The sequence below is a fragment of the Seriola aureovittata genome, chromosome 13 (genome assembly GCF_021018895.1).
Source record: "Seriola aureovittata isolate HTS-2021-v1 ecotype China chromosome 13, ASM2101889v1, whole genome shotgun sequence".
Lineage (NCBI taxonomy): Eukaryota > Metazoa > Chordata > Actinopteri > Carangiformes > Carangidae > Seriola > Seriola aureovittata.
In genome coordinates this window covers 22,517,218-22,642,880 of record NC_079376.1, presented here as the reverse complement: position 1 = coordinate 22,642,880, position 125,663 = coordinate 22,517,218, and the positions used below count along the sequence as shown (strand labels likewise).

At 41.4% G+C, this 125,663-nt stretch overlaps 4 protein-coding genes across 10 annotated transcripts in view; 1 reads left to right on the top strand and 3 right to left on the bottom strand.

The window, feature by feature from the left end:
* Window positions 1–15,917: 15,917 nt before the first annotated feature.
* kcnk17 (potassium channel, subfamily K, member 17) lies at window positions 15,918–21,903 on the bottom strand. Its single transcript, XM_056393773.1, has 5 exons — window positions 20,170–21,903; window positions 18,918–19,032; window positions 17,886–18,049; window positions 17,624–17,792; window positions 15,918–17,540 (listed from the first exon to the last, which is right to left on the bottom strand). Exons 1-5 carry the CDS (start codon window positions 20,383–20,385, stop codon window positions 17,290–17,292), a joined length of 915 nt encoding a protein of 304 aa, XP_056249748.1. The 5' UTR covers window positions 20,386–21,903; the 3' UTR covers window positions 15,918–17,289.
* A 105-nt stretch (window positions 21,904–22,008) lies between these two features.
* Window positions 22,009–24,920, bottom strand: LOC130180442 (potassium channel subfamily K member 16-like). Its single transcript, XM_056393975.1, has 5 exons — window positions 24,517–24,920; window positions 23,997–24,111; window positions 23,719–23,885; window positions 22,970–23,138; window positions 22,009–22,721 (listed from the first exon to the last, which is right to left on the bottom strand). The coding sequence occupies exons 1-5, from the start codon at window positions 24,727–24,729 to the stop codon at window positions 22,513–22,515; spliced, it is 873 nt and encodes a 290-aa protein (XP_056249950.1). The 5' UTR covers window positions 24,730–24,920; the 3' UTR covers window positions 22,009–22,512.
* A 3,621-nt stretch (window positions 24,921–28,541) lies between these two features.
* kif6 (kinesin family member 6) lies at window positions 28,542–84,716 on the bottom strand. The gene is made up of 23 exons (XM_056392688.1): window positions 84,577–84,716; window positions 82,607–82,716; window positions 81,489–81,563; window positions 77,198–77,345; window positions 76,887–76,996; window positions 74,966–75,095; window positions 71,633–71,839; window positions 70,683–70,826; window positions 70,256–70,342; window positions 65,489–65,592; window positions 63,753–63,858; window positions 61,305–61,458; window positions 54,390–54,587; window positions 41,223–41,325; window positions 40,443–40,498; window positions 35,127–35,177; window positions 34,249–34,336; window positions 33,686–33,821; window positions 32,440–32,528; window positions 31,092–31,181; window positions 30,865–30,960; window positions 29,940–30,055; window positions 28,542–29,207 (listed from the first exon to the last, which is right to left on the bottom strand). The coding sequence occupies exons 1-23, from the start codon at window positions 84,634–84,636 to the stop codon at window positions 29,191–29,193; spliced, it is 2,475 nt and encodes an 824-aa protein (XP_056248663.1). The 5' UTR covers window positions 84,637–84,716; the 3' UTR covers window positions 28,542–29,190.
* Window positions 84,717–100,574: 15,858 nt separating this feature from the next.
* The window catches only part of daam2 (dishevelled associated activator of morphogenesis 2), a 98,749-nt gene continuing 73,660 nt past the window's right edge, over window positions 100,575–125,663 (top strand). For 4 of the 7 annotated variants that reach the window (XM_056392806.1, XM_056392804.1, XM_056392805.1 and 1 more), the window contains exon 1: window positions 111,640–111,792. In XM_056392806.1, coding sequence (XP_056248781.1) covers window positions 111,782–111,792 — 11 coding nt within the window. In that variant the 5' untranslated portion in view covers window positions 111,640–111,781. Of the gene's footprint in view, window positions 100,790–102,877; window positions 103,009–111,639; window positions 111,793–112,662; window positions 112,777–125,663 lie in introns of those variants that run through there. The other 3 variants (XM_056392808.1, XM_056392809.1, XM_056392810.1) reach the window with 3 other exon arrangements.

Genomic DNA, 125,663 nt, shown 5'->3' with positions numbered 1-125,663 from the left:
ATTGTTTAAAATGTATGTGGAAGTGCACAAAAGCCAGGATCTCATTCACAGGATTACATGATGCATGACACAGAGTACACTTACAGCTCTGTGCAGGTTTTGTTAGTGCAAGTATTAACCTGTTCTATGAACAGGCCAGTGGAGTTAAAGATGTAAAAGCATTATCATGAAAGAGTATCTCACATTTTATTGGATATCTCAAAGCAAAGGAAACACAATCATTTTGTCAAAGAGCAGCGTTGACATGTTATTTTTTTTTAGGAGTCTGGGGTAGCCTACTTTAACATGCCAGCACAGCTGACTAGAACCTCCTTGCGTTGGCTCTCCTGACTGTTCTGTCAACTCCTGGACATCTCCCTAAGCACAGATCAATGACTTCATCTGTCATAATCTAGTTTGACACACAGGTTCATCAGAAAAGACTTGGATAGAAACTAAGCATTTTGTAACACACTTTATAAGCACAAAGAAGATGCCTTACCCTACCTCAGTGAGATCCCTTTTGCTTTGTGGATTTTTATTTTTTGACTCCAGGTCCTTGATGTGTATTTCTGACTATTTACTCTAAAGTTTTATAAAGTTCATTTCAACCTTAGCGCTCCAATGATCTGCATGATAAACATGTCTACAAAAGTGTGAAGATGACAATTTGCCATTGTACATGGGGTTATGTGGCGGAGTATTTCCTGGCTGGGACCAGTTTACAGGCAAGAGATTAATTAAATTTGAATAAATTTAATTAGATGAATTAGTAAACTTTAAAGGGCCCATATTTTACACTTGTCCCGTGTTTTATTTGAATTTTTGATATCCATTAGAAGATATATTTGTGGTTTTAAGAATCAAAAACCATCTCAGTGTAGTTTTACATCTCCTCTCTCAGGCTTCTCTCTGGAGCTCTAGTAACAACAGGTCGGTGAGCCAATCAGAAGAGAGGAGGCTCTGAGCCTCTCTTCTGAGTGGCTGACTGTTTTCTGAGTGATCCAATAAAAATAGTTGATTTCAGGTAAACCACTCAGAGAAACCAAACAAAACAGCATTGATCTGATCATCTCACTATTGGCAAGAAAGCAAATGAGGGTATTTCCCAAAATGACCAACTAGTCCTTTAAAATGTAACAAATGGCCGTGGCTTTTTCAACACCAATATGCATTAACAGATAAAATGAATCTCTTCCAGAGAAATGCAAAATCATGCACTTTTTAAATCAGCTAGCTCAGCTGTGTGCTGGTCTCAGGAACGCTGGCAGCCTGGTCTGCTGGTATGTTTGTGGTAGAGACAGAGATCAGAGATGAACTGAGACAGCGCAACATTTTAATGTCCTGACATACAAAAGTTCTTACATAACATTCATTCTTCCTTTGTTGCATCAACACCCAATGGAAAACTTGACCTTCTTACCTTCCGTATGGGATAAATTCACACCAGAATGCATACCAGAAATCACTGGAAATAATGAAAAAAATCCCATTGTCCAAGTTCGGGTCAATTTAAAATCATTTCATCATGTTTTTTAAAACATCAAACTTCTGTTCCGAAGTTTTTGCCCTATGAATCAGATGTAGTAAGTTTTGTGTTTTCATATGTTGCAATAAAAGTGAAGTGAAAGAGCAGCCCACAGATTTTGACATCAGTATTTTTCCATAAAAACTGAGGAGATGAATGTTTTGTTGTCCCATTTGTCCTTTGGGTGGTCAGTATATGCAATCTAAGGCAAAACATCAGAAAATGATACTATATATTGTACTGTAGAGCTGGTGAAGGCCATCATGGTGGTCTGGTGAAAGGCCCTTAGGGATACAAGGGGACTTCCGGAGTTTCAGGCAGGCCAGATAAGACAACTGGAAGAGCCACATCAGATAACTCACTATTCTCTTTGGATGCATTAACACATGTTTTAATTGGTGACCAAAAGTCTCAAATGAGGACAGAAACTGTTTAAAAAACCTCAGTTTCTGCCATTTTAACCTTAAAATACTGCATTTACAGACAGAAGTGAATCGAACAGGAAAATGTTGCAGTTGTACAATTTTTTATAAATATCCAGAAAAATACTTTGGTCATTTTAAGTGTCTTTCAGGGTTATCACAGTCTTCTGTCACATGTAGTTTTTCAGTAGGAAGGTGTGACTCATTCATTTGAGTTAGTATCATATTTCTCAGTTATCACACACACAACAGTCATAGTAGACAAGATTATAAGCATCGATACACTGCTGCTTCTGCTGCAGAAGCAAAACGTGTAAAAGTCAGGTTGCAGAAGAGCAAGTTATAAGATACTTTTAAAGACTGACCTCAAACAACAAATGGTAAAACCTACTTTGGATATACAGTGACAAGAAAAGGTTAGTGAACCCTTTAGAATTATTTGATTTATGCATTAATTAAATACAGTCATATCTTCATTTAAGTTACAATAATGAGCAAACACAATCTAATTTAACTAGTAACACAGAAATCACTGTGTTGTTATTGTCCATATTGGAAACATCAATCAAACATTCACAGTGTAAATTGGAAAAGGTATACGAACCCTAATGGTATGAACACAAACTAATTGGAGTCAGGAGTTATCAAAGTTATCAGGTTATCAGGAGTCAGTCAATGACACAAGATGTTTCATTGACTGACATTGACTTATAAAAAACACTTAAACATTTAGAGTTTGCTATTCACAAGAAACATCTGCTGATGTGAACCGTTTCAGAAGATTTACAACTAAGAATTAATGAGTTGTATAAAGCTGAAAGGGTTACAAAGCTGTCTCAAAGAGTTTAGATCTTGATCAGTCCACAGTCAGACATTAGCTCTGTGGCTACGCTCACTAGAAGTTGGCGCCCAGCTGACTCCAAAGGCACAACACAGATGATCAGTAATGTCACAAAGAACCTCAGAGTCACAGCGGTAGGCTTAAAGGAATAATTGGATCTCTGTTGAGTCTACCATATGTAAATCATGGAGCATGGTGTACTTGGCAAGACATTACAGAGGAAGCTGCTGCTCTCCAAAAAAACATCACAAACAGGCCTGAAGTTTGCCAAAGAGCACATTGACACTCTACAACGAGGAAAATGTTTCGTGGACTGATCAAACTAAGGTTGAATTGTTTGGGAAGAACATGCAGCTCTTATGTGTGGTGTAAAAGTGAACTGCATCCCAACATGAAAACATCCTAAAGGTGAAGTATGGTGGTGGGAGCGTCATGATTTGGGGCTTTGCTGCCTCCGGACAGCTCAACATCACCAAGGGGGAAACATGGAGGAGGCTGTCCACCTGCTGAAGCTCAGTAGAAGCTGGGCGATGCAGCAGGATAATGACCATAAACATCAAAGTACATCTACTACAGAAGGACTTCAATCAAAGAAAATCCACCTGTTGGAGTGGCCCAGTCAGAGCCCAGACATTAATCCAGTAGAGATACTGTGGCTGGACCTCAAGATCCTGACAATATGACTGAGCTGAAGCAGCTCTGTAGGAAGAATCATCCGAAATTCCTCCTGAACGCTGTGCAGGTCGGCTCAGCAGCAACTAGAAGAGCTTGTTTGAGGGTATTGGTGCCAAAAGAGGTTCGACAGGTTATTAAACCCAAGGATTCACTCACTTTTTCCACCAGCACTGTGAATGTTTAATGACTGTGTTCAATAAAGGCAGGAAAGATTATAATTGCCTATATGATATCAGCTTAAGCACATTGTGTTTGTCTATAAATCTAAGATCAGATCACATTTTATGACCAATTAATGCAGAACACCAGGTCATTCCAAAGGGGTTCACGTACCTTTTTCTTGGTACTGCATGATATTTGTTTGTACGGAACATTCTCTGAATAGAGAAAGTGAAAGTAGCTACGAAATAGCAGGAAAAAGCTATAGACATGCTGTACGAGCTGGCCGTTCTTCAGTCTACAAACTTTATTTCCACATAAACGACAATAAATAAACAATAATCTCTAGTTCACAATGCAGAAAAATTGAACAGTCCATATTATTTGGTTATTACACAATGATGTTGATATAGAGGTGGTTTGGTGAGTGGAGAAACTAAATCAGACTCTTGCAGTTGTTGTTTGCATCAGTTTATCTACAACATTTCTGTTTGTCTAACAGATTATTACTCAATCAGGTGACTGACCCTCATCACGTTGGCAAGCCTACTGAAGCGTCCTCATGCGAGACAGCTGAGGTAGTGCTGAGGCACTGACCTCTGACCTGACCGCAGGTAGCAGTGCAGTTTCACATTCGCATCATCATTATTGTCAATAATTGATGGTGTAGTAAGTTGGAATAAAAAAGAAGCCTCTGATTTCAATGATAATGCAGTTTAAATAGCCATTGATTTTTCTGCCAATCACTGAAACATCTGAGTGTTTATACACTGCTCTTCCTGTTTGTTAAGTAATACTGTATGCCATCCCTTTGTAAAGGTTATTTTTAGCACATTTTAATGTGTACAGTGATTTGACCATGTGGAACGACTGAAAAACTGCTTCCTAGTCCCATTGTTTTATGTTTGTGTTGTGTTTTTTTTCCGAGCCTTTCGGGGGGAAGGAAACCTGCACAATCAGCCCAACTAATGTGCTTCTGGTCGGTGTGTGTTTCTTTGAATCTGTATGTGTTCCCAAACATTAAAATCAGAGGACATGACGAGAGAATCAGGTTGATAATAAATGCTTTTATTGTTTTTGTACTCTTTGTCAAAAATTTATTTTCTAAAAACTGATGGCCTGGGTTTATTTAAGCACACACGTATCTGATTTTTATGGTTCAACAGGAAATATATATATCTTTTATGTACATTGTGTTTCTCATTCAAGCATGTTATCCATTGACATTGACATTTGAAGATGATTGTTTTTCCCTCCTTCTTACTCACCCCTGCGCATACTCCAGTGCAGAACTAACAATTGCTTTTAAAAACCTGTGTTACCAGCTAAATAGGCATATTTGAGCTTTTAGCAAGTATTAGGTAAAACCTGATTAATAGACAGCCTCAGGGGAAGGTGCCGTAATGATTGTATTGTGTTGATGCTCGGTTTCTGTCAGTTATTGCATTGTTGAGGATAAAACCACAGAACCTGGGTCAGGTTGCAAATCCTGAATCCTGTAAAAGATCCCACACTTAATATGAGACTTTATAAGCGCACTGTGTTAATGCTAATAATAGTATGAGACCAATTCATTCTGACTGAGAAGTGCAGAGTGTCAGAGTGCAGCTCATTTACTTTAAGATGGGGCTGTGTTTTTTTTTTTTTGTAGATCTGTGTTCTGGCATCACACTGGATAATCAGCATGAGAGTACTAGGTGGTGCACAAGAGAGGAGACGGAGGCTGGAGCCCTGTAGATATTCATGGTCTCCCAGTCTAGCAAAAATAATAGGTGTTTAGCAGATCTTAAAGGAGCACTCCACCAACACATCAATATTCATTTACTTGTCAAAAGGAGTACTGACAAACCTGTAACAAATGTCTTTTGTGGCTCTGGAGGAGCTTCTGTCTGAGAGAGTAATCCCATTGTTCCCATCAGGTTTATCTCAGTTTTGCTTCATAGACTCGCCTGCCTTACAAACTGGGGGAGTGGAGATTGAAAGACATGGCCATTTACCAGCCACTGAAGATCTAAGCAAGACCCACTTTAGAGTTGAATTATGGGAAGTGTGGGATTTTGAGTGCTTTTGTTGCTTGACCTATGCTATGGTTTCAAACTCTTGGCTACAGCTACAGCCATTCTGATCATTCTTTATTTTTTAATCTGTCTCTTTAGAGACCCCAAACTTTACGTAATGGCAACGCTAAATCAATGCAAGACCCATTAACCTGAATGACAATAATAGCAAGCATGTAGATAACTGATTAAGAAATGAAGAAATACACAAGTATTCATTGCAGTTTTTATATCACTTGATGAGACCATTGCTTTGTCTAAAATCAATCCAATGTTCACTAATTCACTTACTCTCAATTTACTCGATAGTGAGCAGTGAATTGGCTGAAGTGTTGCACAACTAATTTTCACATCTATTAAATGTAGTGCACTGTGTAGCAATTAAGATCTGACTTCAGACACATGATTTGTGATTTTTAATCACAAGTTTTTCCATAAAAAAAATATATATATGCAAATTGGCCCTGTCTCAATCACCTCTCAGCCGGTCGCCTACAGCTCCAACTCTGCTCATCAAACAGACAAGCCTCGGCTTGTTTTCTCTTTTGTTAGCTACTCTATGAAGAGCAAGTGGTAATAGCTAAAAAAGGTTGGGTGTGTGTGGAGCCAAGACCTTGGTGTATGCTTCTTTAATAACTGTTGCAATCATATGCTCGTGTTAGCACAACGGGGCGTCTTGCTTGAAGGCTAATCGGAGGCTAATTCATTTGCTAATTAGCTAGTTACTGACCTAATCTAACAGACAGTTTTGGTGAGCACAGACACAACAATTAGTGCTAACATCTAAATAAAATAAAACTAGAATTTTACACACATCGAAATACAGGAGCACAGACTTTCTCACATTCTGTCAATTAACTATAAGAAATATTATTGGTCCGATATTTGCATGAAAAATCCTCCAAAAGGCATCAATACCACAAACACAGCCAATAGGTTATGTACAGTGATTTAGCTGAGGCGACACCGAGCAGTAAACTAGACAACTGTGACTACACCCACCCTCTCAAAGCAGGGAGTCTCTGGGTTTTGACTTACTTTGAGGAGTTAGCCTCAAGTGGCCAGTCGAGGAACTGCAGGTTTTTAGGAGTTCTGTATCGGCTTCATTTTTCGGCCCCTGCAGTTGCCGCTTGGCGAAACCATGTAAACCCCACCCTGCAAGATGACAGAATGGTTCCTTAGGTTTGAGACATATGAAACCTAGGCTCTCTGAATCTGTTTTTTTGCGAGTGCCATTGGTTCACTGCAGTTCCAAGTCTTGTATCAAATTAAAAAACACCACATGAACATGTGAACAACTTTACAAACTTGATTTTCATTAGAGGGGGGCCTTTAACTTTATAAAAGAGGCATGAGACTCCTGAATATGAGACCACAAGAAGCTAATCAACAACATCAACAACCTCTGACACCAACTAGTTGCTTTTTATACCAATTTATATTAATAAATTAATTATTAACATTTATGTGGAACGGAGCCCCTGGTTTGCCTTATTAATGACAAGGAAGAGGTCCATCTAAAAAGTCATTTAAATTTAGAAGTAAATAACTGAGTTGTTCTGTGGCTCTAAATTTATACTGCTATAGTCAGTTCTGGTCAGTTGAAGGACAAATGTTGAGATTACATAACAGAACACAAAAGGTCAGTGTTTGAAGTACCTTCAACAATGGAAATGCAGTAGAATGGAAAAATCCTGTCATTTCCCAAATGTGCTCTCTAGGAAAATTGGATAAGGATAAGGTGCTGCTCTTGAGTACGCTTCTCAAACATCAATATTGACCCATCTAAAATTTTCTTTTATTACCACAAGGTCTCCTTCAAGTTCTTTTTTGTTCATTTTTTTTTTCTCTAAATTGGGTTAATGGATTCATTGCCTCAAGTTTTAAACATTCCTTCCCAAGGGGACCGGCTGGGGAAGGCTGAAACAGGCAGGCAGAAGCTGCTGAGTAAATGCCACAGGTTGTTTATGTTACTGCTCTCTTCTCATGCACAGGCTTGTCTGAGCTGCAGAGAGGGTATAAGCCAGAGAGGAAATGCTGTGGAATGAGCAAGGGCATGCCATTGGCTGCCGGTGCAATCTCTGAGTTCATGGTATATCAGTGACTTTACCAGATCAAATGTTCCCGAAACAAAGATTAGTGTTTCCAGCCATCGAGAGGCACCGATGTCCCGGAACAAGCTCGTAGAATCAAAACACACTTCATGTCATATCAGAGTTCAGAGTTTACCTTCGTTATCTCAAACCTTTATCACTGTGTTCCAACATCTATATCATTTAATAGCAAGATTATGTCACTAATTACTCTGAAGTAAACATAATCTTGCCAACTAAACTCTGTGTCCAATTTTAATTTAAGTTTCCTTCTCCACAGATCAAGTCAAATCTCTGACCTCTTAAGCTAATGAGATGCTCTCGAACCCTCATTGTATGAAGCTAAAAATACATTTTCCATGCATTAACAACTGCTTTTCATAGGCTGAGAAAAACTGACACAAAGCTTTCATTCAACAGTGAACACAACCATAAGTTATAAACACAAGCGAGCGTTTTATTACAGCCTCGTCAAGAGTCACAAGTTTACAAGCCTGAGAACAGTAACTGTAATTCAGTATGGAGACATCTTTTCAAATCTTTGCTCTTTACTCTGTTATAGGCATGAACATGTGAGCCCGCAGCCTCAGGAACCTATGTGATCCCCGCTTTCCAGGAACTTTTCATTATTTCTTTTGCTTTTCGTGTGTCTTTTAACACAATTCTACTTTGGCGTAGGCTCAGGGGTTAGTAGAGAAATGACGTGGCGTTCAATGACACACAAAAAAAAGCAAAATGTTATTCATATGACATGCTGCCTGAGGAACACACCCTTTAAACATGCATACCGAATCTTCATCTATTGATGGACAGATTGATGTTGGAAGAAGATGCTGTAATGTGAGAACATGAAAGCGTTATGTGACACCCGGTCAGTCAGGGTGAGTCGAAAACAATGGTCTGTAGTTGCAGTGTTTCTTACGTTTACAGTAACAGTATTGTAACTGATGAGGACACAGAAACACTGCGTCTTCTGTAAACTATTAGCTGCTCTCTAGTCGATTCAGTCCCTTTAACATTTACCAGCAGGCCCAATAAAACCGTTTGCAAGTGTTATAACAATAAACCCCCACTAGTAAAACCTTTTATTCAATCATATGGCTTCTTGATTGTTTCTGGTAATCAGGGTGGGGATGGGAGCTCAGTTCTCCTTTTCTGCTTACAAGTCTGTTTGACAGTTGCGTAAAGATGTGTCAGCTGGTGTGAAGTGACTTTATGGTTCAAGAAGCCCGTGCATGAGTTCATACTATCATAAGTCTAGGTTTTCCTCGTCTTCTTTTAACCTTTCAGTCGTATTTACAGTAAGAATCCTACTGGAAAAGTCAGCCTTTACTGCACCATGTGTTTTGCAGTTCTAGTGGTTTTAGGTTTGACTCAGTGTGACACAGGGCTGATGAGCATGAGATTTTTTACGTTGCACATAACCCTCCTCTTAAGATACCGAAACTTTTGGCCGCTAGTGGTCTTTCAATCAACAAACAAAAGACGGTGTTGGGTGATGTCATGCAGTAGCGTGGGATCATGGGAGTCTTCGCCATCATTGCGGTCAGCTTCTCCCGGTTTGGATTCCTCTTCTCCAAAACAAATAGGCCAGGAGATTAAAACTGATACAAACACAGAATAAAGAAATTCCACGTTAAAACTCAGTGATTCAGCGGAGCCAGGACGTCTCCAGCAGCTGGGAGCTGAGCTGTCTAACATTTCCTCAGCTTGTTTCTCTGGTAACTTCAGATCCAGACGTCCAACGACTAAAAATCCTTCATCTGGTTCAAATATAGAGCTGAAAACCACCAAGGTGTAAAAGGTGTATTTTAAAATGTGCATAAAAACTGAACAAAAGTTAATTATTAACTTCTTGCAACCACAACGCTAACACATGTGCACAGACGATATGATGTCATCGACAGGCGACCAAATTAAACGCAGCGTTACTGTGATTAAAATCACAGATTTTTCTTGGTTTGAGAATTGATGGAAACATTTGAGATAATGTAAGTAAACAACTCAAACAAATATACAACATAGGTCTAGTTGATTTTAGGCACTTTAATGTGGAAATGTTACATATTATAACTTAAACCGGAAACAGGACCCTGAGGTCAATGACCACTTCTCAGGTAGCCAGAAAAACATGTTAATGATACCTGTGGACAGTCAGTATAAATACACCCACTTGTGTGCGATCAGGATGTGTGAGTTCACAACAGTTCAGTTTATTGTGTTTTATTTGAACCTTTCAACATCTACAATTCAGTTCTTAGTCTGAAAAATTGGTTTTTAACTCTTCATTGAATCTGTACAAGTTGAAAAAAAAGTGCTGCATATAAAAACAGATAATATTAAAGTGCCTCTGTGTTGTGGTTATACCATAGCCTGCGCTTCACATTATCACTAAGCTGTGATCTATTGTGCACTCTATAGTGAGTCAAACACAGACATGCAAACATGCTCACAGGTTCCCATAGACAAAAGCAAACTCAGACAGACGCACTGAGCACACAGGGTTAGACAAAAGTCATTTTTTGTGTGTCCACAGACCAAGGCCCTGAAGTGACATTGAAACTTTTTTGGTTGTCTGTGTTATCAGGGAGTGTGTAAACAGACCACTGTTTCTGCTCAATTAACCCAGAAAATAGCTGAAATTTATTGTTGTTGCCCAACAGGTCAGGTCAAGGTCAACTTTTATGTTCAGTAATCAAGTTATAGTCTCCAGTACAAGTCTAAAAACATGTCACTGTCATGTTCTGTTCTGTTAAGGAGCACATGTAACGACGGCTACAGAGCGCTGATGTTACTTAAAATTGATTTCAATGTAGAGCAATAATCCACAGGATAATATGAATATGAACATTTGATCTATGTGCATATTAAATGCATATTAAATGCTCTGAAAAGTGATCTCTTCTCTGCTGGTAGATGGAAAATTTCGTGCAGAGAAAAATGGTTACGGAGAATAAACATGGTTTGCTAAAATTATAGAGTGTGATATAAAATATGACTGGAAAAAAAAAGAAGAAGCTGTTCTTCTCTGTGTACCTGTGGTCCAAGTCTGACACATAATGGTGTCAGAAAGTTCCCGTACAGTATGATACATATTTTCTGTTGGAGGAAACAGCTGGGAGGGGACAGGTATACGCTGCATGACTGGCCTTTGACATCATCATGTATACATACACATGTTTTGGCATGCGTGTGCTGTTAATGAGTACTTAGAGGAAGGTGAACCTTTGCAGTGTTTTGGGCAGGTCACCAAGGCCTGGGATCATTATCTGTCTGCTCTGCTCTGTTATTAGTCAGACAGTGTGAGTGTGACCTTGCCGCTTGGTCCTCAGTGTTTGCTTGGTGGGTGATTGGCCTTTTTTTTTTTTTTTTTTTTTTTTTTTTTAGTTGGCAAACATCCTGTTCTTGTGTTTTAGTGATCGCACGTTTCGCATATCTATATCCTTGTGTAGGAAGACAAGAACACAGATGAGCAGAGGAGTGGTGATGCTCACATGTCAGCCGCCGCCCTCCACACGAACACGTGCAGGTAGACGCGCATCCAGCTTTCCTTAGCACACATCCTCATGTGTTTGCTCAGTGTTTAGTCTGCCTTCTATATATATATATATATATATACATATGTTGAGCCTGTTTGGCTCATAAAAAGCCATCTGTTTTGTTTGGCCATCAGCTCACCTGCCCTCATGCTACCCTCCCCGATTGTATCTTTGTGTTCTACTTCGTGGCAGCACTTGCTTACTGTTGTCAGCTCGGCACAGGCCTATCTGTCAACTCGCCTGATTACAGTAATTGTCGGGATTAGTGTGAAGCCCAGCTGATGCCTCGTAAGAGAGGGTAAACAAGCCAGACAGCCAGTCGGTCGGTTAGTTTCGGAAATGCACACAAACACAGAGGTTAAGTTGTGAGTCAGAGAATGGGGAGGTCAGGGAGGGTTAACTCGCAGAGTTAACTGTGTCACAGAGAGACAGGGCTGGGTGAGGAGGAGAAGGTAATGCATGCAAGACTTTAGAGGCAGGATGTGCATGTTGTCCTCCCATTGGCTCAGAAGAGGGAGTTCAGGTCCAATGAGTGGGATGGAAAGGGACACGCATAAGGCAAACATATCAGTTGACACACTAGAGCCAAATGTGAAAGACAAAAATGGATGGAAACCTTGAATAAAAAGAGGGCAAAGATAAGTGCAATAAAGGACATCTTCTTATTTGTTACATGTATTATATGGCTGTTGGGGTACTTGCACGTTTGTGCATGTTTGTGCAAGTACATTTGTACTTGCACAAACGTGATATTTCAGTAGACCTTGAGGAAATTTATTCAAATTTGGCACAAACTTTCACTTGGACACTCTGTAGTGAACAGTGGAAGTTCAAGGTCGCGGTGACCTCACATTTTGGCCATAACTGAAGAATTAATTTGCTAATTATGACAAAATTCATGTAATATATGAGTCTGGACAGACATGGATGTAAAGAGCAAACTGCAACTGCTTGCAAACTCCTCTTACAACTCGAGATGGTAATTCTAGTGATCATTTGCAACTTTAGATTTATCACTAAAGCATAAGTCCTTTATGGCAGTAATTGCATTCCCAGTTCATCTTTATCTTCCACAGTTATGTCAATCCAGCAGTTTCTCTTTTACCAGTATGATCAGAGCAGATGTTTTGCTGGTCAATGATTAATAACCACATAAACGAAACTGTCATGATGAAACTGACCACAATTTACCTCAGTGCGATGAGAATTATGTCACTTATGTGTCTGCCGCTCCCTCACAACCTCAAAGTCAATAGTTCAAATACAGAATATTTGAAATATGGCCTGCTAAAATGTATTGACCTTAATTGTGTTTGATTGAAAATTGATAAACTCATGATGTACACCGATTACTTAAAGGAACTATTTCTATGTTTTGCTAGCCAAAGTCAATTCTTGTTTCTATCAGTTCTTTTCTTCTACCTCAGTTAGAATGCTAACCAGCTAGCCCCAGCTCGTTCCAGCCCATCTCGTCACTTTCTGATAGCAACTCACTGTAGCCTCCAATCTGCCCTGTAGCAGCGCTGCTCAGCGAGTGTATTACAACCTCTTGTATTATAAGGAATACAATGGCTGAAACTCTTGTCAAGTGACTATCACCACCACCTGCCCGCAGCAAGAAGCCCTGTTTGGCGACAGAGAAATAAAAATAGCTCCTTTAAACCTAATGAACTGAAAAGTCAAGGCAATGTTATTTTTTCCGTAAGCGCCAGAGCTACTGTAGCTTTAGCTTCCCTTCAGTGTAAAACACGTCACTTCACTTCCAATAAAGTTCTGTACATTGTGCATGTTGAATAAAGCATGAATATGCTTCAGTGCAGCTTACAGAAACAAACTCTATCATTAGCTGCGATCAGAAACAGCAGTTTTTATACCAGGGACAAAAATGGTCCTATACAGATTTAATGTTAATCCCATGTGGTTTTAGTGTATAACAACACGGGGCCTTCGTGTCACCAGTGGGGATTATGGTCTCTCCTTTGCATGGAGAGCGACTGAGGTGACATATGAGTAAAATCACAGGCTTAAATCACTAACACTAAACCATATAGTATAATATTTGCTTACCATTAAATCCTCAATCATATGTGAAGTCTGCACAAAGCTTTAGCTGTCGGACATGTTTGCTCTTTAAACAAACAAGTTATGCTGAATGTCTCCTTTCTTTTTTCTTTTTCATTTTTTTGTTATTTGGACTGTGCTCTTTGAAAACACCACACAAGGTCAGACAGTACAGTAAATATGTCAGAATTTTAAAGCACATCCATATAATGAATACTGATGCATTTCATGTGACATGACTGCTGCTCCTGTGTGTGTAGATTAGACTGAGATAGATCTTTGTGTATCAACAGTATGCACATATAGAGACTCATGTTGTTTGTGCCTGTGCAACACGGGTTTCTTATGTATATTAAATGATCTGAATTGTTAGCATGATGCATTAGGTTGACTGACCCTTTGAATCCATCCAAAACCTGACCACGAGTTTTGTGCAGGTTTTATGTGTGTGTAGATCAGCATTACACACATTTAGCACTTGAAAGAGGTGGTTAATCCATATGTCAGAGACAGAGACATTCCTACATAGTATACATAGATTTTACAGTTTGTGTAAAATGTGGTTTGTTATGCAATGTTATGTTTGTAATCTGAAAACCACATCGACAACCGTCCTTATACTGGAAACTGATATTTTGCAATACTTTTCAGAACTTACTCATATTGGGATTAAATATTTTCACATTCACTTCCATTGCTTTTGCTCCCTCACATTTAGGGGAGCAGCTATAGCTTCTAGCACTGAGGATGTAGATCAACCATGTAGCAATGCTTTCACCCTCTGTACCATGAAAGAGCACCTGTTAGACAGAAAGTGATGGTACACGGACTGGTGCTTTTGTAGTCTTGTCGACCAGTCAAAGCAGTTTACAATGGAAGCCACATTCACACACACAGAAGTACAGTGCTTTTTTTCCTACACATAAAGTGCTTTTCTACCATACACACACCAATGATAAATTGGGGGCGATTTTGGGTTGGTCTTCAACCCAAAGACAGAGAGCTGGAGTCAAACCAACGACTTTCCGATTAGTGGACGACTCTCTTTATGACTCCTGAACCACAGCTGCCCACTATCAACACTAGAGCTGCAATGATTAGCTGATTAATCGATAAGTCGACTAATCATTTCCATCCTTTTTCAAGCTAAATCTCATTGATTAATTGAAAAAATAATCAGCAGATTAATCAATAAAAAAGACAGACATGTACTCCATATCATACCAAACTAAAACACTAGAAACTGGCAGGCTGAAATTAGAAATATGGCATATGGCACAACATAACACCGATCTGAAGGTGTTTAAAAGCTACTGTATCTGTGCACTGGGTAATATACCAGCAAAGGTTGGCAAAGATTACTCAAGCAGAAGGAGAGTTGTGGGGACTAGTTTCTTCTGCGGATTAATACGCTTTGCAGCACAAGATGGTGTATGTAGGATTGACTCGAACTAAACACACCACCCAGATTCATTATAATGAAAAAAACCCAAACATGTCATATAGTGTGACAGTGTGGCTCATCGATGTGTTTTTAGGATTAATTCACTGATAGTTTTGAGCTTTTCATGTTTTTGACCATAACAAAAATATGGTTATGGTTCAGGTCAGGCAGCTAAATCCATGTGGTCATGGTGAGGAAACACTGTGATTGTGGTTAAAATGTCAGTATTTCTGGTAAATGAAACTGAATCTAAACCTGGGTGACTGCTAACCCATTTGTGAGCCACTACAAACTTACCTTTACCCACTATAGATCCAGAGAGTAAACACATCACACACACGCTCTCAGACTTCCACTGGTTTCCAGTACTGGTCTTTAAGACAGCACAACGTATGTGGTAATGGAAAATACCTGCAGTTTGACTTTAAGTACATCTGAACTGCAGCTTCGAGACAATATTCCTTGTGTAAATCAAATAACAATAGATGATGATGATGATGATGATGATGATGATGATGATGATGGGCCTGAAACCCAAAGCACACACACAGTCAGCACCTCAATTTCAGAGTGTTGTCCCGCCGTGGACAGTATGCAAGCTAAACCCCCGGCTGATTAGACAGGAGCAAGTGAGAGGCACCGGTCCTCTCACACATACTGAGTCCTCATTGAACCGTGGCCAAACAGGCATGTGGCATTTTGTTGTACAATGGTCACACTCCTGTCACTCTCACTCTATTTCCCTTCATCCTTCCTTATTATCCATAGAGAGAAAAAAAAAAAAAAAGTTTTACTGCCTTACTCTGCTGTCTGGAATTTTGCACTTTCCCTCAAACATCCCCCTCCTAATTCTTTTCACTGACTTCATCTCTCTTGTCTTGCAATCCATCGCTCCAGCACTTTCTCATTTTCCACTCTCTTTTCCCTGCTGCCTGCCGTCTGTCTTTGTCATTCACTCCTCCTCAGCGTTGCCTGACTTCCTCTGATTTACGATCCTCTATAGACGTTTGTACCTTTGACTGCTCCTCTGTCCGGCGTTGTGCTAGTCTGGTTTGGGCCTTTGTCAAAAGAAGTAGACGGCTAAAACAAACACATAATGAAATTATCACCGAACACATTTATTTAATGATGCAACAATTACAACATGATATCAAACAGGAATTTCTTTATTGCAGAAGAATTCTTATATTCTTAACTGAAGTGTATATTTGCTGTGACGATGAGATCAAAATAGTTTCTATGATTTCAACATGGTACACTATATTTGCTGCTTTGCTTTTGGTTAGTTTCTCCAGTGTGGGTGCAGTGGCACCACCTAGTGGCTATAAAACTAATGTCAGCACAGGTGAGTGGCACAGATGAGCTACAGTCTACTGAAACACTCTACGACTAGCGCATGAATAAATAATAATAATTTAAAAAAAGTTGTTGTAACAGTGTTTTAACATTTGTTACATAAAATAAAAGCAAACAGGTAAATATTTAACAGGTAATCTAATAACATGGATTGCTCTGGTTTCGGTTTAGTTTGAATGATCTTTTTTAAAACGAAATGTTTCCAGTATTTGATTTATTTACACAGTACCTGTAGCATGTTAATATTGTGTTGAAAGTGTGGTTGACAATTAGTGACCTTAAAACTTGAGATAATTAACATTATCTTACAATGGAATTAAATAAAATAAAATGCATAACATTTTTTCTTAGCCCATTTAACTTGCATCACAGGTATTCAAAAATAAAACAGTAATAAAAGTAACAAACAAATGTTTCTTGTCCTTTTAAATGCAATTTCTAAACAAGTCGTTGTTAACCAGATCATTTAAAACCTTGATACCTTCCATGATGGCAAAGGAATGTGTCATTTACATCATCATCATGCAAAACAAATGACATTATTTACATGTATTTTTAATTGCCTGTGATTTTGATTGCAGACATCAGGTACCTGGTGCATAAAGCTCCTTCTGTAGCTTTGATGTCAACTGTAAAATACCACTAAGTTGCCAAACGACTTGGTTTCTGGTCGGTGGGGGAAGCAACAGACAGACCAAAGTAAGTGTTGCCCCAGTATCCTTCCTCAGACTAATCTCAAACAGTTTCTTTTTTTTTTCTTTAACCAGGTAGATTAAGAAGCGTCACTTGTTTACAGTTCACGAAACAAAGTGATAAGAGACTAAACAGTGTGGAAGTTGTTTGCTGTCAAACAAACAAACCTGACTCAACAAAAATGAGTCGATATTTTAGCTGCACTTAAGGAGAGTGGGATCAGAACTGACCAACCATAGCACAGACACATTAAATCATCACAGACGCTCAACATTTACTGTCTTATAACACACACACACACACACACACACACACACACACACACACACACACACACACACCCATATTGCATCATTTCTGCCAGTTTCCCAGGTCCTGATGTACAGACAGACAGATTATTCTATAACTACGTCAACTCACTGAAATCTTCTGATTTAGCAGGTTACTGAGTTATTGGAGGCTTCTTGATCTCATCTTCCTCCTCCATTTGTGTGTTGGGGTTGTTGCCCTCTGCGTTGCCAGACTCGTCCTCCGGCTTTTGTCCACCCCACTGCAGTTTGAAGTGGGCGTTGAGCCGCTCCAGGATGTCGATGGAGTGGTTGATAAGCAGGGCCAGCCAGGCCAGGCCGAAGAAGATCCACGAGGCCATAAGGACGCTGTACCACTCTGGGTATTCTTTGTCTGGATTATTGTCTGTAAAATTCATTTCATGCACAATTCAAAATGCAGTAAAGGTGCATGCAAGAACATATAAGGATATGGTAATAATCCTGTACCTGCCACATAATCTCCAAAGCCGATAGTGCTGAGGGTGATGAAGCAGTAGTAGATGGCCTGGGAGTAGGTCCAACCCTCATGTTGTTGGAACACAATCATGGGCACAATGAAGAAGAGAGCTGCTCCGGACAGGTAAGACACCAGGTGGACAAAAAAGCGGGTACACTTCTGCAGTGAGATGCGGACAGAAGCAGCGATGTTAGTCACAAATGCTTTTAAACATATTTAGATATAAGACCAGATGATTAAAGATCTCCTCACCCGTCTGGTCTTCCCCTCGAGGAAGTCGGAAACGTTCCTCTCTATTACAAGCATGTACTTGCCCACCCTGTTGAGGACCACCATGTTGAGCGGGATCCCAAACACGGCGAAGAACACACAGAAGATCTGTCCGGTTGTTGAACTAGGACTAATGTTCCCATAACCTGCAAAACTGTAAGTTGTTAGCATCTCATCTCACTGTGGTGGAAGCAGAGGAAGAGCTGCTCTCTGGACAGGAGGAACTTTTCTTACATAGAGGAAGTCATGTCAAGAGTAGCTGCCTTGATTGGTGATCTGTGTGGTGACACATATAAATTATAGCAGCTCTTGTATGAAATGATACTGCAAATACTGAATTAAATTTGATATTATTTTGAAATAATTTTTCGGGAATTTATGACTTTCTTTACTAAGATAGCAGCAGTGGAGAGATGACAGGAAATGAGGATGAGAGAGATGCAATAAAAGTCCCAGCCAATCTCAAGCCTGGGATGCTGCTGTTCACAGTCGGCATCTTAAACCCTAAGCCACGGGAGCACCACTTCAAAATTATAAATATTATTTATCTATTATAATACTGTGAAAGTATCAAAGTGCTCAGTCTACAGAGAAATGCACACAGCCTGTATTCAGAAACTGAGCCTTAAAACCAGCCGTCAGGACTCCTGGAACTTTGTGATGTCACAACAAAGCAGTCACCGCTCTCAGCTATGCCCTATGCCCCGCCCACCCGGACCCGCCATCCAACCTTGCAGGATTTGGTTTCCTGAAATTTGCTATATTTTTATTCAATCACTCATAAAACAGTCAGCCAATCAGAGGAGAAGCTCAGCGCCTCCTCTCTTCTGATTGGCTCACTGACCTGTTGTTACTAGAGCTCCAGAGAGAGGCCTGAGAGAGGAGATGTAAAACTACACTGAGATGGTTTTTGGTTCTTAAAACCACAAATATATCTTCTTATGAGTCAACACTTCAAATAAAACACAGGAGAAGAAGAAAATATGGAGCTTTAAGAATCTGTTAATATCTAACCTATAGTTGTCACCACAGTTGCAGCAAACACAGCTGAGCTGGTGAATTTCCAGAAGCCGTCTGTGGTGTAGTTGCCTCTCAAACTAAGGCCCACCTTTGATGCATCATGAACAACCTGAAAAAACAAATGAAAATTACAAACTAGGTAACACTAGCGCTCGAACTAGAGCAAGCTCAAATAAAACAGTGTCATCTCTCATGGATTTGGGTCAGACTCACAGTTATGTAACTTCTTTACATCCTAAAGAGAGACCATTCAGGTCAATACATTACAGTTGACAGCATGACATAAAGAAACACCTTCTCAGCACTGTGTCAGACAGTCACATCACCGATGTGGGAAATTCCACCTCAGATATACGTAACAATCTGAGACTCCTTGTTATCTAAGGTTTTAAATGTATCAGTTATGATGCAACACCTCTGAATCCCACACTGGTGTTTTAAATGTTGTCTTATTTTGAATAAATTTAGATTTCATGTCTTCATACCACCTTAATGTGTACTGAACAGGCACGCACACCATCTCTATGGCTTTGCTTGGATTTCACTTCTACCACAATGCAAATCTGAAGGGTTTCTCTCAGTCTCTTGCTCACATCACTTGGCAACAATATCAACAACCTGCTGTTTCTCTTACTCTGTAAACTGTGCAACGTAACATGGCGTCTGTGGGATTTATTTCAAGGTTTAAAAATAAATCAATAAATAGATAAATCAATAAATAAATAAATAAACTCAGCAGTTTCCAAGGAGAAGATTACACAACTTTGCTGTTGTGTAAATGAAGCGAGGGAAGATACATAGGCAAAGTAGAGTGTCCTCTGCTGAAAGGCAGGAGAAGCTGGTATTTGCATGGAAGAAGATGCTTCTCTGCCACATGAAAACCAGTCAGGATTTCCACCAAGTGGCAGTGCTGTTAATCCCTTCTGTTTGCTTTGAGTATTTAATGATAAAGACATTTCCTCATTCGGAAATATAAAAATGCAAAAGGAGTAGGACTGTGGTTAAGATGTAAATACAATGGTCTCTCTGTAAAACCCAAAGCAACTCTACAGACATAGATGAGAGGGCTTTAGCAGCTGTTACCGTGAAATGCCCCCCCCACATTTGCATGTTAATATGTCCTTGACAAAAAATGTAACTGCGTTGCCTCTGTTACTGTTTATGGAAAAAAAAAAAGCTGAGAAATTCTATTCTATTCTATTCTATTAATCTGTTTCTTTTGGCGTCCCATGTTTCTGCGCCTCACCTGAGCCACTGCCTCCAGGCCGTCTTGGTTCAGACAGGTGTACGTCGTGAGCAGCCTTTTTTTGTTCAACAGTAAAACACTGATGTCCTTTTGTCCGAGATCTCCTTCCACCTTCCAGAAAACCACCCCGCCGATCAGCACATAGGCCACGTAAACCACCCCGAGCACGAGGATGGAGGGCACCCGGGCCAAACTGAACATTTCCTTTATTCCCATCTTGGCTCCGCTGTAGAACTTTGGATTCCAGACAAGCTCAGCGTCTCAATCTCTGCAGCCAGGAACAGTGAGGAGTGAGCGTTTACCTGCTTGGCTTGTCGTCTTTCCTTGCATGGTAGGCAAATAAAACTCCACCTGCGCTACTGTTTGAATCATTCCTATGACCTGTCATGCAAATCTGGTGGAACAAAATCAGAAAGAAGGAGAGACACCAGCAAACGCTGGACTGTAGGTGTGGACTGTGGGTAAGTTCTGCCCAAAATGAACCATTGTGTATGAGGTCAAGGACTTTGTCCAGTCATGGCAGCAGCCAACTCAAGATCAGCTGCAGTAGTTTGTATTTCTAGAAGCACTGCACAATCTCAATCCACAGAACAAAGAGCTTCTGCATCAAGAAAATATGTTTTTTTCAGTTTCAGTCATACTTGCATCTCAATCTTCACGACATTTTAAGCCAGTTTCAGTGAATGTACTTAAAAAATGGCCGACAGGCAGAGACCAGAGTCGTTAGTTCCAGCTGCTCTTCAGGGATCAGTCCTGTGCGCTCTCAGGTCACCTCACATCACCATCTTGATTAATGAGTTTGTTTAAGACCCTCTGTGCTCCATTCACTGGTTTACCATCATTACACAGCCGCAGATGTGGACTCACACAAACACACAAGCAAAATATACACATATGTGCACACTTGCACAGTGAAATTAGAATATTCTAACAATGCAGTTAGATAAGATACGATAAATACATAAACAAGAGTACAAAAAACAACAAAGCATAGTTCAGCAGTTATTCGCTATTCTACCTGAGGGTGGAAAAACATTACAGGGTTCCTACCTGAGGTAATACCTGATCATACACACGATGTCTTACTGGGACTTTTACCATAGGTTTGTCAAACTGCTAACAGTAAAATTTCAGAAAGATGAAAGTGATAAAGTCACCTCTATTCTTTCTTGTAGATTTAAGAATGAATACTATTTGTCAAGTCTCTTAAATTTAGGAGCAGAGGTCTGTGGAGGAGGGTCAGACTAGATCCTTAACAGCTGCAGAGCAAAAATAGAGGTGAGCACAAACAACTGTACAAAGTGTTAGTGGACATGATGAATACATATGAATAATTTGGATATTGAGTACAGAGTTACACCACTTGTTTTTTCAACAAGAATAAATCTGGTATTAAATTTCCTTGTGCTCACTATCCATGCATCCTCATTGTCTGCACTGGTCACTAAGGTGCTTAATTCTCTTTATTTTATGTTTTCTCCGTCTTACTCGTCCAACAGTAGAAAAACTTCATTCCTGCTCCAGCTTGGTTTTCTTTTTCTTTTTTCTTCAGTCAATTTCCTATTATTCACTCCCTATTTATGTCTTGGAAATATATTTGAATAAATATAGATAGAATAAATTCTTGTGTGTAACTGGATCTTCCTTTTCAGAGCACACTACAGGTGATAAATCACACATTGGTGATTGTGAGTTGCTTTAAAAGGTTTTTCCATACACTTCACTGTGAGCACAAGCAAGTTGCTTGATTAGTACATCTCACTGCTCATGCAGCGGCTCCCAACCTTCTCCGACTCATGGCTCACTTATAAAGCTCAAAAATGTTGGTGGCCCACATCAGACCCCATTACAATACAAGTATACAATGTGGTCCGGCTGGTGACGATGTAAAAAATTCCCATCACTGACTTGTCACTGTGATAGGCATTAAATACAAGAAGAAGAAAACACTGAAAGTAGTTCTTAAACAGCACACAGGTTGGGAACCACTGCTATAGATAATTCTTATAATTTCAACAAGTCCAGGCCCTGATCCTCTGAACTGACCCTTCGGCTTCACTGAGGTAGAGTTGTCAAATAAAAATCTGTAATGTTTTTCTAGCCTGTGTAATAAATTAAAACAATTCTTGACAAGCGAAAGATAAATTTAAAGCATTTAAAGCATCGAAAGAAGGAAAAAAAAACTGGCAAATATACCAAAAAATGTTTTGCTATTAAATAAAATGATGCTACATCTGTTTTCTTGTTGTACTGCGAATCATAATATGTACAGAGCAACAATCACACAAAATATCTTCTACCTAGTAAATATTACATGTAGATTGTCCCATCTACAGTCCACTGTCAGATCTTTGATGTGTCCTCCAGTTTACTGGGTGACACGTCCTCTTCCTCTTCCTGTTTCTTAAAGCCTGGGTGAGTAAGCACAACCACAGTCTCCATTATTCTGGCTCCCATGTTGAGGATAAGAGCGAGCCAAGCCAGGGCGAAAATGATCCATATGCCTGCAAGGCTCCGGTACAGAGAGATGTACTCCTTGCCCGGGTCAGTCCCTACAAGAAGTCACATTACCTTGTTAGAACATGTGACGTTGATCCCAGCAGAGAGAAGACATTTATTTTTAATGTTGAGAGGTGTGCAAATGCCCCCCCCCCCCCCCCCCCTTACATAGTGCATTTGATTTGTAAATTTACAACATGTTTATTGTATCAAAGCTAACAAAAAAAAGGTGTTTAATTAGACAGAGGTGACCGCTGGGATTCTTCCACCACATTAGTGCTTGTTTGCTCTTCCTACTCACCCACCACATAATCTCCAAAACCAATGGTGCTGAGTGTAATGAAGGCGAAATAGAAGCCCTCGCCAAACGTCCAGCCTTCCACATAACTGAACAGCAGAGGAGGGATGACCAAGAACAGCAGGCTGCCGCTGACGAAGAATAAACTCACTGCCAGAGCCTCAACCGTTTGCTAGGAAAACAAACACACCGTAGACTACATTCACATTACATTCATAGGCATTACTTCAGTTTTTATTGTGTATTCAACAGGCAGAACACCACTCTTACAAGTGAGACAAAACAAAATATGAAATAATGATAGCACATGTGTGACTTTTTTCAATTTTTCTTTATGCAATTATTCAGAACACCATAGAAGGTTTAGACCATACCAACACGGCAGAAATACTAAAAACAAATACAACAAAAATGATATATAAGCATAGGATGAAAGAGTTATATTTAGTTTAAAGAGATAAGGGGGAAAAAATAAAGCAAAATAAATAAATGAAGTAAATAAAAGTGAATCGGTTATAACGTTAATAATATTTAATAATATAACTTCGGTTTTCTGTTCAGTTGGTTCACCAGTTTGTTTGTGTACGTTCTTCTTTTTATTAAATACTTTTCACGTTTCCCTAGTGCTGGCTGCCTTCTGGGTCCTGCCTTACCATAAACTGTAACACAGATCTCAAATCATTCTCTGGCAAGTACATTTTTTTTTTTTTTTTTTTTTAGCAATGTTTGATGCTGTGATTCTGTTGCAGTACCTTGTGAGGAACAACTGAGACCATCCCCCTCTTGAGTCGACCCAGGTGGATGATGAGACACTTCCCGAGCTGTTTGAGGAAGGCTAGGTTCAGTGGGATCCCACAGAGTGCGTAAAACACGCAAAACACCTGACCAGACACAGTGCTAGGGGAGAGGTTGCCATAGCCTGTGAAGCAGATTATGATATGTCGTCAGCAGTGCAGGCCAACTCAAAAATTGACAGTTCAAGTTATGAAATATAATTATGAATTATAGTTATGAATATAAACATGCTCACCTATAGTTGTGACTACTGTGCCTGCAAAAAAGAAGGAGCTACTAAAATCCCAGTTACTGGGGTTTGTTGAGTTGCCTGAAGGGTTCACTCCCTTTTCCCAGGCATCCAAAATCACCTACACACACACACACACACGCACACGCACACACGCACGCACACACGCACACACACGCACACACACACACACAGTTATTGATTCATTAGGTCAGGTTACTGTCAAACCATTTATTGCTATGTACCTAACCTAATCATATAAAACCTAATCATAAAATAGATCTTTCAATTTCTCAGTATTTGATTTGACTCCTTTTCACTGGTCTTTTGTCCACCATCGCCACATTAATAAAGACTGACATGTATATTTTAGCATATTTTACCTTGAATATGAAAAGAAGCTGACAATTTTTTTTGCTGTTATACATTATAAATGTGCATATTCTGCTGTTACACTTTGAGAATTTTCCATTGCATTTATCAAACATAAATTCCTTAAAGAACTGTGAAGAAACGGATTGAAAACCTGAACAAACTTCTCCAAGGCTGGTCCATCTAGGCAGGTGTAATTAGCCAAGAAATGCAGCTTCTCCAGTTGGAAGTGGTTGCGGTTGTTGCTCTCAGCCTCTCGCTCCATTATCTGGAAGATCGTGGCCCCGACCAGCAGGTATGTGAAGTGGGCCACAGTCAAAATAGCTGTCCAGCTCACTTTGACCCGGTCCAACTGGAACCTCGCCATCAACCTCCCCCAGCACCAGAAAAGGCAAAAATGCCGATGTTCAAACCCAGGAAAGAGGTGAATCTCTTCAGAAAGGATTAAAAAATCTAATACACCGTTCTCATGTGCAGTTCCTCAAAGAAAATGCAGATTGTGACACATTCCAATTGAAGGAATAGGAAAAGTGAGACAAAAATGTATCTAAAGGCAGCTATTAGAGTGTCCTTAGAGCCATGAGGAATGGATGATGTTTGGTGAAGCTGTATCTTGGGGTGACAGTAACCGGGTAGGTAAACATCTCCCCTCAATGCTCTCACTCTGATTGGACAGATTGCCATGGATGTTGGGCACCGATTTATGGGTTGCTTGGGTAACGATCAAACTCCTCTGCACCATTAGCATGACATCTGGACACACACACGTTCAGCTGTTTACACTAATAAGGAAGTGGTGGCAGTATCTTGTCAGCAGAACAAAAGTTAATGTTTTACCTGACTGCTGTTGGTTTTTCGAACACCCTCAATTATGTGGAGTGCTAATGCTGAATCTTTCAGGAGGATTCTACATCGTGGGGACTAATTTTATTCTCTGAATTGGAAACCTGAGGAAAATGTAGTTCAACCACAAATGATCGGATTCCTGACGTCCTCACATACTTTACAGAAGTTGCCGTTAAAATAGTAATGATTGGTGCTGCAATTTGAGACATGTCAAGGGAGATACATTTAATTTAATTAAGTATGGACACTTTAAAATCTCATCAGTTTAAAAGCTCAATTTCTCTAACCCAAGGAAGTCTGCTAGAACAATCATCAGAGGTTTTCCACCACATTCAGGAGCCAGGCAAGTTTATGGTCAGATGCAGAGGAAGGAGATGACATTTTGGAGAGGTGTGGAGAGCACTACTTGATCATGGGCCATAAACCAAAGAGTTGAAAGAAGCCTCGAGATAGAACCTAATGGCGTTCTACGGTTTCAGTGTTTATAAAGCTAGCATGTTAAAAACTGTCTGAAAAAATTTAAAAACAAAACAAAAAGCATAGACTTCAGAGTGAATGTCAAAAACTACAATTATAATTATCATCATCATGGTCTTTGTAGAAATTTTCAGTCCTACTCTGGTAGATTGGTGTCCCAAACTCATTGCTTTCCGTCTGAAGACAACTTTCCAAATTCTCTCTTGGTGTGGAGTAACAGTGTAGCAAGAAGATAGTAAACAGTGGGACTATAAAGACTGTATGTAACTTGAATTTAAACCTGCAATAACTGATTTTTTTGCCCACTTAAGGGCAACGTACACAAGTTTGTGAACACAGAACTGACTCACATCCTGTCCCACTGTCACGGTCATGTTTGTATAATGCAAGGCTGTGACTGGAAATCACTCACTACCCTCTATATAGGCAGTAGTGAGAATTATTATACCCTATATAATGGACTCATAGTATCCCATAATGCATCATGAAAAGTAAACAGAAATACCGTGCAGAGAAAATGACCCGAGCAGTGTCCGGAAGTGTTTTTCCATTTTACAGATGAGCTCACAATATGGTCCTCTACATAGAACTCCCTGGATAGTGAGTAGGGACGACAGAATGAGTGAGTGATTTCAAACACAACTCTACTGTTTCAGTCACTATTTGGTGTTTTATTTTGAAATACTCACCTCTTGTATCATTTTGGATACGTCACTTCCTGCCCTCATGTTTTTCCGGCCACTGTGATTACCTGCTCCTCACTAATCAGTTTCACCTGTGCTTAATTGTCATTCAACCTTCATCTTCTCCTGCTGGTGATGTTTTCTTCTTAGTGGATAAAAAGGACAAGATCTTAGGGATGCTTATCCCCTGGTGAGAATAAGGGAATGAATGGAAGACTGCCTTTAATACATCCAACATGCTCGGCAAGTTCTCCAGCGTCTCCTTAGCCACCAGCTTTTTGTAAAGGCGGAGAAGTGTGAGTTTCACGTAGACTCTGTGTCATTCCTGGGGTTCATTGTTGCCAAAGGGTCCAGATGGATCGGGCTATGGTCTGTGCTGTGGGATTGGAGTGGTTCTCTCCCAAAGGTCATTGATAGACAACAGGCTTCTCCCTTCTGCTTTTCTCTCCCTGAAACTCCAGTCACTGGCTGCAGGGCGCTGAACACCCATTCCTGGTCTGGCCTGACAGTTAAGCAACTCAACTCTTGTCTGGTGAGGTGGGCACTGTTCTTTAACCATTTCAATTATACTGTTATGTATGTTATGTATGAGTCTTGTTCCTGACCACCTGCCAAATGTGAGTCCAATCTTCACTTTCTTTTAGCTCTGTTTTGCTCTCTACCAGCTACTGAGGGAAACATCTGACTCCTTAGTGGTGTAATGCTCCGGTGTGTTCACCAGCTAGTTGCCAACCATGTCTGTCTGCTGATTGGTGCTGAGCAGGTAGCGTATAGTGGGCTTTTGAAGCTCTACTGCTGAGAACAGCTGCCAGCTGCAGACAAAAACAAAACCATGAGAGCGGAGGGAGTGGACCAAAACAATAAAACAGCAGGTCAGAAAACAGAAATAATGAGCTAAAACTTGCCCTGAAGCGCCGTACAGCTGGGGGGAGCTGCAGAGGAGCAGTGGTAATTCTCAGTGTATAATAACTTTGTATTAAATGAGAAATTTAGCTGTATTTGTAGAATGGTGGATATGGTGAGAAACCAACCATGTGTCTTCCCTGTATTGAAGGAAACATTTAGCTATTTAATATACAGTGTGGAGTTAGGCATCACTGCTATTTCGGGTGATGATCGAAGCCACTTATGTGACTGAGAGAAATAACAGATATCGTGACTTGTCTAAGGAAGGCTCCTTCTCCAAGGCAACTCTGCCGGGATGCAAATAATGCAGCTGCTTGTCATCTGTCAAACAAATCAACGCAAAGACATGCAAACAGGTTGCTCCAATGTTCACAGGTTGACTCTGTTTGGGTTGTGATGGTTCCAAGGTGATGGATGGACAGCTGACGTTAACAGATACAATGTGAGGAGCACTGGGACAGAGGCATGAAATTCATCTACTGTCTGATGGAATGGAATGATTATCCATGTTGTGAAATGGTTGTAGATGTAGTACAAACTGTGTGTTATTCATACCTGTCAGTCTCCCAGAGATAACACCAGAGGTGTGCATAGTCATGGAGATAACATAAAAGACTACACTAAAGTAAACTGTCACTGTCGTTTGACTGAGCATCCACAGATTCATTCATTTCAGTGCTCATTAATCAATGCTACATGCAAAAAAATGTTCGCAACCAAATTTGAATTTCAAATATTGTATCTTAAGGAAGCCCACATACAGACGTGTCTGGGGTGTTTCCCTGCCACCTGCCCGATGCATGCTGGGATAGGCTCCACCTTCCTCTGTACCTGAATACTAATTTCCATGGATGGACATTCTATAAACTTGATGATCCATAAGTAAAACTGTTGCAGAGTAATAGTTTTGCTAATATAATCTCATATACAATACCTGCAAATGTCAGGGAGAGACAATTCTTCATTACACCCTCTAGAATGTAACTGGGGGATGCAGTACAACATTACTGGTGTACTGTGGAGTAAATCTGAATGCTGATGGACTGTATTGTAACTAATGACATAACCAATAGTTTCAGTCATCCTAATACCCTTCATGGCACTTGGCATGCTTTCTATAGATCACAGATTACCAGACAGGAGGGACTGGGGGGAGTTTGTCTGGGCCGAGTACGATGGCAAAGTAACTCATTACAAAGGCTCATAACTACAAATGTACAAAAGTACTACAGTAAAACATGTTATGGCATCTCACAATTCCTTTGGTTCTTGACATTTTGTCATTATGCAGCTTTATTTTTTTAATCAATATTTTGTGCAAATGTAAGAAAGATACATTACATTCACAGAAAATCAGAAATAAACAAGCAAACAGCTGTATACATATTAAATTCATCTATTTACATTTTACAAAAAAAACTGTTTGCCTTGGAATAAAATTAAACCCAACATAAATATGAATTGTATTTGTCATTCTGCATGTTGAAACTTCCTGTGACCATGAAGTCATGATTCATTACACCCTTAAACACACACTGGAGCCAACTGGTTTCCTATTGTCTGCTCCTTCCTCTCATATCTTGAGACAACATTTGTTCAGATCAAATGGCTGGCGCAGGCTGTGATTTATACTGCTGCCCATTATATCAATGGCATCATCTTCAGGAGGAGCGTGTGCATGCGTGTGAGAATGGAACAGGATGTGTGGTGGGTGTTTGGCAGAGGAGTTTTTTTTTTATGAGCACTTTGATGTTTTGGACCAAAGTTGAGACAATTTTTCACATTTTCATTGTCCATCAACAATCAAATATAACACACATTTTCAGTGTCATTTTGTCACCTGGCAGATGTGGTGTTTGCACAAGCAGGCAGATAATGATAACTTTGGGCCGTGTATGCTTCCTTCGAACTTCACATCACTGCTGAGGTGGGTCTGAAATAAATGAAAGCACGAGGCTGATTGATCAACAAAACAAAACTTGTCTCCATACTTTTAATAGTAACAACCCTTGAAATTAAACAGCAGTGAGGCTCAGTAAACTATTACTTTAACTGCAATAACAGCCTCCACTCTGAACTTGTGCTGTCTGTTTGTTTATGCCAGGAAAAGATATCTAGTGGTAAACCACAAGATTGCCAAGTCCACTTTACTTGTCTCCCACACTAAGAAGCAGCTACACATGGGTCAGAGGAGAGGAGCGAGAGCAAGAGAAATCACCATTTCAAAGCAAAAGATGAGCAGTTGGGAGATAAAGTGATGCTGCTCAGGTGGTGAGGGAGTTTTATTCAACCTCTGTGAAAAACAATGAGCTCTTGCCCACAAAAGACATTCTCTATTTGGCATACACTAGAAAAAGCTTAACTCAATATGTATTAATTTCACCTTGTAATTGGTAGCTTATCAAGTGTTATAGCTTGCAGTTAATTTCAAGTATAGAACATATAGAATGCAATGTATACAATTTAAATACAACTCTCAGAGGCTTAAAACAAGACATCTATGCTAATGTAAACTTTGTTGTAAGGTGGTGTGGTGTAAGGCATCACATCACCAGAGGGCAGTGTTGAATGCAAAATGCACATTGTGTGAGGAGTCAGTGTGTGTGTTCTTTCTTGCTGTGTGTGTGTGTGTGTGTGTGTGTGTGTGTGTGTGTGTGTGAGTTACCTGTTCTGTTGAGGAGATTTTGCCTGGCTCTGACAAAGGCCAGGATGTCAGCGTCGGTCTGCTGGTCTCCAGTCAGCGGAATAGAGGATGATGAGAGCTTGGTGGTAGAAAGGTCCCTGAAATGTAAATATGTTTAATGTAAAATAATATCAGCATTTATAGTTCACAGTTTCTGTAGCACAAATATGGACTTTATATTCCTCTAACTTACAGCTGTTTGGATGCATGTACAGTATGAATATATGTGTGTGTGTGTGTGTGTGTGTGTGTGTGTGTGTGTGTGTGTGTGTGTGTGTGTGTGTGTGTGTGTGTGTGTGTGTGTGTGCACCACTGCTGTAAAATGTGTTAACTGTTCTTGTTCCAGGAGCTTAAAGGGAATAAGTTAACAATCTCTCTATGCCACTCATGGTTGGTGGAGACGAACAAAAGCATTAATGTAATGCACCGAACGTTTTACTGTGCTTGTAAAAAGATGATTCCAGCAGCAGCGCTCGATAGAGTTTGGAGACGTTACTTCACAAAGAAATAACAAGTTATGGCCACATTCATAAGTGGAGAGAAAACACAGCACAGCTGTATCTATAGATTTAAGGACTACTGCAAACATAAAGGACATGCTTCTGTATTGTTTGTATTTGGGTGTACACTTAAAGAAATGTAAACATGCACGGTACTCAAATAAACTTTGTCTTGGTAAATCATAATGTGAGCATAAGATAATGGATGTCACATAAGTCATTTTCACAGTGGCTTCATCTTATTTTAACAGATCCCAGTGAAGTTATTCGTTTCTAAATTGCAAATCTCAGTCGGAGGGTTTTCCTCAGCAAGTTAAATGTTCTAAAATGAATAATATCATACAAAAACTAAATCTATTGTTTTCAAAGCCATTAATTAATATCCAATAAGCCTGCCCCTCATGTACCTCCACTCAGATGAGGGAGTGTAGTCAGTCAGTCTGCCATCTGGGGACGTATCTGGGACAGGTGTTAACTGAGGTACGCTTGTGGGATTGAAGCTTCTGAAATTCACATGTGCAATAATTACAATGTTATGATGATTAGGACAAAGTGTGACATACAGTATAATCCAGCAAAACCCTTTAACAAACAAAAAGGAGATTAGGAAGTGAAGAAGTGAAGATAGGCAGACCTGAGATTGTGAACAGAAGAGGTGGAACAGTCTGGATTTGGGTCTCGGTCTGCTGGGTAGTCTCTCACAGTGCTGCTCAGACCAGGTGCACTATATGAGTAAAGAAAGCATTTCACGTAGGCCGTGACAGCATAATGATTTGTAGGTGCAGCACAGACTAATGTCCAGATGAAACTCACATGGTGGCTCCACAGTAGCTGCACACTGTATCTCACTGATGTCTCATATTGTTCTAGTATCATCACATGTTCTTATCTTAACCACAAGAAGAGCAACAATGCATAGTAGTTGCACAGCGTTCAAACACAGGCTAAATTCACTTTTAACTTAACAGACTTTTTAATGCCACATAGAATAAAATGTAATATGTGTTTAAAGTCAAACCATGTAAAGCATGAAAGCATGATGTAAAACCAGTAAGAAAAATATGGCCCAGAATTATTTATTACTATATCACATTGTTCAGTACTTACAGGAGAACATTACAATCTATCCTGGATAGATGAATTAAAAATGATTAATCCACTGAAGTTCATGTAGGTTTTTGTCAGAATCAACATTAGCCAATTATCAGATCTTCCTAGCTACTGTAGCTAGCTGTAGAGACAGCTGTGTTTGCTACAAGTCTGATGTCGCTGGCTGACCACGCAAAGCGACTGAACAGCCTCCTACATGAACAATACCCTGTCACAGTGTATAACATGTCCTGACAGCCGGCAACCAACTACAAAAACATTTTATAACTCACATTAATGCCTACAGCAGGAAAGGTTTTTAGGAAACTGAATACGATGCTTTTTAAAGCTCCTAAAGACCTGTACACACCCTGATGCAGTCTGAGTATTGAAGATGTTTAGACACAGCCTGGACATATGTCACAGTCATTGTCTCTGAATGTGATACGATATCTGGGTCATCAAAGGCTTTTTTCATGGCAGACATGAGATGTTGAAAACGACCTGTATCATTGCTAAATGACAAATTACAGTGTAAACAAAAAAACACCAATAATATTACCTTTTAACATTTGTTCAATATTTGTTCCATGGAAACAAGTTGGTCATTCAAACACAGACGGTGGAAGGGTAAAAGACATTAGAGAATTAAGAAGGAATGAGTCATTGACGGGAAGGCTTTTCTCCTTGTAACTTCTCTGGTTGCTGTATGTAATCAGTTGCTCGGCTCAGCAGAGACTCAAACTGAATGTTTTAATGCCATGACCACTTCAACTAAAGGTAATCATCCACACTTTTAATTGCAATTACTGATTGCTGCGGTAATGATGGTTGAAGGACAGACAAAACACAGTCAGTCAGCTTTTTCATCAATCACAGAGCAAGTGTCTCACCCTAATGCTGGAGTGCTGGGTGACGATGGCTGCAAGTTTCCACCTGGTGACCCTGTGTGACATCTGGCTGAGGCCTCTGACCGAGGTTCCTTGGTCATAATCATTGAGAAAAATGAATGAAATTTTTCTACAGAAATTCTGAGCAAAAACACTATTCCATGCTGATGAAAGTTAAACACCATGTGGCCATATGCAACGCACAGCGAGAGGGAGGAGAGGGCCCAAGGTATTTTGTGTCCTCTTGCTCCAACGTATCTCTAACTCAAAGTTTAATCCATTACATGTGTGCTGTTTGTCAAAAACAGAACAATAAATGCTTGAGCCTGTTATATATGTACTGGCGAGGAAAACAGACTGCTTCCTGCCGGAAAGATCAAAACTGCACATGTAAGGTCTGTCTGTCAGACTTCCTCTTTGTCATTCAGTTATAAATTCCCAAACGCTGCTCAGATGTGAGTGAGATATTGTTCTCCATTCATAAGAACTAACCCCAAGAGGAGAAGCTAGCAGTGTTTGCTGGTCAGATGTTGCTGCTTAACATCTTCTTTGTGGTTGCTTTCTCAAATGTGCGCAACAGCCATCAAGGCCAAGCAAAGTGTGTGAGTGTGAATCCAGAGACCGACTTCTTTGTTAGTCAGTGTGATTTGTGAATTTTCTGGTCATCCAAGCTTTTGTAAACACAGGCTGTCACTGTACAGAACAAGTCTAAGTCTAAGTATTTAAGCACAAACACGAAGCTATTATTTCGGACTGAAATAAACACTGACTCACTTCTTATCCCCCACTGTGCTGCTGTGAAACCTCATGAACATGTTGTCCTTGTTAACATTTGAACTGCTGAGACTATGTATTGATGCTGTTGCTGTCTTGCCTCTGAGCTGCTCTCCGGGCCTTTGTATGGGTCACATGTGTTTCTATGTATTTGCCTCCTACTTATCTTCCCACCAGGGCCCATTCAACATGATGTTGAACAGAGGTTGCAAGGGTCACACTGGTGCCATAAAGGCCTCTTAAGTTAGAGACACATGCACATCACCTGACACGCACTAATATGTCCATAGAGGCCAATACTCAGAAAACACACTAAAGAAAACATCCATAAATACAGGGGCTAAAATGAACAGACAAGCCTTCCTGTCTAATGTCATGAACATCTTTGACGTGCTAAACTGGCAGTTACATCATGTTACAGAAGCTTTATGTGGTGTTGTCACACAGACAGATAGAGGAAGGTAAGGCCAGTCACCTGCACACTTGAAGCCTCCTGGGTCCACCACCTATGGAAGTCCCTCTGGAGCTTGACCTTTGCCCTCTCCAGCAACAGCTGCAGGTGCTCAATCTCTGTCCTCAATGCTTTCAGATGGTCAATGGTGCTCTTGTAACTGACGGGAGACATTAGCAGCACCAAATTCATCTTTTGTCAATGTGACACAGCATCTGCAGTCTTATCAATCTAAGCAGGGACACAACGGTGACACAGAGTGACACGGAAAAAGTAATGAGCGCTTTTATATCCAGCAGACTTGACTATTGTAATGCTCTCCTATCCGGTCTACCCAAAAATGTTATAAACCAGCTTCAGCTGATTAAGAATTCTGCTGCCCGGGTGCTGACCAGGACCAGAGGGAGAGAACACATCACACGTGTTTTAAAGTCCCTACATTGGTTGCATTCTTTTACTTGTTTTTAAAGCACTTCATGGTCTTGCACCAGCATACATGTCCCGCATGTTTTGATGAGCAGGGTCTTGGGAGAAACCATGAAAACATGGTACGTTTATACATTAACATGCACTTTCAGTACACTCACGCTTTCTTTTCTTGCTCAATGTGTTTGCGCAGGTTTTCTTCCACAGAGTCCACCTCGTCCTCAGCCTCTGTGGAATTCCCCATCACACCTAAAGTAGAATTGGACAGGCAGAGAGCAGAAAGATAACAATGTGGCTGTACTGTGGATAAAATCTGTTTTTTTTTTTTGTTTTAAGTCCAGAAGCTAGTATGCCTGTGTTGTGTACATGTGAGAGCATTTCCTTCAAAGACAACCTTTTAAATATTGGCCCTGGATAATAGAAGCCAGGCTGCTGTGAAGCGCTCTCTGATGCGGGACTCAAAATAACAAGAAAAGCCTTTTGGCGTCCGAACTGGAGGGACATGTTTGTATGCTTTACAACCAAATTTCCTCATCAAAGCGTTTATGTCACTGATCAAAACAGTCAGAAAAGAGTAAATGAAGGAGTCCCAGAGTTGTGCCGCCCAGTCTTTGGTCACCAAGCTTTCAGTCACTGAGGCTGGCTGCAAAGGCTTTGAAGTGGGCACTGCTTCACATACAGTTCAAGGGAACCCACAATGTGTTCACAATGTTTACCACGTTGTTCTAAAAGGAGTTCAATATCAAAAAGATGATAAAAGAGTTTCCACTTGTGACAGCTTTGTTCATCCTCTCAGTTGAAAGGCTGTGGAGCCAACTGTCAGAGTTTAGTAGTCAGAGATTCTCAGTTACTGTCAGCTCTGTTAGCAGGCAGGAGAGCAGGATGTGGAGATTCTGCATGTGATGAGTTAATTGCTTCAAGTGTCCATGCATTGTTTAGCTGTTGGTGTGGGTAGATAAATGTGGATTTTATGCTGCTCTTCTATAGACACATGGTTTAAGTTTTGTTGCTGGAACATCCACTCTCAGTTTGAGCTTACCATGAGCTGCCATCTGCCTCCTCCGCATCTCTAACTGCTTCTTCAACTCATCTGAAAAAGACAGATTTACATTTTTTTGATTCTAAAAACATTTTGCACAAGACATATACATTAAAAAGACAAATTTTCTGCAAACCAGTTCTCACATAGTCTGCTTTGCCAACTAAAGTGCATCAAAACATCTGTAGCGTGACTGGATTTTTGAGGCTGAGACTGATATTGAGATTTAGAAGTTAAAAAATATATCTGCTGATAGTAATTTTATTTTTGGACATAAATGCATAACATAAACAATCTTCTGTTATGAATCCCTTAGATTTGTTTTCAAAAACTGTGACAGATACACACTGAGTGGGACATTTTATAATGTAAAAATCAACCTGTCACTGCTCCCTGGTGGACAAACTATGTGATTATGACACTGTTTCTAAATGACCTGAAACCTAGTTTGGCATTTCTGTAGTTTCTTATAATTTATTAGCTGGCATATACACTGATCATAACATATTTTTAAGCTGGTGCACCAGTTCCACTTCTCAGTATCCAGTAAACAGGAAGTACTGTGTGTAACAACAAAACAGCTTTAATCATCCTCCACCAGAGATATTTTGAGTAAGCAGTTTCAGCTCACAGCCATGCCATGTTTTTCAGTGTTGTTCAGTCATCTATTGTCTCTAAACTGTTTTTACACAAACAAATTCTAACTTCTAACTTTTTTGTGTAAATAATTCACAGTTCTTTCACTGATGAACTTGTCATTGAGTTTTTGTGCACAACATCATCTTAAGACAGGATGTACTGCTGGGTTACTCAGACCTCAAAATGAACTCTTGCGACTCCAGTGAGCCAGGAAGTGACATGATGGAGGCTTTTCGGGTCACTTATGGCAGTAATACTGGGGTGACACATGTATAAGTAATTTGTCTGTTATATCTGTTACGCCTGCTCTAATGAAGACATTCAATTTGTGACGCAATGCTTCAGTGGCAAAGGATAACTATAAAGTAAATGGACTAAAACATATATCGTTTAAGCCGTATCTGATTTCTATCTACACCAGATGATCGAAATAATAGGAACGTTCAGGATACATTTACTATAGGTGGATAATTTCACATCGAGATCAAAGAAAACGGCTCCAGTGTCAGATATTGAGATAAGTGAATGACCAGGATAATTATGAGGCAGACTGAATGATAAAAGGGAAGCTGAATGGCAGTATTCTCTGTGGTGGGTTCCCATTAAAAACCCCTCAGGTCTTATACATATATACATCATGCCGGGCTGTGTCTCTTTCTGAAATACGATCCTGTCGCCAATTTAAAAGCTGAGATTCAAAAATGAGAAAACCAGATGACGTATCGTTTTGCAAAAGCGTGCTGTGTGGAGATACCTTTCATGCAACACCTCTCATGGTGCCATAGAACAGTTGGATTAGAGCTCTTGCTTTGTCAAAGGGAAGATGAAGACACTGCAAGAACGTAAGACAAACATCTGTCCTGCTGAAATGACCTTGAGTAAAGCTGAGTCTCTCGTATATTATTATTATTCAACATCAACCCTCAGCATCACTGCTGAATACTTTAAAGCAGTTTGCAATTTGCCCATGCAACACACTGGTCAGCTAATCTTTCAAAACTCTTTGCAAAGATTTTTTTTAAAGTAAACTACCATTTGAGGTTTCAGTTGACAGTGGAGACGTGAATGGATGGGCTGAAACGTAATAAATGACACGAACAGGGACATATTGTGCCTGTGATGGCAGTGTTTTTCCACATACTATGGAGTATGAACCATGGTTGGAAGCCCTTCACAAAGCCATGTGTTTTCATACAAAGTCAGTTGGTTGGAGAGCTGGGAATGTAAATGAAGTGAGACGCCCTGTGGCTTCACATTGTGGTCAGATAGGAAGCCCACGTCTTCTCAACAGACACAACTGTCACAAATGAGCCACCGCTCACTGATGTATAGTCGCATTTTCTCATAATAGCATAAAAGAATAAAGAAATATTTATACCATAAGTATTCCATACTGACATGCTGGGAGCACATGGCAGCAACATAAGGAACACACAGGGCTGCTGAGTGCAGTTACACTGTTACACTGCATTCAGCATCATGATACAATAAATTAGCTCTAAATTGCCCTGACAGCTCAACTCAACTCAAGAAAACACATGCAAACAGACAAAGCACAAGCAGCACATTTGTCTATTTGGTTGTGTCGTGTATATTTGTAACGTATGTGTTGTCAAATTGATTAAGTTGTTTTCTGAATTTGCTTGTGCTTTGTCTATTTGCATTGAGTTGAGTTGAGCTCTCAGGCCAATTTAGAGCTGATTTACTGTATCATGATGCTGAATGCAGTGTAACAGTGTAAGTTATAGTGCGTTGCGTTCTGAGGGCCACCATAAACCATGATGTTTATGCCTTCATTCTGTTGTGCAATATTCTGATCAAGTAATCTGAAATAAGGGTGAGTGAACATGGCTATTGCTGTTGGACATACTACTAAAAATACACATAACTGCAACAACAACACAACATTGTTTTTGTTCATTACAGTCTGTTGAAGCAGCGAAACTGATTGCAAGTTAACAGAATTTCTGACCTCCACTGTCAAGAAAAATTCCATTAAGATACATTTGCATACGTGTCAAGTAATAGTGGTGTGCGGTGTGCTTACTGCAATACTTCATTACACTTCAGTGCTCCTATATCCCTCCCAGGACAAGACTGTGAGCTCAACAGCACAACCTCTTCCAAACCATGCAGGGTTTCCCCCCACATCATCAGGAGACATGCTGTCGTCTTTAAGGACCGGTTTCAAGCTACAAGCCTCAATAAATATTTGGTGATTTTTGTGGCATGGAGGTTAAATGTGATATGCCGCACAAATACCACAGTAAGCTCAAGATCCAAGCATCATACAAGCTCTCCAGCTTCTCAATGTCTGAGCGGGTGACGATTCAAGTGTACATGAAGAATGAAGTGCACAAATGTGAAAATCCTGGGCAGAAATATTAACATTCACAAAAATCATTTGACTAATAAACTACAACTACAAGAGTTGCAGGAAAGGAAAGGAAACATATAAAAGGCTGTTAATACTAAACTGAGAGTTGGACTCAATGTTGTGTGTTTTTATTGGACAGATGTGTTCCAAGACAGCGTCGTCTGTGGCCATAACCTAAACCAAGGACATTACATAAACTACTCTGATGAGCAGCTGATAACATGATGCAAGTAAATCATTGCAACAGTCATGTTAAATCTAGTGGCTGTTGGTTGAAAAGACCACATCCAAAGCAGAAATCAAGTTACATTCTTCCTGCGATCTTCCTCCTCAAGAGCTTCGGAACAATATTCTTGGCATTGACATACATTTTAGGCTCCAGTACAGTTTCCTTGCAATCTGTCTCAAAATCCTTGGGTCTTTGGGTCACTTCAGCGAAGGTGAGCAGATGAAAGTGGTCCCAAAGCAGATAACAGATGCTCCATGTAGGACGGTACCGCATAAATCCCTCCACATCTGGCAGAGAAATCAAGAGATGCTGCTCATTTCCAGCTGCCCTACACCTTTCATGCTGTAGAAGATGTGCATCGCTGATCCCTCTGAATAAATATATATGCTTGCACTTTTTGGACCTAAGGGCTCAGAACGTATGCTCCTCCAGTGGGATTGGATTCCAAAGCAGTACGCTGTGGCCAAGAACAATACTGTAAACCAGGGAAATGTTTATACACTGATGTCTCCACGGGCTACCGCCTCTCCCTTTCTCTCCTACTACTGACCCTCATGCTGGGTACATCCATCAGAAAAAGCAGCACAACACTTTTGTCTATATTATGCTAACTGTTTCCATGTTCTACATTAACCATGAGACAAAGGTAGTGTAAAATTTCCAAGCAGGGCGTCCAAGATGGCAAGGAAACATACTGAACTAAATATTATGGTTCTACTTTCCAGCCAGAAGAGGCAACCACCTTCCACTAAAAACACTGTCTCTCATCTAGGAAGAATGCAGCTCTGTGCACCTAACAATGTAATAATATTTGACAGCATCAAGATTTGGAGGTTTTTCCAAACTTGGGTAGGTTAATAAATCTCATCAAAAAACTATGTTAAATTAGTTAAAATCGAGTTCTTCACACAGTGATGATGTCTGCACAACACATTTGAAGAGTTAATATTCTACATGCTGTCTGTCATAAGTGATTTTTGTGTGATGTATGACACGTCTGAGATATGGTTATGTCAGCACCTCACAGACTGAGTCCTGAAAAAAAAAAAAAAAAATTAAATTGCAAGGGTGATAAATGTATGCTGGCATGTATGAGGGTAACAGGCAAACGCTACCAAACCACCAAGCGTGATCTGAGGCAGCCATGATGCCAGGCACTGGTGTGAGGTAAACCTATCCATTTCAGCGGCATGTGTAATGAGCCACAAACACACATCGTCCAGGGAAATTCATAAATGTAGCTTGCAACAGTAAATGCAAACCAGATCGAGCCCTAATAACACATTTTTCACTTTGACTTTGCTGGAAAATTCAACCAAAGTGCAGTGAACTCGTTTAAACTTACTGACACTGGTGACAGGGCTTGTGTTCTTATCCCCGTGGACGTAACGGATTATGACACATTACTGAATAAAGTAGCATCAAATCAGTCTGGACTTTAGCTATGAAGCATTCTAAATAATCTTTTATATCTAAATAATAAACTAAGCAGTTAACAGACTGATCTGTGTCAAACACACGCTAGTATATACATGTACGCACATACCACATCAGTGAAACTCCGGACCAAAGCCGTAAACTTTGGATTCGTTCAGCACAGTCTGAACCTAGGGTTTATGCCAGGCCTCATTTTGGCATAGTAAGGCTACCTGTCAAGGACATTACCCAGAAGAACACAGGGGTGTGCTTAAAGAGTTGCCATAAAACAGCCTGAGACAGTCTAGTAAAAAGTACAGGTTGGAAGACTAGGTGGGTGGAAATCAGAACGGCTCTCAGTCCTGGAAAAGTTCAGGAATGTGCTGAACGACATTTCTACGCTCCAGGGAGACGGAACTCCGACAGTGATCTGTTCATTAACGTTTTCCAGGCAGGTACGTAGGCTGGTGTGTTTAGGGAGCCAAAGAACAGTAACAAAAATTGTCAGCATCCAACATAGGGCTTGTGCCACAGTTTCTTATTTGCCATTAGGATGATGATGATGATGATGATGATGACAGTGAAATGTGGAATTTAATGTGTTCACAGCTCCTAAATGTGATGTGATCTCAGAAACTTTGTCGATACAACTTACTGATTCTGTTTCTGGCTTCATTCTGTTGTTCCCAAAGTTTTTTGGCCTCAGCTGACCTGTTCACAATATTATACACGTTAATGGGCAATGGCAGCAAAAAAAAAAAAAAGATAGACTGAATAAAGTAAAATAACAATAAGCATGCACAACGCAATGAGATCTTTTTTATATTGTAGGCTATAAAAAATTTGAAGTGATGCATTACATAAAAACATCAGCATGTACTTAGAGAGGCTTTTGCAAGTTTTTGGGATTTCAGACCAAATCAATACTTTTATAAAATCTAGCAGCCCACACAGGTGCTAATAATCCTAATGAAAATCAAACATGCCACCTACACCTACTATACGTTGTTAATGGCCAAGGGGCAGGACTTTCTGGCTTTAGTGACAGTTCTCAATGAAATACAGCACCTTTTGAAAAATGATCAGAATACTGGAAAAATGTTTAATTTAAAATTTTTAATACAAAAATGATTCAATAATGTATTTGATGAAAAGTAGATTCTCAGAGGTACAGTAGTTTTCATGGTGGTATCAAACATTTAAGGAAGTTGTGTTGCTGGATGTACAGTATATGAATGCGTAGTGTATGTTTCTGTGTGATCTATACAGGGTCTTTAAATGACCGCTCAAATGTTCCTCTGTGATATATGAGAGAACAGCAATGAGTGAGATCTAAAAACAAATACAACATACAGGATGACGTTGACAAAAACGTGCTCATATTGTCTCAGGATCAGGATGTGAATTAATCACTGTCTAACAACTGGTCACCTACCTCTGTTTGATTAGGTTCTTGTTGTCGTCAATAGTCAAATAGTCCTCATGGTCCCTTGTGAAGGTCTCAAAGGCCTCTTGCTTTCCCATAGACAGCTGTGGACCTGAGAGAAAAAAAAAATCCATCACTGAGGCATACTGTATACTGCAGACTGTATTCTAATAACTCTGTCTAATTCATATCACCAGGTCCACCAAATTCACTACTATGGGAAATTGTGTCATGTCCAAGTTCCCACATCCACAGGTACTCAACTCCAATCTGGCAGCCAGATGCCAGTTAGAGTCCCACTGATTTAGTTGACCTTCCACCTATTACTAATTATAAAACTGAAAAACTATTAACCTGCCATTCAAGGTTTAGAGAAAAAATAAACACAAACATAAACAGCAGTTCTGAACATGTCAGCATTACATAGTGGATGCCCCCCTACCTAACTGGCAACTTGCCACATGTACGGAAACAACATAATTCCAGACATAACATCCTGCTGACTGTTGATTTTTGTTGTTATTAGCTAGTAATATTATTTAATGAGCATCTTTATTGAAGAGCTACACATCTGGTTCAAAGACATAAACCAAAACACAAAAGTACACAAGTTTTTTGTTGTTGATGTTTTGTTTTACCTGTGAACATCTGATTTAATATAAAACATTTGTCAATTACTAAGCACTTATTTCACCTACAGTAAATGGAAGTTCGTTGTTATTAGTGTTGCTGATTATTATTAACTGGTGGGATTGCTGTGCAAGCAACCCCACTATATGTTTTAGTACAGTTTTAGTCAGGAGTCAGTTCATTTCAGTTGATGCTGAGAAAACACACACATAGATTTTCAAAGGAAAACCTTTTACGACAGTCAGAGACAGACACATAAATACTTAGAGAGAGAGAGAGAGAGAGAGAGAGAGAGAGACAGAGAGAGAGAGAGAGAGAGAGAGAGAGATGGGCTTAACTTAAAGACAACATGCTCATACACAGGGCGGACAAAAAAACATAGACATCTTCATGTAAATGCAGATACAATGCTTGTTTAGCTTGAGCTTTCTAACAGCCACCAACTCAGCCGCTATTCAGCTTTAACTTTTTAGCAGGACACAATAGACAAAGGACGGCAGCAGCAGCATTCTCACTGCAGTTGCTCCAGAAACGTCTTAGTCTAGTTATACCTGTGCTCTTCCTCCTATTACGTCAAAATACAGTTGTGTTTTTGGGCAATTTTGGGCAAATTCCATATTTTGTTGATGTTTGAAGTGAAAGGAAGTGAATACAACCCCTGTAGCAAACAGACATTAAAATGCATTTGATTTCTTGAAGAAAAAACCAACAGTAATTGTGGAATGTAGAAAAGTTTGGGCATCCTAGTAAATCAGTGCTTAGTAACCCCCCTTCTGGCAGATATACAGTAGCTTACAAACACTGTTTGTAGCCAGATAAGAGTCTGTCTATTCTTAATTTAGGAATTTTCACCCATTCTTCCTGCAGTCAACTTATGATATATATTTATTTATTTATTTATTTATGAGATATTTTTAAGCTGTCTTGCACGCACCGTATTTTTAAGATCTACCCACAGATTTCCAAGTCAGGGTTCTGTGAGGGCCTCTCCAAATGCTTCAGCTTGCATTTCCTGATGGAGTTCATGATGGATTTTGAAATATGCTTTGGATCATTGTCTTGTTGAAGAGGACAACAAACACAGCTTTGGTGATCTTGGCCAATGAGCTCCGTTTTAACTTCATTTGTCCACAGCACTTGTTTCCAAAAGGACTTTGGCTCATCCAGATGTTGCTTTGCAGCCTTCAGATGTTGACTTTTGTGATGAGACTACAGGTAAGGTTTCTTTCTGATGACTCTTCCATGTAGACCCTGTTTGTGGACACTGCACAGTGGAATAGTGCACCACCTCTCCTGTGTCAGCTACACCTTTTTGCAGTCATATGAGGGTTTTGCTTTGCCTTTCTGCAGCAGATGTGCAGTTCTATGTGAAAGTGTTCCTTGTAATCCACAGCTTGTCATTACTTCCACAGTCCCCCTTTACTGCCATTTCATAATGACAATGGCAGTGGAAATTTCAAGTTGGAAAAGCTTTGATATCTTTCTATAGCTCCCCTCATTCAATTGATTTTCAGAATGTCCATTTCCAGAGTCAGTTGTTTTGTGGAGCCCATGGCTATTGAGTGTTATCACAAGGTTTGAAGAGTGAGAAAATTCATCAAATCAAGTCAGCACTGGACAATTCCTAATAACAGTTCTTGACCTGTTTTACAAATCCAAACGAGTCAATTAAAGCTTAATGAGTTAATGAAGTTATGAGGGTTTTACAAGACGAAAGATTCCCAAACTTTTGCATATGTCATGATTACTGCTTAATTTTTTTAGACTTTTTTATGATCATAATATAAAAGTAGCATGTTCTCCCCGTGCCAGTGTGGGTTCTCTCCGGGTACTCCGGCTTCCTCCCACAGTCCAAAGACATGCAAAATGGGGACTAGGCTAATGGGATACTCTAAATTAACCGTAGGTGTGGCTGTGAGTGTGAATGGTTGTCTGTCTCTATGTGTTTGCCCTGCGATGGACTGGCGACCTGTACAGGGTGTACCCCGCCTCTCGCCCGAAAAGATGCTGGGATAGGCTCCAGCCCCCCCGCGACCCTACTAGAGGATAAGCGGTAGAAAATGGATGGATGGATATAAAAGTAAGTGCATTGACACACAATTTAATATGTGTTTGCAGCAGAGGTTGTGTTTACTTCTTTTCACTTCCGTAATCAACAAAATGTGTAATTTGCCCATGTCATAAACTGATCACCTCAAGGCAAGGACTCAAAAGCACAGCTCAGACTCAGGCGAGGTTTTCCAGAAATCAGAGTGACTTCACTTAGCAAAGGTCAGTTCTCAGGAGAGCAACACACACAAGACTGACAGACTGATCCAGAGGGAGGAGGCTGAGGCGAGGTCAAAACACCCAGCTATGGTCAAACACAATGAAACTTACTTCACTAGGAAATAAGGCTGGAACACTTGACAAAAAGAACACAGATGAACTGGCACCAGGGGAAGGGAGAATGCAGACTAGGGCCCAAACCCAATCCCCCACCCTTACGGACTTTGAGGCACATTACCGGTAAGTCCCACTGTCAAAGCATCAAGGGCACGAGGACTCTCTAGCAGACATTTTGAACCCTTTATACACACTTTCCGTAAGTCCACATTTCAGCTGACTTTGCCTGAGGGAATTACCCAAAGTTCATAGCTTTGTGACATTTAACATGGGGTTACCATGGTTACCAGGGTACATCCGGAAGCACAGAAAAATGGTGATTAACAAACAAGCATGAAAGGATCGAACCCAAATGAAGTTTACATGTAAATATAAACACATAGTTCACTGGTGATTGATAGCCAGAACTGTGAGTAATTATTTATTCTATGATGGCATGATAAATTATAAATTTGCTTTTATCAGATCTGATCCATCATTATTACGGTATATAGTTTACAAAAAGGGAGCGGAGAGAGTAAATAAATGATGTAAAATCAAAAGTCCCAAACCCACAATTGTATGCAAAGTAATATGATATGCCACAAAGTGCTTAGGCCTTTTGGGGGACATTGGGATTGGGCTTAAATCCACTGGGAGAGGGGAAACAATGAGACACAAGTGCAACACATTAGGGTGGGGCAGACAATCATAGTGGTGGGAAACACACAAGGGCAAGAAGAGAATCTGGAACAAAGAGGAAAGTTGATGATATCAAAATAAAAGAGGAAGTGTATAAAAGACAAGACATAGCCAAAAAATGAAAACATGACATAAGAAGCAGAGCTGGACATGACAGCCCAATCTTTTGCACAGAACAGTATCAGCTGTGAAATAGGTCAGTTTTCTCCCAAGAGAGTACAAAATTGTAAGTAGACACTGAATCGCATTGGTAGTTAACCATTCAGAACTGCTGCATGGTTCATATCTGTTTGTGTTGTTGTTTGTCACTTTTTATGTACTCAAAGAACATAATTGAATAGTGGCTTTATGGTCATTGACTCAGAGAAGTTCACATTTGCATTTAGCTCCAGGAGATAAAGCAACCACAGATATATCTATCGATCTACCAAAGCTCTCTCTCAACCTGACAAATTCAATTTTCTGTAAAACAACTAACAGTGGAGATAAGAGTTTTATATTTTCAACAAACTAACATTTTTTCCTGGATGCAAGACTCCACTGGATTGTATATTACCTAATCTTATAACAGAATACAAAACAACATTGTTTTGCAAGAGATCCTGGCTATGGAAAACCTAAGACTTCACAAACATGTCCAATGAATTCCACTCTTGTTAAAATGAGACATTTGTGACAAAGCTGTTCTAACCAAAGACATACACAAGACAGTAACTCATGTGAGATTAATTGTAGGACAGTTAGGAATTTTGTTTCTTTATTTTTGGAAAGTCCTGATTGAAACCAGCAGGCATCTCACAGGCATATGTTGCAAGAGCCAACCTCAACAAATCAGCTTGAGGGTTTCTCCATTCGATTCTTGTAAAGAGCAACATTCCAGAAATATCTAAGAGTGATATGACATCATATTATGTTGTACTGAAATAATTTGTGGGGTAGTGAGATCACATGGACCTTAGGCCAACTTTCCTAATTCTTCTTTTCCGTGCTGACAAACCACAGAGGTTTTACAGGGGAGGTATGTGTTGTGAATATTGCTGCTGTTTCAACAAATTTTAGAAATGAAATACCAGCAAAGTGATGTATGACTGCACCACAACAGCAAGGCCAGTCTGTAACTGACTGACTGACTGACTGACTGACTGACTGACTGCTGAAGTTACACCACTGGTCAGCCAGTTGAATGTTGGAATTCCCCACTGGCTGATGTTCTTTCAAAATGAATAGGTGCAAACAGTTTTTATTACATCATCTGGAGGTGTTTACAGACAATGTTGCCAACTTAGTGCTTTTGTTTTAGAGGCTTTTTTTTTTTTCAAACAAGACTTGGTCAAAATCTAGTATATGGCTGTCCACATATGATGAATGTGCAAATTGAGGACGTAGCTGAAAACTGTTGTGGAACAGCTGTAAACAACTGACATCGTCGTGTCGTATTTGCATTCTGCATAGTGTCAGCTGGTTATAGCTCTTTATCTACTTGATTCTGTCCTACTCTCTGGGCTAACATATACAGTATTTCAATACAGCCGAACTTCCAATAAAGTTCTTCTCATTCTCATTCTGTGTCAATTCATTTTGAAAAAGCAACAGCCAATGGGGAAACTCAGGTATCACTCAGTCACTCAGTCAGTCAGTCAGTCAGTCATGGACATGAATGCTTATAGGGCTGGCCCTGCTGTTGCGGTCCAGACAAAAAGCACCTAGTGACAAATTTAGCGACTTTTGTACTGTAGCTACTCTCAAAAGAAGATAGTTGCCAGTAACAGTGGCTTGGATGTGCCCGCTGTTTCACATGTAGTCTAAATGGGCCACATTGTCAGTCAGTTCTGTTGTCTGACAACAGAAACAGAGAAACATGTAAATGAGAACAGCTTTATTGGGAATTCAGCTGTATTAAAGTCCTGTATGTGAGCACAGAGAGGAGGAGAGCGTCAAACAGATAAAGAGCTGAAACCAGCTGACACTAGGCAGAATGCAAATACGATTAATATGTTTATAAGCGCATTACATCATCTAGCAACATTTAGTGACTTTTTGAGTAAGCTTCAGCAACTTTCCATTGAAAGCAGTTGTTTACAGCAGTTCCACAAGTTTTCAACTACCTACTACTATCCTCAATTTTGCACAGAGAGCATACATGGTCCAGCCATACATTAGGGTTTGACCTTGTCCTGTTAGAAAGAGAATAATGTCTGACACCACTGTAAACTGTATGCAGAAGAAGTTATAATGTCTTTGCTTAATAGACAGAGGAATATTTCTGGGTACATTGCATGTTCCCACTGTGGCCTCCTGTAGGGGACAGTAGTATTCAACTTACTAAGATGTCCCTGTGCTCAGTCTCAGGCTTCTGGTAAGCTGACAGAAATGTGTGGAGGGCCTGGTAGGATCATCAGCGGCTCATTACATGCTAGCAGGATTTACATTAAGATCTAACTCTCTGTAAGTCTCAAGTCCCCTTTCAGGACGTAGTCACTACCTGAATTACAACAGGAATACCTTGTCCATTCACAAGCCATTTATTTTACACTATAAAAACAATCTTAGAGAGCACAGAAAAAGACACTGTACATCTGTCCATGTAAAAGTAGACAATAAATTAACCTAAAACTCACAGAGGCATCTCAGACTCAGAGTAGTCTCTTTGCAATTTACGGTACACAAAGTAGAAATCCAGTAATATGAGGAAATCAAAATCTTGTACTGTGTGCAGACTGCTTCAACAGAGACAGTGGCCATCAGAAAAAAAACTCACTAATGCCCATGTTTTATTTTGTGTTTGCTAAGCTAAAAGCAGTATAGACAGATGCACTATGGAAAGAGTAGAGTCGATTATATGCCATTCAGTAAGCATGAATGGTTTCCATGGAAAGGTCATCATCATTACATTTACAGTTAATCTTCAGGGGAAAGCAATTACCCTCCCGTAACCATAGATGCTGTTGGCTACAACGGCAGACCCCTCAGTTTAAACCTGAATTAAAACATACATAAACATTCAGTGACCCACCGAGCATGAGGAAAAGATAAGTGTAGTGCATTTGTCTTGAATTAGGAACAATGATCTAATGCACATATAGTTTGGTTATGAGTCTCCAAGTGGGTCACAGAAAATCGGCACTCCAGATGTGAAACATATGATACATAATACAACATTGTGTACAAACTGTGTCAGCTTTGTGTTCCTAATATTTTGCCTATTCAATGTATTTAAGAGAAACTAAATATGTAATTGATTGTAATGGCCTCTTCCAAAAACTTGATGCCACAGTATGAACTGGTATTGTTTTAAAACAATCCCTGACACCAGGTGAGCTCTAGGATTCCACACTGTGAGTCAGAAACAAAGTGTGAGAAGTGTCTTCTCTGATCGTCTCTGATCTCTGGAACTGCTCAGTGTGTTTTTAAAAGCATTTACTCCCCAAAGTGCAGAGCGTCTCTGGACAACATCAAGATTTCCCTGCTGGTTAACAGCTGATAGGGTGGAAATGTGTCTGCTCACCGTGTTGGTTGCAAACAGAGCAGAAAGAGAAAGAAATTTCTCATGAAGTATGAGAAAAGTGGACAGACATTCCAGAATGGACATGTAACTGCTAGCAAATGACTGTGGGATCTGGGAACTTTTCTGAAGGCATAGCAGGTTTTCCACAACAAATTGGACAATAATATACAGCACCAATATTGTTGGCAAAAGTTCCAAATTTAGTTATTGTATAGTCTGGTTTAAGAGTGATGTCATCTGTTAACACCATCTCTGTTCATGACTCAAAGCAATATTGAAACTAGCGAAGTTGATTATCTTACATTTTTCTCAAGAACTTACAGCATGACCTAGTAACAAAATCCCATCCAGTCATAATTACTTAGCGTTTGTCACTGTCATATTTGAGAAATTTCCAGTGCAGCACTCTCATCTTTAAACTCGGCCCCAACACAAACAACTTCACTACAATGCTCAAGTGTTTGCCTTACGTTTTTTGTATGTGGGAAAAGAAGAGACAAAGTTGAACAATTAAAGTAACTGTGGCAAATGTGAGCACTCTTGAATGATTCAGTCACTTTGCGGGTCAATGAGTCACAATGTGTAAAAGCGGTGTAATGACACCCTTTCAAGCTTCACACTGAAAAGAAGTGTATTTAGTCTTGAACATTAGCTACTTGAAAAAAGCCCATTACAACACCAGCCTGTTTCCCACTATAGGCTGAAAGGAATGATCTCTGCTGTCAAACTTGAACCTTAAAATCTCTCTTAGACAAGCTTCTCTTTGATTGTCCATGCCCACACATGTAGATAATGACTTTACAATACTTCACAGATGCAATTGGTTAATTGAAAAACCTTTTAAAAACAATGTCATTTCTAAATTGCAGTTCTTTTGACTGAGTTGTTTTCTTAGTAGTTAACAGTTTCCGTGCTTGATACATTCTTTGATATCAATTCCAATAAATAATTATAGATTGACTGGATAGACTGGATGCGGGCTTTGAACGGAAGCCAGAGAAGTTGGATGAGGGTAGGGCTGATGTCCTTCCAGGGCTTGGTGTGGGTGAGAACCCTCGCAGCTGAGTTCTGGACATACTGGAGCCTGTGCAGGGCTTTGCTGGGAACCCCAAACAAGACTCCATTGCAGTGATCTAGATGGGTGGTGACAAAGGCGTGGATGAGGGTCTCTGCTACAGAGTCAGAGAGTGATGGCTGGAGTTGAGTGATGTTTTTGAGGTGGAAGAAAGCAGATTTGGTGATGGGCTTGACATGTGCCTGGAATGAGAGCGGTGAGTCCAGGATGACACCCAGGTTGCGGACTTCTGGGGATGGGGAGATGGAGCAGCCGTCAATCTCCAGAAGTAAATGTTGATCTCCAACCTTCCAGAGCAGGGCCTTTGAAGCAACAACCATGAGCTCTGTTTTATTGCTGTTGAGTTTGGGTAGGTTAGATAACATCCAGATTTTGAATTCATGCAGGCAATTGACAAGTGACTGTGGGGGATGCTGGGAGGAGGGTTTTGTGCTGAGATAAAGCTGTGTGTTGTTAGCATATGAATGGAAACTGAGACTATGGCGGCGGATGATCTGAGCAAGGAGGAGCATGTAAATGCATGAAGAGGAAGGGTCAAAGCACAGAGCCTTGGGGCAAACCGTGGTTGACTGTGGCAGGGGCTGAGCTAGAGCCTCCAATGGTGACAAACGGTTTTCGGTCGGTGAAGTAAGACTAAAACCAGGAAAGTGTTGAACCAGTGAGGCCAAGGTAGTTGGATAGGCAGGTGAGGAGGATGGTGTGGGAGACTGTGTCAAAGGGTGCTGAGAGCTCCAGGAGGATGAGGATGCTGATGTGGCCAGAGTCAGCAGCAATGAGAAAGTCATTAGTAATTTTGATGAGAGCGGTCTTTGTGCTGTGTGTGCTCTGAAGCCTGATTTAAAGGGGTTCATAGAGCTCATTGTTGGACAAGTGTTGATGGAGTTGGGCACTCCTGCTCTTTCCAGGATTTTACAGAAGAAAGGAAGGTTGGAGATCAGTCTGTAGTTGTTGAGGTCATCCGGGTCAAGACCTGGCTTCTTGAGTATGGGAGTGACTGAGGCAACTTTGAAGCTGGAGGGTACCAAACCAGATTCCAAGCAGGAGTTGATGATGTCCATCATGAGGGGGCACAGAGCAGGTGGACATGCCTTGACCAAAGCTGTGGGTATGGGGACCAGAGAGCAGGTTGAGGCTTTGGCCTTGGAGACCAATTTGGTGACCTGAGGAGCATCCACGAGAGAGAAGGAGGACAGGGAGCACTGGGGCAATGCCCTGAGGCTGACGTTGGTGTGGCCCTTTACACCATAGTAAAGGGCCTTTTAATTCTGTCAAGAGGAGATGTGAGGATAATTTGGAAGTTCAAATATTTGACCCCATTTTGACAAAGGTGTTGAAAAGAAATGACGATACATGTGATGATACAACTCAAAACAGTGCATCATCTCCACCGGACCATGTCTGTGTACTGGTATGAGACACAGGCAGGGAAATAAGATTAAAAAAAATAAACAACTCTAGAAACCTATTTGAAGACAATTTGGCTGGCCACTGAGAAGCTGCTGTTATCAGGGCAGCTGGTTCTGAGGACAGAGATGACCAAACGGAGGTCCGAGTCAGTGTGGACTGAATGGACTGGATGCTACAGTTGTGTTTATGTACTGCCTACTTCTCCCCTTTAATGTGTATTCCCAGTAACACTCTAACTGCCAAGTGACAATTCCTGAAACTTGAAGTGAAGTCCTGAGATTTATAAGATGATATATACTAGAATTATGTGCCGTAGCTCTTCACTTCACACAGTTCATAAATGAAAGTGTGACAATGAATACTGACTAAAAATGAGGATGATCGCTCATATAAATGCTTATGGGCTACACAGACATGGTCTGTTAATCATGATGTAGACTTAGCAGTTATCATCCCTATGTCAAGATCAACTAAAGGTCTATTTTCCGCCAGGTCAACAGTTTTTTTTATTTGTAAGCTATTACAAATAATAACCTGTCACTCAATATGGGAGGGAGCAGCAATGAAAATGTCAGCGGTATTGCTGACTTTTTGGGTGTTCTTGCCAAAAGTAACTATGCAACGTTTATTCAGGGACTCAAGTATTATGGTCAGAGCCAGCAAGATTCTTCACAATGACTTGTGTTTGGGAGTCTGACAGAAATGACCTGTGTCCTCTCTGGATTATTTACATGTAATATTTCAATATTTGGATTTGGTATGAGTCTTAATCTATGTGGAGTACTTTCAGGAAATTGTACCAAATAAAACACTGTAGGTCATGTAGGCTTTTTCCACAAAGTAAACCTTCTTTTAAGATCATACATTATACTGCAGTGTTGATGTAATAATCAGTGAATATTTGCAAAGACTATATCTGAGTATAGCTAAAATACATAAAATCACATCGAGGCAGCTTTATCAAATGTTTATCACCACTGTCTGAGCTCCTGGTGTACGTGGTGGTAAAGCAAGTGCAAGTGGAGTCCATGGCGGGCATTACGTCCCATGAAATAAAAGAATGAAACAAAAAAGATCAATCGTAGGGCCAGGTGAAAACACATCCTCTAGTGGGATAAACGAGATGATTCTTCATCTGGGTCCTCATATTAGATCACATACCACTCTTGGAGACTAATACATATGGTGCATCATTTATCGGTGATTTTATAAACCGCAGCTTTATAGCCATCCATCACAGTGGACCTCATTGTCCCCTCGATGAATGACTGATTCGCTTCCTAATTCTGACTGGACCGAGTTCAAACATGTGTTTGTTTTTTAAGAGAATCTTCTTTCAGAGACCCTGCTTGCAATTACCCCTTCGCTGGCCTTATTACCACACTGGGCACCATTACACAAAAATGTCGAAGAGGATGAGGGAGCTGTGGTTAGCACAGACAGGAGCGGAGCACAGCCTCAGTTTGATGAGTTGCTGGCTCATACTGCTGTGCCTGATGGCTACGACCGAGCTTGTTATAAGGGCTCAGGTTTATCATCACACTTAAGGCTCCACTTAACCAAAATTAACAGGAAAAGCCAAATAAATGCCGCTACTGGCAAGGCAGCATATCTAAAAGGCTGATTGGAATGATTTTCAGCAACCACTACATTCCTGTGACATTTAAACCAAAGTTCATTTCTACAAAAGTTACAAGTAGACTGACCATCCAAGACAAGCTACTTACTCCACTATCTCTGGCTCTTCATTATCCTTTCTCTTCTGTGACGTTATTATCCAAACCTTTGGATGTGCAATGGCAAAACTACAAGGACATAACCTAACCATCTGCAACACTGTGATGACACTCAGTTCAAGACCACATGTAACTGGAACTATGAAAAACAGACCTCTCTTTAATTAGATCATATTTGCAATCGTCATGTTTCCATGTGTATATAAAAGACACATAAATATCCTCCAGCATGTTTACCTATATGAGATATATATTCTTGTATTAGTGTAAAAGAATATAAACAAATAAGGTATTTAACATTTTGGTTTGACGTGGAGATGCTGCCTCTACATGGAACTGACATTTTCTCAAATGTAGTGAATCCAGGTTTGTTATCCTCATCACATCTGAACAGTGTCTTTTGTGTTTACACTGCAGCATTCTTGGCCCCTGCTCCCTGCTTCATGTTCCAGTGAGTATTATAGGTTTTAAACTCAGCTTTTCATCAGCAACAAATTACAGGTTTAATATACTGTACTGTCTAATGTTGCTTTGCTGACATGACTACACTGGGCCACTTGAGTGACCTCCAAAGGAAACTCCTAAATACATGCAATCCCACTGATGACATTGTTTAGAAATAAGCCAGTCCGGGGGCTCTGGGACGTCGGACTGTCATGCAGAAAAATCCAGAAATAAAGGATTTGTCATACCCGACAGGCAACCTCAACAGGCACGCTGAAAATCAGCAGCTCTGGCCACAATGAGCTGCCCACATTCCAATCAGGAGAGATCACTCACTGTACTCTTAGCACCTAATTTATCACAAATTCATTGCTTCTTCCAGCACAGAATGACTGACTGTCAAGTTTAATAGAATCAGCATCTGTGAAATTTTTATTTTATTTATATAGTGCTTAATTAGTCCCCATGCGATGCTTCTGACCCATTCTTACTATAGCAGTGAGCAGTCTTAGTTTCTTCCTAAAATTTCCGTGTTTTGGGTTGGGAGGAAACCCTCACAAACACAGAGAGAACATACTAACGTCACAAAGAAAGGCCATAGCTGCCCGGGCAGGGTTCACACCTGGAACCCTCTGGCTGTGAGATAATCATCATCATAAAGGGTTTGGCACCCCAATTACAAACAATAACAGACAAAGAAAATTAAACGAAACACAGTATTTGACCAATCAGATTGTTACAGTTTTCTGGGCCCATGTTTTGAGATATGTGTTTCAGATAATTCAGCCACCACACCGAGAGGATAAAGGTCAGTGTTGTGTTGTTTGTGGAACTTACACTAAGGAAAAAAGACATCTAAAAAGAAATTCATTAGCAACATTGTTTTTACAGAAACAGTGTCCCTGTTAGTCTGGATAGTCCACATTGCTGTAGATAGCTTTCAATGGAACTACTTTTTTACTGAAACAAACAGCCCTAGTTGTTTGGGGATGGAGACAAAGTCTGATATTTAAAAACCCAGGGGAAAAAAACAGGACTATCTACATGGCTAGTAGCATTAGTAAGTTGTAAGTTTAAGGAAATGTGTTTTTTGTAATTTGTGAGAACCAACCCTTTATTGCAGTGTCCTCAATATATGGCCATAACTTGCTTGGTGGTCGACGTCACAACTCAATTTGGACTCCATTTCGTTGGCTTGTGTTACACCTTATCCTTATCACATCACATTTGCAGGTTTTCAAAATTTGTTTAAATCTTTAAAATCCAAACTGTAACAATTTGCTTTGTAAAGAAAAGAAGAATAAAGTTTCTACCTCTTTTCATGTACTGCATAGCTCGTCCTCCATGGCTGGCTGAGATGGTGTCTGTGCTATTTTCGCTCAGCAGTGACATTGATGACAACCTCAAGGCATTCTGGGAGGCCAGACTCTGGCCATTGGTGGTGTTAGCAAACTGAGCAGCAGCATCCTGGGCCCTTTTCTTCTCCTTCTTCAACATCTTAACTAGGATACCTGCAGGCACTGAGTTAAGGACTCTACTTGTCTTTGCTTTGGACAAAAGTTCTGGAATCTCTTTCACTTAATTGCACATGGATATCAAAGGATCAATATCATGTTTAGATGTACGTGTGTGAATGTGACTACCTGAACACACTTTTCATGATAACATAGGTAACAACATACTACAGTATAAGAAGGCAAGACAGCCCAACAGCATCCACAGTGATTTCCTAAAGGGCAACAGGCTTCATTGTGGGCTTTTAATAATGGCAGCGTGCTGACATGTGCTCAGTGTCTGACCTTACAGGCTCGAGGAGATGTCATGGTCTGGGATGAATCAGTGGAGAGAGGAGGAGCCAGAGAGGCTCCACAGACCAGGCCAAGATTCCACAAAGTCTTCTCCCAGTGATGAGGCTGTGTGTGTTTGTCTACTAGAGTCCCAGTGTAGATGTGTGTGTGCGTCTGGTTGCACTTGTGCGTGTGTGACAGAGAGTAACTGAGTGGCTATGAGAGAAGGCTAAAAGGCAAAAACTGCTGCTCAGATCCTGTTCATACTTTTATTGCCATGACACGTTTCACTTCTCCATATGCAATGTCTCTATGCATTAGGACAATTTACTATAATCGTTTCCTCTGCTCCACATACTGTACTTGGCTTCCAACTCTACAGTAATATTCTGTGTTTGATCAACTGCCTTCTACTCAAACTGCTTTCAGCTGGCACTATTTCGTTCAGCACTTTCAAATTTGATTATCAAATTGACGCCTGGTTGCTATGCTTCAGCACACCACTTGTAGACTTGCAGAGTGACTTTTACTGTATAACCAACGCACTGCTGTTTCTACCACCGGTGAGAGAGGAGAAGAAGGTTTTTTTTTTGCAATCAGAACTGCTAACAGAGGGGAAATTGTACTTGTATGAAGTAGAATTGAATGGAAAAACGGTATAAAGAAAAACATGACCAAGACATTTAACAAAAAGCTGCCAAGACGGCTTTTAAGATGTCAACAAAAGTAAGAAATCAAGGCTTGTCACTGGTTAAAAGGTGAACGGACAAAAGCTTCGCTAAAGTTATTCCTATAATAAGTATGCTTGTGGAAAAAAAACCCTCCACTTTGATCGTCATATACATTACCTACATGAATAAAAGATTACAGTCTCATAAAATATTCATTCATCTCCTGCATCCTGTTTTTCCACTATAAACTGAAGTGTGTTTGATGGCCTAATCACAACCCATAATTTAGAGTCAACACATTAGTCTGCTCTTCAAGCATGAGTCTGTCATGAAATTTGCAGACATGTAGTTGTGGCCTAAGTGAAACTGTGGTGGTCAGCAGATAGTCTGGGATGCTCAAAGACAGAAAAGTCAGAATGTCATTATTTTGGATGATAAATGGACAGAGTTTTGAAGGAGCTGGAGAAGTTAATTTATATTCCTGTAAGCCAGTACAAAGGGGATGTCAGTGGGAACAATAACATGAAGGAACCAGGTCTCCAATTCCAATTTCCAAGGAAACCAACCATGCAGTCCTCATAACACTGCCAAAATCTTAACCCAACACATTTCCAAATGACCTATAGAGGCCAGGTTTTACAGAAAAATATGACTGTTTCTGTGGGTTCTATGTCATTGTTTCATACAAGCCATTACTTCAGACTGATGTCCACCAGGTTTTTCCATTACGGAGATCTCTGGCATCTGATATCTTCATTCATGCTGAATACAACCATAGACTTGTAGAATATGAAGAAAGATTTCTCTCGGGGGTTACATGTTAGATCTATGGGCTGCTTCACGTGCCACGCACTCAAAATGTTGTCAAACTCAGCTCGTGATGTCCATTCAATCTCTTCTTCTCATCTCTATTGTCACTCTCTGTTATACGGTTCAATGAAACAGACATACCAGCACATCAAGAAAGAGTCAGCTGGCAAAAATGCAATGACTGTCTCAGTGGTGCCACAAATTCCTCAGTGTAAGTAATAACAATTTTAAGGAAGAACTTTTTGTCCTCATAAGAGGCTGGATTAGAATGACAGTATAGAGGTGAGTTTTAGCAGTATAGGTTTCTTAAAAGTAGATACTATTGGAGTGAAGCAACCAGTAGCAAATCCACTAAACACTATCTGTTTAGTTACCTAAAAGAATCTGAACCAGTCTCTCAATAGAGGACTTCTAGTCTCTGTTCATTACTACGTGTTTGCCCCTGGCCTGGGGACTAAGGATGTTGGCTGATCACTTAGTGCCAGACTGACCATCTATTTTTTCCAACATTCAGGCTCAGAACAATAAATCTCGACAACCACAAACTCATCCTCCAAAAAAACAACAACACTGGTGACTTCAGGAAACACCCAATAGCAACATAATATATGTTTATGTTCAAGTGACAAAGTACTCAAGTGATAAACTACTCACCAAGTCCTTCTTGTTCATAAATCTTACCAAACCCTAACCTTAGAGGTGTAAGGTCATATAATGGTTTCATTTTAGCAACAGTGGTTTGTAACAGTTTTGGAACACACTGACAAATGATGTTGTCCCACTAATAGGGGAGTCAGATAAGAAAATTACACTTGTTGGTTTTGGAGGACAGTTACAAACAACATATTTTGGAAGGCTTGTTGTAACTACGGTCCTGATTGTCAAAGTAAAGTGGTATGGATGGTCATCGTCCTCAGAAAATTTCATGAGACTCTGACCTTTTGTCTACTGTCACCATCAGGTCAAGATATCTTATCATTGACTGGCTGGATTAACATGAAGTCTGGAGTGTATTGGTGTCTTCTAGAGGTAGAATCCTATTGTTTCTGATGGCCCTGTGATCTCATACGGGCATATCTTGTTGTCAAATCTGGCACTTCATTAGGCTGAGCGTGTCAGCATGTAGGCCTACACACCTAACAGACCCTGACAAGACCATGTAATCAGTGACCTCTGGCCAGCACCAGCAGTGGGCTTTACTTAGGTCATTACAGAACATCTAATATTTTACTAAAACAGAACTGAATGAAAACCGAGGAATGAACTGCTTATAAAGCTCCAGTTTTGTAAATGCTTTCAAATTTGTATGCTCTATAGGCAGTTCCAAGGCAGTTGCATGGATAATGTGTGGAGCACATAGGTCTAAAGAACACTAGACTAAAGCCTGTTGTTCTGAAGACACCAAAGACATGCCAGTGCTTGTGTCAACAGAGCACCAGTAGGTTTACCACTAAAGTAATATTCTGTATTTTACCAATATTTAAATAACTGGGCCAGGCTCTACTTCATATCATTCATATACTGATCACAGCCACAACATCTGCAAAAAGACTGGATTAAGCAGTTCCATTCAATCAGCAATCATTTGCATATATGCAAAAATTGTTTGCAGCTGGCAGCAAATCTAAACTATTGCCTGCATTAATGTTTGACAACTTGAAATTATGTGTTCACACAAAACCCAATCTGGATGAGCTACACAGCTGACTGAGGAAGTAAGAATCAACAGACAGAAAACAGCAAACAGTGAAACCCTCCCACCCTGGCTTTGATTATAGCACTGGATGATTATAACAATATAATAGGGCCAGTAATGATGATTACTGGAGTTCTAGGATGTTGAGACATTTGAGTTTCTTCAGACCCAGAGATAGAAAAATTCCGCTTTCAAATGACGAAGTTCAAAAGAGGTTCAAGATATTGCATGTTGAAATGTTCAGGATAGAATTTGATTAACTATATTTACCATTTTTTTCAATAGGGACTAAAAAAATAATAGCACCACCCAAAGAAAGGTCCCTATCAATACTACTCTTACTACTATTTTCTGTTTTTTCTGCAGAAGAGGAGGAGACTGTGGTGTCTTTGAGCAAGACCTTTTATGGCATTTTTACTTAAGAATTTTGAGCAATAACATTTTGATATAAGAAGTCATACTAAACAATGGCCAATGTTGTTCAGGGAATTCAGAAAAATCTTGCCAGTGCAGAACAGACACTGTGAAATAACTTCTGCATCACTGTTACAGTTGTGACTTAGTGTTATGTTAATAAAACTAAAGTATAAGCTATTTTTTTTAGTATCTATCTATCTATCTATCTATCTATCTATCTATCTATCTATCTATCTATCTATCTATCTATCTATCTATCTATCTATCTATCTATCTATCTATCTATGTTCTAGTTCAGGAGCTAAACTAAATAAATGGATGGCTTACTACTGTTAAGCCTCTTTATGGTATGGCATCCTAACACACAAACACAAACACAAACACAAACACAAACACAAACAAGGATATGCAATAAGATGTTCAAAATATTCCATTAACAGGTAGAGCAAGAACTAAAATACTATAAGTTAAATGTTTGCAAATAAATTCCAAATCTTGTGCACTGCTGCATATCATAGCAACGCTTGTCAAAATAGACTGAACTAAAAAATATACTAATTTTACGTTGCATTACAAATGCATGTGCAATGTTTCTCCTTAAAGTCAGCAGTGTTGTTACTTCTCCCTGTTGCTCTATCATCATGTTAATGGTGGATGTGCCATCACCCCGGCAGAGTCAGCTAAGCAATACCAGGTGCCCCACTCCCATGAAGAGCCAACCATGCATGGGAACACACAGGAACAGCGGGTAGGGATAAGCTCTTTTGTTTTACAGGGGAACTCTCCCATTATTAACCCTGTGAGAGAGCATCAGTTTGGGAACCGTAGACCTGTTCAACACAAACCAAAGTATCTTGGTAAAGGTTTTGGATAGTTGAACATAGAAAGCATGGTGATTTAGCTAGTGGACACAAACATAAGTTCTAGAAATGGTCTGAATCTAGATAGTAATAGTGTTGCATGCTATAGACACACCACCCTGACTGAGGGATTGACAGTTTAGGCTACATCAACTTTCTATACAAGCTTCACAATGAAAGAACATAAAAGCAATGTGGTCACCTGAGCATTACTTGATGAAATATGCGCTTTTAAACACACACTATAACAATTTTTGTCAATTACATTAGCATCATGTGAAAACCAGTATATGATATTTTGAGAGGGAAAATCTACAAGGAGAGGATTTCACATTACACACATATGATCCAAGAAATACTACGGTGAAATATCTGCATGATAATAGTCTATTTATTTTTGGAGAGCTGAGGTTTTTGTGGCGAAATAATCAAGGAGACGTCTCAATTTTCTGACTAATGTGCTGTGATCTAATGACAGGCCACAGCAAGAGGACTTGAGGGAAGAATAATCCCATAAATCCATTAGAAATATAATATTCAAATGTACATAATTATGATTAATAGTAATTATGATGAACTGTCTTTAGATAGAGATCTATCTGAACATACACACTAAAACAAGATTTCATGTTGGTTTTGATTACAAGATTACTTACATTTTATAATTCATATTTGGAAAACGCTGTGATCCAACCATGCAATAACACAGGCAGATTTACTTTAGGATAAAAGTGTGATTAACGTGTGAGCCTGTATGCGGACACAAATGTAAATTGAAGCCAAAGCCTATCTTACTGGATTTATTCTTGAAGATTTTTCCCAGTTTTGAATGCCAGTTCCATATACACAGCACTCCTTGTCTTTGCTAACTCCACTGCTCACCTGGGGAGGGTGTAGACTGCAGTGTATTTCATAGTGGTCATAGTGTCAGCTGCTTCTTTTAACCTTTACCTTTTAACATATATTCAGTTCCACCTTGCACTGTGCAGGCATTTTGGGGGTTCTGGTGCACTGACAGGGACATTAGTCTAGTCCATTCTTAAATTTACACAAACAAGCCTGAGGTACTGCTACAGTGATAGATAGGACCTTGTCTGAGCCACTTGTGCGCCCAATCTTAAATTGTATCGTTCACTATACACTGGACAATAGGATATTCAAACAAACACTGAACTGGTATAACAAATCAATGCTTCAAATGGAGGCAGAAAAAACACATAGTAACATTTTCACACAAGCACCCATCTCCGTCAACCTTTGGATGTTTGACCAATCACCTTATCAAAAAAGACATAACAGTATCGGCACTATAATCCTATCTGTGTTTTCTATGTATCTGCTATGTATATGTTGTACTGCTAATATTTGGTATCCCGCATAATGGCTAAGGACCCTGTAGCATTTTTTTTAGATGTGCATGCAAAGATGAGCACTTATAATTCTATGATATTGTAGGATGAGATTTTTGTAAAGATTTATTTTGTAAATTACCTTATTTTTTCACAGTTATTGAGAGAATTGGAATAACTGAAGTAATGGTAACTACAGTACAGAGACAGTGCATATATATTGTATGCTGTTCCTTAATTTAGACTGGAAATGACATAGTCCCCTGTTGTTGCATGTAATGTTAGTGATATGATGTAAGGCTGTCAATTCTTTCATCCTGCTAGACAAACAAAAACAGCAAATTTAGACGACCTGATCATCAATAACAGACTTATTCTATTCGTTAGACAAGTTATGAATCTAAAAACTGTAGAAAAAACACATATTTGGTTTGGAAAAATTGTGATGTAATGTAATGTGAATTACCTAGAAGTATATCATTTAATAAATCAGTACAGCAAAGCGTGCAGACAGAGATTATCTCACATCTCACATACTGTCCAATTTGACCACTAGACTAAACATCTCAAAACTCAGCGTAGTCATGTGGTGTGTCATCAGAGTTAAGCAAAGTTGGCTGCGCCATGTCAAAGGATACTGATTTCATTATTACGCTGAGTCAGCATCTCCTTTAATTTGGTCACTTCTGATGCAATGTGGTGGCTCTCTTCAATTACTTCTTCTCTCGCTGTTGCTGCTGGTGACTCAGCAATACATTTGTTTCCACCACCTTGCTTGTCCAGAATCATTATCTGTACAAAAACCATTAAAGAAAGTTGCATTTAATCAAACCATGTATAAAGTCTTACATACACAGTTAAATGATCTAAAATCACAGTTCAATAAACTTATACAGGACAAAAGCAGCCTGCTCTCTACTACAGGTGGATTTGCTGTTTGCTGGAACAACATCTACAGTATAAACAACCATCTAATGTCATGAATGTAAAGAAGCTGGAAAATAAATTGCCGTACCATCCTGAAAAGTAATGCTCTTCTAAATTCTGTGATATTCCCTAAACATTAATTAAATTCCACTCTTTTCCCTGTCTGCAATATAAGTCCAAAATTTCAAAGATTTTCCAGCTTTAAAGACAGGTGGAAAACATGTTAAAGCAGTAGAGCTTTTTCCACATGGAGTAGATATAGCAGACATTTTGCGGGCATATATGGAGGCGCACTGAAGAAGATACTGGAGTTTGGGCTGACATTCTCCAGCTTTGAAAATAGCTTTTCTATTTCACGTCATCACTGCAGCGTGACAACATACATATGGAGCTAAATCACTGAGGTGACACTTCATATCGAAGCTGGCAGAGCTGAAAAATTAAGACTGCAGGCATGCACTCTGGTATTTGAATATCACCGTGAAACAAGGACAAGCAGAGAGCTGAGCGTGGAGGAGCTATCCTGCACCGAGAACAAAGAAGGAAATCAAATTTAAACCAGATCCAAATTCCTACAGAATCACCGGAGTGTGACTGGGGTGATGCTCAGAGGAATGTAAACTGAAAAGGAGATAGAGTTTGCGGATCATAACAAACTGAAGGAGAGATAAACAGACATTCAAGTGGGATCTGGAACTACTTCTAGTGGCTGCTCCAGCTCCAACCAAACCAAAGCCCAGGAACAGTGTGAGCATTGCAATGTTTTCCCTACGCTCATTTAGCAGCAGTGGGCCATCGGCTGCTGTTTGACAAACTATAACCAGTCTGACTTTCTCCAAAAACAAAACTGTATGAATTATTGTTTTCTCCCAACATTCTGCAAACAACATGCAATAGAAACAATTCTCCATGGCAGTGTCCATGACACACTGTCAGTGGATTAGGCACATAGCCAGAACAAAATTATGTCCAGACACCACCATTATAAAAAATGCAAACACAAACGATTCTTTGCTGACCAAGATCCCAATAATTAGCCATTCAATAAAATGTATACAGTGTTTACTATTTGGTTACATGAAAGCTTATCTACTAACTGATTCATAATGGATTAGTTCATCTTACGTTCAGCCTTTTATTTATGTTGGGCTACAATTAACTATAATCCTTCATTAGATTAATCTGTCATGTAAAAGAAATCTACTCATTAGTCAATAAATTACCAGAAAACAAGAAAACAGTGAAAAATGCTCATCACTGTCCCATGTACCAGAGCCCCTTGGGGACATCCTCAGGCGGTTTGTTTACTCTGACCAAGGCTGAGGCTTACTTTTCAAGCTCTTGTGCAAACTCTTCAGAGGATCTGGTTTAAATACACAAATCAACAGTTACATGTCAACATTACACCTTGCATCTAATTAGACGGTAAATAACTGCAAAACACCAAATGTCAAGACTTAATTCAGGACATGGGAAAAGCAACGGCACTGGATGAAACAGCATCATTAGATCTTGAAATATTTTCATTTTCTAGGCAGGCTACAGAATAAGACATTGCAATATCTCTGAGATTTTGTCTAGACAAAAGTATGTTTTCATTAATTTCAATGAATAGTGTTACGCATGAGAGTTCCAGATTTTATGCTTAGGCCAGAGGGTAAGCTCATGTTAATCATCAGCTTTTTCTGTAAAAGTAAGTTTTACATTGCAGTCTGATGACACAGTAATCATCTTCAGTTGTGTTAACCACATTAAAAAAAGAAAGAACACTTTAGTTAATTCAAAAGTAAAGCATCTCTCAGGAAAGGACAGTAGGGGGAGCTATTTAGAAGAAGTGATTGGTCATCTGGTCACAGCTGAGCTGATGGATGATGGGGAATGTGTGGAAGAGATTAGGTTTGCCACCTCTATTATAAAATTTGCTCATTAACTTCTGGTCAGGCACTCTCACAGTAAATAAATGAATATTTTTAATTAGCTAGCAGAGCACCCTGAACTGAAAATATATCTTGCTGTCACACTAGCATGCTGGGTCTTATTATGGAAAGTAGAATAAAAGTACAAATATTTTGGAATAATGCCAAGATAGAGAATAGATGCAGATAGAGAGTTATACATTTTGTCTGAATACTGTACATGAAGAGACAACTGAATATTACCTTCAGCAGGGAGAAACAGTACTGGATTTTTCTCATATCTGGTCCCAGTGACAGTGTCACACCTGGATCAGGGTCATCCAGAAAGGCCTTGAGCAGCTCTTCTAACCTAAACACACAGACACAGAGACAAACACACACACACACACACACACACACACACACACACACACACACACACACACACACACACACACACACACACACACACACTGCGCCATAACCTAACAAAGCTTAAACAAATTCCGCATTCCATGTTACAATCTTTCTCCATCACACTTAGCACAGGCTCAACAGGCACTCAAACAGTTAAGATCTATATTTGAGGAGTGCTTCTAATGTTTAAAATGTGGGTCTGGTCAAAGAAAACTATTTACTTAAATGTGTGTTCCAGCTCCACTGGGCCAGCCTGTTGATAAACTATCACTAGATGATAGTCCAAACATTGGTTCTTCTCGCTCTGGAACCAGCCACTGGAAAAGACCAGGAGGCAACTGTCCAGACGGATCCAATGTAGGCACAACAACGTGCGGTTTTTATTTTCCGCTGTAACGTGTCTAGCATAGAAACACGCTAGGTTTACATGACAAAGGACTTAAAACAAACGTAGCGGTCTCCTTTCAGGCCCGTAAAACAAGTTGGATTCTGGAGAATGCCCTTCGATGCCATGTATAATATTTTGTAGGAGAAAAAATATCATCTTTCAAATGCCAGAATCTGTTAGTTTCCAAATAGTTTTTCCATGGTTTGAAGCAACATGTTATGTAGCAAATCTAGCAAACAAATACAGTATTTAGAAAAACACTTGAATTGACTTGTATGGAAATGGATTGATACAGCACTGAGAGCAGCAGAGTAGACTCGGTGTAATGTGGATGCCTGAGGATATATGTGCATTTGGAAATGCAGCAACAAGTAAACCAGGATATGTGCAATCATTCAGTTATTGGGATGAGTCAAGGCATAAACTGGAGAGGAAACAGTAACAAAAAAATCAGCATGTCCAGTGAATGTGGTCACAACAGACATCATTAAAGGTTCCCTCTGTGAGTTTGACCACAAACAGGGGAAATCGAGGATAATCACCCGGGTAGAGAGGAAATAATAAAAAGGCGGACTGAGGGGGCCAAGGCGCGGTAAATACATCAGCACTGGCTGTGCCAAGTCCTCAGGGGAACCTCTGGGCTGAACTCTGGCCCTGCTTGACAGGGTCCCTCTGCCATTTGAGCATAAGAGCGGAAATAAAGCAGTCCTGGCTGAAGCACAGCCCTGGGAAACTCCTTTAGATCTGGTTAAGCCTCAGTGAATCAGGCTTCGACTCAGCATCAATGCATAGCCAACAGCATAAGTTATGTAGGCACTTTCGGCAAAAGCCAAATACTTATAAATCATGAAATATATTTGCTCAAGAATCTCTGAGTCCAAAAAAAGATTGTCTGCGCTCTTCCTGGGTCTGAGGCATGCTTTAAACATCCTAGAAGGCAGACGGGGTCAACGCAGCACCATACACGTCTGCACTGTCCTGAGATGACTGGCCCTCTGAGGTCACATCATGACACACAAATACTCACACATACATACCACCTTCCTCTGTTCCTCTAGAACATTCTGATTTAATTCAAGACTTTGAGCAAATTTGTTACCGCCCCTTATCTTTCATCTGTAAATCTGGAGATAACATCATAGACCATATAATGGTCTATGAGGGATGAAGGATGAGGGAAAAGGAGATGACGTACCTCTGAATCTCCTCCACGGTAAGCTGGTCTTCTCTCTGCTCTCCTGTCACCATGGCCAGCTCTTCCTTCAGAGACGCGATCTCCCTTTTCAGACGTGATATTAGCTGAAATACACAAAAAGTATTGCACTTACACATAATATAAAAATGCACACATACAAAACAAAGACACACAGTCACACACATGCACATGCAGATAGACACTATATTGCACCTGTTGATGAATAGGACAGTCCTTCTGAAAATGATCTTGTGGCTTATCTTGCTGAGGGCAAACTTAAGTGATTCCAGGCAGCTGGAAGCTCCAATGAGAAAATGCAGGAAGCAAAACATAAAATAGTTTTAAACAGCTACACTGGCAAAAAAAAAGGACACATAAAACCTTTTGATGCTGTCTCTCCACACATGTTAGGTTAAGGGAGCCAACAGGCTGGTTGCTGTTTGTAACCACTGTACGGGTCTAGTTACTGTATCTCACCAAGCCCAGACACAGATTCTTCAGTACTTAGACAAACATCTTTGCTGCAAGTAACAACAGTAACAGCAAGAGCATCTTACGTCAAAAATCCTGATCAGGAGAAGCTGTTTTTATAAACAGCCTAAAGCATCATTCCACTGAATACTGACAGCAATACATTTTTTTGTGTGCTCAGATATTGCATCCTGCACCTGGTGAACACAGGCAAGCTCTAGAGCGCCATTTTGATAAAAGAGAATATATGACAAGAAGCTATTTGATGCATGAAAGCAGAATCCACCAAAAACAAGTGTGTCCATTCTTGGCCATGATTACATATAACCTATATAATAATCAACGACAATAATCCATACCTACAGAGGTCTGGCTACCTAGCCCCTAATAAATTTAGTGCCATCACATGTATGCAGGACAGCCATAAAGAATGGATTCTGACAATAATAGCTCTTATCAGACAGAGCCATCAGAGACTGATGAATTGATTAATTCAATGCATAACTTGCTGATGGTAATCATACTATTCGTGTTAAACACCAAACAAACCCTTTGTTTTCTGCTTCACTAACAGTGCATTTAATATTTAATTCTTTGTTGTTCGTGCAACAGGCCTGTTAAGTGGGATTAAATGCTACACCTGGAGCAAGAGGTTAGAGGTCAGCCCAGTTGACATGCAACCTTATTTTGATGTTAAGCAGTTAGTAGTAGTGTGCCATAATTGAACAACCCCTACAGACTGATTAGCCTAATTAAAAGCTTCAGCTTGACTTCTCTGCAGGTAGTTGTACGAGATATTAACTGGGCATTTACTCATTTGCCACATCCCTATAAAAAAGGGAACTGGTCCAAGAAAGGAATACATTTCATCTAAATAGAGATGTGCAATTACATGTTAATGGTAGGGGAAACAAGCCAACACCAAAATCAATGGATTGTGTGGTTATTGAGAAGAAGCCAGACCAGTTGTAATAAAAAATCTGCACAAATCGTACCACAAAACACTACCACACACCACACTAAACCGCCTAAAAAAACAAGTGGCAATTGTTCTTTTTTCTCACATGATCCACTTCTTTCTTCAGTATAAATCGCACTTAACTATAGCCACTGAATTTGACCACATTGCAAAATACTAGAGCAGACTGAAAGACTAGAACCATCTCAGGGGGAAAGAGCAAATACAACAGAAAATGGTGACTGTGTGCTAGAGTGACACACACATAGGGTCACAGTCTGACACAAAGTTGCTAGGGAGACAAAGGTCAGTGAAAACTAAATCAAAGTCAAAGGTCAGACGAAGTGATCTAAGTTCGGAAAGCACTGCCACTTCTAGCAGACAAATGGAAAGACAAAACCAGTCAGACAGTCAGGCACTGTCAAGTCGAGATGCTCTTGAGAAGAAACAGACCTGCAGAGTGGTTTTGGGTTGGTGCCACTTAACTTAACTAAAATTTCACCCCTAATCCACCCCATATCATATTTTCTAACATTGAATATCATAGCTGACCATCCCTCACCAGAGCCACTCCCTGTATCTCCTTTTTGGAACCCGTGGTCTGATGTAACTCTCCCAGCTGCATCCTCAAAAGCTGACCACCAGTTGTTGGTCAGCAGAATGGTGCAGTCTATTTCAGAGCGCCAAGCCCAGACTGGTACCACAGCACCACAACAGACTTGCACACACTCTGAATAAAAACTGACTCAGGACATGTGACTGATGATGTCAGCACATCACATGGAAACCCATGTCAGTGCAACATGCAGATTGCTATGGTGATGGAAAAGCAGCACTGCGCGTCTGTCTGTGTTTACTATAAACATGTTACATAATTAACTTTGAAACATTAAACTAACTCGTACAGTCTTTCCTTTAAATTATCTCTCTTTTTCTTGAAAGCATACCATCCATTCTGTGCTGAAAACCACCCACAGTAAACTGTAAGCACCGCAGTATAACCACAGATTACACCTCAAATGTGCATGTATTCTGACGAACGGCCTGTTATTATGTGACCTCTTTTTATGAAAGAACAGGAAGCATAGTGTCCCACTACACCTTAACACATCGCCTGTGTTCCATGCATGGCAACATTTACTCATTGTAGAAGAAAGCAAAGAACACTGTTCTGCACTGCACTGCTCCACTACACTTACAAACTCCCCTCTGTCTTAACAAATGGCAGCCACTTAGATGAGGCATATGAAGGACCGAGGGAGTGCAACCACCCATAGGAATGTTTACACCCGCTTGCCGAACATGTCTCTCTGGTGGGCTTAAAGCAGGTCGCAGACTGACTCACAGCTATGCGCTAATCAGACCTGTCTTCTTAAGCAACATGTTGTGTGTATCTTTAAGTGTAGGGAGGGACCAGGTTCAGAAGGGTCACTCAGCCTCCTATTAGCCTCCGCTTAACTGCATAACAACACCCTCAGATCAACTTATTTGACCCTTTAAGAATTACAGAGAGAAGTTTGATGGCAGTTCGGCTGACCTCAAACCAAGCACTCCTGCAAAAAAATGCTCAAGTTGACACACTTTAAATAAAAGCTACTGTGTCTTGGAAGATACAGTTACTATTGACAGTCTCCTCTGGCAACTGCAGGTCAGGATCGGCCTGGTCTAAAGGGAGGATTAAGATTGATCTTAGTGATCCTAGAGGGGCTAAGAGAGCGAGCGAACCTTATATGGTGTGGTCACTGCGGCTGACTTCATTATGATCACAGGTCACTTTCAGCACCTCATTCTTTCCCTGTCCACAAGAGCCTTGTTAAATGTTTTGCCTGGTCTGGCTGGTTTCCTGCTGTTCAGGCTTTGAAGAATTGCATTTTGTAGCCTGTAGGCTACAGTATAGGACCATTAAGGCAGTGTGTGGTCTGAATGATGTAGCAAACACTGACTGGAAGATTGTGAAAAGCAAACTCCAGGTTTCAAATCAATTACCGCAGCCAGCGAGTCCAAAAGGCTGTGTGCCTTCAGATGGGGAAGGCCAAAGAAGTCTAAGTGTCACCCCAAACCACAAAAAAATGACATCATACTAATGTGCCAACTGCACTGCTGGCTTTGCTTTTTTCTCAGTAAACCAGGGAGAGATATAGAGGGAGAGACAGAGAGACGGGAGCAACGAACAAAATGAGAAACACACTAAAAAGCCATAAACAGAGACAAGAAGTTTGCCCAAGAAGTTTGGGTTTTCCTGGAGCTGTAACTGTGCCGGACCCAATTGGGAGCCGCCAGACACTGTCACAATTACTGGGCCGGCCGCAGACTCTCTTAAAAATACCTCTGTAGGGTTTGCAAGTGGCCAGCCAAGTCTCAGTAGCAGTAATACAGTAGCAGTTGATCCTGATGCAGATCTCAGTGGGAGGGAGGAAGCGGATATAGCTGTGATGACTTACTACTGTATATTCCCCAAAGGGTCTTTCCAACACCTACCAGGTCTGCTTTCTGGCAAACTACAATGGGGGAAGGTGTGACAAGGATTGTAAAGGGAGAAAGTGAAGGAGGGGAGTCATTGTCAAGGGTTAACCTGACTAAACTGCTCAGACAGTGATTTCCTATTACTCACTATGTATAACATGTAATAAAAGGCAGATATGGAAGCACGTGTAAGGTCTGTGGTACTGCATATGAGTGCCCTCAGTAACTACATATGTTGCAACAGCCCAAGGAGTTATTCTCACCAAAACGTTCTCTGCTCTGCATCTCCTACTCTGGCCTCTTCTACAACTTACTAAAATAAATATGTAATCATAGTATATAGATACTAAATAAAAATACTGAAAGTAAACACTCACAACATCTGGCCAGGAATCGCTCTATGTGGCTGCATGGGTGCAGTTTGTACTTCCTTGCATGAATGTGAATATGAATACTGTATATAAACTACACACCTGTCTCCAGCTGGATGCTTTCTCAAGAGGCTGAGAGATATTGGGATAAAATATCCGAATACAAACAAGACTTGTGAGCAGTCTAAATAGAAGATGGACAGACGTCCACGTGTTGAGCGAGGAAAACTGTTTCTTTCAGATTGACTGTGTGACACTGGAAAAACTCATTTTGTTGGGGAACCCTAAAGAGGACACTTAAACACATGATGGGTTACACTTCGTTAAATTTAGAAGCTGGATTCTCACTGCATTTCAACCGCTGATCAATTTAAGGTCTGGAAGCTATGAGGAGGGTCTGGTCATAATGAAACAGCACATAAAGTCCTGCTTCTGTGGTGTGATTGTGTGGCTAAACTACGGTATTTGTAGTGACTGCTGAAGTGCTGTGTCTGGCTGTCTCACCAGGTTAGGATCCAGTTCTTCATTCAATATCGCCTCGTTCTTAATGAGAGCCACACGCTGAGCAAAGCGGCATGTAGAGATGGACTCCTGAAGAAAAAAAGTTTTTAAAAATGTCTCAATACTTTTCTCTCTGAGGGACAACTATTACTCCTTATTACTCCTTCTTAATTAAGTACTCATTTGATATATTTGCTCAAGTGTATACATGCAAGGACTAAAAATAGATGAGAAAATGCTATATTTAATCTATATTTACTTTATAGTGCACAGCTTTTCATTCATTTTTATGGAGCAAAATACAAAGTACAGCACTATAATTAAGTATTGTATGTAACATGATTTCACTCCAAATGCCTACTTCTGCTCACTATGTGACAATCTAACAGAATGCTGTGTCTGAACATGGTACTGGTGTGACCATCCTCACATCAAGGTTCCTCTTGTCAACTGCCATAGTGGCGATCATGGTGGTCATGCAGTTGCCCCCAAGGCTGTCCCTCAGCACAGATGTTAACATGGAGTTTCTGTAGGGAATATGGGAACGGTTCTTCTCTGACAAAGCAATGATCACCTGAGGAAGTGAAGAATTGAAAGGGCTGACATGTAAATGAAGACAAAATTGGAGGGGCAAATGAAATGCCATACAGTAATGTCTGAAAGACAGCATCATTACAACTCATACACAAGTGGCAGGATAACCATTAATAAAAGTCAAATATCTAACATTAATTGAATTATGATTAAAGGTCTCATATTTTACACTTTTCTGGTGTTTTATTTGAAGTTTTGATATCCACAAAAAGATATATTTGTGGTTTTAAGAAGAAGAGCCTCTCTTGTAATTGGCTGACTGTTTTCTGAGTGAATAAAAATATAGCAGATTTCAGGTAAACACTCCACAAACCAAACCCTGGTTGGACGGTGGGTCCAAGTGGGCGGGACTTGGGGCATGGCGGAGGGCGGTGACTGCTTCATTGTGACATCACAAAGTTCCAGAAGTCCTGACGGCTGGTTTTAAGGCTCAGTTTCTGAATACAGGCTGTGTGCATTTTTCTGTGGACTGAGGCTTTGATACTTTCACAGTATTAATATAGAACCTAGACCTGCTTTATAATCAAAAAAAGACATAGATCTCACTTTATACAATATGGGACCTTTAACACATAGTAGGTTGAAGCTATAAAGGAGCATGAATCAGCAGGATATGCATTAAAATTGGTATGTCAAACCATTTGCAGAAAATGAAGCAAACACATCAAATAAAAGATATCATATGCCGATATATATTTCATTGTTTACATCAAATATATTCCCCATATTAAATTCTTCATAGCATGGATTATTTGAAACAGAGAAAAAGGTTTCGACAGTGGTTACCTGCTCCAAGTAGTGAAGGGAGAGGTTGATGTACTTGGCTTCAGTGAGCAGCTGCCCATTCAGGCCAGTCTTGCTTACTCTATCCGACCCAGCCAGGTCCACCAGATGGAGCTTGGAGCGCCGCAAGGTGGCTGAGCCCGGCTCACGTCTGCACAAGTGCACAGTGAAAATACAGTGTGAACGTGTGGATGCCTGGTTCATGGGAGTCTGGAGATGAAATAAAGAAAGAGAGTAGAGTAGTGAGAGAAAATACCATAATATTGATGGGATGCAGTTAGGTTTGTGTGAGAGTATCCTGAATCCTCTAAAATTGGTACACATGGTGGACACAAAAAAAGGGGAATTTTATTCTCCATCTGCGGTATTCCCATATTCAAAAAACAAAAAAACATGTTTCCTTTGAATCTTATTTTTTTTGCTCCCGATGGTTTGAAGATCAAAGTCACACCATGTGTAACTGATGAGCAGTAAACACATGGTGGTGCTTTACAAAAGCTGAGGTTGATTTTCAGATGGTCACTGGAACAGCAGAAGTCAGGTTGAGACCGAAAGAGACAGAATTAGACTATGAGTCACTCTGCATAAACAAGCTTTATTAACTAGAGGCGGATGGTTACTCATTGGGAAGTCGTTGAGAGAATAAACAGAGGAAACGGACATTCACTGAAAAAGTGCTGATCAAGGACTTCTTTTTGTTTTCTTATGTTTGTGCCATAGCTTGAAAACATGATGGTGGTTGTAAATAACAATTATCCTGATGATAGAGTTCATCTTAACTTGGATTAGCTTCTGGTCAAGGCTGAGACTCTTGTCACTGATCACAGACATGATTCACTTTTTCTCTCTGCTATAAAAAAACATCATCATAGACATTCCAGGTCATTCATTCTAAAAAGGTGCTCTGACCCTGACTTGTTGTTGGCGTTCATATGCCAACACCAGCCTGTTGGGGTCATGACAGCTCATGACAGATCTTTCACTATCTTAACCTATTGCTGTCATCTCTTTCCTCAATCCAAATTCCCTTCACTCTGCACACGTCCATGTCTGCTCCACAGGGTGTTCCTAAAAGTAATATGAAGCAGCCCTTAGATGGAAAGGGATAACATACCTAATAGGACTGCATCAAAGGCTCCAGGTTAGGAATAGAGTTTCCATGTTATAGAAATAGTTTTAGTTTCACACTAAGTACTACTATGAAATAATGGTATAAACTAGATAAATAGCTTGTATTGTGCTGTTATTTTACTCCCAGTCACTGAAAAAGTGAGTGTGTTTTTCACAGCTCTAATTATGTACGATGCATTTCCTGCGTGCAGCAAAGAAAACTGTCACCATAAGACAAGTGCATTATCATATTTTGATGCTTTAACATTAATTATATATAATAACAAAATCTTAAGTGTGTTTTAACATTTAAAAATCCTGAATTGTACTATATGTCAGAATGTGATATGCGCATATTTTTGTTGATCTTACCTCAAAATACTTTCAGAAGTAAAATGTAGTTTGTATATACTTAAAGCAGCAGTGTGAGATACTATATATACAGTCAGAGTATTAGCTGCTAATGCATTAAAAATAATAACATTTTATTGCTTGGAGGAAAGTGCTTCTATTCTAATACATGCACCAAGAAATTAAAGTCACACAGCTTCTAAGTTATTGCTAATGCAAGCACTGGAGCGGAAATCAAAACCAGCACTCATCGATGACAGTTAAAAGTTTTTACATACACTGGCAGGTTCCCATAGATAAGGAATGACTGAATGAATAGGCTCTTATGTGCTATTGTGTCCTGTTTATCACAGCATTTATCAAGACTGAGCAGCAGCAGAGCTTCAGTAAGTATGTGCATATAACTGACCATATGCACATGGCTGACCCTTCACAGTGCTGAAGTGGGTCAACGTAAAGGGGCAATGTGGTGCTACAAACCTTGAAACAAATCTGGATCACCTGCCATAAGTTCAAGAGGCAGTTAGGATGTGGAGGAAGGGGGAGAGGTTCAGTCTGTGCATCCCCACATGTGTTGAAAAGAAACAAGGATGCAGAGAAAAAAAGACAGATGAGAGGAAAAGTTTCCCGATGAGGTTGAAGTAAGGGTGAGGAGTTGAGAAGGTGTATTTTATTTCCTGTCCAATAAAAGTGTAGAGGGGATTGCCAGGTCTCAAAGTGAGTGAGCTCATGGTCTACTGAGTGTTGCATGAATGGACGTGTCATCTTTTATCCACATGGCTGCGAGCAAGAGAAGAAAGAAAGCATTACTGTTAACTCTATTGGAGGCCTACGAGGAGCAAGGGCTTCTGGGATGATTCTGGCAGTGCTAAACTGACCATGAAGGTTCTTTGTTTGATTAAGGCTCAAGAGAAATGTTGTTGTGAAAAAGTCCCAGAGAGTTCACAAAAGTCTGTGTGGGTGGACTATGCTGGGTGCTCCCTGTTGAACTGTGCAATGCCTTGACCACTTGATTAGGACAAATGTAACATCCAGGAATGTGTTTCCACTGACATATTCCCACAGATTTTACAGCAGTGGACACTGGGAGTGTGTCCTCGAGGTAAAACAAAACAAATGCAATATTGTTTAGGTAATGAGCCATGTTCAGTGGAATAGGTGTATAACTTGGCAGATGCATTTTCTCACACACTAAAAATGAAGATACATTATACAGTATTAGGCATCAAACCCATTATCTTGTTCCGCAGAGGTTCCATCTTAGATCCCATAACTATTTCTTTTTCATTGGTTTGTTTCATAGAGGAATCTCAGCCACATCAAAAACTGACATTGAAATACTTGTCAGAAATGAAAAACAAATCTTTGACTGAAACCTGATTATTCAGTTCACTTTTACTGTCTGTTATTTGCTTACAAAGTAGCAACAAGAGTAAACAAGGTGAGATCAGTGAGCTGCAAACCTCAGGTTGCAAAGCAAAAGCTGACCCACTACATGTCTCATCAGAGTGGGGAGTCCGCGTGTCTGAGTGTAGAAAAAAAAAAAACACTGCAGCATAAACAGAAATTACAGAGAGAATGCTTGGTTTTACTAGGAAAAACATGGTAAAAGGGACCACAGGGGACCAAAATAATATTTTAGAAGGGTCTTAAGGTAGCTTTTAGAATGCATATTGCATTTATGGACAAAAAAATACCCTTTATGCCACTTACCTTGGGAGTGGTTATGTGGTTATGTATTTTTACATACTGTCTACAATCCTTACTAAGAACACTGCATTGATGGTATGTCACTTAAATAGAGAAAGTTATATTTTACATTTCTGCTGTGTAGCGCAGAATCACTATGGAACCCCTTTTTCCCCTTTTTCTTACCTCTGCAATCATCCGATTGGTGTCACCCAGGAAGAGTAGATTTAGAGCCTCTTCCTCATTTGCTGACTGCTGCAGCGACAGGTTCTTGAGATGGATATTCTGGTCTGGATCCTCCATGATTGTTACTCGTCTGGGAGAAAAAAAAAAAAAAAAACTTAGTGAGAGGGAATTCCAGCATAATAAATTTATTTGAAATAAACTTGAGATTATTAATAAAAAAATGACAAAGCAGGGTAAACCCAGTCAAAACCCAAGTAATCCAACACTGACGCAATTACGAAAAACTAATTATGTCAGCTATGTCATCTATTTTCCTCCCATTGCCTTGGCCCTGCTCAGCTCTAAATCCAAACAAACCACATCTGCAAGTCAGTGTGGGCTGCGACCCAGTTTGACACATGTGCTTTATCTGTCCGGGGGTTCATAACTTGATAACAGACAGGACTTGCTTTTAAAAACAAACAGGTGATTGGTCTTTACCAAGGCACTCTGAAACAGTGTGCTTGAACAGATGGGTCTGAAACGACTCCTTATGATCTTACCACATAATTTCCATCACGCCACCAGGGCTATGACAGTATGGCTACCGGATTGAGATGTCAAATCAAAGACGGAGAAATGACTGGAGAACACATGTAGATAATTGTGTCAACATGTGTAGGTAATTGAGGTAGTGTGATAAAGCAGTATTAATCTTAATGTGATTAAAGGCTGTGTCCTGGCAGGGTTATTTTCCTAAACAGCCCCATCAACCCTAAATAGGATTTAATTATTGTATTTTTACACAAATGAAAAATTATATAGATCTTAAATTAATTAGAAGATAATTTAGAGGCTGGAATTCTGAACGCATGATGGAAATAACGCACAGATGGAGACAAGAAGAGATAAAACAAGAAAAAAAAAATAAGAAGAGAATGTCAGAAAGAAGAGAAAAAGGTACTGTATGCAGTGAAAGAGAGAAGCAGCCCAACAGTCAAAGAGAGAAATTTGTCAGTGCCACAGCTTGTCCTTGAATCAGCAAGTGTAGCCACAGCATGGTTAACGACGGGCACTGTCTATTTACAGAAGACTGTGATTTGTGGGTATCTAAACCTTGAGCTGGATCCTCTGCAAAAAGAGAGAAAAAAACTTGAATGGAACTGGTACAAGAAAATACAGCACCAAACACTAAAATGATGTACCACGATGATGTCCTGCCTGGAAGTCCAAAGTCTACTTCGAGATGAATCAGTGTTGACTATGACAAAAAAGAGGCAATAAATAAAAAAATAAATACCGGTACATAGGATAACAGACAGACAAACCTCCAGACAGATAGAATGTATAATTACACAGAAGATGGACACAAATTAAGAAAAAACTAACAGAAAATAAAGCAGGAAGAAACAGTGAGACAGAGACACAGTCACCAAGACATGGGAAAGGCAGAGAGGGAAGCATCAAAGAACAAGATATGAGTGAAAAAAGAGGGGGATACATATAAAAAATAATTTCCCTCGGACCAGCTGCAGCAGCAAACATCTTTGAAAAACTATTTCTCCACATGACCCTCTTGCTCTCCACTCCAGTGGCAGAGTCTGCCACCAGGTTGACCACATCCAATGCTGTCCCACAGTCTCATTATGTCAGTTGGCAGTTCGTTGTGTGGTGGTAAATACTAGAGTCTCCACATTTCACCACACAGTGACTCCAGGCCAGGCTGATAAATGGCTGTAGGGGAATAAGGCTCAGCTAAACCCACGAGTGTTTAGGAGAATAATGGATCCAGTGGTGATTGGTCTTTCCAACTTTAAAATTAGACATGAGTGCAATTATGAAAAGTGAAATATACACTACACTTTATGGCTCTAATTGTTGACATTTCATTGAGTAATTATAGTATCTTTCCTGTAGCAAAAGCAAAGAAAAGGCCACTGACGGTAGGTCTTCCAGTCGAGAGGCTTCATGTCGGGAATCCAGAAGGTCATATCCCATCTCATTGTAGATCTCCAGGTAGGAGATGTGTGTGGTGTAAAGCATAGTGCTGTCCTGTGAAGCGAAAAATGTAGTATGTAAAATCGGCCCGGACACATAAACAATGTTTACATTTAGATGCTATGCAGCACAGGAAAATAATTAACAGTAGAGAGAAAGATACTAATTTTCACTTTGCTTGTTTGGTCAGTATTTACCAGTTAAACTGAAACCTTCAATCAATTGAAAAAAAAAGGCAAATCACACTGTGCTGACCTGGCTGAAGCATTCGTACAGGTAGGACAGGGTGCGGGGAATAATGCCTCTATCACTGTAATGCTCGGCCCCTCCGGTGATGGTAAAGGTCTTCCCACTTCCCGTCTGGCCATAGGCAAATATGGTACCATTAAAGCCAGCCAATACACTGCACAGACACACACATACAGGAAAGACACTGAGAAAACCCCCTTATCACTTTATCTTTATGGTTTAGGCAAATAATCGAATGTTATGATCTCTCTCGTAAAGGCAGACATATTTTAACAACCACAAAGGTCTACGTTTAGGACCTGCCTGAGATCAGTGGTTGACCGTTGGGAATATGTGCTTATGTAAAGTATCTACTATAATCTTAACAGTCAATGCACCTATCAACTTCAAATACCTATTTATGTTGTCAAGCTCATCCCATGACCTGTTTTGTGATCACTCGTTTTCCTGTTGTGTACTTGCTTTCCACAAGCTCCTTTTGGACACTTATGCAAAATCATAAGGGTTTTGTTTGTATATTATCTATTTTTCATATTTGCTAAGAAGCAGTTTCAATATATAGTTTAGTTGCAATGACTAATCTTCTTCCACATCCAAGTTGTTCTCACTGGCCAGTTGACCATGGGAACAAACCCATTCAAATTTTACAAGAACAGTAGATGTCCTTGGAACAGCGCTTTGGTCATGAAGGGTTGGTTATGTTACTGTAAGGTCAATGAGAACATAACAACAAATGAGAGTGAATATGATAAACAGTTTATGATCACTGCTGCTTTTTAAAGAATGCTAAACATATGCAACCAAGCAATGGGTCTACAGATAATTGATTGTCAACAGTGCAAAGCTAAAGCTAAAATACAGTCTCAATGACATTAATATGTTATGACTTGCAAAACCCAGAATGCTTTATGTCCGTAAATATAACCATATTGTTGCTTCTGCCTCCTATGACATCACCATCTTAATTTGCAAAAGTGAAAGGGACTGTCAAGTGTCTCCCTAAGCAGACACCAAACATGTGAGTGAATTGAATCTGACACTTTAAACCCACAGGAAAGGTGGCAGTGAGTGGAGAGCTGCAATGGCGACAGACATCTGCTGGTGAGGGAGAAATGTCTCGGAGTATGAGTGAAGGAAAGGGCCCAAACCCACTCAACTAGGCAGGGCACGGTAAATTTTGGTTTGGCGCTGAGCTGCCTTTCTGCACGTGCACAGAGCAATGGAAACCAATGGTATCTAGTTCTGTATGAATGACCTTAACATCCAAGATGATGGTACTCCTAAGAAGTAGAGAAAATTGACATTAAAAAAAACTTTTGCTCTATAGTCTTGGAAATAAACCAGCAGAAATAGTGAAATGACATAGGGGCCCTCTGACACACGAGCTTGGATAAAAGGTGAGGATAAACTCCTCTCTGACTTGCCAAATGCAAGGAAATGGATATCTTCATCCTATATTTTTCAAGATGAACTATAAATGAAAGTTAAGCCTCACTTATTCTAATGCAATTGCCAACCCAGTATTTGAGCAGTGTGTGGGTTTCCCTCCCTGTGAGCTGTACAATTCCACACCCTGCATGAGAAGGGCAAGAGGAAAAAACTGCATGTCAGTTTATATAAAACACGACGTCCACTCATGAAAATGGTGGTTGGTTAGTCAGCCATTGGGTGTCCATTTAATCTAGCATGAGTCATGGTAGTGATTGGCAGCGGGGAGAGAAGACACAAGCTCAGTGTTTAGTTTAATGCCTGTGCTAATGATGCGGGCTGGGCCCTGCTACTGAGGCTTGGGCGTTTCCCAATGCTTGTTGCTGTTTACACCTCAGCTTCCCTGGAGACTTGCAACTCATCATACAGAAGATGCTTGTTCTTCCTGCTCTTTTCATGAGCAGCAGTATGTCCAAACGTTTGAGGTAACACAGTTAAGGGTAAAACTGAACAGCTCCATTCTTCTTTGATCTTGGGCTGCAGGTTTCACAGCCTTGTGAAATGGGATTACAATGCAGATAGAGAGTTTGCCTTGCCAGCCCAACATCATTATGTTGGCTCTTCCTCTCCTGCAGCTATTAATGCTGGTTTGTTTTTAAACTACTGTGTTGGGGTTGAAATGACTGGTTTCGGTTACACCACAGCAGAGACAGAGACTAGTGTGTAAGTAAACGAGTTAGAGCTTTTGGCTAAACTTGAAGTGCGCCAAGTATGACAGTGTACCAACCAAAACAACAACCTGACAGTTATTGCTAGTTGAGAGGATAGGCGCCTGTGTGTATGAAACTGGGTTTTTGTGTGGTAACAGCGAAACTGCTGCAATTCAAAGTGACTCTTGACTAAACCTGAATAAATGTTTCCCGACTAAAGGGGCTTAGGAAAAACATTCTGTCAGTCCAAATTTGATTCTGTTTGTGATTTCTGTAACAAGATGTGAGATTTAAAAAGTTAAAACTTTGTCAAAACAGGCATCCTACAATGGGGGATAGGAACTGACAGTTGAGTAAGAAACATCTGATTTGAAAGACAGACTGGTCATGGCTATATGAGATGAATAGTGTCCTCTAGGCTGCAGACATTATAGTCATATCAAAGACGAAAAGACATCAAGCTCAAATTGATATGGCAAGATATAGTCTTGTTGTGACTGAAAATTTTTAACCTGATGTTTACCATCTGCCACAACAAAGGGGGAATTGTTCAAAGGTTGGCTGGGAAGGGCAACCTAATACCTAAGCCAATGAACCCGTGTGAGTCAGGTCAAATATATTCAAGTCCTTAGTCAGCCGATCCAGACGTCTCACCATGTTGTTTATATGTCTCCTAACAGCAAAGATAATGCAAAACACTTGTGGGATTCCACAAATAGCCCCTATTGTGAGTAAGAAGACTGGGGTGTAATTCTGAGGAGATGGTTGGGCCAGACTGAGCCAGGAGGACAGTGTTTGGCAAGGAGAAAGAGATGAAGAACCTTGTTCACATATCTACAACACAACCAACATTTAATCAGAGGAAATTCCAAGTAAATTCCTTCTTTTGTTGGCTTTTTTCTCCATTGGAATCAGTCTAAGCTAAGTCTAGACAGGGGGTAAATATCTGTCAGACACAGTAAGAGTTTTGTTTGTTGAAATGCATTGCAAACTGCTAAACGTTGTTTAGAAGTATCTTAGAGGTAAAAGAACTGAATTTCATCACTGAGGCACAATTCTGCTAACAGGGAGATGAAGAAATTAAATGTAAATGCAAAATATATTGTGTTGTGTCTATTTTATGACTGTGTGTCTATATTGACGACAATTTCTTTTTAAATCAGACGAAAAACTGGAAGGGATGCATGACATCACAATTTCTGCTGATATCCAATTGTAAAGCTTCCACATATCTACTTTGCACCAGTGGATTTGTATATTAAAACGTCTGGTCATCATCTTTGTTCTTGTAGTTTTTTTCAAAACAGGTGAATCCTTAAAATCTAACCTGTAAACACACACTGTCCCACTGTAAAAATATCAACAGGGAAATCTGGTTCCTTCAGTCATGATACTCAGCCATTTACCATCAATTAAATATTAACTGTATCAATTTAAATGTGACTATATTGTCTAAATTGACTGTGGTGTAGTCTATAATATCGATAATAAATGAGAAAACATGCTTATGAGCCTGTGCTTAACAAATCAAATCCATCTGATATATAGAGCACATCTAAATTTTAAACATGTTTAAGATTTAAAATCTATCATGGGCCCTAATGTACCACTCATTTTCATTACATTGAGTGGAATTAACAAATTACTTGCACTGTTGATGTTGAGGGCCAGATATTTCAGCAGGTGAATCTACTGTAATGAATGTGGTCCTTGTGCATGACAAATTAGCTCAAAATGAGTGAGCAGCTACGATATCTAGTGTAGCTCTGTGTTGTGGCTCGAAAATGTTCTCACACTCACGGTGGCACAGTGTGCCAGCTTGCCTGCCAGCTCAGTCCACTTAGTGGTTTAAGTATGTAAAGCACGCCAAAAATCACAGACACCCTCCATTTCCATCTTAAAGAAAGCTGAGCCTTACTGACTTCCTGTCAACAAGGCTTGCTAAAGCCTGTGTGGCCCGACCACAACACGGAGAGATAAGCACTGCTGGGCACAGGTGGGCAGTGATAACTTTTGACATGTGTGATTTGTCAATGGGATAACTAAAGGTTGTAGCTTTAAAGGCTGACAAAGATTTTTAAAGGAATGATGTAAACTTTCAAAATTACCTGGTGTTAAAGCAAACATTTACTAATATTTCAGTGTCTGTAAGATTTTACCTGTCTGCCACTGGCTTGACAATGTTTTCAAATATCTCATCTTGTTTGACTGCTTGATCAAACACTTTTTGGAACCTGGACAAAAGCGAAAAATAGAAAGACAGTATCACCATGACACATTTGGAAGAACAGAACAGATCAGAACATATATCTATTACTTAATTTACTACCATAACATACAGTTTATCTCAAACATCCAAGGCTCAACAGTTACCCAAAGCAGTACTGAATAAGCACAAAGCAGTCTATCTAATTTCCCAAGTGGATGCGGAGGAGTTTAGTAATTCTGTTTTCTAAAGCCATCTCAACCCATCATGTTTTATCCCACAGAAAGATGAGAGAGATGTGAGAGGAATCCGCCCAGGAAGATTGTTAAATGTGGAAATTTTATTTCTATAAGGGCACAAGGGAACCTCCACAGGCTATTATAAGACTCTGTGGTTTTCAAAGGCTCTCAGTGTCCACTGCTGTCTGACTCCGTAACTGTGAATTTAGGGCTTGGAAGCGTGGCATGGGCCCTGCCCAGAGGGTATATAAGGCTGCAGCTTTCACCACCAGGGTTAAACAGATGTTCTAGCTCTGCACTGACAGAACTGGTGGATGAATTATTCATGGGAATATATGCACCCTTGAGAGCTTAAATTCTTCTGGGCATCACACCTTGCTCTGTGTATGTTGTCTTCATTCAGGTTATTTTTACAGTTACATCACTCTTGCAGATTTTAGCTTGAATTAGCGTGAAATCAAGAGCTGAATTCATCATCTTCAAGATTCCTGCTTTTCCCAATTTTATTTGAACATTAGAGATGGTCATTGCTTTGATGGTCTGCACTATCTTGAGACTGTGGCTAATTATACTGAGATTATAAAGACACTATATTTCTGCTCAACTGTGAAAAGGCTGCTGGTGCTTTTATAAGACAAAAGACATCAGAAATTTGTCTCAGGAATGAGAGAAGGGCTGATATAACAGCCTTCACTTCAATCAGCACTCTAAAGTGTCAATGACAGACTGAAGTAGAACTATTTTGTAGATATAAAAAAATAGGTAAATTATTTTTAAATTATAGTGACTGATTTGGGGAATGAAGCAAATGGAAAGTGCTCTCAGACACTACCTGAACTTGTAGCACTCCCTCTTGTTGTTAACAAAGCCATCAGCCAGGTCTCTGGGAACCACAAACTCCAGAGAAGCACCTATCCTCTCCTCATTGTCCACAGAGTACACCTGAGGGAGCCAGAGACAACAGTAGAGTCAGCCCACAGTGGAACAAGGCCCATAGGCAAGTCTGTACTAAAGCAGGACAAGGCAGAGCGCTAATTTACCACAACAGAATATTTGGGGAATATGTAGTCCACTACATTTTCTGTGATTTGTATGTTGTTATGGTATGTGGTACCACATATGCAATGCAATTTAAACAAAAAGACAATTCATGTTAGGTCTAAAATATGACTTTGGCCACTTGTGGTTTGGGTATTGCAAGCCCTGAAATGATAAAATTGAGTTTATGAAGCATATATCCTGTGGAAAGCAATAGAGTTGAACAACCAATAATGATCGGCATACAGTGTAGACAAGCTCTGCAAATTCACCTCCGCTTGCCAAAGCCAAAGCCATGCCTCAGGGGAGACAAGAAAAACTGTGGAACATTGAACCAATATAGATTGTGCTCTAGCAGTGAAGGACATTTTAAGTGAGGTTGGGTGGGTCAATCTAAACATCCCTCCTCCTGAGCTTTGACATATGTTCTGCCACATGTTTTCAATGGACACATGCAATTACAAGTTCCCTGATTTCAGAAATAAAAGATACAGTAAGGCCTAAATTATTGGATTGTTTTTCATTGTCACCCTGCCTGCAATATTTTCTCCTGACCACCACTGCTCTGTTGTCTATACATGGACATGTGCAGAACCTCAAAAAGCCCCAAGCATGTAGCTGAGCTCATTTCATTTTGCTCGATACTGTCAGCTAAAGCTAAAGTGCAATAGTAACCCTCAAAGTAATTTCATTATTCCTTCCATCAGCTGCTGTGCTCAGAGAATAAGCTGGGCTTTAGGGAGAAGAAAGTACTTTGCCAGGGGTGTTTTTGATGAAAATTGACTTTTTTTATACATGTGTATCCAATAAAGAGAGCCCTTATCTGATGGCAGGTGGAAAAGTCCACACATGTGTGTACTTTAATAGAAAATAACCACTAGTAGGTTGGTTGATATCGCTGCTTAACTTTGCCACTGTTTGTTGCTACCACACCACAATTACAAATCTGATACTGGCACAACATGGTTGACCTTAATGACCGTGATACTGATACCGAATAAACACTGTATTAGTTGAATAGATGATACTGTAGTTGTCACTGGGAAGCTCTTTACTTGAACTTATTCTTACAGCTTTTCAGCCAGAAAAACAATTATTGGGGAAACAATGAAAACTTGTTTTGTGCACATAAGAAGTTACATCTAACTGAACATCAGTACAAAATATTAACTGTTACATCTTCATGTCAAAAATGTTTACATTGTTATTTATGTTGCAAGAGATAATTCAAGTATGGTCATCTCGCTTTAATGTTGCTTGGTGTATAGAGTAAGTGACAATACAGACCCTTTCTTCAGACGAGGTATTTTGACATGTCGCAGCAAGCATGAAAACATTAATTATGACTGCATCTCATTCAGGTGTGCCAAGTACCTAGTACTGTATATTCTTGTTCACTTGAATGATTTAAGGGAGCTATTATTACTATTATTAGTTATACCTGTGCTTTTCCTGCTACGACAACCCTTAATGTCTAGTGAAAAACTTATGATGATAGTTGCAGAAAATATATTCACAACTTTAGAAGTCTTATGTCCAGACAGGTCTATTTTTAGGAGTTCAAACCTATTATTTGGTGATAAAATGTCGACTATAAACTGGGATAATTGACGTGACAGTAATATAAACCAGCATGCTTCGTACTCGGTGAGGCCTAGTTGATGTAACGCCAGCATTTGCTAGCTTAAATAAAAATCCTACCTAGCATTCATTTTAATATTATGTGTGTTGTGTTCAAATGTTGAGTTTTAGTTGGCCACTCACCGCTGTAGTTTTCTTAGTGGGTTTAATGCGACCAAATATCTGTATCGTCTGTTTCACCATTTCGTGCTAAAATAAGAAAACTGTTCAATTTGCTTGGTTGTGCTTATACACATAGCTTGTTAGCTCGCTGGCTAGTGTTGGATTTTTTCAGCGCTGTGCTCTTTGTAGTTTGTTGTAGCTGGTTGCTAGGTTACGGAGGTCACCTCCATTGACAAAGATCGTCTATGATCTTGAGGATGATTCCTCGGTGTGAAACAATCTCTCCACATCTTCTCTTACTCCTTTTCCCCCAAATGTTTGATGGTATGAGTCAGAACCTGGTGGGAACATTTAATAACATCTAACACATTGTCAGAAGTAAATATAAAACAGGGATTCATAGCTGTTCTATTTTCTACTGATGTTTATTATTCTCCTCTAAGCAGGTGTTTTGTATATTCAAGACAAGAGGTCACAGAGGGTTCAGTGACTCATTTAGCAGGTAGGCTATATTGACAGAGGTGTATTCAGTACTGTAGGCACTCCCCACACGTTAGGCCAAGGCAGTTACTCATAATGCAAATAGGTTCAACCGCCCGCCAGGTTTGGCAGTCAGTATTTGAAAAATATTGTCATTTGAAACAATTAAATGGGATGTGGTTATCTTGTAACTGCTTTCTCTAAAGGTACTAGAGACATTACATATAAAAGTTTAAATACAAACAAAAAACTGAAAGTAGAAAAAATAGAATTTAACCATCTGCTTTGATACACAACAAGCTAAAATTCTGTGTTTTGGAAATGAAAGATTAGAGAAAGCAGAGTGTATTAAAGTGACAAATGAGAGACTGTGTGTGTATGTTTTGCGTATGATGTGGGGTTAAGAGCGGGGCAAGTATATAGTAAAGTGGGAGAGTCCTTTAAGGCACATGCAAGTTTGCATTCAGGCACAAGCTCACACACGCATACGCATATAAAAACATCATACTTCACCTGTTGATCTGTACCTTATAGGTAAACTTTTATTGTTATGATTGAAATTGACTTTGTAGTTTGATTTATACCAGACTTTCAAAGAACACTGGAGGAGATTATATAAAAGTAAAGCGGCTTACACAAGGAACCATAACAAAAAATTACAACATGCTCATCTTAACATCTCATAAGTAACACAAATTCACTTATCAGCTGATTTACACAGAACCATATGTCTTGTGTTTCGGAGGGTGGGGCGACGTGGGGGTTGGTGGCTTTGACCCTGACTCCAATTTCAGTGTATGTGTGTCATGCTGTTTCTGGTATTTCACCTGAACCCTGTATGTCCCCCAAATATAGCCTACCAGGAGGCCTACCCCCAAGCTGCACACACAGCACACCAGGAAGGCTCCCTGGTTTCATGGTGGCTTCGGAGAATGTATCATGTTTGTTCCAGTGCATTCCTTAGTGCCACAGAAAATGCTTCTTGTGTGGTTCCCTGTTTAGAGTTGTAAGTATGTGTGTGTTGTGCATGATTATACCTGCTGCCTTAAAGAGGGCAGTTTGGTTTAAATGTGTAGATAATAATACATCATGTTTGCTATTAAGATTGAATGGCATCATACAGGAGTGTGGATGCGACTGCACTATAACTCTTTGACTGCTCTGTATTATGGATTTTGACTTGGAAAAAAGAGCATGAATGGGCCAAAATTAAAACCAGCCAAGCAAAACATTTAGTTGTGTCATGATAAAGTACCCTCTGTATCCCAATTTAAAAAAAAATTCTCAACCTCCTAAAAAAAAAAAAAAAATCTAAACACTCCCTGTTTGTGTCCTCTAATGCCTACAAGTCCTTGTTTACACAGCAAATATTTCCCTAACTTGTAAAATTAGGTAAAAATTCCATGCATAACTTATCAGGATAACCTAAACAGTCGGTCCACTCACACAGGCATGAGCCTTCATGAAAGGATGGTGTGAGGATAACCAATTGGAAAGGATGTATTTCACATGGATTCCAAGTGGTGCAACAAGCATTCCTTAAAGTTAGGCCGTGTTTGGGTTATTTTGTGTAATGCAATGGGCAAAGCCTCTGTGAGAGGGAAATGCTTTCTTTCAGACGACCGTTGCTGACATGTTGGTGTTCACGCCGTATACCGTGCTACCAGTCATTTGGTTCAAGCAGCCATCAGGCAGGTACTCCCAGCCACACATGGCTGAACATAAGCTGTGTTAGTAGCACCCTGCAGCAGTAACACAACTTCAAAGGGGCAACATTTTTTTCAGGGCTTTCAGGTGGTGTAACACACTCTCTGGCTGCCATATTGGAGGCCTGCAGCTTGTGGCAGCACAGAATGAACTGACTAAAACTTTAGCGTCTCAACAGAAAGCACTTCAGAACACCAGTCATTAACAGATGCATGTTAAGACAAATATGTTGTATGTCATTTTGCTAAATTAGCCCAGAGAAGAGAAGTAAAAGTTGTTTGCTCAGGTTACCTCAGCTGACTTTTCAAGCTGCAACTGGCAGCACTTTGTAGCCATGAGCAAAGCAGAAAACAATATCTTCTTTGCCTCCTGTTCTAAATGCGGAAATACAATTCAGTTTTATTTAATAAGTTATTAAATGCAGTCTTGGCCTATTTCTGAGCAGCTGCTTCTCCAGTGGTCCTCCATAATTTTTATGCATTACATAGAAAGTCCTCAAAAACTGAAGGCACAATCATTATATACTGACAAGATGATCCAGTTATATTGTATGGTTGCCTACATCTTTATCTGTCTCACCAGCTCCACAGTATGGAACACATGCTCCCAGTTTCATGTGAGGACACAGCTGACAGTATCACATCTGGAATATTGCACCGAAGTATTAGTCAGAGACTCCTGTTTACAATATCACATGTACTTTTTTCTCTCTCACAGCTCCTGGAATTGTCTGATTGTGATCTTGTTTTTATAATGCATTTTTTTTCCATGGTGTATGACACATAACAAACAGTAAATGTTTGCAGAAAGCCTGTTAACCTAGATGTTCTATCTCCCGCCCTCTCTCTCTTAACAATGGAAAAGAAGAGGAAGTTTTTTTTCCCATGAAGGCCATATATGTAGATTATATCACATGATATCAAGTATAAGCTTTTGCACACAAAATGCAGCCTTTTCAAAAAAAAAAAAAAAAAGTGTCCGTGAATGCCAAGAAGGAAGCAGCCACGTCCACTTTCTACAAAACAGTTATACAGTGTAGTTAAATCTGTTTCCTTGACAGAGAAGTGCATGCAGTAAACACCAACCAAGGGCTGGACCGGGCTTGTTTCGGAGCTGTGAACTCTTTTTTTTAATATCCTGTTTTGGTCCATGTGTTGTCTTTAGCTTTAACTGACATAGCTGTGGTTTCACCCCAAAGGAGGCAACCGACTGTACTGCATGAGTCCGACACATGGAACTTTAGATCTGCATGCAAGACATTTTTACCCTCAGCACATAAATGACAAACACTCTCTTTTTGTCTTAAACTGTTCAAAGTTTTGCATGCATGCAAACCACACTGCATTTCCTTCCTCTGTCAAAGTGAAGCAATTAAAAGTCATTTCTCAGGTCTCCGTTTTGTGATTTCCCACAAATCTGACACTTTCGATCCTCTTTCACCTGTGTTGGGTTCGCAGGAAGATCAGGTGACAATAAAAAAAATATGTATGTGTTACAATGGAATCGTCACTGTGGATGATGACTACACTTTCTGATATGTGCATGCATGTGTGCAAGCACGCACACATTCACATGAATACATGCTTCATCAATCCTGAAAGGGGTGAGGTACAGTAAAGGCTGTTGTTTTTGATACAGATAAAGGTTTAGACTACTTGCTTCAACCAAGAACATTTCAAAACCTGTAGAGCCTTACAGGCAAAAAAACAACTTGCGCTCCAGCAGCAGCAGCAGCAAAGTAGAAAACCAGTTTTTTCAGTCATCTTTGCCAGCGTTCAACATCTTTGTCTCTAAGCACTGGCCTGGCAGTTAATCAAAAAGGTGTGCTCAGCGACAGAGGCTTTCAGCCCGGCTGGGAGTGTATGCATGCGCTCTCCTGACAGACTGTTTGGTTTGGTTAGTGGTTGTGATTTTGTTTGGATGTTTGCAAGATGGCCTGGTACCCACTTCAATGCACGCCTTATTACAGCAGGATCAAATGTGGTGCATTGTGCCAAAGTGTGTCGTGAGGGTGATCTCAAAATGACGCAAAAAAGAAAAAGCAGACGGGGGGGGGGGGGGGGGGGGGGGGAGTTGTTCCAGCAGCTATACAGATGATCTTGAACTAGATGTCATATATGTGGCCATCGCATCACCCAGTAACCATTGAATAACAATACAACTTATCTTAAAGCCTCGTGCTGCCTTGAACTACTACAGTTACAGTCCTTGTTATAAAATCCAGCCCTATTAAATAAACGCACAGAAGTGGATGTGACAGCAACGCTAATTGCTATCGCTTGCTCACAGCTCCAGCAGTAGCCTGACAACCAAGCGCAAGCAGTACACAAACACTTTTGTGGGAGTATTAGTGTTTCTCTGCCTCTCTGCGTGCGAACATTTGTATGTATGTGTGGGTATGAACTGTAAATGTGAACGTCATTTGTGAGTGCGCACCCCCGTTCCGCTGAGCTGTAAACACTGTACCCTCCACAGCTCCTGGCTAATCATTCCCTTATGAAGGCGTCCTGGCATTCCTTTCAAACAGAGCGGTTTAGATTTGGCCAGGCCGTCATTACAGACTAAGGGAAGATGATGCTTCAGTTAAGTAGCTGCCTCTCAGTGGCTTAGTGGTTGAGGTTAGATAGATTCCATAGAATGATATGCTGCTTTGTGACTGCATGTGTTTGTGTATGTGTATGTGTGTGTGTGTGTGTGTGTGTGTGTGTGTGTGTGTGTGTTGTCCCAGTTCTGTCTGAGGGTGGCCACAGAGGCTTAGTGGTAAAATGCCAAGATGCTCCTTTAACCAAAGAGACGATTAAAGACAAGCTTCTGCTGCTATGCTACCTTACTTATACTGTGAGCACACTGTGTGTGTCATCGCACGTACATGAGATATATACCTACAGTGGAGAATGGAAAATCATGATTGTTCGTTTTTTTACGAAAAACTATCAAAAAAGATGTAGCTACGCATAACACCGCCTTCACTTACGCTCAGTTTCTTTCTGGCTTGGGTGACATCTGTATACACCAAACATACACAGCGATATCGAGCCAGTCTGGGAAAAGGTTGAGCTTTTCAACACCGGTGCGTTTGCAAAGTGACTGAACACTCGAGTCAAAGAAGGAACGATAGTAACAGAGTTGTGTTCTGTTACAGGAGCTGCGGGTGGAGTGGGTCACTCCATGCTGGGACCTGTACATGTAGGTTTGGGTGTATGCGTCCTCTTTTTAAACCATGCCACCACTGGTCTTCAAGCAATAAGAGTTTAGCAGAAGTAGCATACATTGCAAATTACATTTACACACTGTACATTGAAATAATACAGACATGATATTATTTTACCTGACATGATTCTACGTGATAAAATGTTTATGGAAGTGTTGAATGTATTTATAGTTGATAAGATAAAAGAAGAATAAGACATGATATTCTCCAATGATGTTCACAATGTTAGTTGGGTTAAAAATGTTGACTTAGTTAAAATCATAGATTAAAATCACCCATTCAGTTCTGGCGACTCTGATAAAGGCAGCAGTGATGAGATTTTAAATGCCTGCGATTCTCCCTCATCAGTAAAACTTTAATGTAGTTATTGTTTTTCTTTTTTCTGGCCATGCACCTGTGTAAAAACAGGCCGTAAACACAACGTTGTTCACATCCAGCAGACGGAGCAGTAGAAGCATTTGTTTGGAGTTGGGTGTTTGGCCACCTGACAGATTTAATTCCACTAACAGACTCCCCTCACATTAGACATATTCATTTGATTCATTGTTAGTACAAAATATTGATTAGTGCAGCTTTAATGACAAAATATCTACAAGATTTAACAGCAAGTCTGAGCTGCTTTTGACTTACAGTGCTACATTTAGGCCGTGTGTATAATCTGTACGTCTGCATGAGTGTGTGATGCTAAAATATAATAGTATACAGTACAATCTGTGTCCAGAAGCAGCACAAACCAAAGTGCTGAGTGTCTGTGTCGGGCAGTCACCAGCAGTGGAGTCCGTGCTATTTAAGTCTGGGGTTTCAGCAGCTCTCCTGTCTTCCCCTCCAGTGCACAGTTTTCTGGTTTGTAGCCGTGTCCAAGGGAATTCTTTGGGGCTTTGGTTATGTGTTATTCTCTGAGGCTTCTGCCCTCTGTTATGCTTCTCTAGGCCCAGGCATATCAGACTTCAGTCTGCATTCCTGAAATACTGTATATGAATCTCCAGGACTCAAAAGACCAGCAATATTGTGGGATGGATTCAGGGATGAGCAAGAAGTCATGGACAGGGTGACATTTTGCCTTTTTTTTTTTTTTTTAGACCCGTCAGCATGTTTGTTTCTCTGAGAGGCGAGGAAACGTGACATGGACAAGTATATGCTTTTGATTGATTTGTTTAGGAACTTTGTTGCTCTGCGCTGTAAATACATTTCTCTGCAGGGAGAATATTATGAACTCTTTCCATGAATGTAAAATGCAATCCAGACTCGGGAAAGGAGATGGTCATAACATGAAAATGTCCTCTCTCAAGCAACTGTTTGTCATCCTAAAGAAAGATTAAATAAAAATTGAATGCAAAGATAAATGTTTGACCTTGAAGAAATATTTTGTTGGATTCAAGTATTTCAAAGCTACAATATATTAAAAATTCACTTCACATTTTAACACCTGATTCCCTCCGGTATCTTTGCTTTATAATGGCTAACTCAGAATATTCCCTGCTCACGAGGATTATCTTGAGTTATATTTCCTCCTTTGTATAATATTATGTCATCACATAACTAATATTATGTTATCACATAACTGTTTTTGATGGCCTCCTGATAACAGCTTGATAAATACTCATCAAAGTGGTTCTCATACTATTCCTGGCATGTACAACAAATCTGTTTGCCTGGAAAATCTGATACATACCTTTTCCTTTTATGGCAACTCCTGTGATTGGCACTTTCTTTTTTTTTTTTTTGCAGTGTGGAATTTTTAGGCCATCATTGCATAATGGACATTATGACAAGAGTTTTCATTGATTGTGGCCCAAACAATCTCTCTCGTCTCTTACTTTAGACCCTTGGAATTCATCTTGAGCAATCTGTGTAAATAACCACTAAACTCTCTTTATTAGTGGATATTTGTGTAAATTTTTCCGGAAATATCTTTAGGAAAATATGTTTCTCAACTTGCGCTCATGGAAAAAGCTGTAACTCACTCACAATTACGGTTATGAAGGGAATGACCACACACCAGGTTTTGCTGTTTGTCCTATAGCTTTTCATACACTTCAAACAGTGCATGCTTGTCCAGTGACTCTCCGTCCCCACTCTCCCTCCCCTCCCCTCCCCTCCCCTCCTGCCCATTCATTCCATCCACTCCATCACTCCGGCCCAGCTGCATGTGGTCAGGAGCTCGGACAGTGGGCAGGGACAGGGCTGGGCGGTCCTGCCGGCCTGGCGGTACTTGGCGGTGGGGAGAGAAGGTGGATTAGGCCCCTCCCTCCAAGGCCTGGAGCTCTGAATGCAGAGCTAACCACTGTAACTGCACAGTATAAATAGAACAAACTTTGGGTCTGACAGAGCCCACATCTTCACTTCTCAACTGTCAAGCAGACAGGGGAGGCAAGAACATGGAGGACACAGGGTGAACGCATGTATAATGAAAACAAAAGTAAAGCTATTTTGGAATTTCCTCATGAACTTTTGTTCTTGTTGAGTTGCGGGAGAAGAAAGATAGAGAATGGGGGAATGGAGAGAAAATAAATGGATATGAAATGAGAGACAGGGTTGAAAGAGCACTAGAGGAATATTTGTAGCTGGACTGACAAACGTAGTTGCTAAAAGAACTGTAAGGCTTTGGAAACACTGGCAGAATATCTACGGTAAATCCATTTTCTCCACCTTTTTTCCCCGAGCCATGACTCGCCAGAGCCAGCAACTTTCTGTCCAATTTCACTTCCCAACACAAGCCAAAGCCCAGGTGATGGTTCAGCACACACACACACGGCGTTATGTAAGAATTGCGGGAATGCTTTCGTGCTGACTGTAATGGTCTGAGTGGGAATTTGACATGAGAGTCCCTGTAGGTCCGCTGAATTCCTGCTGCCATGGAGGATTCTAGCATCCAAATTCCTCTCCTCCGCAGCGTGGTAGAGTTACAATGAAATACCTTGCAGTGCTGAACTCGACTGCCTTTGAAGTCCTATTCAGGGCTGTGCATTGGGCTTCTGCTGTTACATGCCATTCCTCGCACAATAAGCTGTGTTATGTCACTGTTGCCCACGGCCAACCCCATGACGTGTCGCACCAGACGAGGCCAACCCATCACATCACAAAGGATTTCTGACTGTGTGAAAAAGTGCTGGGAAGTCAGATTGGGTGCATTAAAATATTACATTTTTGTTGTTGACCACTTGGTTACACAAGGCTATAGAAAACGCAAACAGTTTGATGTGTCCCTGCATCATTTAGCATCTGTGGCACAAGCAGAAACAGGGACAGTTCATTGAGGATATTTCCATAGCAACAATGGGAGTGTGTATTGATTACCAGGAATGTGTCACTATCAAGTAGGCCACACTGAAAAAAGATTAGAGCGTGTGTGTATGTGTGTGTGTGAGGATGCTGCTTTATTTAGTTTTTGTCAGTTGCCCAGAGGGTGAAGCTAATTCCATTTCTTCTCTGGCTGTTGTTGGGAATCAATATGTCTGCCAGCATCAGTGTCCATGTAATGGCTTTGCTCTCTTACTCACACACAAACACACACACACACGATCTGTTTGAGCACGAACAAAAGAGATATTAGCTCCACTGCCGTGCAACAGAGACTGAATTAAAGACAAATATAAAGAGACTTTGATGACAGCCAGGAAATAAAAGGGTGCTAGTAAGTTTTCAAAGTTGTGGAAACCAAATGTAGAACTCAGAGGCAGAGTAAAAGTTCAAAACAGTACAAGTTTATTGTAAGATTTGGTTGAAGCAAGATGGCGGAGAGGGGCAGGCGGTGGTGAGGGCAGAAGAGCCAGGGCAGGTAATGAATGAAGTCTGAGCTGGAGCCGGGCACATGAGACAGGCGGCAGCTGAGCGTGGCAGGTAAACCAGGAAGTCCAGGGATGGCAATCTGAAGCACGGACACACACACAGGATTCACCGGGGGAAAACACAACACAGATTACTAAGAAGAATCACTGGGGAAAAACAAGGTGAGTCAGTCATTGCGTTACTGCGCAGAAACGCTGAACAATCTGGCGGAGAGTGAAGTGAAGGGCCGGGGGCTCATGTGCTGCTGCTTCGCAGGTGTAGTAGATGGGCTGATGAGTCACAGGTGCACAGGTGAGTTGGCGGGAGGAGGGAAATCCGGGAGCCACACCCAGGTAGACACACACATCTACACACACACACATAGATAACCATGATAGTAACTTTACACACAAGGCAGAAATACAGCAGAGTGGTATTTTATTGATTCTTAAATTTTGTACTCAGGACAGAGACAGGAGAGGAGAATGAGATGGGGGGGGGCCAGAGGAGGAGGATAAACATACACTGACATGACTTTGCATCCTTTCAACGTTTTAAAGTTTTGCTGAGGGGTAATCAAGCTGCACTTTCTCCTTTTGTCTTTCAGCCTCTGTCAGAAAGAGGAGCAGTGGAGTGGGTGAGGAAATAGATACAATGTGCAGGTATGTGTATGTGTGTCAGTGGGGAGTAGATGAAAAGCAGCAGAGCATGCAGTTTAGTGGACAATAGAGGGGATCTGTGCTGTGTTAGACAGCACAGACAGGTCAACTGTTCAGAACATGTCAGGTGAGGAGGAACAGGAAGCTCTCTTAATTAAGGTGACAGTGTCAGTGGAATTCTGCCTCTGTCTTCTGTGTATTGAAACACACACAATCACCTGCGCTACCTTCCGAATGTCTTTGACTTTATATCAGTATATGTTTAATCTGTCTGTAGATGTTATATGTATCCACCCATCCATCCATTTTCTTCCACTTATCCAGACAGCAGGTGAAGCGCCGTATTCCAGATGTCCCTCTCCCCAGTAATGTTTTCCAGCTCCTCCTGGGGGGGGGGGGGGATCCCAAGACGTTCCTAGGCCAGATGGGATATGTAATCCCTCCAGCGAGGTTGTGAGTCTATTCTGGGGTCTCCTCCCATTTTGGCATGCCCAGAAAACCTCCAAAGGAACCCACGAGGCATCCTAATCAGGATCCCAAACCACCTCCTTTCAACCAGAAGGAGCAGCGGCTCTACTCTAAGCTCCCTCCAGATGTCCGAACTCCTCATCTCATCTCTAAGGCTAACCCCGGACACCTCATCCCTCCCTACCAGGGAGGAGATGTTCCACATCCCTGGAACCAGTCTGCTATGCAAGGAGTCAGCACACCTAGGTCCCCACCTTTGCCTGCTGCCCATCTTGCAAACCACCCGACCCAGCAGTGTCTCTTTTCAGGGCGAGGTGCTGCAGCTCAGTCAATGCCTTTCCATTAGGGCTTTGTCAATAGCTCTTAGACTTGCCCCTCCCCCTGGGGCCAGAAACCTGCTCCATCACGCTGCTGTAGGTAAAAAAAAAAAAAAGCTCCACAGGAAACCTTTTAGGTAACACATTAGCACTCATATGGTGCAGGATATATATATGAAGTACATGTGCACTGTATGCATATACCATATTTTTAATCCATTATTCATACTTACATTCTCTTACTAAAGTGGTGGGTGTTTTCTATTTTTCTGAGAGTGGTTGGGGTGTTATGGTGGTGGTGGGAAGGCCTTTGACTTCAGTATTTCTTGACTACGACCGTGGCCAAAACATGTACATGTTTTTAGTTTCACTAAGAACCAAGCTCTTGCTCAAACTCAAACGGCATGTGCACCCTGAAGCTGCCCATACAACCCTAATCTGATCTGCTGGGAGGGAAGGGCAGGTGCTATTCTTTCACTTTCCCTGCCCAAATTTTGCCTTTCTAGCTCCTCCAGCCAGTGTGTGCCTTTAAAGTGGTGGTCTTTAACCTGGGTTATTACTTTTGCATTAAGGGGTTTCAGCACACCTGTGGCAAGCTAAGCCACGCTGTAGCTGCTGTACGCCTCTCAAAAATAATAACATAGGTGGAACTGACATTCTCTTACTAAAGTGGTGGGTTATTTGTATTTTTCTGAGAGTGGTTGGGGTGTCATGGTGGTGGTGGGAAGGCCTTTGACCTCAGTATTTCTTGACTACGACCGTGGCCAAAACATGTCGATGTTTTTAGTAGTGTCAGGTGTCACCAAGTAAAAGCTTGTGAAACATTTTGTCTGGAGTGACTTGGATTGCTTTTGGTTTTGGTTTGAATTGTGGTGTTATCTGATAAACACTCAGAGATGACTCAGAATAGCAAAATAAGGCTGTGACTACCTTTTTATGTCAGTTTGCCCTCACACCATAAAATGTGGCATTTTAACAGATTCCATCCTTCATCCTAGAGTGATCTACTGCAGCTGTATATCCCTGTGCTCTTATTCTTTTAATGATATCCTGAGCAATCCTCATTAGCAAACTGAATGTGAATAAAGATGCTCAGGAATATTCTGCTTCAGACACAGATTTGTCCTTCGGATTGCATGAAGTCATTCCTCTCACAGCAGCTCCCTTCCATTTTTCATCATCACTCGCATGGTTGAATGGACACACTTACCAGAGTCATTTTCCCCCATTTGCATTGAGCGTCTCACTCATTTATTCAGCTGGCTTGTTACGCAGGCAATCTGAGGTAAGTGCCCTGGGTCAAGGGCACCAAGGCATTTCATCCCAGGATGTAAATGTGACAAGCAATCCTACATCTGGAGAGCCCTCGCATCATGCAGTTGCAAACCTGTAGTGTGAATGGAAATGCTCCTTTACTTTGATCCAGAAAAATATAAGATAAAATACGGTGCCGCCGAAATGCGAAGGTCTGGCGCTTAGCAACAATGACAACATGTCTTCAGTCTAGTCGCTGTGACGCCTCTGAAGGACGCGGACCCTTAATTAGGACACAGCTTTTAAGTCCCTACGCTTCCCATATTGCGATTCGTAGACCCTCCTTGGTTGGCCCTTCGACCCCCCCCTGTTTGTAACACAGCTTTTCTCTTACAAGTTAAAGTCTCTTCGCCCAATTTGAGATAAACCTGACGACATCATCAGTTATTTTCTCAGGCTTTGAAAAAACAAAACAAAAAAAAAACCTCCCTTCAGAGCCACATAACTTCATGACATTGAACTGATCTTTGTGTGGAGCTGCATGGATCATGTGTTCCAGGTTTCACAGTACACAAAAGCATGTGTGCATCTGCGTGTATGCGCGCACTAAATGGACATGTGTGAATTCAGTTAGCACCATTTCTCTTCTCGCAGACACCCCTGAGATCCTGAGGTGTTGACTGGACGTTTTCACATCTGCAGCTCTGTCAGCTGCCTACAAACAACCTGGCTCCTGTCTGAGAGACACTCAGTGTTACAGTCCTCCTGTAACCGAATCTGTTAGTCTTGGCTTTCTGTGTCAGACATGAGAAGCGATATAAAGGCGATGTAGCTTCAAATTGTTGAAATGGTTTGATGCGTGCTTGGTTTGTCTGCCTGGACTCTCCAGCAGTCTCAGAAGTGAGCCTTTCTCTTAACAAGATTTTGAAATCCAGCATTCCTCATGTCTTAGAAATGTAAAAAAAAAAAAAAAATTCCAAATGTAGTTGAGCAGTGATTTTGTCTGTGTCTGTTTCCCACTAGTCTCTCTGAGGTCAGTGTAAAACCTGGACAGATATCCCCACTCACTGGAAAAATACTTATTTGTGGTTCCATCTCTAAAGACGCTGTTCACTGTGGGTTAATTATATAATGTTATATGTCATACAGTTTGTCCCTGGATGTTTGTCCCTCCAAACAACAAGTCTGAACTGACTCCTGGCACCATATAGTGTGTGTGTGTGTGTGTGTGTGCGCGCACATTTCGCCGACTCTAATTCACCGGCTGAGTTTTGGGGGTCAGGCTAAACCACTCAGGTTAAAGTTACTGACTGAGTATCATTATCTGACAAAACCTAACTCCCCTATGATATACTATCTGCTCTGGATTATAGATTTGACCTCCCCCCAGTTTTGCCAAATTGAAGAGATTAATCGAGGCCTCCTTCTTGGTTTTCTCCCAGGGGCTGAATCACTGGCTTCTTCTGGATAATGTCATCGTGGCTTTGACAGGCCAAGCCGCCATGCTACTGAACAGCTCCACTCTGTCTGTCTACTCATGAAAGACACACACACACAGATGCACGCCTACACATACGCCATCTTAAAACTTTGACACTCACAGTAGCTGACATAATTATATCTGCCAAGAAAGTGAAACCACCTGATGACGAATGCTGAAACTGTAAATTATCTTTAAATGTTAGAAGTCAGATAATGGAGAATATAATCTGTACGAATGGAAGACTTGAAATCAGCATCCTTAACCACTGCACTGTTCTGTTTGACACTGTTAAACATGTAATGTTAAGAGCTTTGGAAACTGTTATGGACTAATAACAGGAAGGTATTTAAGGAATGCCAAACAATACAGGTAGCAGCTGTGTTTCTACTTTCTTTTTGTCGCCAAATAAACACAACGTTGGCGCAGGCAGCATCTAATACTAACATCTAAAATCTGTTTCCAGTAACACTTTACTTTTTTTCCCCAACTGCTGCTTTAATGAGATGAAAAGCATGCAAGTAAGTATTGCTCTCTGCACCTTTTTTAATTTTCTGCTCGGACTGCTGAACGTGCTCTCGATTTTATGGAGACCAAAAAATGCAAACGTGTGCTCGTCAAATAATACGGCATCTTTATCATCAACCTGCGAAAATTGAAGACTCTCTTTGAGCCAAGCGCCTTATTTAAAGGGTGACTCCAGTCATTTAGTACTGCACTTCCATAAGACTGGAGAACTCATCATTTATATGTGTAAATACAATTTGAGAGAGACTCCAACCTAACTAGATATGACCCATAGGAGTTTACCAAGTATGTACAAAAACCTTAGGTAAGCAATTGTGCTTTGGGTTAAAATAATATACTTTCTTCAGGTCCAAGGAGCTTTGTCATCAGTATTATTCATGTGGTTAAGGTTGTGGAGTGGTCATGGGTAAAAGACACAACGTTCACTGTCCGTTTCACACAGGAATCGACCCATCCGTCCACCCAAACTCCCTCCTTCTAATGAGAAAACTTCCATCATTATATCACTTCCTCCTTTACTCCTGTTATAATTACTAGAGGTCGCTGAAAACAAACATAACTATGGTTGTTAAAGGGATAGTTTGAGCTATTTGACTTGGGGCTGCTTGAGGTCGTCATGCGTGGTCGGTGTGTTTCCTGCAGTAGATTCAGATCAGCGATGTGCCAGTTAGGAGAGACGGCAGGAAACACCAGAATGCTAATGCTATGTGTTCAAAGACGCCCTCCGAAACAATCCAATATCCGTTGAGATGAACGCTTCAAGTAGTATACTTTCAGCACTTTCCTTTCATACTACATTTCTCTCATCCGCTGAACTACTGTATTCCTACACACAAGTGCATCTACAGGAAAGACACTTAGTCTCCTACATTTCCCACAGCGCAACAAAAGCTTCCGCAGAAGAGGTCATAGATGTTAGGGTGGCTCAGGAGGTAGAGCAGGTCGTCCTCCAGTCTGCATGTTGGGCAAGATACTGAACCGCAAATTGCCTCTGATGGCTGCTCCATCAGTGTATGGATGTGATGTATGGATGCATGCGTGAATGGAATGAATGTGGCTCGAAGTGTAAAGCGCTTTCAGTGGTCAATGAGACTAGAAAAGTGCAGTGCAGTCCATTTACAACTGTTTTCACGGGCTGTGTACCGGTCCTCACGACAAGCAAAGGGCGTAAAAGTGTTGGAATGACCCTTTAATCTATTCTGTTAAAAGATTTCTGTTGCCAATTTAAGTTGTTGTGACTTGTCGTCAGAGTAAATTTATGCAGTCGTCATCTTCATCTGTTGACAGAAGGCAATGCTCCGGTTATGCCTTGGTGACCTGCCAGGCCCTGATCGTATTCTTTCACGGCCTGAACACGTCTTCCTGACAGACGTCAGTCAGAGTTACAGTCAGCCAGGCTCAGTCCTCACAGTGTGAATGATTTTGCATTGAGTTCAGTTCAGGCCACCGCCAGATCCCCTTCTGCAACACTCAGTCCTGTTTACTGACCTTTCGCAAAAAACAATTTCTTGCCGAGGAATTATATCACACACACTCACGCCCACGACATCACAGCAGGGTTTGTTTCATTCTCAAACATGTGGAATTAGTATTGATGTCCATGTTTGAGCCCAGGTCAAAGTGAATGCCTAGAATTTGCAATTAATGAAGGATTACGGGCGGCGAGGAGATCAAAACACAGCCAGTCATACTGTTTCTTCATATTTCAGAGGATTAAATGCTGAGCAGCTGGGGCAGCGGGACCTTCGCTTTATGTTTGGGAAACTTTACTGGACCTCATTTCAGACGCAAACAGGAAAGCTGTGGTGTGATTCTGTGATTCTTTGTGGTGATTACTCAACAAACAGGTTATGATATTATTTTTCAAAAAAATGTATTGCACAACTTCAGCTGCACTCCAGGGAGCGATTACCTGCACTGGAGCAACATGTTATTGGGCTGCTTGATTATTTATCGGTAGCAATGACAACATGAACAAGATCATTCTTTATTAATGAAGTGAAATAGGGCTTGTGTGATTTTGATTGTGCTCACACACACACACACACACACACACACACACACACACACACACTTGGGAGGGGGTGAGTGCGGTAGCTTTAAGAGGGGAGGCGTGGTGCTTGCTGTTTTGACCGACATGTCAGTTCCTTCACTCTCCACTATCATTCAGCTGAATGAACAGGCTCGTACAGTCATCACAGAGCAGCGGCTCTCTGTTTATTCAGCCCTCACTGACACTGATTTCTTTTTTTCTTCCTCTTTTCTTTTCTTTTTTTTTTCTTTTGCTCATATTTGCCTGCTGACAGCGACAAGGGATTATTACTAACGCGCACTGACTGTTTCTCCGCAGCGAGGCTGGAAGGTAAGTTGACAGTTTCTTTGCGGATCAATCTGAAGTGAGCGGCACCTTGTGATGGTGCTCACCCGGTTTTCCCTTCAGCAGCAGCGGCGCCGGCAGCAGCAGCAGCAGCCATGGATGCACAGGGAGCCATCGGCTGCTGCACATTATCAGATTGAAGTGTAGATACTGGGAAATTGGCGTGATGGGAGGACTGGTAGTGTCAGCCGCGTTGGATCATTTTCCATTTTAAAATAAGATACAAGCACCGCTCCTGTGGTGAAAGACGAAAACGTGATTTATCTGGCTGCTGGTTTTTTTTTTTTTTCCCTCAACATGCCAATTTAGACCCAACACCTGATTTGAAGCCTGACAGTCAGATGACTGCATTTATATTAAAGGGGAAAATGATTAATGACTTAATATCGCCTGTTTCCCTTCAAATACAACATGTTATTGACCGCCATTAGATGCACATTCGCTCATTTATATGCAGCTTGCGCATGTCAGCGTGCCTCCATCTGTCAGGCTGCCTTTGCAGATTAGATGACAATAATGTCAGGTTATCATTTATCAGTGTAATTGCACCAATGTGTTTATCTAATGATGGGACTGCGGTCACATGGTGCGCAATGCATTTGACCTCGGCTTTGGGCGGCTGCACTTTCACTGGGCTGAAAGGAAAGGCGTGAGTTGCTGTGAGCGTCCAAAGAGGGCGCTGCGTCACCTTCACTGCTCTGTCATGCTGCTGCTGCTGCTGCTGCTGCAAAAAAAAAAAAAGTAAGAAGGGAAGTCTATTCATATCCAGGCAAGCTGTGCTGTCTTACCATGAAGTTTTGTGCAAATCAAGTGAAAGATTTTTTCTGTCTTGGTGAGCTACTCCTGAATTTTCTCCAGAAAAAAATACAAAGCATAATATTTCGACTCAGGGAAATTTGATTTACACTGGATTTATATATCTTAAAAATATATAAGAATAAATAAATGATTCAATAAATGAATAAATAAATAAATGTGACTGTTAAGCTCAGTATCAGAATAAATAACTTGTCACAATTGAAGCTTCCTTCAGAAATTCCTCTTCTCCTGATCTAAATTTGGCCCGAGCAGCTTTTCAGGTTGTGTTTTACATGCAGACATCAGCTCGTAACAGAAAACACATGTTTTTGTCTAAATATCAGAGAAGAATCTGGACAGTGCCGTTTGGTGCCGGCTGAGATTTTATACTCAGAGTCTCACACCGGTTTCTAAATTGTTTTGTTCCAAATAAAAAACACAATATTCTGCATTTCTATTAAAAATCAGGAGAATTAAGGTAAATGCTTGCACTCTTGAGGGCATCCATACCTCTTAAAACCCACGCTGCCAGTCAGTTTATGGGATGGGAAGGCATCAAGAGCTATTTAATCTAACTGAACATCTGGCAGTGATGCAGCGCTGGGTCCTCTTGGCCAGTTGTTGAGGCTTTACAAGCACAGCACCATGCTAAGCACAAAATCATCCCCTCCTCCTCACCCACACAGCTTTGCTTAAGGAGTACTTAGCATCTGCTACATTCCTCCTACTGGATCAAGACTGCGCTGCCTTGGGAGCATCAAGTAAAGCCACAGTGATTCTTAACTGTTTGGCCACAGTTTAGAGAAATAAGAAAAAGAGGCAAAAAATAAATAAAACTGATGATTATGGGTGAAAGGATTGGAGTGGATTATGACATAGAAATGACATTTTAATCATGCTAACCCATTGGGAGTAAGTGGTTTGCAGGATTTGTCCATGTAAGGCTGCTGGAGGAATTTTTAACAATGTGTAATGCACATACTTTACATGCATCAATAGGCTGCCCAGTGAACCCCAGACTTGTGTTAATGGATGTCAGCGATGGATGGATTTATTGAAAAGCCCTGCACTATAGCCGGCTGTATATCTCTAAGCAGAGCTGAAGTCCACTGAGCTTTTAATACGCTTTAAGCTTTTTCACAGACTCAGCTTCAAGCATGTAAAATCATAAATATAAAACAGGGATATTTGTCTGTTTACTCTCAAGTCTGACCAGAGCAGCTGTTCCAGCAATTTGGCCAGAGTATTTTTAGGTCCACTGTTTCGATTATAGTGCATAATCCAGCTACCTGTGTGTTTTTCAGAGGGGAGCGAGGGAAGAAAAATAGGTTTGATATCCAAAAGTAACAAGGCCACTGGGCTGAGGTGTTCTGCTCCTGGCTGCGTCCCTGCTGACTGAGCGGAAGGTACAGGACGTTTGCTCGTGTGCGTGTTGTGTGTGTGTGTGTGTGTGTGTGTGTGTGTGTGTGTGTGTGTCTGTGGGCGGAAAGATGACTGGAAGCCTTGCTCAGCTCAGGGTGGCTGCGTGTGTGTGTGTGTGTGTGTGTGTGTGTGTGTGTGTTACCAGGTATCAGAGTGGCCACACGTGGTTTGGTGTATGTGCCCAGTCCACGCTCCTCTGCCATGGGGAGGGAGTGCCAGCAGGGGAAAGACAGGGCCATTGTTCCCGACCAGCCACTGAGGTGGAGGTTTACTCACTTCCACCACGGCCAGATGTTTTGGTTGGCAATTGCTCCTGCCTGCTGGGGCCGTAAGGTGAGAATCTGGAGTGACGGGCAGGATGAGGCAGGAGCTGAGGTGGTGATGGAGGCATGTGCCTGCTGCAGGGAGGCTGCGTCCTTTGTTGTAAATGCATATCTGCAGCCAATCCACTGAGTCCTTGTATGAGTTGAGGCAAACTGAATTTACATAGCAAGTGGTAGGAGGCGCCTCGGCGGCTCACCTGGTAGAGTGCGTACCGCGTGGGTTTAGTCCTCACCGCAGCGGCCATAGGTTGGAGTCCGACCTGCAGCTCTTTGCTGCATGTCATCCCCTCTCTCTCTCCCTGACTTTCCTGTCTCTCTCTCTCTCTCTCTCTCTCTCTCTCTCACTGCTCCTATCAAAATACAGGCAAAAATGCCAACAAAAAACAAACATAGTAAGTGGTTGAAATGTGACTTTTAATAAAACAATATGCAATAATAGATACTGATCATCACTTGCACCCTCACAGTTCACCTAATAACATTCCAAGTCAATGGCTTTGTCCCAGTCTCGCCTAATAAAACGTGCTCAGTTTGCCAGCTGCTGGCTCTTCTTCTTCTGCTTCTTCTTCTTCTTCTTCTTCCTAACTCTTAACTCATCACTAACACAGTGATGGCTGCAGCACATGCACACTCCCCTCCTGGCAGCAGCCCACTCCCCTCTCTCTCTCTCTCTCTCTCTCTCTCTCTCTCTCTCTCTCTCTCTCTCTCTCTCTCTCTCTGTGCGGTGCAGCATGCTGGCTTACTGTATCTGTGCAGAGTTTCTGGCGCAGAGCGAAGGCGTCTGGGAGTAATTAGCTGTGAGGGTTTAATCGTATACCAGACGCAGTGTTGCCTCAGACCTCAGTCACAAGTGGTCATCCCACCTCTCGCTCTTTACCAGCACTTTCGTTTATGAGTGCATGTTGAAAAAAAAAAAAAAAATTGTGTGGTTTAAAGATTTGTTATTGCAGCAGGAGGCAACCCTATTTTTACGCCGTGAATTACACTTGCATAGCGTGCGTGTGCAGTGCCAAATCTCTGAAGAGAAGGGTGCTTCTTGAAATGGGCCTCGTGTAATGTAACATGAAGAGAGCATTTACTGCTAGCTGTCAGACTCTGAAATCTACAATGAGGCACAAATTGTACATGTGCACAGTGGCTGCACACTAAAGCTCAGCCATTCTGAAAGAACCAGGATCATAAAACGGTTTTATACATTTATATAACTTGTATCACTTTTTGGTAGATTAGACAAGAAAATGGGAAGGTTTAAGTTTTGTATGCTGCAGTAGATAAATCTCACCTTATGTTCCCTTCAGCCTCATTGTGTCTGTAAGATTCCTGGAGAGTCTGATGTGGTTGATTTTATAGGGATGCCAGATTACATACCGGAGGTTCAGGTAGAATATATCCTAAAAACTTTATTCTTCTTCGTCTAAAGATAAAAAATATAGGTGATGACAGATTCTTCAGCTTTTCTTTTACTTCAAGCGATGGCCTCAGGGTCAGCTTTTGTAGCACTAGTGCTGGCCACAGGGGAGCCGTGTCCGGGGCTTGCGACAGGCTCTGGTCTGTTTCTCCCATACAGGAAGCGAGGCTGCTCCCTGCTGTGACGACCCTGAGTTGGAGAGGAGCTGCAGCGTGGCAGGAATGCCCCTGTATGCTAGAAATCAATTGCATCAGATCAACACGGGCTTCGCCCAACTGTGAAGCAGTCCATGACATGATCTTGATGAACATGTGCTGACACCTCATCCCAGTAATCTGAGTATCTCAAAGGTTTACCTACTTTCGGTTCTTCGCATCACTCTCGCATCTTACACTGAGTGTGAACACTCCTTAAGCAAAGCAGTAGCAGGTTTGGTGCTCAGTGTGTGTTTGTGTGTGTGTGTGTGTGTGTGTGTGTGGTGTGTGTGTGTGTGTGTCTGCACACCTGTTGTTTTGGAAGCACTATAATCACTTTAACATGCGTAAAGCAGAGGGAAATAGACTTGGAGTGTAAATGAAGCTTCCGGCAGTGATTACAGGTGTAAACTGTGAGTAAAATGTGACTTGTTCTGTGTAGACGTCTGCATTGATTAAAATGGAGACCCGTCTGCAGCGTCAGTCACAAGCGTGAGACGAACGACTGAAAAACGCAGCTGAAACACTCTCTCGTGTACACACGCCGTCAGTCCTGTGATTGTGCTGCAACTGTGAATCTATTTGCTCTAATTGACTGGAAAAACCAACATCAGTGGGTCAATGTGTCATACCTCTGCCTTAAAGGAGGAAACTTCCTCTTTTCCAATGGGATCTATTAAACACAACAGTGCAGGACACTTTGCATTCTTCCACCACCCCTCCAGTTTCCTCCTCCTCAATCTGTCCCCATAGTCTAATTTCCTCTCAGTCTCACCACACACACACACACACACACACACACACACCCCCACTCACTCAGTCACTCACTCAAAAAATGCATGTTATGCAATCATGTGGTTAATTAAAATCAAATAAACCCCTGATACTTTATTATAGAATAGACACCTCCAGTTTGGTTCTGGCAGTTCTGCACAGTGTATCATTGTTAGCTGGGCTTTGTACACTCATGCCAGTGTAGTGTTGTTGGAAACAGTAGCTCGGTGCCTTGACTACCTGATTACATTGCCTGTTTCCATCGCTGGTGTAAATTAAGGGGCAATTTAAGACTCCACTTCACCATGCATTGTCCTGATTCTATGGGGGGGGGGCTTGCATTGCCACAGTAAAGGTGGTATTTTGCATTAAGTGTGCATGACGGCTGGGTGATTGGCTTTTCAATCATATCAGGGGTGAACACACAGGGAGCTGATACTCACATAAGATTATGTCTTTAATGGGAATGATTTAGCATGGGGGGGGGGGGTTAATGGAGGTTGAGAGTATCCTAATATGTCTTCACTTCTTGACAGCCTTCCTTACCTCTCCCTGCTCCTTCCCAATCTTGGTCCCCTTTACCCTCTACCCTCCTTCACCCCTGCAGACATCTAACTCAATGCAACGGTTGTTTCTGTCCCCTGTCTCCATGTAGTCACAGGCAATTAGCTCCCGTCAAAATATGCTGCAGGATGGAGGGTTGAGACTCGGGCAAACCCAAACCCCTCACTCTCGGAACTCGGGACCTGTGCGCGTGCTACCTCGCTGAGCACAAAGCAGCTCTTTCACTTGGGATCTGGAGCGCATATGGAATCGTTTATCAAATCTTCAGTGCGTCAGTCCCCTGTATTCTCTCGGCTGCGTGTCCCCCCCCCCCCCCCCCCCCCAATCTCCGCATCTCACATTCACTTTGCCTGGAGATGTTCCTCCATTGAGCCTTTCTTCACGGTACTACTCAAACCACCAATCAATACACCTTGAGGTCTACTCATTTTATTACCCTTAAAAATAAATGTCTTTCATTGTCTTAGATGTTCTGGTTGGACCTTGTGACTTGTTCATGCCACCAAGCTGACATCCTAGACTCATCCATGTGGGTAGATCATTTCAAACTGATGCCTGTATTCACCTGGCTAGTTGCGTTTACAGTTAATTTTACTGATACTTTCACCACGGGACAGTTAGCATTCATTTCAGTTGCTGCTGCTTGTGAAACAATTTCAGTGAAGGTTATGCGACCTTAATGCAAGGGCTGAATTTACTTGAGTTTTCTTGCCTTTCCGTGAATGAATTAGTGTCCACACAAATTACAGGAACGCTATTTTAACAGTAACACAATGCCAGCGTGACATCATCTCCAAGGATTGGCCTCTAAACTGCACAGCTGGGTGTAGATAACGCAGCAGCTTGGATGTTTATTTTTTCCCCTTCTGCATTCCAGCTTCTTATTTATAATGGCTATGATATCCAGCTCCGGGGGTTACTTCTATAAAAGGAAGTTTGAAGACTTTTGCCGAGCCACTCGAAAAGGAGGCTCGCATGCCACATTTTCTCAAGATGTAACCTTTAGATTTCCAGTAGAAGGACATCAATCACACGGCGAAAGATTGTGTGAGTTTGGCTTGGGTCAAAGACAGTCGGATACATGATTGAATACCTGACTGCAGAATCCAAACAGAAAGCCATCAGCTGTTGGTTGCTGCCTTTGTATCAACCAGGTGTATCCTCAAATGATTGAGGGTCCAAGTGCTTGAATTTTTTTGTTCTTCTCTCTAAATAGTCGCTGCTGCAGGGAGGAATTGCGAAAAGAAGCTGATCTGTTGAGAATAGACTCCACACATAGTTAACTGTGGTCAAAGGTGACCTTTGACCCGTGACCTTATTCAGCTGCCTGGCCGGCCCTCCAGGAAATAGATTATGTTTACAAAGAGCTTGTCATTGTGTGCTTTAGATTTAATTATCTTGACATGTTGGGCTGGGTAGATAATGGCATTCAATATCTAAGTCGACATTCATGTGGCTTTGTTTTGACAAAGTTCACCCAGTTCCTCTTTGAGCATTTCCTTTGCCTGCGAACTGAGTAGAATTGGTCCCCACTGCCACACTGATGACAAATCACTTGGCTCGGATTGTCAGCCCTTGAGTTTTTATCTTGCATTGTTGGTTTCCCAGGATCAAATCCTCCATAAATTAGCCTAAACTCCCCAACACTAACAATCCAGATGTCCTCAGTGGCCTGACACCCCGTTTAATGCCTGACAGATGGGATTTGTAGCGGTGGACTCTGCTGAAAACAGATTACCTTAATGAGGTCATTTACCAATGAACTGTGTGGCTCTGGCCGAATGATGTGGTGGAGGCCCCTAGCAGCCTTCTGGGTTTCTAAAATGTACTTAAGGTTACCTTCAGGTTAAACATGCTTGGAAGAATGTTGAGTCCTCCCTTGGACCACTCCACAGAACAGTGTTTGTCTATAGAGTGCGTTCACCGTGAGTGGCCTCTTCACCAGAGATATGGTATATATTTCTTTGGGCTGTGTTATTGTAACTATCAAATCTTCCTCCTCCCTCCCTCCCTCCCTCCCTCCCTCCCTCCCTCTGTCTCCATGGCGGACAAGGGTCCTTTTCGCTGCCCTGTGCGACTCTGTTTGTGTGTTTGATTGTGGGAAAATTTCTCAACTGTCCGTGAGAGTCCCCCGCTCTCTGGACTGGCTTTTCCCTTGGGGTCCTCCAGGCTCAGAGAGGCTGAGCCCCACCACTGCTCTGGGGCCCCTCTCCTCCCAGCAACCCCTAGTGGTAGCAGAATTCCTCTGCCCCTGTCTTTGAGTCTCAAACCACTTGTCTAAGCCTTTTGAATGAGCAAGCCTCTTCCCTTATATTTAGGCTCAACAACAGGGGGAGGGGGAGATCATTCAGGGTTTTTTTTTTTTACACACCGATGAAGAAGGCTGGCAAAAAGCACTCCCACACTCACTTCAGACGGTGGGGGCTGAGATCGAGACATGGATCTTGATATGACACAGACTTTTGAGAATGAGCCATGCTGTGGTGGGTTTACTTTGGCTACTGTTGCAGAATATGTCCTGGCTCCAAAGCTGGATATTGAACCTGAGATAGGTAAAGTTTATAGCTTTGGGTTTGCAGTTTTGCTATGAATACTGGTTCAAGTACAGTATATGCCATTTGGCCGAGGAAGTTAGCTCATTAAATGAAGTTTGTGGCTTTGTATATTCGGGTGTGAATTCCAGTTTTCTTTTTAATGCATTCAGCTGCCATTGGCACCGATTTGCTTCCATTTTCACATTTAGTTCTGTTTTATTTTCACATCTGTTCCATGGGATTCCCCTGAAATACAGGTTTTGTGTCATTCCCACAGTACAGTCAATGGTACAGTCTGTGACTCCACTTTACTGTTGACTTCACTGTTGATTCAGACTTTAAATACCACAATGGCTCGCTTGTGTTTGATTTTGTACTGACCAACAAATAAATGTGTGTGTCATTCTTTACTAAAGATAAGACGGGCTGTCAGAAAACAAGCCTTCCACCTCCACCCTCAATGCAATTTAAGCAACAGTAATTCAGTTTAGTGGTGTGACAGATGTGTTTTGTTCAGTATTCAGAGCCCTTTAGTTTTTTCACACTTTATTGTATTGTACATTTAATTTGAAATTAATACAACACCTTTTTTTCCCCATCAATCTACACCCAATAATTTCTTGTTTACAAAAGTATTCAGACCCTTCGTTGTGGTCAGGTGCATCTTCCTTAATTATCCTTGAGATGTGAATAGAAATTAGAAATTAGAGTCTACCTGTGAAAAATTGGATGCATTGGACATAGTTTAGAAAGACACACACCTGTCTGTATATAAGGTCACACAATTCACTTTGCATGTCTGGAAAAAAACTAGTCATGATGTCCAAGGAACTCAGTGTAGAGGATATGAACCCATTTCTAAAGCTTTGAGTGTTCCCAGGAGCACAGTGGCCTCAATGATTGTGAAATGGAAGAAGTTTGAAAGCACCAGGACTCTTCATAGAGCCGTTCATTTATCCTAACTGAGTAACCGGGCAGCAATGATCTTGATCATGTGATCAAGAACCCAGCAGTCACTCTTAACAGAGGTTCAGAAGTCCTTTACAGAGATGGAGGACCTGGTGGAAGGAAAAGACCATCTCAGCAGCTCTCAATCAGGCAGAGCTTTATGGTAGAGTGCTTAGAGGGAATCCACTTAGAGTAACAGGCGTATGGCAACTCCTGCCTGGAGTTTGCCAAACAGCATTTAAATGACTCTGAGATCATGAGGGAAAAGATCCCCTGGACTCACGAGACAAAAATTCAACTCTTTGGGCAGAACTCCAAACACAAGGTCTGGAGAACACCAGGCGATGGAGGTGGCAGCATCATGCTGTGAAGGTGCTTCTCAGCAGCAGGGACAGGGAGGCTGCTCAGCAGAATTGAGTGAATGATGAATGCAGCCAAATACAGAGAGCAATGCGACCTGAGACTGGGGGCGATGGTTCACTGTTCAGCACGACAATGACCTGAAGAGTTAAGCGAAGAAAACACTGGATAGCAGTTTGCACATTCTTCCCACCCGATCTGATGGAGCTTGAGAGGATCAGCCTGGAAGAATGGGATAAACTTCCCAAATCCAGGTGTGCAAAGCCTCTGGAGACTTCCCCTCCAAGACTTGAATCTGTTGTTGGTGCCAAGGGGGATTCTGCAAAGCACTAAATGAAGGATCTGAGTACTTTTGTAAATGAGAGATTTCAGTTTTTGATTTTTTTGTTTTCGGTTTGTCATTATGGGTCATTGAGTGTAAATCCATCAATCCATCTTCATGGTGTAAACAAAGCATTAGACAAAACCTGCCTTGTGTTCTTGCGCTGATTAAAACCAAATTCTTGCTAAGACTTTTGGATTACTAAATTTGGCATCTGTAGCTTCTCATGCATTTCTTTGTAATCATGTCATGACTTTATGGTTTCTATTCAAAGCTCAAAAGTAGAACAGAAAGCTGTGACAGGCACTTTTACTGTGTTCCACAGGCTCGCTCTCAGGCTCTAATGCATCATCTGAGCTAACTGCCATCTCATTGTGTTTGAGCTTTGAGATGGATGAGCGAGTGCAGTTAGGGATCCAGGAACAATGACAAATGGTTTTGTCTTTTTTTTTTTTTTGCTATCAAGTAACTAAACAGACAAACACCAGCTGAACAGTGGACCTGAGCCATAGATCCTTCATCCCTGGCAAGTTCTTTTCAAAAACTCCTTTTCACCGAGTGACAAACCGCGTGGTTGGCAACAACTAAAGCATTCAGAGGCCGTATGAATAGGGGTCTGTCTCTGGAGAGGCTTGTTGAAATGGGGCCTTTTGCTTTTATCCCTCCAGAGAGGCAGATTGATCTCGCGCAGGTTTGCACTGGCAGTGAACTTCAAATGGACTGTTGAAAGGCAAGGCGTTTATTTGTGCTGCCTTATAAACTGTGTCCCTTTTTTTTCTTCCAGATTTAGCATCTGTGGGTGTTCTCCATCATCTGTAAGCACTACCAGGCCATCCCTTCTCCCCTCTGCGTCTGTTTTTCTTACATTCACCTGTAACAGTAACCCCAACTTTCTGCTCTTTGGTGTATTCTGTGTGTGCGCCATGATTTTTCTCATCTGCTCTCCGTGATCAATACTGATGCAAAACACAGGTACTCGTGTAGATTCTAGGTTTTCTCTGCGGAGGTGGGAAGGAAGCCTGTTAAAACAGTCGTCATCCTCCTCTGACATACACTCCATCACTCCCTCGTGGTGAATATCACATGTGGACATCAGGTGACTCCCTTAGTGCTGTTCCCTTGGTTACTAAAATACTGCCCCCCCCCATCCTCCTCCTCTTCCTCCTTTGCATCGCGCAGCAGCCTCTCAGAGCGGTGTGCTGTTTTTCTTCTCCCTCCACTTGTATAAACCAGAGGACTATCTGCCATCAGCATTCAGGAAGTGTGGGGGTAAACAAATGACAGGAGCCAGCGGGGGAAACTCAGATGACCCGACGATGTCCTAGCAACCATGGAGAGCAGGTTATTTTTGGGTAGTGTCAGTATCTGCGTGCGTTGTGTTTATAAGGGTTGTTTATATTTTTGTGTCAGGGCAAACTCGTTTGTGCACTTGTTAGATTACATGGGTTGGAAAACTGGAGCATGGACTCCGCTCGCTTTCGTTCTGAGTATCATCACTGACTCTGCCAGATGGCATACGATGCAAGTTCTTTCCAATCGTGCCATGGACTAATTAGTCATTTAGAGTGTATTCGCTCCCATGCTTGAAGTTCTTTGCTAATGTGGTTATGTAGTCCTGTGTTCCTCTCCACTAATGCGCTGTTGGCAGTGGTTGCTGTGACTGGTTTTGCCATGAGTTAAAGGATAAGGATGGCTTTAGCTTTTTCAAGACTCTTTTCAAGAAGTGTGAGACATTCAGACTTATGCACGATATGAGGAGAATCTGTGATGGCGATAACACTGATCAGCACTGTGATGAGAAAATGACAAATAAACATTATTGTGTATATACAGTTTGGGGGGGGGTGCTGTCTCAGGCAAGTGAATCTGCAGTCTACACACAGAAAGTTTTAGCTTGTTCAAAACAGTTCAGTATTAGCTTGGCGTTAGCGCTCATGTAAAACAAACTGTGGTGCATGGGAGATGAGGTTGTGGTGACACTTGCAGAGTTGTTGTCAGATCTCTCCTCGCTGGTCTCAATTATTTCTTATTCATCGCGTTTCTCTCAGTCTTTTGCGATATTTTTGTTGTACGTGTTCATATCGCGATGAGGATGAAAATACGATTTATCGGTCAGCGCTAATACAGACCTGGAAAAGCTCTGCAACGTATCTGCACATGTGTGTTTAAAAGGTCCAGCCTGTCAGGAACAGAGTGATGGAGACCCACAAGATACTGAATGCTGGAGCTGACACCTTCCCTCTATCTATATATCTTCATCTCTCTCCACATCTTGGCCGGACTGCACATGATCATGCAGCGTCAGAGCCTGTGATATTCCTTCAGGTAGTGATCCATCTAGAAAATGGCCTCTTAAGTTTCCAATCTTCCTCCATCACTACAATTCAACCCCCTTTCTTTGCCCCCTACCGTCACATTGTGCAGCAGCCAGGGGGATTAGCTGTTCCATGTAGTGTGAGGGGACTCAAAGATATTGTGACCCCAGACTGCAGCCGTGCCCTTGACCACATCTATTGGGATTGCCATAAGCGGCGGGGGGTGGATAAAGAAGCATTAGGCAGACGGACTGGACCCTTGGTGCAGACCTAAATGTTTTCTATACCAACCCATACACCCCTCCCTTGTCCAGCCGCCCCCAGCCCCCCCACCTGCTGCGCCGACAAACAAAATCCCTGAACTGCACAATTAACTTCTAAAGTGATCAGAGCTTTGTACGATGGCACAGAGGTCAGCTTTAATATGGAAGGAATATGGACGTGATACTTCGTTTTGTAGTGCTGAAAGTGAAGTAGTTGTGAGATACCGAGAGGCAGAAGCCGAGCCGTGGATATCAACTTAAAGGCCTCGATAAAATGTTGCTGGAATAATGACTCAAATCCAATTAGTCAATGAGAATTAAATGGGATTCGAGAACGGACTTGAGTAGGTAGGCGTACGGGTTTTGGACCTCCTGCTTAGTCAATTAAAAGGCAAAGCTCTGACCTAACTACCAACAAGGTATTGCCATGACTGAGAGCAGTCTGTAATGTGCTGTTACAGCTCCCACTTCACAGATGAAAGCATGAGAATATTTAGTATTAAGTATCTCATATGAATCTTTTTGTTTCAAAATCACATTTTCACAAATTGCTCCAGGCCTGTTTCTGAAACTGCCTCAGCTCCTCCTCCTCTCTCTCTGTCTCTCTCTGTCTCTTTCTTTCTCTTTCCCTTTCTTGGATCACCACCACTCTTGTTGCTGCGCCCTGATTTGCTGCCAGGTTGCCTTGGCGACGAGCCGCAGCACATAAACCGGTTGATGTTTGGGGAACGCTGCGCCGCGAGACAGGAAATCTTGTGCATTCTTTATCTCTCACCCCTTGGATGGTGCTCCCGCCGTCCTCAGTAGGGAGCGGGAGCCACATAAGCAAATGGGAGCTTTATTTTTCTATCCGGTCCATTTTCCACCTTTTTTTTTTTTTTTTAAGCCAGAGATAAACAAAGTCTTTGAGGTCTTAGCAACCCAAACGTCTTTTGCAAGTATTGAGTCGAAAATGAAAGGAAGCAAGAAAAAAAAAAAGAAACAGTTTGGTAAAGGGAGGAGTGATGCTATGGAAACACTGAAATGTGATAAATTTCAAGGAATTTTCTCAACAATGGCTGAATTTTCCATTCGTCATCCGCAGAAAAGTCTCGCAGTGTCATTCGACACAAGCACACTTTCTCCACTTCCACTATATAAAAACACACACCCTCACGCACAGCACGCATGAATGAAAACGCTAACACACACACACACACACACACACACACACACACCCTGCCCATCGTTACCTTGCCTTCCTGACATTCCATCCCAGAGCCTGAGGAAGGGGAAAAGGGGGGATGGGGGGGGGTCTGCTGATCACAGGCCCCGCTGGCCCGGCCCATGAAACACAAGGGAAGGAAAAGAAGCCCTGCTGCGATTCATTTGTGTGTCGCGCACATTCGAACACACACTTGTACACGCAAACCTCGCTCAGAACACAGTTGACAAAGTATTAAAACAGATGCTGATCATAAATCTGTCTCGTGCTTTTGGCTACTGGTCAGCGGTGTGCAGTACATTTCCCAGACTTATCTTCTCTTCCTTTTTTTTTTTTTTTTTTTTTTTCATTAAATTTCACTTCAACTTAAAAACTTCAAATGTAATGGCATCAATTGTCAGCTCTTTTTCTGTGGCGTATTTTTAGCTGGGATGTTGGAGTTTGGATGAGCCGGTGCTTGACACCTCTCCAGCTCGGCTCTGCTTCCTTTTTTTTTTTTTACACAGTTGTCTCCGGTAAAACTAGAACACTAGGCCAAAGCTGAGTAAGTTGTTTCGGCTCCCCTGAGGAACGGTGCCACTCAAATCAGACGCCGTTGACAGTGGAAAAGCACAAAGTTGCTGTCGAGCCCCTTTTTTTTTTTTTTTTTTTTCTGTTCTCTCATTGATCCGCCCCTTTCAACCCAAGCCTCAATCAATGCTCATGATTATTGAAACGGCTGCTTTGGTCTGTCGTTTCAAACGGAGAGATGGCGTTGTGCGGCGAGGGTCAGTGAGTTCTGTTTCATATCGCGCCCTGCATCTTGGTAGGGGCAGGCGTGTTAACCGGTCTGCAGCGCAGCAAATGACCATTGTGGTCATAATAACGCCGGTTCTCACTGCAGTTCTTACAGTCTCGGGAGAAAAAAAAAAAAAAAAGTGAGACTCATTGTTCTACGAAGGAAACTAAGATGCAGAGAGAGGAAAAGCTGCGGGGGAAAAAAAAATGCTGACCCACATTTTTGTAGCAGCGTGCAATGGGACAACAATTCGAGGCCCAACCTGACCATTTAACTTAAATAGCATGTAATCGGAACAATGTGTGTTGATTGTTCGCCGCCAGAGCAGATGTGATTAACCCAGATTTGTACTACAGGGGTCAAGGCTTTTTTTTTTTTTTTTTTTTTTCTGAGCAGGTTTTAAACAAATGGGACAGCTGCTGGTTGTGTGACAGCGTTTCGTCACCCATAACCTGCACTCGTATTTCTGCAATGGTATGCATTTTTTGAAGCATGGGTAAGGAAACATCTGCACTACGTTTATATGGATACAGTGTTTAGTGACTAAATGATGTCTACAGTTTTGGCGTCGATGACGACGGGTGCTGCACATGACTGCAGCTGGAAGGACCCTGAGGATACAGCGCTCACTGAGCACTCCTGATTGGCAACCGTCAAAAAATGTGTGTGTGTTTGCGAATGTGTGGTTGTGTTACAGTTGTGAGGAGCAGATTTCTGCAGAGCTAAAAGTGAGGACATTTTGAAAGGAAGTTGTTTTGTACCAAATGTGGTCTGACCACATCTGAAGGCAGAAATGTTGGTAGTTTTATACACAGCTAATCAGCGACGGCACGTATTGGTATATTTGGCAAGTCACAAATATGTTGATACTGATTGTAGCAGTGAAATGTTCACGGACAAAATATCCATTTGTACTAGCTACTGCATTATCTTACATTTTTTAATATTTGTGTTCAGGCGCAAGCAGCAGCGCCTCACAGCGAGAACGTTCTGGGTTCCACCCCAGAAGCGTGGGTGATCATTCTGGGTGCTCTGGCGGTAGAGTTTGCATGTTCTCTCTGTGCCTGTGTGGGTTCTCTCCGGGTTCTCCCGGCTTCCTCCCAAGTCATGCACTAACTCTATGTGTCACCCCTGTGATAAACTGGTGACCCCGCCCTCACCCAATGTCAGCTGGGATTGCCCCCCTCCCTCCTGCGACCCTATAAGGATAAGTGTTATAGCTCATGGATGGAGGTTAGGTTAGGGAAAGATTGTGATCTTGTTTAATAGAAAGAAACCACTATCTTTCCTGTAACTGTAACCAAAGTGCTTTTGTTGCCTAAACCTAACCACTGTGGACACCAACCCTCATCTCTGCTGTGAAAGTTGTGTGACAGTCACCTACCATCTGCCGTTAATAAATATAGAGCTTCATTCATTCAAAGAAAATAATAAAATACAACCAACAATTATGTTTCTTGCAAAACATATTCGCTGTTGCTGTTTAGTTTGTTTCATGAGGTTGCAGCTACATATAAAGAGTAGTTTTGTGAAGAAAGAAGAGGGAGCAGCTCACACCTGGCCAGTCACAGCGTTACATGAGCATCCCCGCTACACTGATGGACTGAATGAACCAAATGGCAGCGTTTGTTTGCTTCTGTTTGTCTGAATGTGGCCTTGCTTTCTCAAGGGGGTCAACCAGTGTCAGCTTCAGACTCAGAGGAATCATTTAGATCAATGGAAAGTCTTAATCAGTTCAGCGATACAAGAGTGTTCAGAGATCAGCTGATGAACACAAGCAGTGTTGTCTGTTTGCTTGATTTCTCAGGCATTTTTGTGTGTGTGTGTGTGTGTGTGTTTGTGTGTGTGTGTGTGTGTGTGTGTGTGTGTGTGTGTGTGAAGCCGGATGGATTGCAGAGGCACGTGGGGCTGAGCGTGTGCCTGACCCTCCAGGAGCCTCCCCCGGGCTCAGCTGGCTTTAATCAACACCATCATTTACCCCTCTTGTGGGTAATCGGCGCACAATGGCTGCCCTCAGCGGCGCTCTCCCCTCCACCTCTGCTGCCCCCCCCGCCACCCAGCATGGTGCTATATGTATTTACATGGACTCTCTTGCACACACACCAGTGAGGAGACGCGTGTACTCCTGCAGTCACACCGTTCACTCACTCTCTCTCTCTCACTTGTCTGTTGGCTTTTAATGGTTAAATCTCTTCTTAAAACATATTTCTCTATTTTAGCCTTTGGTAATGTGTTTCATTTATATTGTTTCATCCCTAAATATTGTTATGATATATTTTTTAGCTTCTCTTCACTTATTGTCTGATCCTTTTGCATAATGTTTGATATAAGATATGTTTTCCATTTATGCTGCTCCTCTTTTTACTATACTATCTTATTATCTGCTTTTATGTATCTGTGAAGCACTTTGTAACTTAGAGTAAGAAAAGTGCTATATAAATAAATAATAATAATTATTATACTTGACAAAATGTGTAGTTGAAGTAAACATGAATGCATTGCATAATGTCAGTAATGATTCCTTCTTGCACAGCACACTGTATTATCTCTTCCAACTACGTTTCACTAACCTGCAGGTTTGTTTAAAAGCTGTCTGGTTGTGTGACTGTTGCCCCCCCCCATCAGACTTTGTTCAGCAATTCATTGAAGTTATTATCACTACTGGGGAAAAATGATAATAGGAATAGGATTCATGTTGTACTAAAGCAGTATTATTACCCCATAAGTTTTCTTCAGAAGCAGCGTGACACAGGAGCAGATGTGAAGGCTGGGTAGATTATTCTGCAGCTGCGATATCTCTTTGTTCGCTGTGACATAGATGGGAAAGAATGGAGTGACAAATTAAGATTGGGTTCTTATCAATTCAGCTTGGGGCTAATCTCCACTCGCTTGGTTTGTGTGTACGTATGCGCTCGCAGCTTCCTGCAGACAGGGCTGAGTGTTGCTTATCAGCCTTTAAGCGCTGGAGTAGTCCTGATCCGGTCCCCCCCCCCGAAAAACTCATCGCATCTCAACAAACCCTTTGTCTCAGTGAGTTCCTCTCAGCCACTTAAGGGAACGTGTTGATCCGGCGGACAACGGCGTGATCCATGTGACAGTCCCACCTCAGAAGAACTTTTAGGGAGCCCCCCTCTCAGCTGGAGGACAGGATGTGGCAAAGGGCTGCTTAACTTGGGGGGATAGTAAATCAGCGTGGTAGCATGTCTGACTCTTCCCACCAAAATAAGAGGCAGCTGCACAGACAAAACTCTCTGTGTGGTTTAGATGGAACACGAGGCACGTGTGCGTGAGTGATGCTGCTGGGTCAAAGGTCAACTCTTATTTGGCCTGGCAAGTTTTGTCCCAATAGATTTGTTACAAAGCTGTTGGAGGAATCCTTCATATGTGCTGCAGTGGGTTCTTTTTTTTGGGAGGGGGGAGAGACTGTGATTGATCCATGGATGTGGCTGAAGGTGTTCTGTTTTTAGAAATGATGTGGTCGTGCTATTCTTAAATTGGCGGTTTTTTCTCTTTCACTTTTGGAAATGGTGCATATTTCCTACGACATTAAGACGTGATAACCACTGGATTTGTGTTGGAATGAGCAGCGGACTCTGGACAGACTGTTCTGACCTACTGTAAAGATAAACAGGAAGTGTTTGTTATTATTCTGTCATCTCTGGAGAGCTCATAAGATAGTTTCTCTGCAGTGCAACACCCAGCTCGGTCATCATTCCAAGCATTACATCTACAGAGAGAAAGAGAGAGAGAGAGAGAGAGAGAGAGAGAGAGAGAGAGAGAGAGAGAGAGAGAGAGAGAGAGAGAGAGAGAGAGAGAGAGAGAGAGAGAGAGAGAGAAGAAAGTTTGTGATTTATTTTCAGCAGCGTAGCTCAGAGTAAACTGAGGCTTTAGCTGGGTTGGTTGGACTCATTATGGTCAAGCCAGACCAAAGGGTTTGAGAGCAAAATTGGTGGGCTATTTTTAGGTAATCCACTTCCTCTGGTTAGTGATAAAATCTTTTTGAGAGAGTATAGAAGAGTTTTTTGTCACAGCGGCTTCAAAGGTTTATTCAGTTGTTGCCTTTGCTGTCACAGCGTTATACAGATCCATAATTACAACTGTGTTTTGCTTACTTTCCTTATTTTCTGCACAAACGACACCAGCTAATCATCAAAGCCGTGATCTATCATTAGCTAATCCAAATGTGCATTGGATTATGTGCGATCACTGGCACCCTCAGTCTAAGGTAACATGACCTTGGCTGTTCAGACGGCACTGTCGGTGCCACTGGGTTTGAAGAGTTCCCCCGCCCATAACAAGAGGTCAAGAGTCAAGAAAAAGGCCAGAAGGCCACGGAATCAGACACGCACCTGTTCACAGGGGCTCAAGGGGGGGGGCTCCTTTAGCGCAACAGATGACTCCCAGATGTTTTTACGGTGACACTGTGACAGCCATGACCGTGTGTGTGTGTGTGTGTGTGTGTGTGTGTGTGTGTGTGTGTGTGTGCGGCGTGACAATATGACCCATGCAACTGCACTGTTTGGAACTGGATAAACTTTTCAATATCGCTCCCCAGACGTGCTCCACCATACATGGGCACATGCAGAGCCTTTTGAGGGAAGTAAAAGTTTGATTTACATTGTTTTGAATGGGCTTTAAGAAGGTACATTCTCACACCTGGAAAAGCTCAGACGGAGGACTTAGTCTTGGGTTCAGTTTGTGTTCAGTGTGTGTTCAGTGTGAGTGTGTCCTGAAAAGTACTTTTTGAGTGGTTCCTTTATGAATGGCCGGATGGAAATGGTGATAAATTGTAATGTCAGTCGTACAGCTGAAGTTGCACTCGGAGAAATCCCCCTCTCGTCGGTGGAGTAACAACTGGAATATATAAACTCTGCTTTTGAATGGAAAAAGAGCAAGTGTTACCACCAGCGCCCCCCCCCCAATTTGTTATTCTCTGTCAATCTCTATTTTACAGTTTACACACCTGGACTCACACCTGGAGGGGATTCGTAGTGGTAAAGTGCGGTTTTCATCTGGGCCCTTTTGTGCTCTGCTGTCATATTTCTAAAATCTGAAGGTGTCTGTCTGTCAATGCAACATTGTGCATTTCAACATGGCTGCTCTGTGAGATGAAATTATTCAAAGTCTTATAGTGACGCCCTTCATACCCAAAGATCAAGGCATTACATCATTGCTTAACATGATGAAGCTGTCATGAGTCAGTCAGCGGAAAGCCGGACCATTGTCCAAACATGACAGCATTTAGCTGGCGCATATCCAGGCAGACAGCAGAGGTACTGTGGGAGCAGGCAGTTGGGTGACCTCTGACCCTGCCCAGTCTGCCTCCGGGACAAAAGAGCCATTCAGATGCCCAGCACTTTTATTTTTTTGCAAAAACACCCCAAAAGCACCGAACGCTCAGTACAAATGACTGCTAATCCTGTTGGAACACTTGTTTACTCTCAGCTCAAATTGAAAAAGCAGCTGGATTGTCACATATTTGCAATGGAAGAGAAATAGTGCATCCTAGAAGTGGAGAGTGGGAATTGATAAAGGAGGTGTGTAAATAATAGAGACAGGAAAGAATGTCACCATAAGAACATAGTGACAAAAATTAGATTTATGGTTTTGGGCTTTACTGTCATTAGGCTACTTTTCTGCCGCAGGCTTTTAAAAGATGGATAGTATAGTGTTCCCCTCTATCATGATTTATAGCTAACATACAATTAGACCATGTATAAAAATGTGTCCTCATGTTTATGCTGTCAAGAGTTCAGGCTTTGTACAGTGGCGGTATTTTTCCTCGGTGGCAATTTATCTCCGTGCGGGCGTGAAGTAAATGGTTGTGTGCAAAGTGCTGTCACAAGAAATTCCTCGCCTAAACAAAACAAACTTAAACGAGGGCTGCCTGGTGAAAAGAAACCCGAAATAATACATCACGGGAACAACGCGTCGTAAAACATGACTGTTTGCCATGTTAGCTCTGGCAGCCGCCCGTTCGGAGGAGGGCTCGCCACGACAGACCCTGGAAAAGACTTCACTCCAGATGCCAGTATCTGCAGTTTGAAATCACTTTACGGCCTCTCCTCCAGCTGTTTCTTCGCCTGTTATCAAGTTGACTGCCTCTGCATGCGAGAGGTCTGAAGGAGAAAGTGTGGTTTATGAGCCTGACGGAGACCACCTTGGGTGACCCACTTCTTCTTGTCCAATATTCCATTCACCTTTTGTCCAACTCCACACTCAGAGCCAAGTTCCCTTTTACTGCTCCCCCTGACTAAATTTAGCCCTTGTTAGCCAGGCGGTGATTGTTCCTGCACTTGTTATCGTGGTGGTGAAGTTTTTGTTTATGAAAGGTTTGCCGCCCTGAAATGCTCAATGGACTCTTTCATTCGCTTCCTCAGTGGGATGACGGGTTGTTTGGATTGGCGGCTCAGTCGGCTTCCCCCAGCTGACTGACAGGTGACTGGCAGGCCGTCTGGAGTACGCGTCGAAGATGGGAAGCGCCCTACCTGGAGCGTCGGTCTCACTCGGCGTGCTCTGCAGCCGCTTTATCAGTCATGACATTTGCCATCAGGTGTGATTTTACTGTGGGTGAAATCCAAACCTCGCTTGCGTTTTTTTAAAGGAATTACCCGGAGGCAGCGCGAGTTCAGCGAAAACCCAAGTCTGTAAAGGCCATGATCTGCGGTCATCTCCTTGGCACACGCAGTGACAATGTGGAGTTTGCCGATGAGTGTGTAACCTCCTGTTTTCTTTCTTTCTGCAAAAACGCATGTTGTCCAAGACGAGTGAAAACAAACATACCCTCTTAAAAAGAAAAGAACAGAGATTTTTCCTCTTTTTTTTTTTTTTTTTTTTTTTAAGGAGGCATGATGTTTATCGCGGCCATGCCTAGCCCACTCAATTTACGTCAATTAGCCGATGTAATTTCCCAGGCTGTGATGGAAGATACGACAGGGGGCAGCTGAGCAGTGCTTTGCCACACTGGAGCGTGAGCTGAGCCCCTTCCTCTGGGCTTCTTCCCCTGGTTTCTTCGGATGGAGATGTTTCCCCTAGAGAGGAGAGAGAAAGAGTAGAAGTGATGCAAACCTGCACACTGGGATGCTGCACAGAAAGAGAGAGAAAAGAAAGCAGCGGTGGGGGGAAGTGGGCGTCATGGAGATAAGCTGGTTCTGTTCTAAGAGCCGGGCTAATGGATGCGTCCCCAGGGCTCGCTCAGGAATGCACCCAGGCATTACCGCCGGCAACATGGTGTCATCTGTCTTCTGTCCCCAGAGAAGGATGACAAATGGTATTATGACTCCCCCTTTCTCCACTCTTTGGCATATCAATGGCTCCAGTTTGTGTTTCTTTTTTTTGGGGGGGGGGGGGGGGGGTCCTCCTTCACAGGCACGTTGACAGATTTTTCTTTTTTATTAATGTGCACTGGTATTTTTATGGAGCTGTTTTGTGTTAGATACCAACTCTAAGATGCAAATGTACAGTGGAAACTGCTTATAGTGATTGATCACAATAAGCATAACCAATTTTTTTCTTTTTTCTCAGGCAGATTACCATTGTATATTTATTACATGAATATAAAGTAATGAAACTCACAGCTTTACTAAACTAAAACTACACTGTGGCCCTCTCCTGCTGCAAGCCTGGTCTGATTGGTCAGGGTGAAAGCATCACACTCCAGTCATGAAACCAAGCTGCAACCTCCGAGGCTGAAAGATGAAGCCAGCACTGAGGTACCAAAAACTGCACTTCTTTGAATGGGTGCTGGTTCCGGCTCCAACAGTGAGTCAACTCGCTCTGGCTTAAAGTTCCACATAATTGAGGGCGTGGCCTCTTTGAGTGACGGGTGGGCGAGCGTATGCACCAAAGTCTCGGCTCGGCTCGACGCGCTCCCTTCCTCTTTGCCCATTTTTGGATTAGCCGGAGTCAAGATACTGGCAAGATGGCGACGACAGAACAGCCCATCCTGAGCTTCTAACCCGTTCTTCAGAAACCTATGGGTGACCTCACGTCTGTCCATGAAACACACCCGCCGCTGTGAGAGGGCCGGGACGATGGTTACGGACTGTAAAAGTTCCAAAACGCAAGCTGAGCAGGAACAGGAAGTAAAATAACTCTCTCTCACACACACACAGTGAACATATGTTGGGAGGGCAGGCCGGGACTGTCATGACACACTGTGACTCCAAAAACGTCAGTGAATAAGTTAGAATGACAGCTTGCAGTAGGACATTATTTTTCCCATATGTCATCATGTATGAAAAGACCTACCCGCCCAGAAACACTGGAAGCGGACTGCTTGATTACTATAAGCAGAACATTTTAAGAGCATTTGTATCGGAGTGATTCTGTCTCTTGTTGATCGCTACAAGCAGTTTCCACTGCGCTTTGATGCATCTCTTGACATATTTCCAGCGCAGTGTCATGTGCTATAAATGTATCGGCCTCGGCCAGAGTCAAAGGAACAAACAAACAAAAGGAGAGGAAACTTCTGCAGTGACTTCTGGCTGCCAGCAGCTCTTTTATCTACAATCATCTTCACATTATACAACCAAGGCTGGAATCAATAGTCTAGCATTGATCAGAAATCATCACCAGACGAGGCGTCACCTCAGCCAACCTGCGCAGCAGACAAGCAGTCTACTGACGGATAAGATCGCTCAGTATGAAATCAATTCTCTTATGACCCTTGTCCTCAGAGTGTTGGGCAGTAGAAGGTGAAAATGTGCAGCATTTTGAAATGCATTGATCAGTCAGCTGTGGGTCGAGAGGTTGTCACTGATGTCTTAAAGGGATAGTTTGGGTTTTTGTTTTGACGTGGGGTTGTGTGAGGTAGCCAAATATAGTCAGTGCATTCCCCGCAGTAGATTCAGATCAGCGCGCTCCCAGTTAGGAAAGCTGACTGGGAACACTGCGGCACAGCGATGTGCTGCCGTGCACGGGGCCAGCAGAAAAAATAAAAACAAAACATGTTTTAGACACTTTTAAAAACAACCACCGAAATAATCCAATATCCATTTAAATGTACCCTTCATGTAGAACATTTTCAGCTCTTGATCGGGAAGATAAAGGCTAAGTTCACACGGCGGACCCAAGTGGCCCAATCAGATTTTTTCCCCCTTATGTGACCTGTATCTGATTGTTTAATGACAGTGTGAACAGCACAAATCACATGGAATCTGACCTTTTCAAATCAGATTTGGGCCACTTTCATATGTGTTTATAAATCAGATACAGATCAGATTTTTGTGTGTGACCCGTATCGGACTTCAATGCAACTTTTACGTCAAAGCCTCCACATTCGCCTGCTTCCACTGCACAATAACTTCAAAATGAAAAAACCGTAAACGCTCACATCTGTGGCCTCCATGTTTGTTATTCCCCGAGTTCTTCTCCTTGTTTACTTCCTGTGTGTTGCGTGTGACGTCGTGTTCTTCTTCTGCGCATGCGGGTCACATCAGGGATCTAGAAAGAAATCTGAATTGAGCACTAAGGCTTGCAGTGTGAATGTAGTCAAAGAGATGAAAATATTCTACATGAAGCGTATATTTAAACGGATATTGGATTGTTTCGGTGGGTGTTTTTTTAAAAGTGTCTAAAATACTTTTTTTTCGTGGCCCCCGTGCACAGCAGCACATCGCTGGTCTGAATGTACTCTAATGTACTGACTATATATGATTACCTCACACAACATCAATAAAAACCCCAACTATCCCTTTACGGGCTCCATGATTGACATGTAGAGGTTCTTCCTCACACGCTGACTGACATGTGCTGCAGATGTGCTTTAATTCAAAATGACCCCTAACCTTTGTTACCGTGGTGAAATGTTACATTTCTTTAAGAGGCGCTCTTTCTCTCTGCTGACTTTCTGTGTGGGGTCAGGGGTCATGTGTGTGTGTGTGTGTGTGTGTGTATCCAGGTCAGTGCAGTGGGAGCATTGAGATTTTGATGCTAATGTTTTCACCTCATTAAATCACAGCAACATACTTGAACCCCCCCCCCCCCCCCAATACATACAGACATATACACAAACACACACACACACACACACACACACACCCATGCGACTGAGCTAATGGTGTGAACTTGACAAGGCCCATAGAACTTTACACAATCAAGCAACCCGCCTCGGCGTCTTCTCAATGAAAACTGATTGGGCTTCAGGGAAATCCTGTTCCTGTGTGTGTCACAGGGGTAATTCCTAATGGAGAATCCCATATTTGGCATGTCTCTGTCTGTGTGTGTGTGTGTGTGTGTGTGTGTGTGTGTGTGTGTGTGTGTGTGGGTGTGGGTGTGTGCTTGCATGGGTGTGTGTGCTTTTTATGTAGGTGTTGGCGATGAGAAGACATGACAGGAAAAGGGTTTCCTTTTGGGCGTTGTGTCTGATACCCCCCCCCCCCCCCCCCCCCCCCCCCCCCCCCCCCCCCATCCACTGCCGTTTTTCTGTCTGCCCAGTGAGGGAAGGAGTTGGGTGGGGTTGGGATTGCAGGCAGGGGTGGGAGGCACAGACTGCCAAGGGTCATTTCCTTTCATCTTGCCCTTTTCCTTGGCCTCGCACAGCAGGCAGACGCACATACACACATACACACTGTACACACATACACACTGTACATACATACATGCATGCATTCTCAGAGAATCCATCACCCTTCCCGTTGACATCCACATGG

Excerpts from the sequence above, each read along its gene's own strand:
- kcnk17 (XM_056393773.1), bottom strand. The coding sequence starts at position 20,385 with ATGGGAATAAAGGAAATGTTCAGTTTGGCCCGGGTGCCCTCCATCCTC. Across the intron at positions 19,033-20,169 it reads GCCTGGAGGCAGTGGCTCAG|GTTGTTCATGATGCATCAAA; the intron begins GTGAGGCGCAGA and ends TTGTTTTTTCAG. Across the intron at positions 17,541-17,623 it reads CTTTGGAGATTATGTGGCAG|ACAATAATCCAGACAAAGAA; the intron begins GTACAGGATTAT and ends TGAATTTTACAG.
- LOC130180442 (XM_056393975.1), bottom strand. The coding sequence starts at position 24,729 with ATGGCGAGGTTCCAGTTGGACCGGGTCAAAGTGAGCTGGACAGCTATT. Across the intron at positions 23,886-23,996 it reads CACAGTAGTCACAACTATAG|GCTATGGCAACCTCTCCCCT; the intron begins GTGAGCATGTTT and ends TCTGCTTCACAG. Across the intron at positions 22,722-22,969 it reads TTTTGGAGATTATGTGGTGG|GGACTGACCCGGGCAAGGAG; the intron begins GTGAGTAGGAAG and ends GACTTCTTGTAG.
- kif6 (XM_056392688.1), bottom strand. The coding sequence starts at position 84,636 with ATGGTGAAACAGACGATACAGATATTTGGTCGCATTAAACCCACTAAG. Across the intron at positions 65,593-70,255 it reads AAGAACTGGATCCTAACCTG|CTAATATCACGTCTGAAAAG; the intron begins GTGAGACAGCCA and ends TGTGTATTTCAG. Across the intron at positions 33,822-34,248 it reads ATTGAGCAAGAAAAGAAAGC|TTACAAGAGCACCATTGACC; the intron begins GTGAGTGTACTG and ends GTCTCCCGTCAG.